Source organism: Glandiceps talaboti, chromosome 9 (genome assembly GCF_964340395.1).
Source record: "Glandiceps talaboti chromosome 9, keGlaTala1.1, whole genome shotgun sequence".
NCBI classification, from domain to species: Eukaryota; Metazoa; Hemichordata; class Enteropneusta; family Spengelidae; genus Glandiceps; species Glandiceps talaboti.
The window spans coordinates 25,832,614-25,975,113 of record NC_135557.1 but is presented as its reverse complement, the minus strand read 5'-3'; the positions used below and the strand labels follow the sequence as shown (position 1 = coordinate 25,975,113).

The following is a 142,500-nucleotide window of genomic DNA, read 5'->3' as shown; positions in this document are numbered from 1 at the left end:
TTGTGTTCCAGAGGTATAAAATGGAAAATTTTTGACTGTGTGGTTAGGAATGTAGAATTAGACAAACAGTGACTTTCTATATTATGTAAGCCTGTTATATGTATAAGTAGATACCAGTTACACCCAGGTACTTGTATAGGTACATGTAGATACCAGTTACACCCAGGTACTTGTATAGGTACATGTAGATACCAGTTACACCCAGGTACTTGTATAGGTACATGTAGATACCGTTCACATCCAGGTACTAGGTACAGATGAAGGAAATATTTTAATGATGCTTTTTGTACTTCTTTGTAAAACATTGCATGAGATATTTAAAACAAAAAATAGATTAGTAGATAAAAATTAACTTTAGAATATTTCCCAGATTTATGTAGAATTATTTGTATGAAATGTATAAATGGATTATGCATATTTCATAGGATAATAATAACACATGATGACACAACTAGTTCCAATAAGTATGCCCTTCAATAAAATAATCAATTTCCCTATATTTAGTGGAACCAGTTGTGTCATCTTACATCATTGCTAAACTTAGTCCATTACTTTCAAGACCTGGTTTCCAGTTCTTTTGGTTGTTATACAGTTGTTGGACCGATCCTGTAGGTGGTTATACAGTTGTTGGACCGATCCTGTAGGTGGTTACACAGTTGTTGGACTGATCCTGTAGGTGGTTATACAGTTGTTGGACCGATTCTGTAGCTTGTTATACAGTTTTTGGACTAATCTTGGGACACATGCTGAGTTTTATTATAAGTATTTGGGTGTAGTTTATGTTGCGTATTTCAAAGTTACTCACAGTATTCTACTTACTGAAGCACACACTTAGCCATTACTTGCAATTAAAGTTACTCACAGTATTCTACTTACTGAAGCACACATAGCCATTACTTGCAATCAAAGTTACTCACAGTATTAAATACTGAAGCACACTTAGTCATTACTTGCAATTAAAGTTACTCACAGTATTCTACTTACTGATGTATACTTAACCATAACTTGTAATTAAAAGGTACTCACAGTATTCTAATTACTGAAGCACACTTAGCCATTACCTGTGTCGTCAACTATTTAACAATAAGTGTAATGTATAGAAGACATACATTGACATTAAAATCATTTTAAATAGTTTAATCGAGGTTACGATGTAAGTATTTTCATTTGAGTAAAAAGCTTATAAACTCCGCTTGTGCCATTTTAATAAACTCATTTGTTATTGATAGTATATTTATAGATTTCTTCACATTTATAATTCTCGGTGTCAAATTTTAGCAAAGGTAACATTGTATCTTGTTCTTCGGCAAAAAACAAAAAAAAATGAAAATTAGAAAAAAAATTAATGATGTAGTAAATATAAAAATAATTCATTTTAAAGTCTTTTGAAAATGTCATCTTTATCTTCAAACTTATTGTATAATATACCTTTACTGACTGACAAATTGTTTTTATTGATAACCAGTTCTTTAACATTTTTTTCTAAAATTGACTTCCAGTTTTTTTGAGAGAAATGTTCTGTATGACATTAATTGTTAGTACAACCCAAAACACCAAAGTAAAGTGTTTTCTGTATGTATCACAATAGTTTATAGTATCCATGTCAAATGTTAACATATACCGTTTCATTTGCTAATTGACCACATTAGAAAGGCCACATGCTAAGCTTGCAAATAAACCAATTGAAACAGTGTACTTTTACACTTGATATGAATGCTGTAAACAAGAGTAGCACACAGAGAAAGTGCTTTACTTCAGTGTTACTTGTTGTAATATGAATGCTATAAATGAGTGTAGCACACAGAGAAAGTGATTTACTTCAGTGTTACTTGTTGTAATATGAATGCTATAAATGAGTGTAGCACACAGAGAAAGTGATTTACTTCAGTGTTACTTGTTGTAATATGAATGCTATAAATGAGTGTAGCACATAGAGAAAGTGATTTACTTCAGTGTTACTTGTTGTAATATGAATGCTATAAATGAGTGTAGCACATAGAGAAAGTGATTTACTTCAGTGTTACTGGTTGTAATATGAATGCTATAAATGAGTGTAGCACATAGAGAAAGTGATTTACTTCAGTGTTACTTGTAATATGAATGCTATAAATGAGTGTAGCACATAGAGAAAGTGATTTACTTCAGTGTTACTTGTTGTAATATGAATGCTATAAATGAGTGTAGCACATAGAGAAAGTGTTTTACTTCAGTGTTACTTGTTGTAATATGAATGCTATAAATGAGTGTAGCACACAGAGAAAGTGCTTTACTTCAGTGTTACTTGTAATATGAATGCTATAAATGAGTGTAGCACATAGAGAAAGTGCTTTACTTCAATGTTACTTGTTGTAATATGAATGCTATAAATGAGTGTAGCACATAGAGAGAGTGCTTTACTTCAGTGTTACTTGTTGTAATATGAATGCTATAAATGAGTGTAGCACATAGAGAAAGTGCTTTACTTCAATGTTACTGGTTGTAATATGAATACTATAAATGAGTGTAGCACAGAGAAAGTGTTTTACTTCAGTGTTACTTGTTGTAATATGAATGCTATAAATGAGTGTAGCACATAGAGAGAAAGTGCTTTACTTCAGTGTTACTTGTTGTAATATGAATGCTATAAATGAGTGTAGCACATAGAGAAAGTGTTTTACTTCAGTGTTACTTGTTGTAATATGAATGCTATAAACGAGTGTAGCACATAGAGAAAGTGCTTTACTTCAGTGTTACTTGTTGTAATATGAATGCTATAAACGAGTGTAGCACATAGAGAAAGTGCTTTACTTCAATGTTACTTGTTGTAATATGAATGCTATAAACGAGTGTAGCACATAGAGAAAGTGCTTTACTTCAATGTTACTTGTAATATGAATGCTATAAACGAGTGTAGCACATAGAGAAAGTGCTTTACTTCAGTGTTACTGGTTGTAATATGAATGCTATAAACGAGTGTAGCACATAGAGAAAGTGCTTTACTTCAATGTTACTTGTTGTAATATGAATGCTATAAACGAGTGTAGCACATAGAGAAAGTGCTTTACTTCAATGTTACTTGTAATATGAATGCTATAAACGAGTGTAGCACATAGAGAAAGTGCTTTACTTCAGTGTTACTGGTTGTAATAGTGCTATTTCAAATGTAATTAAGTTGTAGAAGTAGGTTAATTGATTATCTACACAGATTATAACAAACAAACAAACAAACAGTTCATTTGAAGCTATGAGTAATGTCTGAATCTTATTTTTTTTTGGTAATTTTCTGTCAGCATACACTGCCCTCATTGTTAAAACAAAAAAAAACATTTTGTACAAATATTGCACTTCCAGTATCCTAGGAGACAAGACGGACTAGCTTTTACTATTTTCCATTCTCCCTTTACCCATTTTATCTAATAAAGGATATAACATATATTTCTTCTTTTATTCTTTTTCAATACTTTATTTAACAAATGGGTAATAAAAATAAATAAAACAAGTTTGTTTTAATTTTGCATTGAGCTTTTGGTTTGTCTTAGTCGACTATCCTCATTGGAATGATAAATGAGAAATACTCTACTCTACTCTACTCTACTCTACTCTACACCACTTTACCTACTCTACTGTACTCTACTGTACATGTACACTACACCACTCTACTCTACACTACACCACTCTACCGACTGTACTCTACATGTACACTACACCACTCTACTCTACACTACTCTACACCACTCTACCGACTGTACTCTACATGTACACTACACCACTCTACTCTACACTACTCTACACCACTCTACCGACTGTACTCTACATGTACACTACTCTGCTCTACTCTACACCACTCTACTCTACATGTACTCTACACTATATACCTACTCTACACTACTCTACACCACTCTACCTCACACTACTCTACTCTACACCACTCTACCGACTGTACTCTACATGTACACTACTCTGCTCTACTCTACACCACTCTACTCTACATGTACTCTACACTACTCTACGTCACACTACTCTACTCTACACCATGTACTCTCTGATTCAAATTAAATTCTCAATATCGAGGTATCATGTAATTTCGGAATATCAAATGTAGTGAATACAATTTGGAATCATATATACTTCTTCTCTCCTATTAAAGAATAATCTTGTCGTTTTCGATTTTGTTGTGATTGAGCGCAGTACTCTTCGTACGATATAAATGGCGCTCACATTTCGGCTTCTCTGTGCAAACCATTGGTATCATAATAATCAATCAATCTTTATTTCATAACAGCATGCCATAGCAAGCATATAAGAATATTTACGGCCTAATATCATATTGTTGTGTTACTAGGCGACCGATCCATTTGCAAAAGGACACAAAATTACTATAGTATCACTGTCGTTTCTGAGACCTCGGTGCGCGGAGACGGTTTGTGGCAGCACTAGGTTAGTGTCTCAGTGCAAACACCGGTGATGGCACTTTTTTGACTAATTCGTAAATACCTAATAACGTCATTATTTTGTATTAATGACCACCATTGAGTAGAATATTACCTCGCGGCAAGTGACTGCCGATTATACGATTACGAGGAAACATGGACATTTGAATTTTCCCCAGTAACCTAGAGAGTATATAGGACTACCTAGGAAACGTGATGTAGACATCGGACATCGACAGAGGAGCTTGGAGGACGTAGGACGTACGTAGGACGGCAGCCGAAGACGGGCAACGTTTGCAGTTTTCATCATTTCCCCAGTCTAATATTTTAGCATAAATTTTGTAGAAGGCAGGATATACATCATTGATGGTAAGCAAGTAATTTTTTAAAACATGCATAGTCCTACTTGCAGAATGACAAAAAATTCATGGAAGTACTGACTGTATTCAGCTTGCCTTGTGAAATGTTGGGTGGTGTACTTTCTAGCCCTGCTTACAGGCGGTGCACGAGTCTATATTGCTGACTTGACTCTAGGAGGGACAGTTGTCAGAATCGAGTCCCGGATTACTCCGTATGCAAGCAGGACTATGTACTTCCATGCTTTTTTTCCATATAGTCCTACACGTACTTGCAGACGGTGTACGCGTTTCGCTCAACACCTGAGAAGCGACGACTTACTCCGTCTGTATGTGAAGTCTTCTTTTCTTTATCGCAGACGGGGAATTCTGGAAATACATTCTGACACGGTGTCACTCAGTTATTGTGTGTGTTTGTGTGTGTGTGTGTGTGTGTGTGGGGTGGGGTGGGGGGGGGGGTGAGGGACTTGTTATTGTCATTCAAATTAAGCAGTAAACCACCTCTCCGGACTGTATACATAAGACTGTAGAGTTTATCATTAACACCAACACCATATCTTAAAGATTATAGCTAAAAGTCTTAGAAATGTTGACAAATTTTGTCACTTGGATGTTTTAATAGATTCCTTAGAAATGTATAAATTTTGTGATATTTTACAAATTCTACAAAAGTTGTGATATTGTCAGCAAGTCATGATTTGTGTATGATTCATTCATTCATTCATTCATTCATTCATTCATTCATTCATTCATTCATTCATTCATTCATTCATTCATTCATTCATTCATCCATCATTCATTCATTCCTTTGTTTGTATTGATTAATTAATTAATTTGTTCATTCATTCATTCATTCATTCATTCATTCATTCATTCATTCATTCATTCATTCATTCATTCATTCATTCAAAATATTCACATGTAATTGGCATCAACTAGTGTCCTCATAGCCAGACAATACAGTTATGGAGTAACTATTTTCCTAAGGCTTGCGACATAGCAGTCCTTGCAGTAATTGGCATCAACTAGTGTCCTCATAGCCAGACAATACAGTTATGGAGTAACTATTTTCCTAAGGCTTGCGACATAGCAGTCCTTGCAGTAATTGACATCATCTAGTGTCCTCATAGCCAGACAATACAGTTATGGAGTAACTATTTTCCTAAGGCTTGCGACATAGCAGTCCTTGCAGTAATTGACATCATCTAGTGTCCTCATAGCCAGACAATACAGTTATGGAGTAACTATTTTCCTAAGGCTTGCGACATAGCAGTCCTTGCAGTAATTGACATCATCTAGTGTCCTCATAGCCAGACAATACAGTTATGGAGTAACTATTTTCCTAAGGCTTGCGACATAGCAGTCCTTGCAGTAAGTGGCATCTACTAGTGTCCTCATAGCCAGGCAATACAGTTATGGAGTAACTATTTTCCTAAGGCTTGCGACATAGCAGTCCTTGCTGTAATTGACATCATCTAGTGTCCTCATAGCCAGGCAATACAGTTATGGAGTAACTATTTTCCTAAGGCTTGCGACATAGCAGTCCTTGCAGTAATTGACATCATCTAGTGTCCTCATAGCCAGGCAATACAGTTATGGAGTAACTATTTTCCTAAGGCTTGCGACATAGCAGTCCTTGCAGTAAGTGGCATCTACTAGTGTCCTCATAGCCAGGCTATACAGTTATGGAGTAACTATTTTCCTAAGGCTTGCGACATAGCAGTCCTTGCAGTAAGTGGCATCTACTAGTGTCCTCATAGCCAGACAATACAGTTATGGAGTAACTATTTTCCTAAGGCTTGCGACATAGCAGTCCTTGCAGTAATTGGCATCTACTAGTGTCCTCATAGCCAGGCAATACAGTTATGGAGTAACTATTTTCCTAAGGCTTGCGACATAGCAGTCCTTGCAGTAAGTGGCATCTACTAGTGTCCTCATAGCCAGACAATACAGTTATGGAGTAACTATTTTCCTAAGGCTTGCGACATAGCAGTCCTTGCAGTAAGTGGCATCTACTAGTGTCCTCATAGCCAGGCAATACAATGTAAATGTATAATAGCACAGCAATCATTTCATATTGAATAATGAAATCAATAATTTAAAAAACTTTATTGTATAATTCAACGACTTAAGAAACTACTTTACAGTTTTCATTTTTATGTAGCCTGCAGCTCTGTTATGTAGCCTGCAGCTCTGTTATGTAGCCTGTAGCTCTGTATATTTATGCAGCCTGCAGCTCTGTATATTTATGCAGCCTGCAGCTCTGTATATTTATGTAGCCTGCAGCTCTGTATATTTATGTAGCCTGCAGCTCTGTATATTTATGCAGCCTGCAGCTCTGTATATTTATGTAGCCTGCAGCTCTGTATATTTATGTAGCCTGCAGCTCTGTATATTTATGCAGCCTGCAGCTCTATATTTATGCAGCCTGCAGCTCTGTATATTTATGTAGCCTGCAGCTCTGTATATTTATGCAGCCTGCAGCTCTGTATATTTATGTAGCCTGCAGCTCTGTATATTTATGTAGCCTGCAGCTCTGTATATTTATGCAGCCTGCAGCTCTGTATATTTACATGTATGCTTCACAGTGTACAGTGTATTCAAATTCACTGTGTACCATGCAAGTTGTAATGGTGTGATATGTATGAATAAAATACCCATTACAGTCTATTAGTAAAAGTGTATAGTGAAGATACATACTAGTAATGAGTGAAATGTGTGAACTATTACACTGTGTTTTACAATGATAGTGTATAGTGAAGATACAACTGTGTGAAGTAATTAACCACATTACCATGCTCTATGACAACCCTGTAAGTGTTACTGTTCAGTACAAATGAGTGAAATGTGTGAACCATTACACTGTGTTTTACAATGATAGTGTATAGTGAAGATACATACTAGTAATGATTAAAATGTGTGACCCATTACACTGTGTTTTACAATGATAGTGTATAGTGAAGATACAACTGTGTGAAGTAATTAACCACATTACCATGGTCTATGACAACCATGTAAGTGTTACTGTTCAGTACAAATGGGTGAAATTAAGTAAATGTGTAAATAAATTACTGTATTATGATGACAGTGAAAACAGATCCAAAGACCATACTGAGTTAATTATACCTTACATCATGTAATGCATTGTGATACCCAAATAAGTGATTTGTATTTCCAGACTTAGCATGTTTGTAGTAAAATTTGTTCTAGAAACAAAGAAATATGACATAATTATTTCATTCTGTTTTACTACATATCTGAAGTTATTACTAGATACACAGTACAGTCATTTCATTAATATTCAGATTATTAGAACTCATTTCTTCACAGTGTCAATTCAGTAGACAATCACTCACAATTATTGATGTCAGAAACATGACAAAATTAGATTTCAAATGATAAAAAATGACTCTTAGTGGTCAAATATATTCTTTTCTAATGTCGCAAACCTGGTAAAATGAAATTAGAAGCTTATGCTGTAAGTGGTAAAAAATGACTCAGTGGTCAAATATATTCTTTTCTAATGTCGCAAACCTGGTAAAATGAAATTAGAAGGTTATGCTATAAGTGATAAAAAATGACTCTCAGTGGTCAAATATATTCTTTTCTAACGTCACAAACCTGGTAAAATTAGATTTAGACGTTATGTTGTGAGTAATAAAAATAAGTGTCAGTCACTGTGGTAATATAACAGAAATCTATGTGTTAATTACAAGTATGGCTATACCAGAGGTATTTCCATAGATGCTTGCAGTGCTATTCGTGGCGATATTTTAACAAGCATCGTAAGAGAAAGTGCAGTAGAAAAAACCACATGCAAGTGTACATACCCCGATTGCCAATACGATATATGATGGAGATCTGTTCTTAAGTCTAGTGTTTTATAAAAAACATCAAATTTTGTCAATAAATGCAACAGTGGACACATGACAACTACATATTCATTATTCATGTAGACAGTTATGCTATGTTTTCAGTATTGCAGTGTTCAATTGTTAAATAATATGTGTAATAATGTAAACACTAATGCAAGTAATCACTATTCTAACCTGACGTCCTAGACTTCATAAAATCAGATTTCTAGTTTGTTAGAATTATTAAAAACAACATTAATATGAGAGATCTGGTAAAATTAGATTTCCAGTTTATGTTAGAATTATTAAAAACAACATTAATATCAGAGATCTGGTAAACTTAGATTTCCAGTTTATGTTAGAATTATTAAAAACAACATTAATATCAGAGATCTGGTAAAATTAGATTTCTAGTTTATGTTGAAGTAATAAAAACAACATTAATATCAGAGATCTGGTAAAATTAGATTTCTAGTTTATGTTGAAGTAATGAAAACAATTGGTAGAGTCAACATAAATGTCAGTGACCTGGTAAGATTAAATTTAGATATTATGTAAAATAACATAAAAATAAGCCTTATGATTAAATCTTAATTAAAACTGCGCTATACTTACAACTGAGACATTTTAAAAAAACCTGTTTTTGTCAGACAAAATGACTCACTCATAATATTGTACACTATGAACAGTATTGAATTACCTGTGGGTAAATATGTTTGTGTAGAGTATTAGTATGGTGCAATATTTCCAATCAAAATTGTTTTGTTGGTCTGCAAGAAAATCGTGAAAATTGTGAAATCTTGCAAGAAATAGTGGATGGGAAAACTGACATCACCTTAAAAAGACAATTTAAAACTGTTCTTCCAATCTGTAATGGCTGTACGTCTGATGAGAAGAAACCAATAACACAGAGACCATATGGAAAACAACGGAAAACATAACTATCTGAACTAGACACTCTCACACACACACACACACACACACACACACACACACACACACACACACACACACACACATACACACACATACACACACTCACTCACATACACACACACACACACATACATACACACACACACACACACACACACACACACACACACACACACACACAAACACACAAAATCTACCTAACCCCACCTACTCTAAAATTAAGCGTAATCGTAATCACACAAAATCTTTTAGTAGGCCTTAACAATGTAGGATAAAATATTTTCTAAATGTCAAAAGTAATTACTTTGAGTAAAATATGGTATATAGGAATTACATTGTGGCACACAGACAACACATCATCTTTGAAATTTACTTTAGGAAGGTATTATGAATACTAATGGTTTATTCAATGTGTGCCTTTATTGTACAATTTATACATCACCCACGGTTTATTCAATGTGTGCCATTATTGTACAATTTATACATCACCCACTTAACAGTATGCATACCAAGGAAGACCTGTGTATGTCATCTCAGCTCCAGGCTGTGAGTAAATTACTGATAATTTCATATTGTATATGACCACTTCACATTAACTGATAGTAAGACCTGCAATTACCTGCTTTAGGCTGTGAGAAAATTACCAGTAATATACATCATGTACATTCATTTCTTCCTCCCCTGTCAATCGTTACTATGGAAACATGTGATTAGTGGTGTTAATAGCCATAAGTCACTGTAACTAGTGTTATTTGAAGTCAATGCGTCAATCAACTGATGTACATGTAGTATTTGTTAGTCAGGATGGTAAGTAGGTACAAGTCTATCTGAATTACCTAGGTTAATTGGATGGAAAATGTTCATTTTATATTATTTTTTGTGTGTTTTTGACATATTTACTAAAATCTTCCCTTTCTACCAAATGTCAATTGTCATTTAGAATTCTGTTGACTAATTCCAGTTCAAGATGTGACGTTAGGTCTAAGTTGACATCCATGTTACAATGTGTGCTATGTCTCATAAACCTTGTATAAACACTACATACAGAGAAAATGTGTTCTTTATAATTTCACTAAAAAGGATCTTCCAAAATGTGTCATGTTGTAAAAAATAACATGTTTTTATTTTTCTAAAAATAAAGCATATTTCCATGAGATAAATGAATAATTCAGTATTCTCTAATCGTTAATCTGGAAACTACCTGGTTGCTAGGAAACAAAGCCTTTAGTACACTGCATTTCAGAAATTTTCTCATTGCTCATAAATTTTGCATAATTGCAGCGCTTTCTATAAAAATGTAATATTACTGATGATATTTATCCATTATTGATTTAAGTACACACCTGATACTTGTATGTTGAACACTAGGAGGCAATCTGACTTTATGTTGAATACTAGGAGGTAATCTGACTTTATGTTGAATACTAGGAGGTAATCTGACTTTATGTTGAACACTAGGAGGTAATCTGACTTTATGTTGAATACTAGGAGGTAATCTGACTTTATGTTGAATACTAGGAGGTAATCTGACTTTATGTTGAACACTAGGAGGTAATCTGACTTTATGTTGAATACTAGGAGGTAATCTGACTTTATGTTGAATACTAGGAGGTAATCTGACTTTATGTTGAACACTAGGAGGTAATCTGACTTTATGTTGAATACTAGGAGGTAATCTGACTTTATGTTGAACACTAGGAGGTAATCTGACTTTAGAATATGTATTACTGTCAGTCTACTCTATTTAGTTATATTGTATCCATCAATTTTATATTTGTGTTCATGTGTTTGCTGTAGTGAATTGAAGTCGGATCAGTGTACATCACACTATAACTAGTTACCAGTTCATTAAAGAATAAAATGTAAAAGTACTCCTAATCACATATGAGGTGTTCTGTACCTAGTTATATTATCTGTTCTAAACCTCTAAACTTCACTCTAGTGATACAGGACTTTTCATATCCCCGCAATGTAAACTGAAATCATACTGTGAATTAACATGTATACTATTAATTTTCACATGCTATCCTGCTAATATGGAACTGTCTACCTGTTTAGCTTTGTCATTGGAACTGTTTACCAGTTTAGCTTTGTCATTCTCCTATGCTTGATAAATTCAAGAAAGACATCAAAACTTTTTTGCAAGGTTATTTTAAACATCTCTTCTTGGTTATGCGATTTTGGTTATTTGTTCATTGCCTTTCAACATTGTGTTCTGAATACATCAGGCACTTTATAAATGTTTCTGGTTGTCAATGATTGATTGATTGGTTGATTGATTGATTGATTGATTGCTTGACTGATTGATTGATTGCCTGATTGATTGATTAATTGATAATGTATTTATATAAAAAAATTCATTAATTGTTAGGTTTAATTAATATATTGTTAAAAAGAATCTCAGACTACATCTCAAATCAAATTAATTGTTGGGGTCTGCATATGATAGTTTGATCATTTCATCTTTGAAAGGAAACTTTTCATCAGTGACAGTTGACTCATAAAACATATTTAAGTATATTGACAATAGATCTCTGTGAGTTCAAGCATATTGACTTAATTTCATTACTGTACCATGTACCAGTTCATTTATCATGTAGTCTAGTAGTTAAGGAACTAGACTTGCACACAAAGTATGGCTGTCATTAAATCCTCCCACCCACCCCACCCCACCCCACCCCTCTAACTATCCCCAATATTCATTTGTATATTAAACATTGCATGGAGTAGTTCTTAAATGGGAGTGCTGTACTGGTGTACATAATCTACTTGATGGTCAAAGAAGGCGTGAGTACTGTAAACTCCTGTTGTAAACCAGATTGACACTCAGAAGGTTGTCGTAAAATGCCAAGGATAACAGCACTATCTCAGGTGCTCAGCTGCCACGCAAGCCCTCAACAGTGCTGTTGGCGCTTAGAGCAATATCTCTTGTCATTTTTAAAGCTTGCAGAATTGCCTGAAAGTCTAGCCGCTAGACTAATCTATCACTGAACTGTAATTTCCTATTGAGTTTTATGAATCGATAATACAATAAAAATTATTATAATCAAACTAAGGAGTGTAGGTTAGGTGGCTCTAGAATTAGACTCCCTAACCTGACCAACTGTGAATAGTTTGCTGTTTTCACAAGTTACCGTTCTGTGTCATTATACACACCATGTGAAACCAACCATATGCTACTTGATACATATATACATCCAACTCAACTCAAGTATCGCATGTCATCTGTCATTAATATTTGATTCATATCCTGTTCAGTGTGCAGCAAAGTGAGCTTTGAAAACGTTGTGTTCACCAAATTCTCAGACTACTAAGATCAAAAACAATATTTGCTATAATACAGACACATCCTACATTCATGTATTCATCATTGTCATTATGGTCTGTTTTCATCACTGTCATTATGGTCTGTTTTCATCGCTATCATTATGGTCTGTATTCATCACTCATTATGGTCTGGTTTCATCACTGTCATTATGGTCTGTATTCATCACTCATTATGGTCTGTATTCATCACTCATTATGGTCTGTATTCATCACTATCATTATGGTCTGTATTCATCACTCATTATGGTCTGTATTCATCACTATCATTATGGTCTATATTCATCACTGTCATTATGGTCTGTATTCATCACTCATTATGGTCTGTATTCATCACTCATTATGGTCTGGTTTCATCACTGTCATTATGGTCTGTATTCATCACTCATTATGGTCTGTATTCATCACTCATTATGGTCTGTATTCATCACTATCATTATGGTCTGTATTCATCACTCATTATGGTCTGTATTCATCACTCATTATGGTCTATATTCATCACTGTCATTATGGTCTGTATTCATCACTCATTATGGTCTGTATTCATCACTATCATTATGGTCTGTATTCATCACTGTCATTATGGTCTGTTTTCATCACTATCATTATGGTCTGTATTCATCACTCATTATGGTCTGTATTCATCACTATCATTATGGTCTGTATTCATCACTGTCATTATGGTCTATATTCATCACTGTCATTATGGTCTGTATTCATTGCTATCATTATGGTCTGTATTCATTGCTATCATTATGGTCTGTATTCATCACTATCATTATGGTCTGTTTTCATCACTATCATTATGGTCTGTATTCATCACTCATTATGGTCTGTATTCATCACTATCATTATGGTCTGTATTCATCACTGTCATTATGGTCTGTTTTCATCACTATCATTATGGTCTGTATTCATCGCTATCATTATGGTCTGTATTCATCACTATCATTATGGTCTGTATTCATCACTATCATTATGGTCTGTATTCATCACTATCATTATGGTCTATATTCATCACTGTCATTATGGTCTGGTTTCATCACTATCATTATGGTCTGTATTCATCGCTATCATTATGGTCTGTTTTCATCACTATCATTATGGTCTGTTTTCATTGCTATCATTATGGTCTGTATTCATCACTATCATTATGGTCTGTATTCATCACTATCATTATGGTCTGTATTCATTGCTATCATTATGGTCTGTTTTCATCACTATCATTATGGTCTGTTTTCATCACTGTCATTATGGTCTGTTTTCATCGCTATCATTATGGTCTGTTTTCATCACTGTCATTATGGTCTGTTTTCATCGCTATCATTATGGTCTGTTTTCATCACTATCATTATGGTCTGTTTTCATCACTATCATTATGGTCTATATTCATCACTATCATTATGGTCTGTATTCATCACTATCATTATGGTCTGTTTTCATCACTGTCATTATGGTCTGTTTTCATCGCTATCATTATGGTCTGTATTCATCACTATCATTATGGTCTGTATTCATCACTATCATTATGGTCTGTATTCATCACTATCATTATGGTCTGTTTTCATTGCTATCATTATGGTCTATATTCATCACTATCATTATGGTCTGTATTCATCACTATCATTATGGTCTGTTTTCATCACTGTCATTATGGTCTGTATTCATCACTATCATTATGGTCTGTATTCATTGCTATCATTATGGTCTGTATTCATCACTATCATTATGGTCTGTATTCATCACTATCATTATGGTCTATATTCATCACTATCATTATGGTCTGTTTTCATTGCTATCATTATGGTCTGTATTCATCACTATCATTATGGTCTGTATTCATCACTATCATTATGGTCTGTATTCATTGCTATCATTATGGTCTGTTTTCATCACTATCATTATGGTCTGTTTTCATCACTGTCATTATGGTCTGTTTTCATCGCTATCATTATGGTCTGTTTTCATCACTGTCATTATGGTCTGTTTTCATCGCTATCATTATGGTCTGTTTTCATCACTATCATTATGGTCTGTTTTCATCACTATCATTATGGTCTATATTCATCACTATCATTATGGTCTGTTTTCATTGCTATCATTATGGTCTATATTCATCACTATCATTATGGTCTGTATTCATCACTATCATTATGGTCTGTTTTCATCACTATCATTATGGTCTGGTTTCATCGCTATCATTATGGTCTATATTCATCACTATCATTATGGTCTGGTTTCATCGCTATCATTATGGTCTATATTCATCGCTATCATTATGGTCTGTATTCATCACTGTCATTATGGTCTGTTTTCATCACTATCATTATGGTCTATATTCATCACTATCATTATGGTCTGTTTTCATTGCTATCATTATGGTCTGTATTCATCGCTGTCATTATGGTCTGTATTCATCACTATCATTATGGTCTATATTCATCACCATCATTATGGTCTGTTTTCATCACTATCATTATGGTCTGTATTCATCGCTGTCATTATGGTCTGTATTCATCACTATCATTATGGTCTGGTTTCATCGCTATCATTATGGTCTGTTTTCATCACTATCATTATGGTCTGTTTTCATCACTATCATTATGGTCTGTTTTCATTGCTATCATTATGGTCTGTATTCATCGCTATCATTATGGTCTGTTTTCATCACTATCATTATGGTCTGTATTCATCACTATCATTATGGTCTGTTTTCATCACTATCATTATGGTCTGTTTTCATCACTGTCATTATGGTCTGTTTTCATCACTATCATTATGGTCTGTATTCATCGCTATCATTATGGTCTGTATTCATTGCTATCATTATGGTCTGTATTTATCACTATCATTATGGTCTGTATTTATCGCTATCATTATGGTCTGTATTCATTGCTATCATTATGGTCTGTATTCATCACTATCATTATGGTCTGTATTTATCACTATCATTATGGTCTGTTTTCATCACTATCATTATGGTCTGTATTCATCACTATCATTATGGTCTGTTTTCATCACTATCATTATGGTCTGTTTTCATCACTGTCATTATGGTCTGTTTTCATCACTATCATTATGGTCTGTATTCATCACTATCATTATGGTCTGTATTCATCGCTGTCATTATGGTCATTATTATTCAAACCTATGTAATCAACTAACTGTATATATTGCATTATAACTCTACATTAAATATTGGTTATGCAGACATTATTGCGTGGGATATATTATAACTTAGGGACTCCTTTCTCCCAACCTACAGCTCATCAACAAACTATACACAGACATCTTTTATTGTACCATTCAAGGTGTGATACAGTATGATAATTTATAGCAATTCCTTTTTCTTTACCTCCATGTAACTCATCAATTAATAAACTGATGTGCAGATGTCTTTTTTAGATTGTGCCTATGTAATACAATAACTTATGGACTCCTTTTTCTCAACCCATACTCATCAATAAACTGTATTGGATATTCAGATGTCTTTGTTAAACTTTTCCTGTGATATATATATATATTAAAAGATGTTCAGGAAATGTCTACAATTCAATCAACAATGTCAGAAGACAAGCATAATGTTATAGATGACATGCATCAACATATGTTATACTAGAATTCAAGTATTTTCACTTGAGTAAAAACATGTAGCTTTATAATTGTACCACTTTAATGTATACCTCCCTGTCCACATGTTCTATCACAGCACTTACTGAATTCAAGCTTGCTTGCCATATATGGTATCATACGGGAACAGACCTGCCATATATAGTATCATACGGGAACAGACCTGCCATATATAGTATCATACAGGAACAGACCTGCCATATATAGTATCATACAGGAACAGACCTGCCATATATGGTATCATATGGGAACAGACCTGCCATATATAGTATCATACGGGAACAGACCTGCCATATATAGTATCATACGGGAATAGACAAAAGTTGTCTTGCATTATCCAATATTTATTATACAATTGATGCTATCATAAATTAATATGTCATCAGATCGTTGATGAGTTATATCTTAATACCCGGTTTGAGTTCAGTCATTTGTGAGCAGTGTGCTTCAGTAGGTCAATTAATGCGAGTAAAAATTATATGGCATGAAATGTATAAACTCAGGTTTTTATGATGCAAGTCAGGTTTTTGAAAATATAACTAAATCCTTCCCAACAGGTACATCACTGGTTTGAATACAAATATGAATATAAACCCCCTAACTTGATTAAGAAAGTGACTGAACACCCTAGCTTGATTAAAATGGGATTTACATTATTAGTGTGGTTACAAATGTGTGTCTACTTCCCACTGTCTGCAACTCTTTGCTCTGTTTCTTACATTTCAGGTGTATAAAGAACAGTTTTTTCCCCGTGACTGCTTCATATCAAAGATTGTTTTAGTCATATCAGAGGATGTCTACATACACAAAAGTGAGTAACACGGAAGAAGATATTTACACTGATGATGAAGAAGAAGAAGAAGAAGAAGATGAGGATGAGCTATTCTCTGCTCCTCAAGCTACCATCATCAGACCTCTCATGTCACCACGGAAACGAACTAAAGTACCTGAACATACATATGGAAGAAAGGGGTATCATTTACATAGAGAGGCTGTCATCAAAGCCATCATTTATCTTGTCCTTCTTATTCTGCTTCTGATCGGTATGGCTTTCCTTAGTCTCCAGCTGATAAATGTACTGATGAAAGATCATCTAAGCAGCAGTTACCATGACAACATAGATGATAAAATGGAAGATCAGATCATCGGATGTTCTCATTTTGAGGTGGAGGAAATTTGGACTCATACGCTTCATCAAATGTTAACAGAGTCTGCTTTCAGGTTGAACGATGTCAATAAAGATGGGACACCTGATGTCGTGATGGGGTTTGCAACAGGTAAGTGGTTGCTATGACAACATTACAATCAATTACCAACATTACGATTTTAATCTTTTTAGTTCCACCTGTCTGTTTTCCCACATGTAGGTCTGGATAATATTTTTGATTTATTTGACTAATTTCATATTCTAATTTCATATTCTGATTTCAAGCTATCCAAGACATTATCGATAATGGGGACCAGCACAAACATTGCCATGAAGGTTTGTTTGCTGTAGGCAGTTTATAATCAATTCTTGTTGTAATGTCCAGCTCTTAGTAGGAAACTAAAAGTTCATTTTGTACTTAGATTTACACACACATATAAAATTAACACCTGTCAATTCACAACCATGTTACGTGCTCCATAACACGTAATCTTACGCCTCATGCAAGCCAAGTTGAAGACATTCAAACTAAAAGTAAGGGATTTTATACCCTTGTTGTTTTACATCATGACAACATTGATTGCGCTTTGTTCAAAATTTTCAAAATTTCCATTAGTCATCCCAATGAAAAAATCATGCTTGTAGACAATTATTCCCAATATTTTTCATTATCCAGCCAAGGAAAATACGAGTGATGTAAGGTGATATTGTTAGGAGTCGTAATTTTTAATGTCTTGACTCATATTTCAAACACAGCAGAACCAGTGACATAGACATGCATTGTTGTGACATAGACACGCATTGTTGTGACATAGACATGTATTGTTGTGACATAGACATGCATTGTTGTGACATAGACATGCATTGTTGTGACATAGACATGTATTGTTGTGACATAGACATGTATTGTTGTGACATAGACATGCATTGTTGTGACATAGACATGTATTGTTGTGACATAGACATGTATTGTTGTGACATAGACATGCATTGTTGTGACATAGACATGTATTGTTGTGACATAGACATGTATTGTTGTGACATAGACATGTATTGTTGTGACATAGACATGTATTGTTGTGACATAGACATGCATTGTTGTGACATAGACATGCATTGTTGTGACATAGACATGCGTTGTTGGCTGTGACATAGAACAACCTGGGTATAACTTGGATAACCCATATTTTTTTATTCAACTTTGCTCAGTGCATGGTACAGTAATTCTTCATATAGAGCAAAAGATATGCTTATAAAATGTTCAGATCTAACCCATGTCCCTTGAATATACTTGAATCACTTCTCAGATGTAGGAGACCTTTGCTGTAGATTTATTCTCTCATACAAATTACTCTCTAAATAGTACGGCGCCATGGTAATATCGTGTATCACTCTTGGACACAACACAATACCTGTAGTTTGAATACCGATATATAGAGTCAGTATGTTATTGCATTCCCCAGTGATTGGCGTAATCAGTTTCTTATTTCTTAAGGCTTTACTTTCACTGTTGATGTGATTCCCACAAGTCATATTAAGTCATACACCTGTCCAAATGTACAGTTATCACAAATAAAGATTACAGTGACTCAACGTCTGCTGATTATTCCTACTAATGGGTTTTGTCTGTCTCATCATGGAATAACATTATCACAGAACCTAAAGTATATCATGAGGGTATTCAATCTAGTTGACAGAAAAGATCAACTTTCACTTGTCAGACACTTCTGCTGTTGACCTCAGTAAGTGGATCAACTCTGCTTAACGTAATATGTGTGAGTTTGTTGTGAAAACTGTAGTCAGTGGAGATATGGCCTTGAAAATATGTTAATTTGGGTTTAATTAAAAGTCAACAAGTCCTTCAGTATACCTTATAAATTTATTTCTATTAGTTTGATTTTACATGAAAAGTCTTTTTCAGGATCTAAAATCAATTTATTTTAAATAAAATATGTACCTGGTAGTATATACTTCAGAATTGAAAATCTTTAACATTTCCTGTCACTTAGTTTACTTATAGCGACCTTTATGATAGGTGTTGATTGTTAATTTACTGAGCCTATTCTGTGTGTTCTTTACGATAGGTACTGATTGTTACTTTACTGAGTCTATTCTCTGTAACCTTTACGATAGGTGTTGATTGTTACATTACTGAGTCTGTTCTCTGTGATCTTTACGATAGGTGCTGATCGTTACTTTGCTGAGCCAATTCTCTGCGACCTTTACTTTAATGGATCTCATCCCTGTCTTGGAGGACTTCTAGCACTGAATGGAAAAACTGGACAAGAATTATGGAGACATTATACAGAGCATGAAGTCTTTGCATTGAACTGTAATGTAGACATTGATAGTGATGGTGTCAGAGATTGTCTAGGTGGTGGCAGGGCTGGGGTAAGTGTTGCCATATAAGGCAATATGTTGATTGGGTGGTGGCAGGGCTAGGGTAAGTGTTGCCATATAAAGCAATATGTTGATTGGGTGGTGGCAGGGCTGGGGTAAGTGTTACCATATAAGGCAATATATAGATTGGATGGTGGCAGGGCTGGGGTAAGTATTGCCATATAAGGCAATATGTAGATTGGGTGGTGGCAGGGCTAGGGTAAGTGTTGCCATATAAGGCAATATGTTGATTGGGTGGTGGCAGGGCTGGGGTAAGTGTTGCCATATAAGGCAATATGTTGATTGGGTGGTGGCAGGGCTAGGGTAAGTGTTGCCATATAAGGCAATATGTTGATTGGGTGGTGGCAGGGCTAGGGTAAGTGTTGCCATATAAGGCAATATGTAGATTGGGTGGTGGCAGGGCTAGGGTAAGTGTTGCCATATAAGGCAATATGTAGATTGGGTGGTGGCAGGGCTGGGGTAAGTGTTGCCATATAAGGCAATATGTTGATTGGGTGGTGGCAGGGCTGGGGTAAGTGTTTCCATATAAGGCAATATGTTGATTAGGTTGTGGCAGGGCTGGGGTAAGTGTTGCCATATAAGGCAATATGTTGATTGGGTGGTGGCAGGGCTGGGGTAAGTGTTGCCATATAAGGCAATATGTTGATTGGGTGGTGGCAGGGCTAGGGTAAGTGTTGCCATATAAGGCAATATGTTGATTTGGTGGTGGCAGGACTGGGGTAAGTGTTGCCATATAAGGCAATACTAGTATGTTGATTGGGTGGTGGCAGGGCTGGGGTAAGTGTTGCCATATAAGGCAATATGTTGATTGGGTGGTGGCAGGACTGGGGTAAGTGTTGCCATATAAGGCTATATGTAGATTGGGTGGTGGCAGGGCTGGGGTGTGTTGCCATATAAGGCAATATGTTGATTGGGTGGTGGCAGGGCTGGGGTAAGTGTTGCCATATAAGGCAATATGTAAATTGGGTGGTGGCAGGACTGGGGTAAGTGTTGTCATATAAGGCAATATGTTGATTGGGTGGTGGCAGGGCTGGGGTAAGTGTTGCCATATAAGGCAATATGTAGATTGGGTGGTGGCAGGGCTGGGGTAAGTGTTGCCATATAAGGCAATATGTTGATTGGGTCGTGGCAGGGCTGGGGTAGGTGTTGTCATATAAGGCAATATGTAGATTGGGTGATAACAGGTATAGGATGAATCATGCCATATAAGGCAATATGTTACCTTACCTAGTGTTTACTGCACAATCATGTACAACACTTAAACTTTGATTGTAAACAGGTCTGTATGTAAGAAAGGTAATGCTCAGTTTGACCCTGCCAAACAACGTACCGTAATAATAATAAAGACTGTTGGTTTATATAATATATGGTTTCCTCCTTCAACTTTAGGGCACTAGGGTCACTTCTAAGTGGTGACATTCAACAAATTTCTGAATGTTGATATATTTGGATGAATAAAGATTATTTAAGCAATAAACCACCCCTGGGGATGGTATACCAAGAGGTTTTGACCAGTGAATGAAATATATGCATGAGCGATAGATTGTGCATATATTGAGTTCACTGGTCAAAACCGAGTGGTATTCCATTCCCAGGGGTGGTTTATCTCTATTATATTATACCAGTATATTGAAAATATCGTAAACAAGTTAAGACGTGACATTTTCTGGTTTCATTTGCGCCCCCACCCCTGCACGGACTACATTGTTCGTAGATGAACAGTGAACATCAAAATTTGGACGCGTGCAACTGTGCATTATCACTCATTTTAGACGTGCTAGTTCGATGTCTAGACCAATCAGATCTCTCGATTTATGCCATCAATATACTGGTATAATATAATACATGCCATATTATACCAGAAGGCAGATATTTCTATTAAAGCACTTACAGTATATAATAATTCTCTTGTGTAGGTATTCCATGCTGTAAGTGGTGCTAGTGGTGAATTATTGTGGAAGTTTGATGATCATGAATCTAAAGTCAAGATTAGTAATGTATACACTCCACAGTTTATCAGAGATATGAACTCTGATGGAGTTCAAGATGTCTTAGTTATGCATGGAGGCGATCCTCTCAGACAACCAGGTGAGTTCTATGTTGTTGACAAAATTTGATAGGATATTTCTAAGGCTGTGTAGATGAAGAATTGTTGAGGACATGATCCAATCAGTGATATGCAAATTAGGTGGGTAAAAAATCTTTCACTCGAAACTATTGGGCAGATTGGGCTGAAATTTGATAGGATGTTTTGGGGATGTGTAGATGAAAAATTGTTTGGAATATGATGATCTCATCAGTGATATGCAAATTAGATCTATAATTTTTTTGTCAAAAACTTAAAATTCAGAGACTATGTCACAAATGGTTTTGATAGTTGACAGTGAAGTTCCCAATAGTTAAATAGTCAGATGAGCTGATATTAATTAAGTCATGTGAATTGAATTGAATTGAAATTTATTTCACCAGAACTTATACAGATTATACAGATATTGAATAAATATATAGAAATGAAAACCTTTAGGGAAAAAATAAAATGTGCTAAAATTTAGACTGCAAACTCATTTGATTATTTTGTAATTTAGTGAATGTTGCTTTATGCTACAACGGCCATTAGTGATATATTTTGTAGGCAGACAAGGTGGATTTGTATTTCAGGCCTATTCCCAGTGGAAGAATAGTAAAAAAACTAAAATATAGATGAAAATAGGAGTAGGGGATCGGTAGGTATTTGATCAGCTGAGTGGGTGGAGATTTGTGATATAAGAAGATTATATTTCACTTTAGTCTTAAGTTACCATGGCAATGTTTCTTGATTTATCCAATAATAATGATACATGCATATTGAATGAGTTTTCAGTTGCCTTTTTATGTGATATTTTTGATTATATTGTTCAGCTTTGCTTTGATGTCATGTAGTTTTGTGTAAAGGTTTTCATTAATGTTATGCTACATATGTCTGTATATACAATGAAATTCAAATGACCTGTGTGAAAGGAATAGACACAACTGTGATTTTCAAGATCACGCTTGTCATGTGAATTTCATTGTAACTTAGATTGTTAAGGCATCTCACTGATGAGGACAGTGAAACATTAGTACATATTTAGAGCAAGGCAATAGTATTTACTAGTTGAAACTCAGAGTTTGTCACTATCTGGTGATCCTCAGACAACAATGATGATCCAGATATCATGAAATTCAAATCACAGTTTATGACTTTTTATAACTTGTCTGAATATAGATATTAAGAATTACAAATGAAAATTCTTTACTTACAGAGTCAAAAAAATTGTGAATACTGAATTTTCTAATGTCTAATTGACATTGCCAGGGATCTTAAGGTGGTTAACTGGTGTTAAGTGTTATGATTCACATATCCAAAGAATTTTTGACTTTGTGAGCCAGAATTTCCATTTATATGAGCCCCAGAGTTCATAAATATTAATTCTTAAAATATCAAAAGTTACAATATTTATAAATTGATTCAAACACTTTCAAACAATGATCTTATTATAATAAATTCATATTCACAACCTGATAGATAGATTACAGCTGTGACAGCATAACAAAGAAGTGTATTTTTTTTAATAAACAAAAGTAATGTATAATGGTATTTTCAACATAGAGGGCAGTCACATTTATGAAGCCTGCAAATCAGCCAAATGATTTTGATAGGGTCACAAATAACAAGTAACAACTTTCTCAAACTAAACTGTCTTTTGACCTTGTAATAATAGCTATTTGTCTAAAAATGCAGTCATTAACAAAGGACAAGAAGTGAAACCACTTTTTAAAATTAATTTTCACCTAAACTTGTAAAAAGAAATGGATTTTGGTTTCTTTAATTTCTGACCTTAGTTGGTAACAAGAATGAGTCCGGACAGTATAGAAATAAACAAAAGTAATCTAAAATTGTTATTATAACCATAGAGGGCAGTAACATTTATGAAGCCTGCAAATCATCCAAATGCATATAGATTTACATAGTCATCTATCTGGTGATGACTTAACCATAGACCCTAAACGAAATCTGATTTAATTTAGGCTTTAGAAATAGTGTAACTATAGTAGACATAATGGCAAGACATGAATTTAGTAGACATAATGGCATGACATGAAATATGTGAAACCCAACAATAGACAACAATATAGAGTCAAGTGATTTACAGTTAGTTTAGTTGTAGACATTTTAAACTTGTTGCTTACATGGTTATAAAATCAAAGTTTTTATTCTCACAAACTTGTCACTTTCTAAGATACTCACTTGTTTTTTATGATCTTTCTTAATATACATTTACTATAATAATATTTTCTATTCCCACAAACTTGTTATTGTGACACTGTCTAACATATTACTGTCATAGTTTCTATTCTGACTTGCTAACATATCAAGCACTATGATGACATTATCCTATGACGTATGAGTGCAAGTGTGGTGTAATTGGGGTATTTGCAGTGTTCTCTGTCTCTGTCTCTGTCTCTGTCTCTGTCTCTGTCTCTGTCTCTGTCTCTGTCTCTGTCTCTGTCTCTGTAGCAAGTGAAAGTTAGTGCTACAGAAAACACTGCAAGCACCAGTGTAAATACCCCTGAGTACCTACACTGAAAGTCACATGGCATGGGGTTCTGTTATTATTGCATATGTTAATCTGAAACACCAATTTCCATAAAATCATACATAGCAGCACATTCCTGCAATTCGTGTGTAGTGAATGATCACGTTGTCATTTGCATATCATTTGCATATCATTTACTTGCAGGTATGCAATAATAATTTTGGTTTTGTACTGCAGTGAAAATACCACTAGAATGCGTACACACCAATGCAAATAATCTCAGGTACATGTGTAATAATATGTATTCTCCCCTCACAAATGTAATAGTTTTACACTGTTCATATACTAATCTCATATCTGAAAGGTTCTCAAGTTGAGAAGACAGCAAGGTTGATAGTTTTTAGCGGATTTACTGGTGAAATACTACAATGGGTTTTAGTACCTGATAAACAGGAGTCCTACTATTCACCACAGGTATAGCTATATCCATGGAAATTATAGATGTACACACTGTAATAATTGTTAGTAATCCCAGTGACAAATCCATGGAAATTATAGATGTACACACTGTAATAATTGTTAGTAATCCCAGTGACAAATCCATGGAAATTATAGATGTACACACTGTAATAATTGTTAGTAATCCCAGTGACAAATCCATGGAAATTATAGATGTACACACTGTAATAATTGTTAGTAATCCCAGTGACAAATCCATGGAATTTATAGATGTACACACTGTAATAATTGTTAGTAATCCCAGTGACAAATCCATGGAAATTATAGATGTACACACTGTAATAATTGTTAGTAATCCCAGTGACAAATCCATGGAAATTATAGATGTACACACTGTAATAATTGTTAGTAATCCCAGTGACAAATCCATGGAAATTATAGATGTACACACTGTAATAGTTGTTAGTAATCCCAGTGACAAATCCCAGTATGTGATCTATCCAGGTGGTCTATCTCAGTGATCTATCCCAGTATGTGATCTATCCCAGTGATCTATCCCAGTATGTGATCTATCCCAGTATGTGATCTATCCCAGTATGTGATCTATCATAGTGATCTATCCCAGTACGTGATCTATCCCAGTGATCTATCCCAGTGATCTATCCCAGTATGTTATCTATGTATCTATCTATCCCAGTGATCTATCCCAGTATGTGATCTATCCCAGTGATCTATCCCAGTGATCTATCTATCTATCCCAGTGATCTATCCCAGTGATCAATGCCAGTGATCTATCCCAGTATGTGATCTATCCCAGTATGTGATCTATCCCAGTGATCTATCCCAGTATGTGATCTATCCCAGTGATCTATCCCAGTGTTTGTAATTCCAATTATAATACTTTTATAAATAGATGTACATTCTACAGCTGTGTGTGTGTGTGTGTGTGTGTGTGTGTGTGTGTGTGTGTGTGTATGTGTGTGTGTGTATGTGTGTGTGTGTGTGTGTATGTGTGTGTATGTGTGTGTGTGTGTATGTGTGTGTGTGTATGTGTGTGTGTATGTGTGTGTGTGTGTGTGTGTATGTGTGTGTGTGTGTGTGTGTGTGTGTGTGTGTGTGTGTGTGTGTGTGTGTGTGTACGATTGTAGAAATAAATTATATGCCTGTGTATGGCTGTGTGTGTATCCTTGTTGTATCAACTACCAATGCCGACTGTTGTTGTCAATTTTATTATTTTAAAATAAGTGAAAAAATATGAATACAATAAATTTGAACTGTTTTGTTTGGAGGTCGTGGTCTAATATTTAGCAAAAGTATAATATTGTAAGTTTTATAAAAGACTTAATTAGAACCAGATTTTAAATAGATTATGAAGAATCTTTTTATTTCATAAAATAATTATTGAAAAAGACAACAAATACAGAAAATAAATGACATTGTCAGCCCTTATTATATACCACTTGAACTTCATTCATTACCCACTGTCGCTAAATTCAAGAAGAATATCATGACATATCTGTTTACAACAACTTTCTAACTTTTTACAATGATCTACTTTTGTTCCAGTTCAGTGCCATAGAACATTATGTCGTATTTGGGTTTGGGATATACAAATTCTTTTGATTGATTGATTGATTGATTGATGGATGGATGGATGGATGGATGGATGGATGGATGGATGGATGGATGGATGGATGTATGGATGGTATGTACACATGTAAACTACACAAAAATATTAAGCTCTCTTGTTCAAATACAGTAAATGTAAATAAAAGCCAAGATTTCTCACAAACTGTAATAATATAATGAAAATATACTATATATATATTATTGATATAGTGGCTATAGTAAGATATGATCAAAGACCTGAGCACATTATTAAAATAAATTAACTAATTATTCAAACAAAAACTTAAAAATTATTACCAGACATTTTTGACTGCATACTTTAGTCTTAGCCAACAGATTGATCCATTGCAGGGACTGAGTTTCAAGTTTGTGTTTTGAAAACCAGTTAAATCTTTCTACTGGTGGGGGTTGGGGTTGGGGGGGGTTGGGGGGTTGGGGGTATTTGTTTGTACATAAAAAATTACATGTTGGGTAAAACAGGATTAGGGTTAAGATACTGTTTTATTAACACATATTAATTTTTAAATAAAGTGAAAAAGTTTAGAGTGTAAGTTGTAAAAGTAGTCAAAAAAATAATGTAACAATGATAAAAAGACAGACTCATTTGTGTATAAGTAATGATGACAGGAAGGACTATATACTACAACATTTATGGTTTGAGTTGTAGTATTTCAGATAGTTATAAAACAAAATTAGTAAATTCAAAATGACCTTTGGTTTGACGTTGTGTAATATTTCAGATCTGTTTGTAAAAGAAAACTTAGTCAAATAAACAAAATGACCTTTGGTTTGACGTTGTGTAATATTTCAGATCTCTTCGGTTTGAATGGTTCTTTAGTTTGACAGTACACACGTGTCATACTAATAAATACAATATTATTGGAGATCTGTTTGTAAAAGAAAACTTAGTCTAATAAAGTCAAAATTAAAGCCATAATATTAAAATTCACAATTTTGAAATAACAACAACCCTATGAAATCACTGCTAAACCATCCAAATTAACTGTAATATACGTTCTATGAAATCACTGCTAAACCATCCAAATTAACTGTAATATACGTTCTATGAAATCACTGCTAAACCATCCAAATTAACTGTAATATACGTTCTGTACCATTGTGAACTGAATATATTTTCTGTACCAAACAATTATTGCAGAAAATCCTATGAAGAAATGTAGTTTTCTTAACGGATGCAATAAAGATTCTATTCTATTCTATTCTATTCTATTCTATTCTATTCTATTCTATTCTATTCTATTCTATTCTATTCTATTCTATTCTATTCTATTCATTGTGAACTGAATATATTTCCTCTTTGATAAAGTACCCTATCAATAATAGATAGTAAATTGAGTTCACGTAAGATATGGAACTACATAGTCAATGCCACATGTATTTTCAGCCTCTCATCCCCCTCCCCCTATAGTCAATGTCTTGTGTACTTTCAGCCTCTCCCCCTCCCCCCACACTCAATATAAAAGTAAACAAGTTCTTCTTTTTAAGTCAATAAGACACGAAAGAGGTCTTCCTGAATATTATGTTAAAATCAAAGTCAAAATTGATAATCAGTGATAGATAAATAAACATAGACATGGCTAGAATATTTAACAAGTTTCAAACCTCAGTGGGGTTTTTCACCAAAGTTATATTTGAATTGATAATAATGATGATATACTCCTGATAAATATTTTAAAATCTTTTAAATAAATATATATATAAAGTAAAATGTAAAAAAAACTATATTGAAATGAAAAGTACATAATATAGAAATTCCAATATGGAATACTATGATGTGAACACACAGTGTTTACAATTGATGTAACCATAGCAACTACTGTAGTATAGTTACATTTACTGTGAAAATATCACATGATCACTGGACACCAAAAATTAAGTCATTCCTTGGAATGTTTGTTGCATAGTACTTTTTTTACAAAAAAAACTTTTGGAGTACTCTGTAGCCAAGATTTAAAAATACAAAACATTTGATTACTATTTTTTAAACGAATCAGTTGTAATAAAAAGTGAATACAAATTTTTTTCAAGGGTATCCCAAGTGAAATTAACATAGATATCTCAGTGATGTGATGTGTTCACAGTTTCATAACATGAAGGCGTTATACTTGCCGAGATGAAAAAAAAAAATCACAACTTATTGTTAGCAACCTCTCTGTTAACTACTTTAAAAACAGATGATAAGATGGTTATGCTAATTCAGCCCTAAAGATAGAGATAGTACATGTTATAGGTTGGACTCAAACTCAAGAATCAAACAACCCATCTACAAAGTAGTATCAACCAGTCATTTTGCAGATGTGGACTATTCCAATTTACATCAAGGTAGGGTAGGTATAGGTTTGATTCAAATCTGAAAACTTGCCCATCTATTGTAAAATGGTATCACCCAGTTGTTTTAACAAAGCTGGACTATTCCAATTAACATCAAGGTAGGGAAGGTATAGGATTGATTCCAAATCTGAAAACTCGCCTATCTATTGTAAAATGGTATCACCCAGTTGTTTTAACTAAGCTGGACTATTCCAATTAACATCAAGGTAGGGAAGGTATAGGATTGAGTCCAAATCTGAAAACTTCCCTGTCTGTTGTAAAATGGTATTACTCATTCTTTTAGCAAAGCTGGACTATTCCAATATACTTTGAGATATGATGGCTCGAGTCATTGCATCTATATACATATAATTAATATGGAAGACCCAAGCTACCCACCTGTCTATTGTTAAAAAGTGGAATGTCCCAACATCATTGCATAGCTTGACTTTTCTATTTTCCTCAAAAATAGGGGCTTATGGTAATCAGTAAAACGAAACAAAGTGTTTCGTTTCGTTTCGTTTCGTTTCGTTTCGTTTCGTTTCGCTGATTACCATTAGCCAAAAATAGGGTAGTGTGATCTTTAGTAATTAACAGGTATGTTATGAAACAAGAAGTCAGCATTGAAATTACCCCCTCTATGTTGTCTGACTGTCAAATTTGTACCTTCCATACATAGATAGTATCCTCTGTACTTGACAGACTCATACGTCACATAACTCGTTGTCTCTTGTCTCTTGTAGAATAGTCTGGGGTCATCAGCAGACTTGTCACTTTGAGATGAAGACATTCTATCAGTGACGTAGACTCTAAAAACTGACTTGTTTCTTTGTCTGTAGACAACGATATGGCCTTTATGGTCATTAAATTCTAAAAGTGTCGTTCTCTTACTGAATGTTGACCTGTAGTGGTGTTCTAAAATGTGACCTGTAATAAATGAATGGTTAGAACACAGTTAGAAATAATTAAAGTTACCTAACCATATTAAAATATCAAAAGTAGACTTAGGATGTAGTATAGTTTGACCTTCAGTAGTCTTTCTCCACTGATGGTTTTTATTAGTATGATGCACTATAATATAGATGGATGGATGGAGAGACAGACAGACAGACAGACAGGCAGACAGGCAGAGACAGACAGACAGATAGACAGATAGATAGATAGACAGACAGACAGACAGACAGATAGATAGATAGATAGATAGAGATGGCAGGATAGATACATATATCTACTCACATTTTTGTTTGTTGAGTGGAGTAGCTTTGACTATACCAGTACTACTTTTAGCTAGGTAAGTTGACTGTTGTTGTTGTTGTTGTTGTTGTTGTTGTTGTTGTTGTTGTTGTTGTTGTTGTGAACATCCTACACTCTTTATAATCACATCTCCAATGTCTTCGCTATGTTGTAGAATCTCAGGTCTACCTTGAGTCTCAAAGACTACTTCTCTCTCTATGATGTCATCGGAGATTACTGATATTTGATGTATAAAATGTTTTGTGGAGGATGTGAAACTGAAGCAGGTAAACATGTTGCTCTGTCAAAAAGTAAAAAAAAGGCAAATGATTATACTGAATTCATTAATGTGATGTTAATTAGTGTATTCATGGCTTTATAGGTCTCTATAAGTCCACTATAGAATATGAAATATTCATATTAAGGCAGCCACAGAGAAAAATCAACCATCAGTAGTGACATCAGCATGCACTTGGCAAATAAAATATTGATACACTGTCTAAAATCTTTAGAAATATATCGGTAGTTATTTGAAGAATTCTAATATCAAAATAAATATGATGAAGCCTGCCATTATGCTAGTTTCAAACTCACTCATCATAATGAAATAGTTCATGTTAGCCTGTGGAATTTATATCATTTTGAAACTTACTCAAAATACATGAAATAGTTCATGTTAACCTGTGGTTAACAATAATTGCTTGTGTCTAGCAAACTGTTTTGTTATCACTAGCATGACTGCATCAACTGTGGTACTCAAAAAACCCCAAAAACCAATAACTTAAAGGTGTTTGAGTCAATGCAGCTATGAATGACAGTTCTGTTATTTTCAAGAATACGTCTACAAAATGTATGCACTGAGTTAATTACTTTCAGGGGGAAAAATACTTACAAAATAACTAAAACTGAAGTTAAGTACAGTAATCAAAAATACTAACCTGTGGAAACATAATTCCTTGATAACAGCCGATACCTGTCTATTGGTGCACTGTCCTTCACCAGCTGTTTTCCTATCCACTAGTGTGTCTTTAATCACACTCACAGTCACTAGAGTGCTGTAATGGCCTGCTACTTGTACGTTGAACAGGTGTATAAAGACAGTCTCGACTGTCTTGATTCTATTAACATCACCTGGTAGTTAGTTTGTAACCTTTTATACTGTCAGTTAATCACTTGGTCAAAGAAATGATAAACTTCCCCTGGGGATATATTTAATCTGTGGACTGATAAACTAAATGGGGAATTCCCCTTTGAACACCTGAACCAACTTATAAGTGTGTGTGTGGGTGGAAGTATTTAACTGTAATTTAAAATTCAACCCTGAACCCACTTCCTAAAAGTTTATAGAAATCTGAAATCATACGCTATAATATATTATATGCTACTAGTTGTTTTCAAGGTCACCATTAGATCAATTATTGTTTTATGTTTTTGTACCATCTATCCTGTAGAGGTTGCTATGTCAACAATTTAACTTTTAATATAGTAGACCAGGTATGCAATGGCACCCCCCCCCCCCCCCCCCCCCCCCAAGTTGAAGAAATAGATGGGCTATTATGCTGTTATATGGCTGTGCTAGGCTAGGAGTACTGATTATATTGGCTGTGCTAAGGAGTACTGATTATATTGGCTGTGCTAAGGAGTACTGATTATAAAACACTTTGAGAACCAGACAGTATGTGAAATCACTATAATTGTAAACATTGACTTCATCTCCTCTTAGTTAAAACAGCACCATTCCTTATCTAGAGCCTGTGATCAGTGACAATTAAGACTATTTGATCATATGCAGGTTTTATTAGACTATTACAGTAGTATTTATCACAGTAGACTGACAGTAAGTTCCTCAATTTTAGACTTGATGTAGTCTTTCACAAGGTTACAACATATCATATCACACAGTCCAAGTACTTTAATCAAATAGTAATTCTTCACTCGTCTTACTTCCTTATTTGTGACCTTTGACCTCCATTGTCATTTCCAACAGGTACACACATTATACTCCAGGTTTGAATTGTTAATAAATCGTTGGCCTAGTTGTCACTAACTAATTGATTTAGTTGTCTTTCTTGTACTTATAATTATAAAGAGTGGGTTACTAAAAACAGGTAAACTCACTGTCACGTCATGAATACATAAAAATGAGTGCAATAGATTAAATATTTCAACTAGATATATCTATAGAATAGAATCTTTATTGCATCTGTTAAGAAAACTACAGAAATAGTAAACTAAAACACACTACTTAACTAAAATATAATTATTAATAAACTATTAGTCTATTAAACATGGAGGGGATTAAATTACCCCCTCCCACCTCCCCCCCCCCCCCAACTACAGTCCCTCAATCAATGGGTACCAGATTATGTGTCTTTATCGATTGTCGTGTCAACTCAAGACTTTTCATTCCACCCACACACATTGTCGTGTCAACTCAAGACTTTTCATTCCACCCACACACATTGTCTGTCATCTCAGGACTTTTCATCCCACCCACACACATTTTCTTCGTGAGAAAAAACGTCTGTAAAGACTTCTCATATTTTGCTTCCCTGTTTCACAACCTATTTCTTTTGTTCTCACTAACACACTCTCTACCTGTACATTACAATGAACTGATTTCATTCTCACAAACACACTCTCTACCTGTACATTACAAAGAACTGATTTCATTTCAAAAGATGCATAATTAGTTGTACAAATTTGACAACTTCATTCTTTATAAAAGCTGAGAGATTAATTCCAGTGTTTATCAATAATCATGTAGGTGGTTGTGTGTACACAGATGTTTGTATTAACAATTGATATCTGATATCTTATCACTGATAACATTTCAATGAATTTAAATAAACTTGCTATGGGTTGTCAGTGGCCGAGAAGTTAAACCACTAAGCTTTTACCACTGCGGTCGGGGTTTGAACCCCATTCATAGTATGTATGTGTTTGTACACACAACAAATACAAGTTTGGTGAAACAGAATTAACCTGCCATACAACATTGTCTAGTGCATTGTCCCAAACCAAAGGTGATATTTCTTATGTGACACAGCGAAATATCGAAGTGATACATCTTAGACAGTGCCATACTTAAAAGATGATGTAGTTTATGACAAATGTGTCTAGTGGTACAAAAATCTGACTATCGGTTACTATGACTACATCATCTGACTATACATAGTAGTCTAGTATCAGACATGGGTAGTTTGTGTGACGTGGCAGTTAAGCTAGAAAAGAAATAAAACTTGTGAGAAATTAGACTGTAAGATAGTTGCTGTGTCGTTCTGCTCTCACTGGCCTCCTCTCTTAATACTGATGTGTGGGGGCGCCCCATCATACGTCATACCTTACAGACTGAGAAATGAACTCAAAAAGATATAAACTCATCTCGACACTCTGACTGTCTGTCTGTCTGTCTGTCTGCCTGCCTGCCTGCCTGCCTGCCTGTCTGTCTGTCTGTCTGTCTCTGTCTGTCTGTCTGTCTGTCTGTCTGTCTGTCTCTGTCTGTCTGTCTGTCTGTCTGTCTGTCTGTCTGACATGGTTATATTCCCACATATAGAATTCAGTTTACCAATGCCATATATTGAATTCAGTTTACCAAACATGTATATAGAATTCAGTTTACCATATATAGAATTCAGTTTATCATATATAGAATTCAGTTTACCATATATAGAATTCAGTTTACCATATATAGAATTCAGTTTACCATATATAGAATTCAGTGTACCATATATAGAATTCAGTTTACCATATATAGAATTCAGTTTACCATGTATATAGAATTCAGTTTACCATATATAGAATTCAGTTTACCAATGCCATATATAGAATTCAGTTTACCATATATAGAATTCAGTTTACCATATATAGAATTCAGTTTACCATATATAGAATTCAGTTTACCATATATAGAATTCAGTTTACCATATATAGAATTCAGTTTACCAATGCCATATATAAAATTCAGTGTACCATATATAGAATTCAGTTTACCAATGCCATATATAGAATTCAGTGTACCATATATAGAATTCAGTTTACCATATATAGAATTCAGGTTACCATATATAGAATTCAGTTTACCATATATAGATTTCAGTTTACCAATGCCATATATAGAATTCAGGTTACCATATGTAGAATTCAGTTTACCAATGCCATATATAGAATTCAGTTTACCATATATAGAATTCAGTTTACCATATATAGAATTCAGTTTACCATATATAGAATTCAGTTTACCATATATAGATTTCAGTTTACCAATGCCATATATAGAATTCAGGTTACCATATGTAGAATTCAGTTTACCAATGCCATATATAGAATTCAGGTTACCATATGTAGAATTCAGTTTACCAATGCCATATATAGAATTCAGTTTACCATATATAGAATTCAGTTTACCAATGCCATATATAGAATTCAGGTTACCATATGTAGAATTCAGTTTACCAATGCCATATATAGAATTCAGTTTACCATATATAGAATTCAGTTTACCATATATAGAATTCAGTTTACCATATGTAGAATTCAGTTTACCATATATAGAATTCAGTTTACCATATATAGAATTCAGGTTACCATATATAGATTTCAGTTTACCAATGCCATATATAGAATTCAGGTTACCATATATAGAATTCAGTTTACCATATATAAAATTCAGTTTACCATATGTAGAATTCAGTTTACCATATATAAAATTCAGTTTACCATATATAGAATTCAGTTTACCAATGCCATATATAGAATTCAGGTTACCATATATAGAATTCAGTTTGCATCTCATTCTGTATATCATAAATTCATATTGAAAATTTTTGATGCACAATTGACAGTGTTTGCTTTCTGTTGTTATGGTTACAGGTATATTATGACAAGAATAATAAAGAAATTGTATTGTTTGGAACTGGTGGTGAAGCACATGGTGGATCGTTATGGGTGATATCGTTACAGGATTTATATCAAGGGCATATCAATAAGGTTTGTTACAACCAGTGACAGGCAAGCACTTACAAGCAGTGACAGGCAAACATTTACAACCAGTGACAGACAAGCATTTACAACCAGTGACAGATAAGCATTTACAAGCAGAACTTGTACAAACTTGGAAAGTAAATAAATAAATGAATTGAATTAATAACACTTGGCAAAGAATGTTGGAAATACTGAGACTTGTATTATTACAATGTTCAGACTAGAAATGTGAGTTTCACTCTGAGGTGACATAAAGTAGTAAAACTAATAAGCTGGATTTGGGACTCTATTCACACTGAATTTTTGTACCTGACACAGATCACATACCAAAATCATCCAATATTAGCATAGCTTTCATTTGTTCCAATCATTTAGCAGCAACCCTGAACTTTAACCCTGGAACCCTCTTTATCTGGGAAACTAAATACATTTATATAATCAAATGGAATTTTGTGTCAGACACAACAGATAAGTTGACTCTAAACACCCCATTGTACCTGACCTAAGTTTAACACAGAGTCGACATAAACTGTTCACATTCATTTTTTTATGTTCAGTAAGACTAGAGTCGACTCAACTGGCCAAGTGAGAACCCCTGTACATTTTCTGTTTTGATTTGAACAGTTTTATGGCCTCTTTACGTGTAAATGAAATGCCAGGAAAAGTGCAATTCGTTTGTGTATGTGAACTATTGTGTAAAGAGGCCATAAAACTGTTCTTTTCAAATGATGTAATATTGTACTTATCTCTGTACTTCCAACATGCTGAGCCAAGTGTTATTAATCCAAATCAGTGGTTTACTTTCACTGTTTGTTACAAGTTCCTTTGCCTGTCACTGGTTGTATATCAATTCGTCTTTACTAAAATACTACACAGTTTGTAGCGTTTGTATACTTTATTGAAGTCACTCAGTATTACATGACAATTTACATATATTACATGACAATTCATATATTACATGACCATTTATATATATTACATGACCATTTACATATATATTACATGCACATTTACATATATATATATTACATGACCATTTACATATATATTACATGACAATATATATATATATATATATATATATATATATATATATATATATATATATATATATATATATATATATATATATATATATATATATATATTACATAATTTATATATATTACATAATTTACATATATTACATGATAATTTATATACATTACATGATAATTTACATGTATATTACATGACAATTTACATGTACATTACATGACAATTTACATGTATATTACATGGCAATTTACACATATTACATGACAATTTAGATATATATTACATGACAAGTTACAAGTATATTACATGACAATTTACATGTATATTACATGGCAATTGACACATATTACATGACAATTTAGATATATATTACATGACAATTTACGTACATATTACATGACAATTTACATGTATATTACATGGCAATTTACACATATTACATGACAATTTAGATATATATTACATGACAATTTACGTACATATTACATGACAATTTGCATATATATTACATGACAATTTAAATATAACTTTATAGAATTGTATTACACAACTATTATAAAGACAATGGTAATAAATAAATGAATATTAGTAATTACAAATTTTAAACTGAAAAAGTTATGGAAAATAAATGAATACACCCCAGTATCATTATTATCAGATGGAAGTAGTATTAGAATTGAATTTGATAGAAAACATTGATTTTTTCAAGTGGCAAAATGTAAGACATGAATTATTGTTGATAATGATTATAACGTTTATGCTGTGTACACTTCTCTTTTTATTGTGGTGGTAGCCAGCAGAAGGACAAGGGAAATATGTAAATATGTATGTGGGCAGGAGAAACAACCATATTTGGTGTCGCATTGGTTTATAGAGGTCAAGATAAGGAGTCCAAATGTCATTACTGATTAACCAATCCATATTTAGTCATTATGTAAATCATGGCAATTTATGTAGATTATATGCATGAATTAATTACTTTGTTCAAACATTTTGATCTGACATTTGATATTGTACTTGTAGAGAACAAAATGTAAGGAAGTAAAAGCTGGGATCTAGTAAAACTGTCATAGATTTCGAAACCTTGAACAGTGACGTCAGTTGGGAATGATGATAAAGCACCTTAGGAACTCAGGTAGAATTTCCATACTTAAACACCATGATAATGTCATCAGGGAACCCTGTTAAAATACCTAGGGAACTCAGGTAGATTTTGCGTACTTAAAACAATAATGGTAGTTGATATGACTTTATACATGGATACTAACTAGTCTATTTTTGTGCTCTAGTTAATTATACCAATATCTGTAATGTACACATCTCATTTGCTGCCAAAAATGTATTCTGATCATTCTGTATATGATTCTAAGATAAGGAACTGGTAGACAGTTCGGAAGTGAAGGCTACAAGGTACTACTAGCCTGTTGACTAACTCTGTGGAGTGTGCTGTCATTTCCAAAGTATACTTGTGTAGCGCCCTCACAGGTGTAACTGTGTTTCTTTTGTTTTCACATATATATTTGTCTTGTCACATGGAGTAGGCCAAGGAACTATATAGAGACAATTTCAAAGGTGTGATGACACCACCAGTATTGGTTGACCTGACAGATGATGGTGTCAAAGATATCGTCATGGCGATGTATAATTCAACAGTGGTAGCTATTGATGGGGATACATACACCTATATATGGAATTTTACAATGCCTTCCTCTGAATCTTATAGGTATGTGTATATTGTAATAAGTAAAAATTAGTCAGTCTGAATATTTGTACAGATTGAAAGTTTCAGTATCTAAGTTTATATATTAATTCTTTATGTTGTGTATTTTCAGTACCCCAGCCCCTGGTTATTACAATGATGACATGGTACCAGATTTTATGGTTAAGTATGCCCATGGACCGGGATATCCTATCTACTATTACTCACAGGTAATTTGTTAGCACAACTGAACACTGGATAATTTGTTAGCACAACTGAACACTGGGTAATTTGTTAGCACAACTGAACACTGGGTAATTTGTTAGCACAACTGAACACTGGGTAATTTGTTAGCACAACTGAACACTGGGTAATTTGTTAGCACAACTGAACACTGGGTAATTTGTTAGCACAACTGAACACTGGGTAATTTGTTAGCACAACTGAACACTGGGTAATTTGTTAGCACAACTGAACACTGGGTAATTTGTTAGCACAACTGAACACTGGGTAATTTGTTAGCACAACTGAACACTGGGTAATTTGTTAGCACAACTGAACACTGGGTAATTTGTTAGCACAACTGAACACTGGGTAATTTGTTAGCACAACTGAACACTGGGTAATTTGTTAACACAACTGAACACTGGGTAATTTGTTAGCACAACTGAACACTGGATAATTTGTTAGCACAACTGAACACTGGGTAATTTGTTAGCACAACTGAACACTGGGTAATTTGTTAGCACAACTGAACACTGGGTAATTTGTTAGCACAACTGAACACTGGGTAATTTGTTAGCACAACTGAACACTGGGTAATTTGTTAGCACAACTGAACACTGGGTAATTTGTTAGCACAACTGAACACTGGGTAATTTGTTAGCACAACTGAACACTGGGTAATTTGTTAGCACAACTGAACACTGGATAATTTGTTAGCACAACTGAACACTGGGTAATTTGTTAGCACAACTGAACACTGGGTAATTTGTTAGCACAACTGAACACTGTATAATTTGTTAGCACAACTGAACACTGGGTAATTTGTTAACACAACTGAACACTGGATAATTTGTTAGCACAACTGAACACTGGATAATTTGTTAGCACAACTGAACACTGTATAATTTGTTAGCACAACTGAACACTGGGTAATTTGTTAGCACAACTGAACACTGTATAATTTGTTAGCACAACTGAACACTGTATAATTTGTTAGCACAACTGAACACTGGGTAATTTGTTAGCACAACTGAACACTGGGTAATTTGTTAGCACAACTGAACACTGTATAATTTGTTAACACAATTGAACACTGTATAATTTGTTAACACAACTGAACACTGGGTAATTCGTTAGCACAACTGAACACTGGGTAATTTGTTAGCACAACTGAATACTGGGTAATTTGTTAGCACAACTGAACACTGGATAATTTGTTAGCAGAACTGAACACTGGATAATTTGTTAGCAGAACTGAACACTGGATAATTTGTTAGCACAACTGAACACTGGGTAATTTGTTAGCACAACTGAACACTGGGTAATTTGTTAGCACAACTGAACACTGGGTAATTTGTTAGCACAACTGAACACTGGGTAATTTGTTAGCACAACTGAACACTGGGTAATTTGTTAGCACAACTGAACACTGGGTAATTTGTTAGCACAACTGAACACTGGATAATTTGTTAGCACAACTGAACACATGGTAATTTGTTAGCACAACTGAACACTGGGTAATTTGTTAGCACAACTGAACACTGGGTAATTTGTTAGCACAACTGAACACTGGGTAATTTGTTAGCACAACTGAACACTGGGTAATTTGTTAGCACAACTGAACACTGTATAATTTGTTAGCACAACTGAACACTGGGTAATTTGTTAGCACAACTGAACACTGGGTAATTTGTTAGCACAACTGAACACTGTATAATTTGTTAACACAATTGAACACTGGGTAATTTGTTAGCACAACTGAACACTGTATAATTTGTTAGCACAACTGAACACTGGGTAATTTGTTAGCACAACTGAACACTGGGTAATTTGTTAGCACAACTGAACACTGTATAATTTGTTAACACAATTGAACACTGGGTAATTTGTTAGCACAACTGAACACTGTATAATTTGTTAGCACAACTGAACACTGTATAATTTGTTAGCACAACTGAACACTGGGTAATTTGTTAACACAACTGAACACTGGATAATTTGTTAGCACAACTGAACACTGGATAATTTGTTAGCACAACTGAACACTGTATAATTTGTTAGCACAACTGAACACTGGGTAATTTGTTAGCACAACTGAACACTGTATAATTTGTTAGCACAACTGAACACTGTATAATTTGTTAGCACAACTGAACACTGGGTAATTTGTTAGCACAACTGAACACTGGGTAATTTGTTAGCACAACTGAACACTGTATAATTTGTTAACACAATTGAACACTGTATAATTTGTTAACACAACTGAACACTGGGTAATTTGTTAGCACAACTGAACACTGGATAATTTGTTAGCACAACTGAACACTGTATAATTTGTTAGCACAACTGAACACTGGGTAATTTGTTAGCACAACTGAACACTGGGTAATTTGTTAGCACAACTGAACACTGTATAATTTGTTAACACAATTGAACACTGTATAATTTGTTAGCACAACTGAACACTGGATAATTTGTTAGCACAACTGAACACTGTATAATTTGTTAGCACAACTGAACACTGGGTAATTTGTTAGCACAACTGAACACTGGGTAATTTGTTAGCACAACTGAACACTGTATAATTTGTTAACACAATTGAACACTGTATAATTTGTTAACACAACTGAACACTGGGTAATTTGTTAGCACAATTGAACACTGTATAATTTGTTAACACAACTGAACACTGTATAATTTGTTAGCACAACTGAACACTGGGTAATTTGTTAACACAATTGAACACAGGGTAATTTGTTAGCACAACTGAACACTGGGTAATTTGTTAGCACAACTGAACACTGGATAATTTGTTAACACAATTGAACACTGTATAATTTGTTAGCACAACTGAACACTGGATAATTTGTTAACACAATTGAACACTGGATAATTTGTTAACACAATTGAACACTGGGTAATTTGTTAGCACAACTGAACACTGGATTAGTGCAGTATGGCTATAGGATGGATGATGGTCTCAAATTTCAATAGATCCACATATTTCAGAACATAAAGTTTTCCTGGTTTTTTTTGTTTCTGTTTGTTTGTTTGTTTGTTTGTTTGTTTGTTCGTTTGTTTGTCTATTTGTTTATTTGTTTATTTTTTTTTTTGGGGGGGGGGGATGATATACACAACCACACATTCTCTCTGCAGGATAGCAGAAATATGTACTCAACTTCAACTCCTGTAATTTTTGCCATCCTACCTCGAATTTCACACTTAACTTTGTTAGTATGGTTGTGATATCATTCTAAGGCATAGCCATCATTGGTTGATATCGAAGGTAGTCATGTGATATGATATCTCACACATAACCACTCTTTCACTTCAATGTAACGCAATAAAAACTAACTACTTTCTATATTATCAGACTACAATCATGTATTTATGACAGTTTCAACAACATTGTAAGACCTCTTTCATATTTAATATCCACATATTTGTGTATATAATCAGGCAACTATCATAGACGGTAAAAGTGGTAAACCATTACTAGAACCGTACATTAAAGACACCATTGGATCACAGAATTCACCAATCACTGTTAGTCTAGAAGGTCATGGTAATGACATCTATTTGTACTGGATCAGTGACTGTCATCAAGGTCAAAGTCAAGACCAGTTCACTTTTGTGAAAGGTAAGTACATTAAAGTAAAACTGGACTTACAGTGAATGTGTTTATCAGTGTCACTTAAAGTTACACTGACATTTATCCCTTCAAATTAATTAACAGTTCTTTTAAATAGGGCCAATAGTCCTGTTATAACAGTCATGCAGAAGTCTGTAATATACATGTATACATCTATCTCTGTCTGTCTATCTGGCTATCTTGCTATCTGGCTACTGTGAACCGGAAAATTATCCGCGCAGTTTTAATTTCGCGCAATTTCGCAAACAAAAGAGGGCTTTAGTTGACGAAGCCGAGAAAGTTGCGTACAGTGCCTGTCAATCAGCTGCAGATTTCATTGTTCTCATTTACCAATACAAACTGACTCATTGCATTGCACCAAAATTAAACTGCGTGTTATCACCTTGATCTCTCATAGCGCGAAAAAAAGAATGTGCGTTAATAACCCAGTTCACAGTATCTATTTGTTTGTCTCTGTCTGTCTGTCTGTCTGTCTGTCTGTCTGTCTCTGTCTGCCTGCCTGCCTGCCTGTCTGTCTGTCTGTCTGTCTGTCTGTCTGTCTGTCTGTCTGTCTGCCTGCCTGCCTGTCTGTCTGTCTGTCTGTCTGTCTGTCTGTCTGTCTGTCTGTCTGTCTGTCTCTGTCTGCCTGCCTGTCTGTCTGTCTGTCTGTCTGTCTGTCTGTCTGTACTACCTGGTACATATCCATATAAATGACTATTTACTATAATTATCACAGATACCAATGTCCATGAACAGAGTAGATCAGATCTTTGTAAACTCCGATTTAATTCTAAAAGTTTTACCAAACTGTATATGATGAACCAACACTCAAAGGAACCCGGCACTGTGGTCTATAACTCTGGTAAGTCAATTAAGGAATATACATCATCATTTATTGCTACAATGGCAAGTCTTGCTTGGTGAGATCAGTTCAGAGAGAATGGATTATACATACATAATTCCTATATTCAGTAGCAGGAATCGGTGATGAAAGGGTTAAACCTATACTAGCTGTAACTAGAGTATTATTGTTTTTGATCTGATAATGAACAATATATTCACTGAAAATTGTTAAAATCCCAATAATTTATTTCTATCTGCAAGTAGTATAGTAATAAGTTGAAATGTGATATTTGGGTGTGGAATCAGTTTTATTGGATTTTTTGTACCATAGTTTGTGTACTGCTGTATGAATACATTTAGCCAAAGGTGGTTCACTACTGTTCAGGGTGTACAATATTATGAGTAAGTCAATTTATCTAACAAAACAGTTTAAAAAGACATTCCAGTTGCATTTTTATTATTTTCACATTTATTTGTTCAAACAGGTAAAGTTTATTATGATAATACAAGTACTAAATAATCATACTATTTTATCAACTAAAATCATACTTAGTTATTGACTAACATCAGAAATAAGTTTGAGTGGACTTTTCTTTTTGTATAATGTCACATGATTTATTTTCAATATTCACAGACAGTCGATGGGAAGTTGAACACAGAGATGTTGTGAATACCTCAGCCTTAGCATTGAAGTATGTCCATACACATCCTGAATTCAGAAAGACTTACAGCAAACATCTAGAAAAACAAGAAAAACAGTCAAAGAAAGGTGATATCAAACAGAAGAAGATGAAAACACTTCCTAAAATGAATACTATAGAAACACAGGAACATAGTCCAGATAAAATGAAAAGTGGGAGAGAACATGAAATCCAGGAAACTAGTCAAACAAATAACAAGAACTGGGAAGGAATCAATACTGATTCCATATTTAATAATATCCAAAATGGATATAGATTACAAAATATGGGAGACTCTCTGGATAATATGGAAGACACTCCGAATAATGTACCAACAAAATCCTATCAACAGACTTTCACATCGGGTGGATATATTCCCAGTACTAATTGGGCCTGGAAGAATCAGAGACCTGTTCCAGTAGGAAACAGAGATAGAGAAGGGTTACCATACCCAGGATACGAAGACCAGGAAGGGTTACCATATCCGGGATACAGAAGTCAGATGGGGATACCATATCAGGGAAACAGAGGTCAGCCAGGGATACCATATCCGGGATATCAGAGATTTAGTACTCAAGTGCCTTATGATTCATCACAATGGTATGAACATACGGATTATTCTCAGGATTTCTTGAATAATCTCCTGACTGATAAACCAGGAAGAGACTATAATTATGGATATGAACCCGTGCAGAATCAACGGAATGGATGGAATAATGTAGGGAAGAGAGGAAAACGGTCAGCTGAAGGAAAGGAAAGGAGTCTGGAAGAGGAGAAGCTTCCAGAATCCGATTTGATGGATTTATTAGACAGTGTGATGACACAAGATGATTATTTTGATAAAAATCAGTTTGGAAAAGACAGTGATGTAAAAGGCGATGATTTCTACGTTATACAGAAAAGGGAAAAGTATGATATACAGTTTCGCAATGCAGCCAACAAAGTTAGTAATGTGTTTGTTAAAGAATTGGAACCAGATAAACTTACAAGGCCTGATAGTACTCATCATCAAGCAAAGCTGAACCTTGTAGGTGCATTTTCTGACGTTCCTGTTCCACTCAAACAGGAGACAAAATTACCTAGAAAGAAACGGGATTCTGAAAACCAGATAACAGGAATAAATTCTGATAGTGTCGGTGTTCTCAGCTCTGGTCATCAAGTGAAAATGGACCTAAAAGGTGATGGTCATCAAGTGAAAATGGACCTAAAAGGTGATGGACCTTATGTTAATTTGAAAAGTATAAAGGAAAAAATAAGAAAAAGAAATACTATGAGAAAAAATGAAAACCGAGGTAAAAAAAGAAAAAAGAAGCTTCCTGAAGTGAAAGTCAGACTGAAAAAAAGTGACAAAAATGCCCAAAGACTTGAATCTAAATTTTCTAGGACTGAAGCTGACTTTGGTACTCATAAAGAAGATAGTGGTAAAAGACTAAAACGTCATGTAGGTCCTCATGATGGTGGTGGTGTACAACGATTGTTATCAACTGGAACATTAGCACCAGTATTGGATACTACTGGTACTAATACCGATCACAGTATAGATATTATCTTTGCTACCTATTGGTTTTATCCAGCCAAGACTCAAGTTATTCTCCCACAGGAACAGAAATGTATTGATGACTTGATGGCCAATGAAACACAGAGGTTTGAACCAGATAGTAAGTTGCTATATCATCGCGTCAGTGCAGTATAAAGGTCGTATCTGCCTATACAATTGCATAGTAGATACGACCTTACTGCACTGACGTGACGATGTATACAAATACACATATTACCTAGAATCACGGTACAAAGTGGAGGGTATGACGGAGTCTGATGACAAGTGTGACATAGTAAGTGTATTTGCAACATAAGTCAGTAATTATGATAATTCTAGGTATATTTTACATAGTGGAAAAACTGATAGCATTTCATTAAGAATAGTATATAATGTCACTTTATGAATTAAAAAATAATTTTTTTGTGTGTTTCAGATCGATTTTATGGTTTTGATCATGATGCATATAAAGATATGGTTATGGATAAATGTGTGCAAGACAGTAAGTACCGTATAAACTAAGTCTAAATAAAGACAGTAAGTATAAACTAAATTAAGTGTCTATGAATGTTCTCAATCATCCAGGTATGAAGTTATTCCAGTAAGTCCAGTAGGATAGATTATAATTACTTCGTTATAAACTAGGTCTAAATAAACATATGCAAAGTTCAGTAGTGTATTTAACCACCAGACAGATATGTGGGTTTCTACATTGGGAAAAGATTTCTGATTGTCTGTATTATTTATAATGTAATATACACTCATGAAAGTACGGCTGCAGAGAATATGGATAATGATAATGAAGATTTATACACGGTATATTTGGGTTTAATGAAATCTCAGTACAAATACCGAAACATTATTGTATACCTGCATGCCAAATGAAATGAAGACATGATTGTTTGCTGTACATGAAAGCACTCAATCACACAGTATGGTATTTACGAAAATATGCTGTTTTGGATAACAGTATGAAATAATAACAGAACCCAATGCCATGTGAGTTCCAGTGTGGGAACCCAATGCCATAAGAGTTCCAGTGTGGAAACCCAATGCCATGTGAGTTCCAGTGTGGGAACCCAATGCCATGTGAGTTCCAGTGTTGGTTACTCAGGGATATTTGCACCCATGCTTGCAGTGTTTTCTGCTGAACTCTGACTTGCTACACTTGTGAAACTACGGCCACTGAGAACATTGCAAGAGCTTGTGCAAATACCCAGACTACACCACACTTACACATCATGGTGTTCTGTCATATTATTGAACATGAATCTGATTTTCTTTTGTTTTGTCTTTTTAGGAGATGATGATGACAGAGAAATCTATGAATCACAGTCCAACTATAATCCATTTAATATCCACATGGGTCAAACTACAGTTTACAGGATGAGATTGAAATGTTCATGTCAAGATGATACTAGACTTGGTAATACAGATAAACACTGTAGTCATATACTTCCATTCAATCAACAACAATGGGCTGCATACATGGGAACATACGGCAACAGTCATTTTGACTTGAAAGACAAACATTGATACGGCAACAGTCATTTTGACTTGAAAGACAAACATTGATACGGCAACAGTCATTTTGACTTGAAAGACAAACATTGATACGGCAACAGTCATTTTGACTTGAAAGACAAACATTGATAAACAAAGTACAGACAGAATTTAGGCTACCTTCTTTAAATATAGGTAAATATTATAGTATTAGATAGTACGATTCTATCCAAACTGAGTTGTGTTCCCTTAAATATTAAAAAGAGCAACCATAATAAATTCACAGAATTATTTTATTTAGTCTTTGACAGTCTAGTTTTGAATAATGTCTTTCACTCAAATGAATCAAGTACAACTGCTGACATCAGACCATGGACAAATGGCACCTGTTCTCTCAAATGAGTCAAGTATGTACAACTGCTAACATCAGATCGTGGACAAATGGCACCTGTTACAAACAGGGAAAGTCAACAAATTAATTGGATTAATAACACTTGGCTCAACATGTTGGAACAGCAGAGACTTACATACCATGATTTGACTAGATAAGTTTTATGACCTCTTTTGTGTACATGAAATGACAGGGGAACTGGAAATTGTTTGTGAACGTGAACTATTTTGTAAAGTGGCCATAAAACTGTTCTTATCAAATGATGGAAAGTAATACAAGTCTCTGTATTTCTAATACATGCTGTGCCAAGTGTTATTAATCCAATTCAGTTGTTTACTTTCCCTGTTTGGAACAGGTTTCATTCGTCCATGGTCTGATTTCAACGGTTGTACCCATATCAAATTATTAAATGCAACTTTTAATGACTCACCATACATAATATTAATAAATACATATCATTGTGATCATAAATTATTAAACGTGTATATAAACTAAATATTTCGTAAAATATGAGATTTAATTAACATTTAGAATAAATTGAAAATATATATCTAATGAAGTGTAGAGAATAAATTTGTAAATAATGTAAAATTATATTAATAACTTAATTAATGCTTTGTTTGTTGGTAATATAGTCAGAAATATTATTTTCATATGGCGTGTAAGAAGAAGTCTGTCGACAACCTGTAAGCTATCTGATCTGTCTTTGCATGAAACTCGTTTAATTCCTGAGATCGTCACTAACTGACAAAGTAGTACCACTATTAATTCCATAGTTGTATTTGCCTCAAACAAAGTTACCGCTATTAATTCATAGTTGTATTTGTTAATATTGAACCAAGTACACCTTCTAGTTTGAAAGATCCAGTTTTTGGTCCACTTTGATGTAACCACTCCTTACCCTTTACAAATGGTAATATAACATCTTTCAGGCTAAACATACCATAAGTTGTATAACTTTGCTGCCATGTACAATTTATATAACAATACATGTAGTATCAATAGGAATGTATTTTTTGATGAATTAAACACGACATATATATAATGATTATTGAATTCTTGTTTTAATTGTTGTTACTGCTACATTGTCCAAAGTCGACATTATTCAATGTAAACCTAGATATTTCTACCACTTGAAATTTTTTTAGTTTAAACGTTTTCAGTTTAATAGTTCTCAAGGACTAATTTGTACTGATTACTAGATTGGTATATTATGTTTTTTATTTTTCTGAAAATATATCAGGTTTACATTATTTCTATAATCACCCAACGCTGGTAAATACATGTGTACACGGAGTACTCCTTAACCTAGTGTGATAAATCACACAACACTGGTAATTGTGTACATGGATTACTCCTTAGCCTAGCGTGATAAATCACCCAACACTGGTAAATGTGTACATGGAGTACTCCTTAACCTAGCATGATAAATCACACAAGATTGGTAAATGTGTACACGAAGTACTCCTTAGCCTAGCGTGATAAATCACACAACACTGGTAAATGTGTACTCCTTAACCTACTGTGATAAATCACACAACACTGGTAAATGTGGACACGGAGTACTCCTTAGCCTAGCATGATCGAAGATCTACTATACAAATGTGTTTTTGAAAGATTTGATTTTTTAATCCACAAAGCTACTACTGATCCATAGTGGTCCTGATAGTCATGACAACTGAGGACAATTTCAACTTTCATTTTTAAAATGGTGACCATCCCTCGTCGATCACTCAGATATCGTTTTTATCTCTTCTACGAAAACTTGTTGACTTTGTTTTCATTTTGTTTACCAAAAATACATTCATACATTCTTTATTTCAAAATAATACTATTAATGGTGTTGTAGCACAACTACAAAGTTTGTGGTAATTCATTAAACAATGTTTATCCACATGCCAATATATCCTTGTTGTCTCCCATACATCATACACCATCATTTTAGTGTTGCTATGTCTAGTTTCTTGGTTACTGGTATTATTACAATATTAAGATTAATCATTATTTGAATATTTTTCCATCTACACGCCCTAAATAATGTTCCCGCCAAATGTCATGGCAATCTGTCTGGCGTTGTTTGGCTTTTAGACATACACACACGCACGCACGCACGCACGCACACACACACACACACATACACATACATACATACACACACATACATACACACACACATACATACATACACATACATATATGTACACACACATACATACATACATACATACATACATACATACATACATACATACATACATACATACACACACACACACACATACCTACACAGAGTTCAGCATGCTAATAGCCCAACTGAACCTTAATTCAAGAGTGATGAATGGCACACAAATCATAGATTGTGAAAACAAACTTTTATTTACAAAGTTAGCAAATAACAATTTTTAAAACTACTAAAATGACTCATCATGGCAAGCAGAGAAATACATCATTATTTTGCTACAATTCATATTTAATAACGTGTGTCTATCAAATAGTGACCTTAACAATGTCTCATGTAAGAAATACAAGTCTTTCATTGCGTAAAGCATAGCTGTAACCTTCAAAAAGAAATTCACACATCAAGCAATACATTTCATATTTTGTCCCTTCCCCCCACCGACTCTACTTTTGTATTTCAAGAACTGCTTCTTGACTGAAATGAAGTAAAAAATGAAACATGAATAATTGTTTATTGTCAATGGAAATTTTCTCTAGGATACAATGTGATGATAGCAAACATATTAATTTCATTTACCAGTATAACCGACTTGTCGGAATGAATAAATTATCTTCAAATTTGAAATCAACAAGCAGTAAAGAATAATTGATTCCTTCTTTTATAGAGATCAATAAATGAGGCACAAAAATACAACTCTAGGTTTTGTCTTTTGTTTCTGATATATATACAGGCTAAGCTTACACATGCATGCATGCATACACACATGCACGTGCACACATGCAAAATGAGAATTTGTCACGCGTAAACCTGTTCATTGGTAAATTACAAAATATTGTGCCTTAAAACAAGTTTAACTAGTAAAACTAATCTGAACTCAGACAATATAAACACATTACTGGAAGGAATTAATAAACAGTACAGTTAGAATTCAAAAAATTGTATCTGCCTTTGCAGTTTTAGTTTTTGTCACTTCCTATCTTGTTTTCTCTATCCAAATAAAATGTAATGTATGCATAGTTGCAAAGAAGATGTAAATAAAGTTTACTGGCAAATAAATTGGTATTGAAAAGAGCTTTATCCTGGTCAGTAAATAAAGTGAACTTTACAATATATAAACACATTACTGGAAGGAATTAATAAACAGTACATTTAGAATTCCTAAAATTATGTCTCTTTGCAGTTTTAGTTTTTGTCACGTCCTATCTTGTTTTTTTTATTGCTGTCATATAATGCAAACAAAATGTAATGTATGCATAGTTGCAAAGAAGATGTCAATACAGTTTACTGGCAAATAAATTGGTAATGAAAAGAGCATTATCCTGGTCAGCAAATAATGTGAACGTTATAGCTCACACGTAGCGGCTCAATGACTAGTACACATGTGTGTCCTATATACTATGCGATGTTTTTTTGACGGTTTTACCCAAGGATGCACTGCAGTGCACGTTCTATATACTATGCGCATTCTCCATGCAGAGGGCGCTATCTACAATATCATTGTGAGGCAGCTAGTCACAAATGAATCTACCCTGCACAAGCTTATGGGCTTTGCCTAGTTGATATTAACATATATTACAGGAAGGACAGAACAGTTAGAATTCACAAAATTGTATCTGCCTTTGCAGTTTTAGTTTTTGTCACTTCCTATCTTGTTTTTGTTGTTGCTGTCAAATAATCCAAACAAAATGTAATGTATGCATAGTTGCAAAGAAGATTTACTGGCAAATAAATTGAAAAGAGCTTATCCTGGTCAGCAAATAAAGTGAACGTTATAATTGTTTGCTGTTTATATAAAATGCTTCATAAATTGTGTATTGGTTAAAGAATATATTTGTATCTGAATAGAACTGCAATAAAACATATGTAAATCTCTAGTCACATTCAGTTGCCATGGCAGCAGCTACACGTACCTGGAGTATAATATAGACTGAACACTTTCATCATTGTTGGTGTGTCTGTTAACAGTTTGTAACGGGTGAATAAAGAGAGTACACAACAACAAATCTTTCAATTCAATCTTACAAATATTTTGTCTTAAACGCGACACACTTCGTTTTAGAGCTACTCTAAATGTCTGTGTCATTGTCAGGAGATACTGTAACACTTCTGCATATACATGTAGGTAATATAGATATTTTTGGTATATTACATTTAGTCAGGGATGTAGATAATTTTAACAAGTATCTGGTAAAATGTGAAAAGTAGGCACTAATATCGAGGAATGAGACTCAAAAATCAGCCCAATTATGGATCTTTTTAAAACTAATATCTGGTAAACATTGCAGAACAGCTGGTTGTTTTTGCCAGCTTCCTGTCCTTATCTACATCACTGATTGCTACAATGTGAAGCCTTCTGCCTTTATCTACATCCCTGATTGCTACAATGTGAAACCTTCTACCTTTATCTACATCACTGATTGCTACAATGTGAAGCCTTCTGCCCTTATCTACCTCACTGATTGCTACAATGTGAAGCCTTCTGCCTTTATCTACATCACTGATTGCTACAATGCGAAGCCTTCTGCCTTTATCTACATCACTGATTGCTACAATGTGAAGCCTTCTGCCTTTATCTACATCACTGATTGCTACAATGTGAGGCCTTCTGCCCTTATCTACATCCCTGATTGCTACAATGTGAAGCCTTCTGCCTTTATCTACATCACTGATTGCTACAATGTGAAGCCTTCTGCCCTTGTGTACATCACTGATTGCTACAACGTGAAGCCTTTTGAATGTTTGCTCCCTCAGAAAAAAAGGCAGCTATTGTCAATGGCCTCGCATCATTCTTTCATTTTTAACTTTTGAAGAGATTTTAGATTTCATAGATATTTCACAGGGAAAATAGTTACAATGTAGAATATTACAACTTCATAAATACAATTAAGTAATTGAGAAAGTCTTGTATTATATGTACCCATAATAGCTTTTTACCTCATGCTAGAGACTCAGATGTCTTGTATTACATATAACAATTCTCGGTACCCATAATAGCATGCTAGAGGCTCAGAAGTCTTGTATTATATAAATATAACAATACAATTCTTGGTACCCATAATAGCTTTTTACCTCATGCTAGAGGCTCAGAAGGTCGACTTTTTCTCAAGTGCACCTATAGTATGTGAAGTGGAAGTTATGGTGTTAACCAAACAACAGAGTGTTCGCTATTTTTATGATGCATCTATGCAGTAATGTTCTATTTCAGGTACCGAGAATTAGAGTACTTTTGCTATTACAGGTCTTACAATCCTACATTGAGAAAAAGGAATGTCAGTTGAAATAGTCTAACTTTTCACTACTTTACTCTTTGCTACATTTTATAAAAGTTTAGATGCTGAACTTTGAGAAAGACATAAGCAAGTGACTAAACTACCATCATTTGGAAAAACAAAGAAAAAGTACTCATTTGCTAAATACACGGAATAAGCACTCCTTTGCTAAATACACAGAATAAGTAATCCTTTGCTAAATTCAAGATGATTTCAAATATTCCAGTACAATATAAGATGCACAAAGTTTTAAAGTCTGAATTTTACAACAATTGTATTATTTACAAGGTTATTTTTACATGACTGTGAAAGTGATACAAGCCGAGTTTATATGCTTTCTACGTCAGTGGTTTACTCGCCTAGTACTAGTATAATATCGATGTATGCTACGAATGGCATCAAAAATAGGAAACTTATAAACTCTGCTTATTCCATTTGATGACTAAATCATCGATTACCTATTATTTGAATTCAACATGTACAATCCAGTTTAAATAGTGAAATTATCACTAAATGTTTAAAATGTAAAAATCATAACAAATTACTCAATATTTCATTCATTCTTATCATCAATGTAGAAATCACCCATTTTATTCTGTTAAATACAGACATAGTGTTAGTTATCTTTTTTTGTAGATATAACTTTCAGGCTTCAAAAATGTTCCATCTAATTCGCTCAAAAGTTGTAACCTTGATTTAACAGCAAGTATACCAAGTCCTTTATCTTGTTGGTTATTATACATCATACAAACTGAATTAACAATATTTGAACAATAGACAACAGGCTCTGCTGCTAAACAGGTATCTCAGATGTTTATATCTGAAATGATGTCAGAATTACACCACTGCATATAGAGACATGCAAAAATGGCAGTGATATCACAGTAAACATTGAGATTGCAGGCATCAGTAAATATGAAAGGGGGGGGGGGACTTCCACCCGGGGGGGTGGGGTGGGGGGGGGGTTACCACTTGTCAGATCTGGTAGGGGTGTGTGGTCAATGCTGTCAACCCCAGACCCCATTTTAGACCAATTTTAAAACCAATACCCCATTTTAGACCATTCCCAACAAATGTGAAAATGGGGACCCCATTTTAGACTCATTAGCTCTAAAATGACAGTACCCATTTTAGACCAAAGGGCAAAAAAACCTACCCCAAAGGGCGGCACGTATACGTATACCCAATTAATGGGAGTACACCCCCCCTCCCCGGGACTTCCACATAGGACAGTGTGGGCAGGATAGTGCGGACAGTAAACCCATCCATACTCAAGTACTTAAGAACCAGTTATGAGGACAGGGGCTATAATAAATTCAGTTTATTGATCATAATAACTTGTAAATGACTGGTACTGAATAATATTGGACACATTTAGTATTTCTATTCTACACAAATATCGAAAGTACTTGGAGCATCTTTTCATCAGGATTCAGTTCTGATGGTATTTCAGAGTCACAAAGAAAATGTTGTGTCCATGCTTATTTTACATATTACACATGGCAACATTTTGTACCTCAACCAAAACAAGGTACAGTGGTAATAATAGACATTATATTCAACTCCTTTTTTAATTACAACTTTCTGTGTATAGATACAATGTCACACACCAAGGATAAACCATAATACAAGGTGTACAGGTTTATTCAATGCCAAACACCAAGGATAAACACAAGGTCTACAAGTTTATTCATCTCTATGAAAGAAAAAATCTCAACACACAATTTTTTATCACCAATGATAACATGTCTTGTCACACAGTTGAAAACACAAGAAGTAATATGTGATCGTCAAATGATCAACTTATAAGAAAATTGTCAATTTGATAGTACAAGGCAATATTGAAAATGTCACAATAGCTCCCATTTCTGCTTATACATTAACTTGCTCTCTTTAAAATGTGATAAAATAGTCTAGGGCCCTAAACATGTGTTATATATCAGTAATATTTAGATTCTCCTGAATAATCAAAAGCTACCATAGACATGTAGTATTTACTGAACAACATTCAGATTCTCTTGACTAATTATAATATAATTTGCATATTTGTCTACACACCAAAAACTCAATATCAGCCAATCAGACACTAGAATACACACTTTATCAATGAACTACAACACATTAATTCAAACTCAAGAACACATATTGGCAAATCAGATCATTAGATAGAGTTCTGGTAAAGATTCTCTAAAATTAGTACATCTTGGTATTCATGCAAGCCAATTACATTCAAGAATAGTTCTACATCTGGTATACATGTAGCTCTCTAGCCTATCAGATTCAAGAATAGTTCTTCATCTTTTGGAGTCCTGTACCAATCAGATTCAAGAACAGTGTTCCATCTGGTGTATTACTGTAGCCAATCAGGTAAAAGAAAAGTTCCTTATTTTGTTTTAGCCTGAAGGCCATCACATTCCAGGATACTCTCTTGGCACAGACATTCAACCAATCAGATTTGACAAATGGAAATATACAGCCAATCAGAATACTGGTATCATACATTCAACCAATCAGATTTGACCAATGGAAATATACAGCCAATCAGAATACTGGTATTTTACATCTCTTGGTGCGGTCAAGGTCATCATCTAAGGTCATCAAACTCTGCAAAATGATTAAAACATAATTTGAATTTAAAACGTGACACATCTGTGAAAACTTTCTATTGTCAATTCACTATGTGCAGTACCAGAACATTACTTGATACTGCAAACTTTTTACACGAGGCCTTTAACCGTAGGGAAACCTTTATTTACAACTAAGGTGTAAGTGATATTTATTTATTATGGAACAGTACAAAAATTTTCACTGATCTAAATCTCACAATGGGAAGGAAGTGTTGACTGACTTACCATAAAAGAGAAGAACATGGCACATGCAGACAAGAAATGCCAGACATCATGATGGTCATAGAAATCTAACAATATACAGTCACGGTTACCCTCACGAGATACTGCTGGTGTTTTCTGTCGGAAAAAAACAAGTTATATTTTCACCATCAACACTTTTCTACCACCATCAATATACCTACATTGTGACTTACACTTTCTTAGAAACTAGACTATTGATAGATCCCTAGAATAGATTACACTGGTATTATCACTGGAACTTAGAAAGACAATGTGCTACTATAAAATGCTTAGAATAAGCTATGTTTTACTCTTAGCTTGGCATTTGTATTGAAGAAGAATTTATATAATTAGATTGTAAAAGCCACTATTTCACACTTGGTAGCTTATTAATTATCACATTGATGGTGACACGCACGCACGCACACACACACACACACACACACACACACACACACACACACACACACACACACACACACACACACACACACACACACACACACACCAAAATACATATGATATTCCATACAATACATAATGTGCACACACAAACCAACATATATGTATATATGTATATATTGCCCAATGGACAGCTAGTTCACTAAAATTCAAAACATAACCAAAGGTAATATTCCACTTGTGAGTTATTATTCTTGTATAGTGTATACAACTTTTTGGGTCATACCAATAGAATTGGACTATGCTTTATCCTATGGACATGGTCAGCATATTCAAGGACATTGATTCAATTGAAATAGGCATTTGATAAATCTTCATGATCTAAGACACACTGTAGAGTAAAACTAGATGACACAGATTCATTAACTTACATCCCATTGTGATAATCCCTGCATAAAGAAATACAATGCAGCACCCCAGAAACCAACTGTCAGACAAATAAACACGAAGGCTCTCAGAACTATCCTCTCTTTGCTTCGGAGCTGTAAATAGTAAATAAATAAATAAATAAATAAATAAATAAATAAATAAATACAAATGTATTGTTGAGGGTATGTTGTATCTATACCTGTTATGTACTTAGTTACATGCTTGTGCTGTAGGAACAAATATGTTATCAATGTTATAAATTATTTCAAAACTACCAGGATAAAGATTCCATATGATAATATATTGGTTGACTTAAACTTGCTTAATTTTCAAACAAAATGGTTGCAAAGACACATCCTTCAATAAACCAAGTAGCTTTCCAACTACACCTAACTTGCAGTCTAAGATATCTTCACTTTTTTTTATGACAATCCATGCAATCTGAAAGACATCCACAATTATACATTCCAAAAAGTGGCAGGCAAATATGTGAGAAATTGGTTTCATCAGATTCTTTGTCTTCAAATAAAGTGAAAATTCTAATGTGGCACAAGAACAATTATAGCATAACAATCAATTTAATATTTACCTTCATGATAATGTAGAATGCTAGGTATAACATAGAATTGATGATAAGAATAGCTAGCATAAATGATGCAAAGTCTTTAGGTTGTGATATCACTCCAAATATTGCCCTATCAAATAAAATAAAGAAAAAATACATTTAGAAGAAGATATAACTTCATATATTGCCCTGTCAAATAAAACACATAGGAGATACATGGAAGTGTATATATACAGTTACTATACAAGATACATTTGAAAGTTGTATAATGAGCAGTGTGTAGGAACGAAAAACTGAAGTGAAAGACAACATAAGGGAAGCCATTTATGTCAGACAGAGTATATCAATCATAAACCAAGGATATTAAATAATTATCATATCAATTTATGGATATACTATTCTGATAGTTTTAGATTCAAATTTAGAATTGGTTCAGAATTACTTTATTAATATGACACTTGGAAGTATAAGCAATATATTTTCTAAGTTAAGATGACATTTCACCTCAACAGATGGGTGTTCTATAGATATGAAGTATTTTATATATAAAGTATATTAAGCAATATATTTTCTAAGCTAAGATGACATTTCATCTCATCAGATGGGTGTTCTATAGATATGAAGTATTTTATATATAAAGTATAAGCAATATATTATCTAAGCTATGATGACATTTCACCTCAACAGATGGGTGTTGTATAGATATGAAGTATTTGATAATATACTTACAAAGACCAGTTTATAACATTACCAGTAATAAGTAGTATCATACGATCCTGTAGAGATAAAAACAATCATTTTGGTTATTACTTTCTTATTATTCCAGGCGAATTAAAAGATTTACATTTATTGCAAAAATTGCTAAATAACGGTATTATTACAAATTGTCTAGCAATTCAATTTTATAATGTATCTGGTCCATAATATTAACCTAATCTGAAAGTGTGATTTCACATATTGCTGTACTTTCACTACACCAAAATTCTTTCCATCTGATGTGTCACACAGATTTACAATGGCTGTATTGATAGCTAGCCCATAATGTTACTAAGGTGTACTATAAAGAGTATATACTGAAGTTTACAATAGCCAAATTACAACTCCAGAGGGCAGGATTCATGATCACTGTTTCCATGGATACCACTGAGACTCACCATATATATCGGCCTTGTACACTTCAAACAATCAGTCTTCATCACCAAATAGATTCTTTTAAAGATACCAAGATCTGAAAAATACAGACAACCAAAGTTATCTCAGATACCAAGATCTGAAAAATACAGACAACCAAAGTTATCTCAGATACCAAGATCTGAAAAATACAGACAACCAAAGTTATCTCAGATATTGATTTGAAAAATACAGACAACCAAAGTTATCTCAGATACCAAGATCTGAAAAATACAGACAACCAAAGTTATCTCAGATACCAAGATCTGAAAAATACAGACAACCAAAGTTATCTCAGATACCAAGATCTGAAAAATACAGAGAACCAAAGTTATCTCAGATATCAAGATCTGAAAAATACAGAGAACCAAAGTTATCTCAGATATTGATCTGAAAAATACAGACAACCAAAGTTATCTCAGATACCAAGATCTGAAAAATACAGACAACCAAAGTTATCTCAGATACTGATCTGAAAAATACAGAAAACCAAAGTTATCTCAGATATTGATTTGAAAAATACAGACAACCAAAGTTATCTCAGATACCAAGATCTGAAAAATACAGACAACCAAAGTTATCTCAGATATTGATTTGAAAATAGCTATTATGTATATGTGGTGCAGAAGAAGCATACATGCATGTTTAAAGTCATTTTGATGACTGCAGAGTGTGTCACTTACCTAGTTTTCACCTCCCCATATAGTAGATCTTAGCACTACTTACCTAGTTTCCACCTCCCCATATAGTAGATCTTAGCACTACTTAATACCTAGTTTTCACCTCCCCATATAGTAGATCTTAGCACTACTTACCTAGTTTCCACCTCCCCATATAGTAGATCTTAGCACTACTTACCTAGTTTTCACCTCCCCATATAGTAGATCTTAGCACTACTTACCTAGTTTCCACCTCCCCATATAGTAGATCTTAGCACTACTTACCTAGTTTTCACCTCCCCATATAGTAGATCTAAGCACTACTTACCTAGTTTTCACCTCCCCATATAGTAGATCTTAGCACTACTTACCTAGTTTCCACCTCCCCATATAGTAGATCTTAGCACTACTTACCTAGTTTTCACCTCCCCATATAGTAGATCTTAGCACTACTTACCTAGTTTCCACCTCCCCATATAGTAGATCTTAGCACTACTTACCTAGTTTCCACCTCCCCATATAGTAGATCTGAGCACTAAGTACACAACACGTTAGAATATGCAAGACTGCAAACACAATCCAGAAATAGATAGTGCCAAACACCTGAAATGAAAAATTTCAAAAATTTTATTCACTCAAAAACTCTAATGCATTAATGATCTAATTAATGATTACACAGTTACTTTAGCAAACTATGTGCCAATGTTACTATGCTCAGAGAAAAGATAGTCTATTTTATCACAGGCAAGCCAAACAGAAAACACAGTCTATTTTATCACAGGCAAGCCAAACAGAAAACACAGTCTATTTTATCACAGGCAAGCCAAACAGAAAACACAGAATTTATACCCTGGTTATTTTACATTGTGACAATGCACGTCATATGATTTGTTTCTGCAGTACTCAAAATATGAATCAAAACATGTCAGAATTGCCATGTTTTCCCCCCAGTTTTTCACTTGCTTAAATAATTATATTATTCCTCAACATTTTTTCACTCATACCAACAATACCCCCTATGTCACTTGTATTTTGTACTCATACCAACAATACCCCCTATGTTACTTGTATTTTGTACTCATACCAACAATACCCCCTATGTCACTTGTATTTTGTACTCATACCAACAATACCCCTTATGTTACTTGTATTTTGTACTCATACCAACAATACCCCCTATGTCACTTATATTTTGTACTCATACCAACAATACCCCTTATGTCACTTGTATGTTGTACTCATACCAACAATACCCCTTATGTTACTTGTATTTTGCTCAGCAAACGAAAATATTAGTGAATAATATGTAAATATTGCCAGACATATTTTTATTAATTCTTAATAGACTATTTTGATAAATCAGTACCTTGAAGTTTAGTGGTAAAAACTTATCTAAAACATCTTATAACATTGTTTTCATAAAGCCTTCAGTGATTGGCTTAGACCATATCACATGGACTAGTGGCCCATAGTGACCTCAATTTGCATACAGCATGCACTAATCATCTTCTATTTTTCCTAGGGCACTATATTAGAGCAGCATGGTAGTTCTATCAGAGATCTGCATTGACTCGGAATAGAATGTTCACCTGAGAGTATTATGTGATATAAAACACTTATTGTCTGGCCTTATTTGGGCACTAGTAGACTGTAAGATACATCGTGACGTTTCGCCCTCACCGGCCTCCTAGGGGTTGCCTGATGTTTGAGGGCAATCTGTCACGGCGTACCTTACAGACTAGGGCACTAGTAGATGTCATATTACCCTTCATGCTGTTATGTGGCAAATATCTCCGGAGGCTGAATAGTTACTGCATTTGGGGTAAAAACCATCTATTAGTGACTAGTGCCCTCACAGTCACGATAACAAAATAAATTCCCCATCAATACTTATGTGTTCCTCACACACAAATCATATACTAGGTGTATTGTCCATTCCTTCTCTATTTGTTGTGTGTTGTTATCACTGTAACCCAGATCACATGACCTCTGTACAGAGACAATACACACCACTACATCTTACATAGGAGACTATTTCCTAACAAGCACACTATTTCTGTATATCTGTAATTTAATAATTATCAACATAGCACTAACAGGAAGTGAAAACTGGGTCAGTATTGACTACATCGCTGATATCAACTAACAACACAGTTTCCTGTCATTCAAAGGTCGATTGGATAGTTTTGTATCGTATCTAATCATCTTAAATAAAACCATTTTTTTCATTTTTTTCTTCTGTCTTTCTTTCCTCCCCTTTTGCTGTCTGTTGTGGAATGTATTTCTTAGTATTTTTCAAAATGAATAATAAAATGAGTTTAAAAAATAAACATACATTTATTGCGATATTTTTCGCCAAAATTAATTTTTTTTCATGCATGCTTTGGCTTTGCTAAAAACATTTACAAGTCAGTCAAACAATACAGAACACTTTCCCATTTACACAAAATTACAGGCATGTATTCCAAATTTTCACATATTTTAGATTTTTTTTTAGATTTATGATGGGAATAACACTAACATCTAAATCAAAAACAGTGGAATAATTTCCAGAATGATGAACATTTTTTATTATTCTAGGTTTTCATTGACATCTTGTCACATTTTTTGAGTACTTGTATTTTCCAAAATAACAAAAATGGAAAGTGGAAATATTAAGTGTCAACAAAACATACCTGAAAAGAATACTTTGATTAACTAAGTACAAATATTGGTATATGACACAAAATGTTCATTAGCTTAGTATATCAAATGATTTACTAAGGTTATAATACACAAACAGTTCAAAGATTTTAGCACTGGTATGTGTATTTCATTTTCATTAATCGTAATCAGACACGCCAGACAAACATCACAATTTCAGTGTCTGAGTCTTAATTTATGAACTTGACCTTTACACTTGAACTTGAAGAAGAAAGAGTTTTAGAATTTAATCATCACATCTACAACTTTCCACACGTAAGCATCATTTGCATATTTGGTAACAATCTCATTCTACTATGCTCTCTGATTCCTAAATATATATCTGGCACTATTTCTACAAAGTCCCCCCCCCCTCCCCTAATATATATCTGAGACTATTTCTACAAAGCCCCCCCCCCCCCCCCCCCTTAATATATATATGGGACTATTTCTACAAAGCCTCCCCTAAATATATATCTGGGACTATTTCTACAAAGCCCTCCATACATGTACATACACCGTTCCAGTAATCTCTCCTGGGTGGATACATCCTGACATCAAGGAACTTCCTATGTTATAATTAGGACTACAACAATAGAATATGAAGTATTTCATTTCCTTCTTGCTGAGTACAGCTAGTCACAGCTCAGTCTTCCTACATCCTACAGTTGGATAATACATGCCAAGTGGATTTGTGTTTACATCACATAGTTATTGATGCTGGAGTTTATTACAACTGCACTCAGTACTTAGTTTTGAGTCTTGGATGGTATTTGCTGCAGCTGAACTACTACTCTAGGCAATAGCTTAGACAATTTGTCACTGCTCTGTAAGTCATTATCTAGTAGTCTTCAACATTATTGAATTCCAGCTGCATAAGTCATCATAAGAGTCTTGGATGGTCATTTTTGTTAACTTAACAAGATCACTCTGACATCAAGTTGTCATCACAGAAAAGCTGATTACTACATCTCTGAGTATCTTTCTGTTTCCAGATTTTCACTAACTTTACTTTACTGACTTTGATCCTGTTACTACTGATACTACGCACTGTTTGGATATTATCAAAGAACCACACTCCTAACTATAACAACAAACTAAAGGATGTACTTCACCAGGATGAATTCTATACAATCGTTGGTCATCGTCTGTTCCTTTATCACTTTGTCACATGGATTCTCCTTACACAAAATATTGAATGGTTTGGATGATGACAAGAAACAACCACCACAGGAAGTGAAAAGTGATGTCATTTATTTTACAAATGATACCAATACTATCACTCGGGAGAAGTCCTCTACAACTCTACTACATACAGAAAGGGTAAGACCTCTTCAAACATTGTTAAATAACAAGTTATCTACCTCAAAAGTAGTTTATGCTGCTACAAACAAACCAACACTACCGACTGTACAACAGGATATTGTGATTGGATCTAACCTTACAAATACTGTTACTGTTCCTGTCTCCAAGGCAGTCAGTGATTTCAACCACCATACAACCAAGGCAGTCAGTCATTTCAACCTCCATACAACCAAGGCAGTCAGTCATTTCAACCACCATACAACCAAGGCAGTCAGTGATTTCAACCATAAAACCAACATAGGGATAAACAGTAAATCAACACATTCCGTTGACAAGACAGCCTCCAAATTAACACACAGTAAAGTTTCTATTGGTCAGCAGACTGGTATGTATTCTACTATTTCTGCTTCGAAAGTCAAAGAATCTGGTATTGGAAAAATGACTCAAATATCAACTGACGTTTCCTTGCAGAAGAAGAAAAGCACAGGTATGTTGGATATAGAAACAGACAGTAATCTAGTGATGACAACAGTAACAACTCATCAGGATAAATCAAACCTTACATCAACATTCAAAGAAACTCTAAGAAATGATTCATTACCATCAAATGGACGTATTCCCATTAATCAGCCTAATGTGATGTCTACATTGCCATATCAAAGTAAACTTTTAACAGTAGTAAATACATCTTCCAAAGAAAAACCACCTACATCTGAATCATATATAAATAAAGACAATGGAATTACAACAAGAAAACTGAAAAGTGAAAGACCTGAAGATGTAACAGAACTGAATGACAGAGAGAGTTTATCAGCTAAGAGTTCAAAGGTTATGATGGAGCACAGTTCAAAGGTCATAACATCAAAATTGTTCAACACCATCTCAACACATGAACAGGATAGTATTGATCATTATAGTAAGTTTACAACCAGACCAAATTTAATGGTAAATCCTACAACTGGACAAACTCAATTAGGTCATCATGAAAACACAAATAGAACTGTGCCCACATCAAAACTACGGAATAAAAGATCAACCCATGTTGAAAGTGAAACAACAATGAGAAGTTCAAAGACTGCGTCATTACAAACACGTCAGCCACTGAATACTGACTCATACAGCACAATGATGGCTGCACCTTCCACAGGAAGTGTAAGCAATGATATAAGTTTAAAGTTTGGCACAGTAACTACAGAACATTTGCCTGTGTCTGATAGAGAATATACGGCATCAACAGGAAGTGTGAGCAATCATATAAGTTCAAAGTTTACTACACTAACCACAGAATATTTACCTGTGTCTAATCCAATTCATGTCAAGTCTACAACAACTGACTTCATCCAAGACCTCACAAGAAATACTCTAACTATAGAACATTTGCCATCGTCAACTCCTGGGGATACAAAGTCTACAACAACTGACTTTATCTCAGACATTATTACTGAAGATGTAGCAACTTCAACAGTTAACAAACTTACAAAGAGAACAACTACCTCAAAACAAACTGCCACCATACAAAAAACAACACAAAAAGATATTGAACCAAGTACACAGTCTACACAAACTACACCAGTCAGCAGCCAAGTACGGCACACTTCAGATGAACCATCTACAAATATGTTGACAACTCAAATGAAAATACCAACTTCTACTCCATTGAAGTCCTGTTCTTCCAACCCATGTCTTCATGGTGGTACTTGCATTGAAAAAAGTAATGTTGAAGTGATATGTTCTTGCACAGCAATTTACACAGGAATGACGTGTCAAAACCTGACACCGTTTCCTAGGAATGTGACTGTCCACTATAAAACTACAACAACTATAACAGTAACTTGGCAACCACCACAACAGACTGGTACGACGATCAATGGCTATCTAGTCCAGTACAATCAATTCGGTGATGATAATCTGAAACATAGTTTGTTACTGCATCCAACTGTCACCATATTCACAGTACGGGAACTGCTACCAAGTAAAAGATATACTGTTTGTGTGTGTGCAACAACAGAAAGTAGAATCAAAACACCATGTGCAGTTTTACGTAGTCAGTGTCTAGAAGCCAACACACTTGAAAATCACACTATAATGATAAATATTAAGACTGCTAGTATTGCACTTGCCACTACCATTGGCTTCTTTCTGATCATTATTTTCTGTATACAGTTCTCACAGTGGAAGAAAGATAGAAAATACAGAATACCTTTCAAGTCATTCGCAAGAAGTTCAGTTCGTAACCCTACTACATCATCACGTGCAGAACAACGTGTAGAACTACGCTCTTTCTCACGACCACGTACATTAAGTCAAATACCTATACCAGAAAACATGGAGATGACTGAGCCTATAGCCACAGATCAAAATCACCATGGCAACAATCACCATGACAACAAAAGTTTTCGTGGTAGCATACTCAAGTTAAATCAGGAGGACAACTTTGATATGGGAACTTATCGTAGCGGTACTTTGAACAGTTTCCGTGGTGACACTCCAACTTATCGTAGCGGTACTTTGAGAAGTTTCCGTGGCGACACTCCAATAACACGTGAAGATATTAACACACAAGATAGTGAAAGTAATAACTTGAACACTTTACGGAAAGAGAAGCGCCCTCTCAGTCAAGTTCCTAAAGGTAGTACTTCCCCATCACACTCAGACGCAGCCAATGAATTTGACTTTGATAATGCCTACTTCTTGCCAAGAAACATTACACTTGGCTCACCATAACTACGTCATATTATATAGTCTCTATATTAGGCTGTCACAATTAATTGTTTATCTGTTGAAGGTTTCAGGACCATATACCGGTAACTGTGCATGCTTTAAATTCATACAACTGGAGACTGGAAATTTGCAATTGATCAAACATAAATTTCATTTTAGATGATAACTGTAAGTAACATAAGGGGTCTAGTCACCCAATTATCATTTTAGATGATAACTGTAAGTAACATAAGGGGTCTTATCACCCAATTATCATTTTAGATGATAACTGTTGGTAACATAAGGGGTCTTGTCACTCAGTTCTCATTTTAAATGACAACTGTAAGTAACATCAGGGGTCTTGTCACTCACAGACCTAAAATGACTGAGGATTGCAGGTAGATTTGGGCTTTGACACATATTTCAACCATTTAGAACAAAAAATATGGAATATATACTCTGGTTGTTCTACGTCATGACAATGCATATCTACATTACTGGTTCTGCTGTGTTCAAAATACGATTGAAAATGTTCAAAATTTCCATTACTTCAACCAATTTTTCTTTGATATTATTATTGCTGGTATAATTATATTATTTTCCAACATTTTTCTTCATTCAACCTGAAAATACTCGTGACCTAAGAGTTGTCACTATGACTATGAGTGTATCAGCTTGGAGTCACAAAGGCCCCTTAGGTCACTCATATTTTCCTTGGTTGAATGAAGAAAAATATTGGGGAATAACATCTAAACGTACACTGCAAACTTACCACTCCAAGTACAGCCATAAATATGATAAGGGCAAAACAGGCGTAGGCAATGTAAGCATTAGCATTGATATCTGGATGTCTTGTCTGGTACAGTTTTAACATTCCAAGTCCAGCTATGATATACATAAATGATGTATCTGTAATATCACAAAATACAATAGAAAGTGATGACAATATTCCAGTTATCAGAAAAACAAAAGATTTCATGGTTTGGCCACTAGGTGTGCTGTTTGCAAGCCATTACAGGGCTGGAAGTGAGGACAGTAGACACAAAGTTATTACTCATTTCCATGCTGTTCTTCTCACTGTACTATTTTATTAGTGGATATTAGTAATCAAATTATACCTTACTACAGTAATGCCCTTTCAAGATCACACAAAGTTCTTTTACATAAAGTTTGTTCATGCCTTTATGCATTGCCATACAATTCACAGCTGTGATCAAAATTTCAGCTGTCAGTTTGCCAATAAATCTGAGGTGCTCCAACTCTTGTGATCCTTATGTGGCCAAAAATTCACCAGGAATTGAAAACCCAATATGATGTATTGACTAGAAAACATACTTGTGGCTAACTAAATATTGATATCTATGGTCTGCTTTCAAATATCATATATTCAGATGATAAATTTCCCTTTGCACAATTCCTTTCTGATACATGTAATTCAAGACAGATCTTTTCAGTGGCTACATTATATCGCTATGTGTGTTGTATATAAATGTTACATTTAGTTGTTGTATATACCACACTTTACACAGCATGTATATACCACATTTTACACAGCATGTGTGTACCACACTTTACACAGCATATATGTACCACACTTTACATAGTATGTAAGGTAATAAAGCATTACTATTATAAGTGAATTTGTCATTTTATTATCTCAACTATGAAATTGTATTGAGTAGACTTACAACAGAACCTAGTGACTTACCAAACTGGAAGTTAGAATATGTAGGACACACATGGTAACATCCACTTAGAAATCCCTCCATTACCAAGGCAATACCAATAGCATAGAATAAACCAAAGTGTTTGGGTATACCATACTCCTATTAGATAAAATGACATAGTACGGTACAAAGTGGGCATTTGTGACTTGTGAAAATTAAAGAATTTCCAACATTATCAAAATGAAACATTACAATTGGTTTGAAATCCCAGTACTTTGAAGGACTTTCCAGTACAAGACGTCTGATTCTTTCAAGTGCATACTTAGTGTACTATTGGAGCTGTTATATTTAGTGACAAGATTGTGTAACAACAGACTAATATCAGAGTCGTTATTTACCTTTTCATAGATGTCATTTTTTTCCACTTTTTTCTTGTGTAGTAAGTCTTCTCTCCAGACGACAAATAGGAATAATATACCAAGTAATATATATCCAATATTACTAAAGATGTTATTAAAAGCACTGAAAATAATCAAAATATTCCATTATTACGCTAAAGTTTTAAACCCTCAATATTTTATTTCTAACATTAACCTTCTTCTCAATCAGTACATAGATTATAATCAATAAATCAATCAATCAACCATAGATTATAATCAATATTGATCGATCGATCAATCCATATATACACTCCTATCGATATACAGTTGTCAAATATGTGTAATAAACAAAAGATCACATGGTATACACTGAAAGCTTGTTTTGATTGGCTGATGAAATGTGGGTAGTGTAATATGATTGGCTGATGAAATGTGAGTAGTGTAATATGATTGGTTGACAACAATAACTTACCTGATTACACCAAGGGGATTGGCACATAAAAAGTTGTAATAGCAGATGTCTTCATCACCAGTTTTGTTGAATATCTGAAAGGATCCAAGTATAAAGAACTGTCTTTGAATTGTATAATAGATTTACATCACCAGGGGTTTGTGAAAACAATGGCTAGATATACATAGAGCCTTTCTGTGATTTCATATCATAATATTGTGTTACCAAAATTGTCAAGAGGTATACTTACTACAAGATTGACACATCTGTCAAAAGCTCCACTTTTTAACTACTGGTTAGACAGCACCTTTACTTGGCTAAACATAAGTTGGATACTTTTAAAACAACAATGTAGCTAAACTGGGTTTGATACTTGACTGATAACAATGTAGCTAAATTAATTGCTACTGGCTAGACAACATTGTAGCTATGTTTGGCAACTTGTTAGAAAACTGTGTAGCTAAATCGACTACAGGCTAGACATTTGTGTAGCTATACGGTTAGGCAACTTGCTAGCCAAAAGTGTAGCTAAATTGATTGGCAACTTGCTAGACAATAATGCAGCTAAAAATGACTACTGGCTAAACTTACCGTCTGGTAGGTGATGACTAGTTGAATAACAGGTAATGCATAAAAGATTGAAATAGGTAATAAATTCCAGTGATACAGTTTATACTTCTTTCTCAAAGTCTTCCTATCTTTCCTGGCAAGGTCACTAACATACAGGAATGTCTGCAGATACAAAGCAAAGCACAGTAGAATAGAAGTTAATGGTTAATTCACAGAGAATATAGAAATACTGAAGAATACACACAATAACGATATAGTTCTTTTTAAGAAAAGAACAAAAGAAACAAATTATTTAGGTATATGTTGATAGATAGCTAATATTTAATAATAATAATAATATTTATTTCTTTAAAAAACAATTGCTTTCCATGTAAAAACATCTCAAAGCGCCTTACAGCACTAAGATACCATTAAAACACAATACATCAGAGAAAGTGAATAAAACAATCATACAGTAAAAAGGTATGTTTTAAGATTCGATTTAAAAATATTAAAATTTTCACTCGAACGGAGTGCAACAGGCAGCCGATTCCACAAACGTGGAGCACATGACGAAAAGGCCCTGTCACCATAAAACACCGTGTTAACTACGGGCTGCTCTAATGTTTTTGCTCCTGCTGTAGTAGATCGAAGAGTGTGGCCAGGAGAACAAACATTCAAGAGGTCACTAAGGTACACAGGTGTCCTATTATTTAACACTTTATAAGTTAAACACATGATTTTAAATTCAACCCATTGAAGCTAGTATTGGTTTCCAAGTTTATCTCCTATTATATTATACCAGTATATTGATGAAGCAAATCGAGAGATCTGATTGGTCTAGACATCGAACTAGCGAGTCTAAAATGAGCGATAATGCACAGTTGGCACGCGTCCAAATTTTGATGTTCACTGTTCGTCTACGAACGTTGTAGTCCGTGCAGGGATGGGGGCACAAATGAAACCAGAAAATGTTGTGTCTTAACTTGTTTACGATATTTTCAATATACTGGTATAATATAATATTGATAAACCACCCCTGGGAATGGTATACCACTCGGTTTTGACCAGTGAACTCAATTTCATTCACTGGTCAAAACCTCTTGGTATACCATCCCCAGGGGTGGTTTATTGCTTAAATTTACAATATTGTCACCATCTGGGTCAGTGAAATACTGATAACTGTAACCGTTCATCCATCCATTTGATTGATTGATATATATACGAGTGTTCTGCTTCTCAGAGATGCATGTACATCTATTTTGCATTTAGTAGAGTTTTTGCTAAGGTTGGGGAGCCCCAGTAGCAGAAAGGGAGAAAGAGGTAAAACTGGCAGTGTTTCTCCATAGAATTGATCACAATTTTTGTGGAGAACCACGGTAAAATGATATGGGAACCCCAGTAGATTTTACCTATACTTACTGCCCTTAAAAACCATGTAGTATCACTCAATGTCAACTGAGGCAACGGTGTATTGCCAGTAGGATGATTTTTTATTTCAAGTGTATGTACCTTGGTTTGTACTACTTTACCTTAGTTCTATAGATATCTGTCTCTTCCTCTATATTTATTTCAAGTGTATGTACTAATGGATTCAGGCGCTATATAAATTGTTTGATTGATTGATACTTTACCTTAGTCCTATAGATATCTTTCTCTTCCTCTATATCATGTAACATATCGATATCATCGTCATCCAATGAACTGTCACTACTGTATCGACGCTGATGTGTGGGAGATGTATGTCCATCAACATTAGGTGGGGGATGGTTACCACGATCTACAGAAAGCAAGAAATAACATGGCCATCAACATTAGATGGGGGATGGTTATCACGATCTACAGAAAGCAAGAAATAACATGGAAAAAGTTTAAAGAGAGAGAGACTCTAATTCATGTCAATATTGATGGGTTGGTGACATGTGACCATCAACATTAGGTGGGGGATGGATAGCAAGATCTGTAGAAAATAAAACATCACATGGTCAAAGTTTAGAAGGAAAAGTACATATGATGAAATTTTTATGATGGTCATGAAATTTATCGATGGCTTGGAGATGTATGACCATTAGCATTAGGTTTGGGATTGTTACCTTTATTTATAGAAAGTAAGAAATAATATGGAATGAATCCAGACATTTATCAGCTTGGTTTCATGATATATATATAAAGGTTATTTTATCACAAGCTGGTAATGTTAGATGATGGATGGTTACCTCGATCTACACAACATACTTTGGTGAAAATTTGGAAAGAAAATAACACACCAGAATTTGAAACTTCACACAAAATATCAAAACATTTGGAAACAAAATTACAAGTTTAAGAAACTTGTAGCACTAGACATGTCTATGGGAAAGTCTACAAGAATTGTACCCTGATAGTAGACAGGATTTTATAGAAACCTTGGTTTCACTGTGTATATCAAGAGATGTAACCATAGTAACCCAGAGAAGTAAAACTTACAACTAGGAAGCTCACCAGGGTGTCTCATCTCAGCTGATCCATAGCTTGGCTGAATGGCATTGCTTATAGGGGCTTCTACATCCTCAGATGGACCTATATTGAACATCATTCAATCAAACATCAAAGTTTAGAAATCAAGAAATATCAATCACAAACGCCAAATCACGACATCAATCACAATGGATTAGAGAACTTGTAAGTCCAACATCTGGAAAGCTAAGTTTACTATTAACCTGACATTAGGTAACTGTCCCATAAATCAGTGTTGAAAGGCTGACATCATGGTAACAGTTTGCCACCTCTTACAGCATAACTATATTTGATTGGCTGCAACCAAATCTGGTTGCACTGTGCAGGATATTGGACAGTTTAGTACAGTCGTGGTTAAGAGGTCTGATAGGGCTGAACAACATGACGTATCTTACAGTGGTTTAGAAGTCTGATAGGGCTGAACAACACAACATATCTTACAGTCTATCCAAAAACTGACACCCTCACACCCCTTTTGTATTTATCAATTAAACTAGTGTGAGAGATTATCCCTACAAACAAACCAATCCCTTCCCTAAACCTTTCCACATTTATATAAAATTTTATTTAACTACAGATATTTATAGTAAATTCAACTCATGAAGTCTTCTTTGCTATACAAATAACCAGTGACAGTTTACAAATATCCAAATCTGTACATTTATTGAATATTACACACATGCACACACACAAATCTGAGAAAAAACTTGCAAGTTATCTAAAACTGATAACATTTGTCAATAGATAAATTATAGGAACTACAATGAAATTTACAAAATTAAACAAACTGATATATATCAGCAAATACATAATTATGCAAATCATATCAACCTTCAATAAAATGCAGGGATTATGAACACAGTAGATTTGATGGTAGGGCGGGGGCAGAATTCAATTTTACCAATTTCAAAGTTATCTTACTAGTTGTTAATGTTTTAATTTCTTTTCCTTTTGATTTGTACATTTAAAACGAAATAATTAATTATTTATATGATATGTACTGGGAAACAAATGTCTTTTAAAATCCTTCAATTTCATTGGCTATTTCCCCAAATCCTTCAATTTCATTGGCTATTTCCCAAGATCCTTCAATTCCATTGGCTATTTCCCAAAATCCTTCAATTTCATTGGCTATTTCCCAAAATCCTTCAATTTCATTGGCTATTCTCCATTTTTCTTAAAGTGATAAGTTTTTTTATCAAATAAAATACATGTATGTGTAATTACCATAAGTTTCATTAACAAATTGTACTGGGTTGAACTTTTTTATACTAACCAGGATAGAATTAACAATGTTCACAGGATAAGAGTCAGTTGGTAATAGGTTTAGAGGTATCCATCTATAGGGTTTTACTAGCTCTACAGGTTTTGGGTTGACTATCAAATATGTCATGCGAATTGGTTAAGATATGAATGATTTACCAACTGTCAGAGAGAACAGCATTAGATTCATAAATCCAACACTGTTCACTCTCTCTCCAACAGTTGGCAAATCTAAACATGAATATCTTACTTTAGTCTTGAAGTGTTCAATTGAAATTGGAACATTAAGAGGGGGTTTCAAACAAATTAAAATCAAACTGATTTCTGTTAAATTGGAAAGTGGTGGATTGTGAGGAGGAAGATGATTTATAAAAATGATCTATTGGGAGAAAATGCTGAAATGGTCTATTTGATGGAAGTGGTACGTCTATTGGATAAAAATGGTGAATCAGGTGAAAATGGTCTTTTGGGAGGAAATGCTGATGTGGTCTATTGGATGGACTATAGGGTGAAAATAGTCTATTGGATGGAAGTGGTCTATTGGAGGGAAGTGGTCTATTGGATGGAAGTGGTCTATTGGATGGAAGTGGTCTATTGGAGGGAAGTGGTCTATTGGATGGTAGTGGTATATTGGATGGACTATAGGGTGAAAATAGTCTATTGGATGGAAGTGGTCTATTGGAGGGAAGTGGTCTATTGGATGGAAGTGGTCTATTGGATGGAAGTGGTCTATTGGAGGGAAGTGGTCTATTGGATGGTAGTGGTATATTGGATGGACTATAGGGTGAAAATAGTCTATTGGATGGAAGTGGTCTATTGGAGGGAAGTGGTCTATTGGATGGTAGTGGTATATTGGATGGACTATAGGGTGAAAATAGTCTATTGGATGGTAGTGGTATATTGGAGGGAAGTGGTCTATTGGATAGAAATGGTGTATCAGGTGAAAATGGTATTTTGGGAGGAAATGGTTGAAGTTGTCTATTGGCTGCAAAAAGTCTATAGGGTGAAAATGGAAACAAGTGAACGTTATTTATTGCAATTACGGTGAATGTGCAATTTACTTCTCTACATTCATTTACCAATATCAAGTGTTGTACAATTTGTTGATGAAAGCCGTTCCTGATACAAGTGTGCATTTACATCATAACACTTGCAGACAATATTTACACGATGTTGACAGCCTTGTAGCATATTTGAAAACACTGTGTGTTGTGTATTATCATACCTAGAATAGGTTCTGTTGTAGATGGCCAGTATTTATACATCACGGAGGAGATATTAGTGCACAGCAAACCAATCAGAACAACACAACAAAATAATAAAAAAGATACAAAAATAATTAGTAGCAAAATATCATAATATCGAGCATAACATGCGAAAGACAACGACATTCATGGGTGATTTGGAAAGATTCTGATATACAAGGTGAAATTTGGTTGTAAAGAAACTGACATTCAAACATTAATTGTGACGTAACAGATAATTTGATAATAACAGATTATATGCAATCACAGCCAAGATCATTGTATAGTAAGCTAGTGTTACACATGACATGACATCACTCAAGCAGTGATCACAATTATGTTAATACAATGTTCTTATATATAGACATGAAAATATCAATTGTCAGATTCTTAACTTCTCTGTCTGTCTGCCTTTCTCTGCATTCCTGTGGTTATATTGATTTCCTTTCTGTCTGTTTCAATCTGTCTGTCACCCTGTCCCCTTTCATCTGTTGTTATTTCTGTCTCACTGTCTGTCTGTCTAACTGCATCACATTCACACACTGTATGCTTCTGTCTTTCAGTCTCTTTCTCTCATATTAAGTACTAAATATACAATTTCCTAGTATTTACAAACATATCAAATCCACAAACTTCACAATATATTGCTACAAATACAACAAGATTTATAACATAAGGAATAATAAACAACAGATAACAACAAATGCAAAATCCCATATTACCCCTTTCTTCTTGGTCTGGATCATCCTCAGCAACATTCCTTTTCCTGGTTATATGGATAAGCAAGGAATAAAATGACACCATGGAATGGTTACATCAAACTTACTCAGGAATACACATACTTACAAAAATTGAAAGATCTATGGAATACTTGGACCATGTGAATATTTACACATTGTGCCAACTATGAAATTTGTTTAATTAATGACTTTGACAGATTGTTACGCCAGTTGTCTGCTGCCCTCTGTTGTCTGCTGCCCTCTGTTGTCTGCTGGTTCAATGTTACCCAGCATTCATTTGTAACTTTGCCACCAAGCTGTTAGGAGTTTTTGTCTTTCACATTACACACAAAAAACACATGGAAACTGATATATATATATATATATATATATATATATATTATATATATATATATATATATTATATATATATATATATATATATATATATATATATATATATATATATATATATATATATATATATATATATATATATATATATATATATATATATATATATATATATATATATATATATATATATATATATATATATATATATATATATATATATATATATATCATTTTTATAACAATGTCTTTTATTAGAATACATATTACATATATATATATATATATATATATATATATATATATATAGCACATACCTGTACATCTCAACAAGGACCAAAATCAAACCAACAAAGTAAAAACACATAAAGAATGATGTGACAAATAGGACAGCCTTCCAGTATTGGTCCTCTGTAAGAGTTGAAAACAAAGTCTAACGTCATTCAAATTGACAAAAATAAATGCTGGTCCGAGTGCAAAGAACTGGGTTCAGTCTTCTACATTGACTTTTAGCAAATACACAAAAGTATCCTTATTCTAAGCACAAAAGGATGCCCCCCCCCCCTACTAAAATAGCAAAGTACCCCTCCCCCAACACACAGACACACACTAGTAATAGTACGTAGTAATAAAATATTTATACTTCAATTTCTGAGGATAAGAAGACAATACCCAGACTAGTCTTGATTACCCAGACCTCGCCACTGAGGGCTCTGCCTACGAGACCTCTCCCAAGCAAGAGTCTGGGGAAATGAGATTCCAACTTGCCCTCACAGGAAGTAGGTATTAGAGCAGTGCAGGCTGGGGAATAATTCACATCCAACATTGTAGGCCAAATGATTCAGGTACTTTTGCGACAATTTATCACTTTTCAAGTGAGTGATAATCTAAATTACAACAAATAGGCCAAGTAAGCCTGTTTTTTATGACTTGAAAGACATTCACTGTGAAGCTCCTGGAAATGTGGTTGAAATGTGGTTGAAATGTGGTTGAAATGTGGTTGAAATGTGGATTCGCCAGACTCTCATCTGGGTGGTCTTGTAGAAGAACACCCCGCAGTGAGAGTCTGGGTCACCGACACTTTACCCAGACTCATTCCTTTTGCTTATTTAAATATGAATATTACCCTCTATTACTCAAGTAGCACTATTCTTTTGTTTTTTCTCTCTTTGACTTACTTGATATGGTGATCTCTATCGTAATGTCCATAGTCTTAATTCTCTCTGTATACGTTGGACGTGGTGGTACTACTATGAGTAAACAATAAATAAATGACATCAGTTCTCATGATTCACTGTTAAAGAATCTGATATCAGTTCTCATGATTCACTGTTAAAGAATCTGATATCAGTTCTCATGATTTACTGTTAAAGAATCTGATATCAGTTCTCATGATTTACTGTTAAAGAATCTGATATCAGTTCTCATGATTTACTGTTAAAGAATCTGACATCAGTTCTCATGATTTACTGTTAAAGAATCTGACATCAGTTATCATGATTTACTGTTAAAGAATCTGATATCAGTTCTCATGATTTACTGTTAAAGAATCTGATATCAGTTCTCATGATTTACTGTTAAAGAATCTGATATCAGTTCTCATGATTTACTGTTAAAGAATCTGATATCAGTTCTCATGATTTACTGTTAAAGAATCTGATATCAGTTCTCATGATTTACTGTTAAAGAATCTGACATCAGTTATCATGATTTAATGTTAAAGAATCTGATATCAGTTCTCATGATTTACTGTTAAAGAATCTGACATCAGTTATCATGATTTAATGTTAAAGAATCTGATATCAGTTCTCATGATTTACTGTTAAAGAATCTGATATCAGTTCTCATGATTTACTGTTAAAGAATCTGATATCAGTTCTCATGATTTACTGTTAAAGAATCTGATATCATTTCTCATGATTTACTGTTAAAGAATCTGACATCAGTTCTCATGATTTACTGTTAAAGAATCTGATATCAGTTCTCATGATTTACTGTTAAAGAATCTGACATCAGTTCTCATGATTTACTGTTAAAGAATCTGATATCAGTTCTCATGATTTACTGTTAAAGAATCTGATATCAGTTGTTAAAGAATCTGATATCAGTTCTCATGATTTACTGTTAAAGAATCTGATATCAGTTCTCATGATTTACTGTTAAAGAATCTGATATCAGTTCTCATGATTTACTGTTAAAGAAGAAACACAAAAATATCTTGTTTGCCTTTTCAGATTAATAGAAATAATATTATAATTTTTTTTCAAAAAGTATTGACACAATATAAGTTTACAAACTAATTAAAGGATGATTGCATAATGTCACATAGGCTCAATAAACAAACTTTGTTCGTTTAGGGGAGGGGGTCTGCTGTCAGTGCGATTGCTGAACTTTATTTTCGCACTTCTAACCAACTTTTTATGGAAAATTTTTATGATAACAGCTTTTGTATTTACTACTGAGATGTTGATAAGTTGATAAAAATTTACTTCTAATGTGAGATATGGTGCTGGGTTTCTGGTAGTATTTTAATGTGTTTACAATCATGTCTTTCCATTACACGTAGTGGTGTAACCGCTAGTTTTCATCATAGTTTACATCATATACAATGTTTGATGTCGCACTTGTGAGGGTTCGATTAGGGGGAGGGGGTTTTGACCTAAACAAATGATGTTCGTTTGTTGAGCATGTGTGACATTGTGTGATCTTCACTAAGTAAAATATTGATTAACTCAGAGATGCAGCATGCATTTGCATTAATGAATATTCATGAATACATGATTTATGTTGGCATGACAATGGTGACCATATTTGGCAGGTAGATAATTTTGATTGGATAACGGCAAACCTAATTACCATAGACATCATTAATATTCATGAGTGTCTTACTAGATGAAGGTGGTTGTAGTTCTGTTAGACCATTACACTCGGCATCGTCTGGGTGAACAACTGCTACTACATAAAACTCTTTACTGCTAAAATCATTATCCTGAAAGATAGGATGAAAAGAATAATAAAATATTGCAGCCTTTAAATGTCCTAACTTTAAAAAGAAATGGGGGTTGCTTTAAAACTTCAAGTGAAAGTTGAATATGTTCACAGACTCTCCCATATAGTCATGGATGTACAAAATAGTCGGAAACTGAAAATATAACTGTATTTCTGCAACACCTGAGAAATTTCTAAAACATCGATATTTCCATAGAAATTTGGCAAAAATGGTGACAGCAGAGCCATCTGCATTACATCTAATTTGAGGCTAATAAATAAACAATTATGTAAATTACATGCAGGAATGTCGTCATTTGAAATACACCCATGAACACAAGGGGGCGCTATAGCTTACCTGTACAGTAATGGCCGTCTGTGTTGTCATCGTTTGATATACACCCATAAACACTAGGGGGCGCTATAGCTTACCTGTACAGTAATGGCCGTCTGTGTTGTCATCGTTTGATATACACCCATGAACACTAGGGGGCGCTATAACTTACCTGTACAGTAATGGCCGTCTGTGTTGTCATCGTTTGATATACACCCATAAACACTAGGGGGCGCTATAACTTACCTGTACAGTAATGGCCGTCTGTGTTGTCATTGTTTGATATACACCCATAAACACTAGGGGGCGCTATAACTTACCTGTACAGTAATGGCTGTCTGTGTTGTCATCGTTTGATATACACCCATGAACACTAGGAGGCGCTATAACTTACCTGTACAGTAATGGCTGTCTGTGTTGTCATTGTTTGATATATGCCAGTGAACTCTACATTACGATTCAAATCAAATACAGGACACTGGAAGTAAACAGACACAAGTCAAAAATGGGAATCAAAATGACACTTACCAAAATAAGTCACAAATCATGAATAATTTAAATGAAGAGAAAGGAGTAAAATAATGGATTCATGGTACATTAGTTACATGTGTTACAATAGTATGAATTACAAACATTAGCTGACAAGGTAGTAGAGAGTTATGTTAAGTTAGCTGACAAGGTAGTAGTTAGTTATATTAGGTTAGCTGACAAGGTAGTAGTTAGTTATATTAGGTTAGCTGACAAGGTAGTTGAGTTATGTTAGGTTAGCTGACAAGGTAGTAGTTAGTTATGTTAGGTTAGCTGACAAGGTAGTAGTTAGTTATATTAGGTTAGCTGACAAGGTAGTCGAGTTATGTTAGGTTAGCTGACAAGGTAGTAGTTAGTTATATTAGGTTAGCTGACAAGGTAGTAATGAGTTATGTTAGGTTAGCTGACAAGGTAGTAGTTAGTTATGTTAGGTTAGCTGACAAGGTAGTAGTGAGTTATATTAGGTTAGCTGACAAGGTAGTAGTTAGTTATGTTAGGTTAGCTGACAAGGTAGTAATGAGTTATGCTAGGTTAGCTGACAAGGTAGTCGAGTTATGTTAGGTTAGCTGACAAGGTAGTAGTTAGTTATGTTAGGTTAGCTGACAAGGTAGTAGTGAGTTATATTAGGTTAGCTGACAAGGTAGTAGTTAGTTATGTTAGGTTAGCTGACAAGGTAGTAGTGAGTTATATTAGGTTAGCTGACAAGGTAGTAATGAGTTATGTTAGGTTAGCTGACAAGGTAGTAGTGAGTTATGTTAGGTTAGCTAACAAGGTAGTCGAGTTATGTTAGGTTAGCTGACAAGGTAGTAGTGAGTTAGATATAAGATTAGGGCTAAAGCTTCATAATATAAATCTGATATGAAATGTTGACAACTAAGGGCAAACATTCAACACTGGTCAATCAATTCACATAACAGAGTGTATTTTTATGGAGGTATATATACTTCAATTTCTGACAACTAAGGGCAAACATTGGACACTGGCCAATCAATTCACATCACAGAGTGTATTTTTTATAGAAGTATATATACTTCAATTTCTGACAACTAAGGGCAAACATTGGACACTGGTCTATAAAATATTCAGGTTTCCAGTATTTCAATGTGTTTCATATTTGTACAGTGAAATTCAATATAGGTATATTCTCATGTGAATCTACATCACTATGGCAACAGATCTTAAAGTTATATGGTATACATACATAACTATGGCAACAGATTTTAAAGTTATATGGTATACTTACATCACTATAGCAACAGATCTTAAAGTTATATGGTATACTTACATCACTATGGCAACAGATTTTAAAGTTATATGGTATACTTACATCACTATAGCAACAGATCTTAAAGTTATACAGTATACTTACATCACTATGGCAACAGATCTTAAAGTTATATGGTATACTTACATCACTATGGCAACAGATCTTAAAGTTATACAGTATACTTACATCACTATGGCAACTGATCTTAAAGTTATATGGTATACTTACATCACTATGGCAACAGATCTTAAAGTTATACGGTATACTTACATCACTATGGCAACAGATCTTAAAGTTATACAGTATACTTACATCACTATGGCAACAGATCTTAAAGTTATATGGTATACTTACATCACTATGGCAACAGATCTTAAAGTTATATGGTATACTTACATCACTATGGCAACAGATCTTAAAGTTATACGGTATACTTACATCACTATGGCAACAGATCTTAAAGTTATATGGTATACTTACATCACTATGGCAACAGATCTTAAAGTTATATGGTATACTTACATCACTATGGCAACAGATCTTAAAGTTATATGGTATACTTACATCACTATGGCAACAGATCTTAAAGTTATATGGTATACTTACATCACTATGGCAACAGATCTTAAAGTTATACAGCATACTTACCGTTGTGTCTTGTACAGACAAAGTGGCACAGATTCTATCTTCTGAACTGGCTCTGACTTGTACAGCATCCACATCCCCAGGGAAATTAAAATAGAAGTACTGCAAAGAGATACAAACTCAGTTATCATTGCTAGTATTTCCTGGTACATTAACATACAAACTCAAAATATCATTGCTAGTATTTCCTGGTACATTAACATACAAACTCATTTATCATTGCTAGTATTTCCTGGTACATTAACATACAAACTCAAAATATCATTGCTAGTATTTCCTGGTACATTAACATACAAACTCAGTTATCATTGCTAGTATTTCCTGGTACATTAACATACAAACTCATTTATCATTGCTAGTATTTCATGGTACATTAACATACAAACTCAGTTATCATTGCTAGTATTTCCTGGTATATTAACATACAAACTCATTTATCATTGCTAGTATTTCATGGTACATTAACATACAAACTCAGTTATCATTGCTAGTATTTCCTGGTACATTAACATACAAACTCAGTTATCATTGCTAGTATTTCCTGGTACATTGACATACAAACTCATTTATCATTGCTAGTATTTCCTGGTACATTAACATACAAACTCAGTTATCATTTCTAGTATTTCCTGGTACATTAACATACAAACTCAAATATCATTGCTAGTATTTCCTGGTACATTAACATACAAACTCAGTTATCATTGCTAGTATTTCCTGGTACATTAACATACAAACTCAAATATCATTGCTAGTATTTCCTGGTACATTAACATACAAACTCAGTTATCATTGCTAGTATTTCCTGGTACATTAACATACAAACTCAGTTATCATTGCTAGTATTTCATGGTACATTAACATATAAACTCAGTTATCATTGCTAGTATTTCCTGGTACATTAACATACAAACTCAGTTATCATTGCTAGTATTTCATGGTACATTAACATACAAACTCAGTTATCATTGCTAGTATTTCATGGTACATTAACATATAAACTCAGTTATCATTGCTAGTATTTCATGGTACATTAACATACAAACTCAGTTATCATTGCTAGTATTTCATGGTACATTAACATATAAACTCAGTTATCATTGCTAGTATTTCATGGTACATTAACATATAAACTCAGTTATCATTGCTAGTATTTCCTGGTACATTAACATACAAACTCAGTTATCATTGCTAGTATTTCATGGTACATTAACATACAAACTCAGTTATCATTGCTAGTATTTCCTGGTACATTAACATACATGTTAAGAATTTAGTTTGCTTAATCTCAGTTGTCTTTTCTAATGTATCATCTTGCCTTGTAACTTTTGTGCTAGTCTGAGTTTTTAGTTTTGTTTTGCATATTGTTGTTTTTTGTTCGATATTTGTATTATATCTTACAAGAGTTTCATTGAGAGAACAGTTCTCTGCACTGAGTACACATATGAAAGATGAATAAATAAATAAATACAAGTTAAAAAGTCAACTCAAACGCTCCACTATAGACAGTATAAGTTGTACATGAAGGGTACTTACCTTAGGTTTGGGTGGTGCCACAGTTACCGTCTGTTTATCAGAAAGACTGTAAAGGAAATATAAACAGAATATCACTTAATCAATCAATCAATCAATTGATTGATCAATCAATCAATTTATAAAGTATTGGTAAAGTAAATATACAGAGTATAAGTTGGAATCTTCAGCTGTGTAGGCTTTTATGATTTGATAAGTGGACATCATACATTGTAACTGTAAATAGCAACCGAGGATTAGTTATAAAAACTTAGTTTAAGTTAAAGGTTTTGAATAAAAAGTTTACATTTTTATCAAGGGAAGTATTAAATTTTTCTTTGTATTTTGCTGTTCTCCCTAAATGAGGTAATAAACACATTCCTACCCTCTTGCAAATTCCTGATAAAATGTATGGTTATATATATATATATATATATATATATATATATATATATATATATATATATATATATATATATATATATATATATATATATATATATATATATATATATATATATATATATATATATATATATATATATATATATATATATATATATATATATATATATATATATATATATATATACTTGAGGTGATATTAAATATAATTTTTAAGAAAATTAAATGGGAATCCCTTGATACTTCAAATCACGTGACTATGATGCTACACGTACAGAACACATGTAAATACATGCATCTAAACTTCTCTACTGTAGACTACCTACAACTTACAAGCTGTTTAGCTATAGCAAGTTATTACATTACTGGCAACGTCATCTGTATGCATGTTTTAAGTGTATTCTCGATACACACAGACAGTATGTCTACTTGTCACTTAGTCAAGCAATAACAAAGTAAATATGTCAGGACAACATTGACAAGAATATACAATATACTGGCAAAGTTCATTAAAAGTCTACTCAGCTAGTCTTTGCAAATGAGATAACTTGACAAGTCTAAGATTAGAAAGACAAGGAAAGTGACAGCATTCTGTATTAATTGAGTGTTTGGGATAGAACACAGGAAAGTGACAGCGTTCTGTATTAATTGAGTGTTTGGGATAGAACACAGGAAAGTGACAGTGTGTTTGGGATAGAACACAGGAAAGTGACAGCGTTCTGTATTAACTGTAGTTATAACAAAATTTAAAATTGTAGTGACAAGGGGAGTTCTCGTTTATGCACAATGTTCCATATCAAAGAGTACCTTTTAAACTAATATAAATTACAGTGACAAAGGAATGGATAGGATAATATCACCTATCAAAGATTAGACTGTCAACAGTCATCTTCACTATTGTTGCTGAAATTAATAGAATTAAACATGGTGTGTGTTGGATGTTCCATGAGGTCAAGATGACTGTTCTGACCCACTGTACTTTCATTTCTATGAATATTCATGAGCGCCCTCATTTATTGAATGTCTAACTCAGATGTCTAGTTAACCACTAGGGGGTGTTCGAGGAGATAGTACAGATACTAGATTATATTTTATGTGTTCGAAGCCTTAGTGAGTAGCGTGTGTGTTCTGTATGTGCATTGTACATGCTGACTATTAGATTGTATGTTATAAGTTATGTATGTGCACACAACTAGTATTTAAATAAAACATATTTCAGAAGATTTTTTTTAGGAATATGACAAAATATAATCTGCGTCTGAATACAGACTAATCAAAGATGTCTTTGGAAATAACACACAATATACCACGCACAAGCCAAGCTATTATAGACAGGCAATAAGTATATACATAATATCAAATATTTGACTTACTGCATTTCAAAGTCATTAATAAGACTGGCTACCAGCGTATAGTTCGTTTGGTGTGGTGAGGAGCAAGACACATCTATATACACTTCATTAATTATAGTATCACCAAAGTCCATTGGACACAGCGTCCTAGCTACTGCATCATATTTGTACCTGAAACAAACAAAATACTTTTATTTTAAATATAATATTACCAATGTCTATTGCGACACAGTCTTCTAGCTGATGCATTCAATTTTCATACCATCTAATACCACAGTCTTGAAATACATAGTTTTAACTTCTAATTCTTGTTGATTGCTCAGTTACAGACTTAGTGTTAGTTAACTTGGGTGGATGATACAAACAGTACATGGTTACTGGCCATATACATTATTTACAGTGATAAGTTATACATGGTTACTGGCCATGTACATTATTTATAGTGATAAGATATACATGGTTACTGGCCATATACATTATTTATAGTGATAAGTTATATATGGTTACTGGCCATATACATTATTTACAGTGATAAGTTATACATGGTTACTGGCCATATACATTATTTATAGTGATAAGTTATATATGGTTACTGGCCATATACATTATTTATAGTGATAAGCTATACATGGTTACTGGCCATATACATTATTTACAGTGATAAGATATACATGGTTACTGGCCATATACATTATTTATAGTGATAAGTTATACATGGTTACTGGCCATATACATTATTTATAGTGATAAGATATACATGGTTACTGGCCATATACATTATTTATAGTGATAAGTTATACATGGTTACTGGCCATGTACATTATTTATAGTGATAAGCTATACATGGTTACTGGCCATATACATTATTTACAGTGATAAGCTATACATGGTTACTGGCCATATACCATATACAAAATGTACATTATTTATACAAATTACAGTACTGTGTATGGGCTATATTCATTTGTACATACAATTATAAGGTATACATGGGTGTGGGCCATATATTTAAAGTGATAATTAAGATACACATGGGTATGGGCCATACTTACAGTGATAAGATATACATGTGTATGGGCCATATATTTACAGTGATATTAAAATATACATGGTATGGGTCATATATTTACAGTGATAATTAAGATACACAGGGTATGCCATGAGCCATATATTTACAGTGATAAGATATACATGGGTATGGGCCATACTTACAGTGATAAGATATACATGGGTATGGGCCATGACATGATTCCTTTCTGTTGCCTGACAACAAATAAGACAGGATAATCACCCTCAGCATTGGAACTGTTGACATGGATACGAACAGCTGATGACTGAAACAAAAGAAGAAAAAAGACACTATTTTGAAGATTGGGTTTGGTCAAAGGATTGGATAAATTGTATACATTATACAGTCTATAAATCATCATGGTTTTGTTATAGGATTGTGAACCTTTCAGAGAGGAGGTACAATTTGCAAATTTCCATACCTTGACGGTATATTTGGGAATGAATGTGACATAATATATGATGGTCCCTGCGTACAGTATGTTTACATATACATTGTAGTCAAAACTTCTTTTAATTATCTTGTCAACAAAATATGGAGCCATAATGTGAACTGAACTGTCTTTTTTGGATAAATTTTGTTGCAGCAAAATACATTTACATGTAACAATTACATTTCGAGAATTAATTTTCGAAAGCATATTCAACTATTCACACTTCATGGTTCAGGCTCAAAATACCAAAATTTTAATTGCTTGATTTGGAAGCTTGACATCTTAGTAATCATTTCAATATTTCTGTATACAGACATAAATATATAGCTTTATATATGGAGACTGTAACATATAACACTGGATTTCATTTCGATTTTAATTTTGTTCTCAGTAAAATGGAGATCACTAAACAAACAAACTAGCTCAAAAAGAGAGAAGGCCCAGGTTTGGCCCCAAAATATCAGCTGCTCTAATTTCTTGATTTGGGACCTAGACATCCCTGTAATCAGTGACATCTCTGTACAGACATCAATGCAATCTCATTTGGCGACTATAACATATAAATGTTACATTTCATTGCAATATTACCATCTTTGATTGACTTCATATGTAAAACTTACAAGTAAAAGCACTTTATATAAGTTGTACATATTAGTTCTGCTTTACAAATTCTCAAATATCTAATATTTGCTTCATTAACTTACAAGTTATTTTTAGAAACTAATAATATGTCCCTGTCAGTACTGAGAGTACAAAATTGTGATATTCATAAATTGATCAGCAATTCCTACTGGATTGATACATACAATGTATACGTCTGTCATGAGATGAGACAGTCGTAGCAGCTGCAGTATTCAGTTTCTATAATTATTGCATATCCCGTGTGACTTTTTCCACATGACAAAAGGACTATTCTTGATCCTGCCATATCCTATTTCAGTTCTTGCAATGTCTGTTTTGTGTTTCTGATGGCTTCTGTCCACACACATCTGTACATGACATGCAGTCACACTATCTCTAAATCAATCTACATGTATGAATACCTTGTACATTGTAATATTTAAGTGTTGTAATGTATGTCTTAAAGGAGCAGTAACTAATGGACTTCTGTCTTGCAATGTCTGTTTTGTGTTTCTGATGGCTTCTGTCCACACACATCTGTACATGACATGCTGTTACACTATCTCTAAATCAATCTACATGTACAAATACCTGGTACATTGTAATATTTAAGTGTTGTAATGTATGTCTTAAAGGAGCAGTAACTAATGGACTTCTGTCTTGCAATGTCTGTTTTGTGTTTCTGATGACAAATTCTGTCCACACACATCTGTACATGACATGCTGTGACACTATCTCTAAATCAATCTATGATACATGCACATATACCTGGCTGGTACATTGTAATTTTGAACTGTTTTGATGTACGTCTTAATGGGGTAGTCTGTAATTATCTATATTTCTATATTTCTAACTAAATTTAAGTACTCATTGCATATCATAAATACAGTTTCATATTTCCTTCAGTACAATCTTTAACAAATTCTTATAACATAGTTTCATGTGTCTTTATTTATCTTTTTATTTTTGCATAACATAAATCTATTTTAATATGTCTTTGAATATCTCTAGTTTTAACAAATCACTCTTTGCATAACATAAATTTATTTTGATGTGTCTATATATCTTTTATCTGTCGAGCAAATGATCAATCACCATTTTCTGCTTCCTTGCCACATTTTTCAGAGTATAGAATACATGTTTAATGGCTTCTTGTGGTCATAGTGTATTCCAGTCTTGTTATGCTCTCACAAACACTACACGCACATTTACCAGGGTACATGTAAACTGATGTATGTCTACAGCAGTTTTCAATTTAAGATATTCATCTTGTAGTTATCATTTTTATCAATGTTTCAATAACGTCTCAATAGACAACACATGTGTACATGTACATGTATGTCTGCAGCAGTTTTCAATTTAAAATATTGCAATATTTTGAAAATTCTGGGCTTATAGTTATCACTTTTGTCACTGTTTGTTCCGAGTACATTTGTATTAAAGACAGGGTTTTCAGTCATTGATTGAAGGGCATGTTAAATTCTAGTAAATATCTACATGCAAGTACATGGATAAAGGAAGACTACTGGAGGCCATGAACATCAAAGTCAACAATCTGTCACTTCATGCCAATGTAGGAAAATATGACATACCACCAATCTACAGTGACATCATCACAGAAGGTGGACAGTTACATGTACATAATAACTAACAAGTACTTTCACACCTGAATTTACAAAACCTGCACCAATCTACAGTGACATCATCACAGAAGGTGGACATTTCAATGTACATAACTGACAAGTACTTTCACACCTGAATTTACAGCTAACCTTTTCACACGTCTGGTTAATTACTCAACACCTCCACCAAATTTGGATCATTCTGTCAAATCCAGTTAGACAAGAAGGACAAGTGATTTGTTCGAATCATGTCTCAATCAAAAGTGGAAGAAGAGAACTTGTGTATGAATTACATGTACCGGTATGTGTGCACTGGATTATCAATTTAAAAGATTGTAATGTGTTACCATGGCATTTACATTTACAAAATGCTTGTTTTCTACATGTAAGTTGTAACTGTCACAAGGTATGCTAGATGTAGATGGAAATCAATCATTGTTTGTAATTGAGGCCAGTCATGTTAATTCCCAATACTTATGTCTATGTCTGCAGAGGATTTTAGAAATATTGTATTAACGTCACAAAAACGCTTGTCTTGCATCACTTTCATTGATATATGTTGCAAGTACAGAACTTACAAGAAAAGGTGTCCTAGATGGCAATCGATCATTTTTTGACAGCAAGCTATGCTAAAGTCTAATACTTACTGCCTGCAAGTACAATGTATTATCAATTTAAAAATATTGCAAGGACGTCACGAAAATGCTTGCCTCGTACTCATCACTTTTATTGATATATGTTGCAAGTATAAAACTTAATTAGAAGATGGGGTGTGCTACATGTAGATGGCAATCGATCATTTTTTGACAGGAAGACATGCTAAAGTCTAATAATTTAATACTGCCTGCAACTGGATTATGAATTCAAAAATATTTTAATAAGATCACGAAAATGCTTGCCTTGTATTTATCACTTTTATGTGATATGTGTTGTACATGGAAAGATGATAAGTGAGATATGCTAGATAGCAATCAATCATTGTTTGACGGCCAGTCATATAAATACTCTAAGAGTACCCATCCAGTCTACAGTGGATTATAAATACTCTAAGAGTACCCATCCAGTCTATAGTGGATTATAAATACTCTAAGAGTACCCATCCAGTCTACAGTAGATTATAAATACTCTAAGAGTACCCATCCAGTCTACAGTGGATTATAAATACTGTAAGAGTACCCATCCAGTCTACAGTGGATTATAAATACTCTAAGAGTACCCATCCAGTCTACAGTGGATTATAAATACTCTAAGAGTACCCATCCAGTCTACAGTGGATTATAAATACTCTAAGAGTACCCATCCAGTCTACAGTAGATTATAAATACTCTAAGAGTACCCATCCAGTCTACAGTGGATTATAAATACTGTAAGAGTACCCATCCAGTCTACAGTAGATTATAAATACTCTAAGAGTACCCATCCAGTCTACAGTGGATTATAAATTTAAACTGTTGGTCATTATAAAAAATGTAGTTCTCACTTTTGTCTTTATTTACTTGTTTATTGCAAGTAATTCATGGTACAGTTTTTCAATCAGTCACTTTCTGAAGAGAATGTTAAATTCTAAAGTCTCGGATAGACTGCAAATTTAAAAACATTGGACAGCAATAATCATGTCATGAAAATACTTGTCTTGTAGTTACCAATATTTGTTCATCTTAGTCTTAAGCTTAAAGTGGGTTTTTAATTTATGAAACAATTTTGTCATGGCTTACTACTTGAAAAATCAATATGCCAAGTCCTTGTTTGTAACTCAGTTGACTGCAAAAGATTAATAAATGCATAAAATCTTTGTTATTGTACAATTACATACTATCTACGCATTTCTTAGCTTTTTTTCAATGTATTGAGTTACAAACATGGACTTACATGTAGCATGTGTTGTTTCATGTTAATTTTTCAAGTAGGAAGCCATGATAAAATTGTTTTAAAAATTCAAAATTCAAAAAAAATTACCCAATCCTCATCCATGTGGCCATTTTAATCTTATTTCTTATAAAGCACATTGAATTAAAAACAGTTACAATGTGCTTTACAACTGACAGGAATAAAAATGTGGGGTTTTTTTGTTTTTTAAGTTGTATTTGTTCAAGATGGAGTTTACAATTGATCACGGTTCAAAAAACAGTCACGTTGAATTGTAACAGTAATGTATTGTCTACATCTCCAGTGGATTTTCAATTTAAAAGCACTTAACGTCACAAACATGCTTGTCTGTGTAGTTATCATTTTCATCAATGTTAGGTACATATATTCAAGAGAAAGCATCTCATTTTCTGAAGAGCAGCCATGTTATATTCTGAGTCGTAATGTGTAGTGGATTATCAAAAAAACATTGTAATAATTACGTCATAAAAATGCTTGTCTTGTACACATAGTTATCAGTTTTATCAATATATGTTACAAGTATTCAAGACAGGCTGTGCTGTATTGTAGATGGTAAGTAATCATTTTCTGTAGGGTACATGTATGTTAGAATCTGAAAATATTGTAAATTTCTGAAATGGATATCAACTAAAAACACTAATAATTATGTCGTGAAAATGATTGTCTTGTAGTTACCATTTTTGTTCATATACTACAGTCCATACATCGCAAGTATTGAAAACAAGGTGCCCTACAATGAAGATAGTAAATCAATCATTTTCTAAAGGCAGCCATATTATATTATAATACTGTACATTGAAAGTATTGAAAACAAGGTGCCCTACAATGAAGATGGTAAATCAATCATTTTCTAAAGGCAGCCATATTATATTCTAATACTGTACATTGCAAGTATTGAAAACAAGGTGCCCTACAAAGAAGACAGTAAATCAATCATTTTCTAAAGGCAGCCATATTATATTCTAATACTGTACATTGAAAGTATTGAAAACAAGGTGCCCTACAATATAGGCAGCAAATTAAGCATTTGCTAAAGGCAGCCATATTATATTCAAATACTGTACATTGAAAGTATTGAAAACAAAGTGCCCTACAATGAAGATAGTAAATCAAGCATTTTCTAAAGGCAGCCATATTATATTCTAATAGTATTAACTGCCTGAAGGGCATCAATTTCAAATAATTGCAATTATATTTTATAATAATGTCAAACAAAATACTCGTCTTGTAATTATCACATTTATTAAAGTTTGTTATAACTATTCAAGACAGATCTTATGGCAATTTATAAAATTTGTTTGTGGGTCATGTTAAATTCTAACGGTAAGAGAGTGGGTTATCAATTTAAACTAATTGTAATTATAATAATATCAAACTAAATACTTGCCTTGTAATTATCACTTAAGTTTTATCCATAATTGTTACAAATAGTCAGGACAAAGTGTCTTACATTATAGATGGCAATCAATCAGTCTTTAAGAGGAGCCGTGTAAAATTTTAATGATCACTGCATGTACAATGGATTCATTAATTTATAAACATATTAATAGTAATTATTTAGTCAAGAAAACTCTTGTATTTATTATTTTTTATTGATGTTGTTACAACTATTCAAGACAAAGTGTTCAACCTGTCAATAGCGATCAATCATTGCATGAAGGTTAGCTGTGTAAAATTCTAACGGGATACAATGGATTATTAATTTTAAAACACATACATAGTACCAGGTATTAATAATCATCATCATTCAAATACATGTCTTGTATTTATCACTTCTATCTACCTATGCAGTAAGTATTCAAGACAATGTACATATATGCTAGATGGCGATAAATCATTTGTTTGATATTGAAGGCCAGTTCCCAACACTTGTGTCTATGTCAGCAGTGGATTACGAAGTTAAAAATATTGTATTAATGTCACAAAAATGCCTATCTTATAATTATCACTTTTATCAATGTATGTTGCAAGTATAGAAGACAAGGTATGCTGTTGATGGCAATCAATCATTACTGGAATGGCAAGCTATGTTAAAGTGCAGTTACTGCCTGCAGTGGATTATCAATTTTGTTAGTAATATTATCAATATCACAAAATGTCTATCTTGAAATTTACATAGTTTATCACTGTTATCAATGTTTCTTACTGTACTAGGTACAATGTAGGTATATAATAATAATAATAATAATATTCTTTATTGCCAGTCGATAGAATCGAGAGGAATGTGCCTTGGCGTTGCTAAAAAAAACCCTCAAATACAGAAAAAGACACCACAAAAGCACCATAAATCACACACAACTGATAAAAATGCAGTATTACGACACAAAAATAAAATCTTAAAACGCTACATTCAAATGCGACAGTTTTGAACTGCTTTTGGAAAGAAACTGTGTAAAAACTGGTTTGTTTTACATTTAAAGGATCTAAAACGTTTCCCTGAGGGAAGGAATTCGTAAAAATGATGCGCCGGGTATGTTGTATCCTTTATAATCTTGTATATGTAGTCATCGCTCTTTATTTAATGGTAGCCTTAGTAAATACTGTGTATTAGTCTTAAATATTGTACATGTACATGTCTATCTGTCTATAAATATTGTACATGTACATGTCTATCTGTCTATAAATATTGTACATGTACATGTCTATCTGTCTATAAATATTGTACATGTACATGTCTATCTGTCTATAAATACTGTACATGTACATGTCTATCTGTCTATAAATATTGTACATGTACATGTCTATCTGTCTATAAATATTGTACATGTACATGTCTGTCTATAAATATTGTACATGTCTATCTGTCTATAAATATTGTACATGTACATGTCTATCTGTCTATAAATATTGTACATGTACATGTCTATCTGTCTATAAATATTGTACATGTACATGTCTATCTGTCTATAAATATTGTACATGTACATGTCTATCTGTCTATAAATATTGTACATGTACATGTCTATCTGTCTATAAATATTGTACATGTACATGTCTATCTGTCTATAAATATTGTACATGTCTATCTGTCTATAAATATTGTACATGTCTATCTGTCTATAAATATTGTACATGTACATGTCTATCTGTCTATAAATATTGTACATGTCTATCTGTCTATCTGTCTATAAATATTGTACATGTACATGTCTATCTGTCTATAAATATTGTACATGTCTATCTGTCTATAAATATTGTACATGTACATGTCTATCTGTCTATAAATATTGTACATGTACATGTCTATCTGTCTATAAATATTGTACATGTACATGTCTATCTGTCTATAAATATTGTACATGTACATGTCTATCTGTCTATAAATATTGTACATGTACATGTCTATCTGTCTATAAATATTGTACATGTCTATCTGTCTATAAATATTGTACATGTACATGTCTATCTGTCTATAAATATTGTACATGTACATGTCTATCTGTCTATAAACGTCTGCATTTTGTCTACAAAGTGGCAATCTGTTCCAATAGAAAATAGAAAATAGAAAATGTCTAATTTCCAATAATCACACTTCTATGATTGTAAAAATTTAAATAATTTTAATAGGTTTTTACAAGATTGACAAATAAATAAATTACATTAAACCATGCACATGACAAGTTGAACAAAAAATATAGAATTTATATCCTAGTCATTCTACATCATGACAATGCGTGCGTGTGTCACAAGGTGGTGATTTTGAATAATAGATTCTTTAGTTTACTGTACCAGTGACCTTTTGATGAATGGTGATGACAGGTATAGGTCAGGGACCTTTTTGTGATGACAGTGTGCTAATTTACATGTCTACAGCTAAACATCTGTTGAACTTTGTGTGTACCCAATCAACGTTAAGGAGACCCCTATAAATACTCTCGAAGCCAGTGATCACATGCTTCTCCTAACTTTGAACATCAAGGCCTGAAGGTGGATACTGCTAGCTTGGAGCTGCCGACTTGCTGGCTGCTGGGTGCTGCCACATGGGCGTGTATTACTCCACAACAAGAACTCAACCTACACCAACGGGACACTACGTTAATTTGCTAACGGACTACGGACATTGACTGTACTTAGTACTGTGTAAAACGGGTGAGTTCATGACTTGCGGATAATTGTATACAAGACAATATGGACTCTGTCGCTGGCTGACAGCGTGTACAGCGGTTTGCTGCCTCGTGGACAAGAATTTGCTAAATAATTAGTTAGTACCTGTCATCACCATAACTATGCATTTATAAGCCTTGTTTTTTATTTTGTACAACCTGACAAGTGTATCTGGGGATATGTATAGCACGTTCCTATTCAGTTTATGTAATATTATTTCATGGTCAAATACAGTATTTTCATTTGATATGTTGTTCTCTGTCGCTTCATTTATACAATACTCCATTCTATTCTTTAGTTGTATGTGTCACTCCACCATCTTGTGACAGCGCGTCTATGTCACAACAGAGTGTCTCTACGTCACTGGTTCTGCTGTGTTTGAAATATGAGTTAAAATGTTCAAAACTGCAATTACTTTTCCTGAGTTTTCTTTGATATTACTGGCACTGGTATAATTATGATGTTTTACCAATATTTTCCTTCATTCAGCTAGAGAATATTTGTGACCTTGTATGGGGTTGTCGGTGGCCGAGTGGTTAAACCACTTGCCTCTTACCACTGCAGTCGGGGTTCGAACCCCATTCAAGGTTCGATTAAATTTACCCTGCTGTAAGTAAGAAGAGTGTCGTTCAGTTTGACTCTACCGAATAATGCAAGTTTTCCCCGGGTACTTCGGTTTCCTCCTGCATTAACACTGAACCCATGAGGGATGGCGCTCACTGGACTTCTTGGGAGACAAGTGTTTATATACTTAAAGAACTATCCAGTATAAATAAAGACTATTATGATCTAAGGGATTTGTCAATACGAGTTACTAATACTAGACAAGGAGTCACAAAACCCTTAGGTTGCCCATATTTTCCTTGGCTGAATGAAGTTAAATATTTGAGAATAATATCTAATTAAGCCTATTCAAATTAATAAAATTATTCTTACAAACACTGACCACAAGGGATTTATAGACACATTTAATTACCTTCAAAGCATTTACTAATTACTAAAATTAAACAAATTAATTAGTGTACACAGCTTTCATACCATTACATAAATTGGTAATCACTCATCCCTAATTCCATGGCTTACACTAATAGCTGCCAATATAGCATCTACTAATTAACAACAACAATCTTTGGAAATCACAAATTTCATCTTTTATAGTTTTATTTTATCAAATGTAGGGGATCAGCATTCCCAGGTTCTTGTATTAGTGTTATTTTTATCAGTGGCGTCGTAAGGATTACACAGGAACATTCTGTTGTTATGACTACCTGTTTTAAATTCATACCTAATTTTTAATCGTCACTGGGTCTTTAATATAAAGCCCCCAGTCGGTGGATTGAGGAACTTGCAATCCAGACTGAGCATGCCCTCAGATGCAAAGGACTATGGGATTATCTGTAGTTATCATAATACCTCATCTGCAGCTATCGATAAAATTCATCTCCTACAATGTTTAGGGTAACCATGACTACATTATTTGTGTTTACAGACAATGTAACACAACTGTTTACAATACTGATTGATTCACATTTCCCAAACTCTTGTCATTGGTTTTTTTCTTTCGTTGTCCATTTTTTCTGTGTTTAAATTGTTTATAAAAAGCCAACAACATACAAATATAAAAAAGAACAGTTTCAAAAAGACGAGGTTTCATATGGCAAATTTTTACATCTCATTAATCCTGTTTTGAAGTAGTTTTTTGTTTACAAACGAATACTTTCTTGGTAGAAAGCGGATTACAGCTAATTTGATCTTCAGCTATTTTCCCTAATTCATCCTTACTTTGGTATACTCGTAACTGTTGTCATGGAAACTGATACTATACTAAGATATATATCACAACAATATGGCTATGGAAGTCCTTTTATAAAACTTGCATAAAAAAAATAATAATGTCCTTGAAAAAACACACACTTGCATATTAAATGACGATATAAATTATGTATGAATTTAAAAGACAGCACTTATACTATTGAGTAGCATTTCATGAATAAAAACACCACAGAAGAAATATTGAAAATGGAATAACCTTGTAGTGTGACCTTTGACCTCAAGTGGATATATAAAGGCATTTCAGCATAATCATTTGCAATATTGCATAGCAGATTACTGGGTGTCACAGTTTATCAAATTAACAGGATGTCATCTCTGTCAATTTCCTGTCATTATTCTACTGACATAAAATACATCTACTTTCAGAAATTAGAATTTCAAATCGTTGTAATGAAACAGGTGGTGCATTAGTTCTATAATGATAGAATCTATTACAAAGCATCAAATTCATACGACTACTCCACTAGGAAAGCATGAGATCAAACTGATAACAGTTGAGATTTTTACGTTATGTACATGTAAGCTCAGACTGATCAAAGTTGAGATTTTTACGTCATGTACACGTAAGCTAGTAACTCATACCCTGTGCCGTGCTGGTCTGATTTTGACAATATTCTTGTTCTTGATCCGTGCCAACATGCACTTCCTGTAGTGGAACACCAAGAAGATTCTAGGGTACAATTTACATTATGTACAATAATCAATTTCAATTTTAAATTCCAGGGAACTTTAATTTCATGTTTATGTCACCTTTATAGCTGTTATCTCATCCAATTCCCATTTTAACTTGCTGTTGATCAGCACTGCACTGTCTCCGTAATTTTAGCCTGTCTTGTTGTTATTTATGTTCTTTAATTATTGTATGTCAATTTTTGACTGGAATGACTGAAAGCAATTTTCCATATATACACTGTGGACAATAAAGTTATTTCTATATAATTCTATTCTATACTGAAAGGGTTTGTGCACACGTTGATATATTAATTGTATGATATTGTATATATTAAATACATAAATATATCAACATGTGCACAAAATTGTACTTCTACTTCCAAGAAAAAAATTGTGTGGTTCTGATTATGCTCGATTTTAGAATAGGTGGGGTAGGTAGATTTTTTATTTTATTATACTTTTTTTTTCATATGTGAGTTTCTAGTTCAGGTAATTATGTTTTCCGTTGTTTTCCATATGGTCTCTGTGTTATTGGTTTCTTCTCATCAGATGTACAGCCATTACAGATTGGAAGAACAGTTTTATATTGTCTTTTTGATGTCAGTTCCTTCCACATCCACTATTTCTGGCGAGACTTCACAATTTTCACATTTTGATTATTTTTTTCTAAAAAAAAGTTTAGGTTCTTCAGTGAAAAACTAGGTTTTATTAATGCCTTTATGTCCTTGATTGGTGTTTCCTTTAATTAACAACTCCACAGTTCTTTAAACTATGTTCTATTTATACGTGTAGTATTCCTTAGGGTAGTACATGAAACCAGAACAACGGAACTAAAACCATCAAATTATATTTTATGAATATTTAATACAAGATGTATATCTACCACACCTGTGGTTCATTTTTATCTAGATATGACATTCCTTTCAAATACACTAATATCACTTTCCTACTGGGATTATCTACTTTACATTCACTGACTATACATGTATGTAGTTATCTATTCAAATGTACACAGCTAGTTAATGTCACCATTGTATTGGAATTTATGACTTCATTTCCTACAATGTCAACATGACCTACCGGTACAATGTCTTCCTGACCTTTTATATTCTGATGTTCATCATTTTCACACAAGGGTGACCCTTTTTTTCTGTTTCTCATTACCTGACCCACCCAAATTTTCAGCTCCAACATCAAAATAACAAAATATTTTTATTGTCACCCACCCACGATGTCATCTACAGTCATGGTGGCGGCGACAACACTTGTTCACAAACAGAACATTTCTTTCATGACGGAAGATATTCAAGTAGGGGGGGGCTCAGAACATGCCAATTTGTAGAAGCTGGGAAAGGGCTAGGAATCCAAAAGAACCTGTAACACCAAAGTAAGGTGTTTTCTGTACATTGTATGTACCACAATAGAAAGGCCACATGCTAGGCGCTTAGTATACTTCTACATATGAATGCTATAAATGAGTGTAGCACATAGAGAAAGTGCTTTACTTCAGTGTTACTTGTTGTAATATGAATGCTATAAACGAGTGTAGCACATAAAGTTCTTTACTTCAGTGTTACTTGTTGTAATATGAATGCTATAAATGAGTGTAGCACATAGAGAAAGTGCTTTACTTCAGTGTTACTTGTTGTAATATGAATGCTATAAACGAGTGTAGCACATAAAGTTCTTTACTTCAGTGTTACTCATTGTAATATGAATGCTATAAACGAGTGTAGCACATAGAGAAAGTGCTTTACTTCAGTGTTACTGGTTGTAATATGAATGCTATAAACGAGTGTAGCACATAGAGAAAGTTCTTTACTTCAGTGTTACTTGTTGTAATATGAATGCTATAAATGAGTGTAGCACATAGAGAAAGTTCTTTACTTCAGTGTTACTGGTTGTAATATGAATGCTATAAACGAGTGTAGCACATAGAGAAAGTTCTTTACTTCAGTGTTACTGGTTGTAATATGAATGCTATAAACGAGTGTAGCACATAGAGAAAGTTCTTTACTTCAGTGTTACTGGTTGTAATATGAATGCTATAAACGAGTGTAGCACATAGAGAAAGTTCTTTACTTCAGTGTTACTGGTTGTAATATGAATGCTATAAACAAGTATAGCACATAGAGAAAGTTCTTTACTTCAGTGTTACTTGTAATATGAATGCTATAAATGAGTGTAGCACGTAGAGAAAGTGCTTTACTTCAGTGTTACTCATTGTAATATGAATGCTATAAATGAATGTAGCACATAGAGACAGTGCTTTACTTCAGTGTTACTGGTTGTAATATGAATGCTATAAACGAGTGTAGCACATAGAGAAAGTTCTTTACTTCAGTGTTACTGGTTGTAATATGAATGCTATAAACAAGTATAGCACATAGAGAAAGTTCTTTACTTCAGTGTTACTTGTTGTAATATGAATGCTATAAACAAGTATAGCACAGAGAAAGTTCTTTACTTCAGTGTTACTTGTTGTATAAAGAAGATAAAGAGGAGGAAAAGGAGAAACATGAAGGAGATGATTTTTTTTCCATTTTCAAATATCGACCAACTGACTCATAGTTGCCATGAAAAAGTATTGAGAAACAAGGTCACCCTAATAATTGCTGAATTTTAATTTATTTTAAAATTTACTTAATTGTTAGTTCTCCTGTGGTGAGTGTTAATATTTGAAATAACTGTACAATTTACTAAATTGTACAATTCTCCTGTGGTGAGTGTTGATATTTGAAATAATTGTAAAATTTACTAAATTGTTAGTTCTCCTGTGGTGAGTGTTGATATTTACAATAATTGTAAAATTTACTAAATTGTTAGTTCTCCTGTGGCGAGCGTTGATATTTGAAATAATTGTAAAATTTACTAAATTGTACAGTTCTCCTGTGGTGAGTGTTGATATTTGAAATAATTGTAAAATTTACTAAATTGTTAGTTCTCCTGTGGTGAGTTTTGATATTTGAAATAATTGTAAAATTCACAAAACTCTGGCCCGCAGTTCCTCTGTGGGGAGTATTGGGTATTTGAATTAATTGTGAAATTTTCTAAATTTACCAGTTTCTCTGTGGTAAGTATGGGTATTTGAAATTATAATAGTTTGTAAATTTACCACTTTCGCTGTGAGGATTGTCGAGTTTGAAGTAATTGTAAATTTACGACTATCGGTAAGTCCTTGGATTTCATGTTCTTAATCTTAATTTGATGATAAAATATTGAACCTTGTTTTTTTAAAGTAATAGGTTGCCATTATTAAATATTAATTCAGTGTAGCTACTAAAATTTATCTACATTTACCTTTCTTTGTGAAAACGTTGAATTTGATCTCTTTCTACCAGGCTTTATTTCTTCATACACAAAAAAAACACAAGTTCGGAAATTACAACAATGCAGGATTACTACAATGCTTTCAGTATTTTAATGGGTTACTCGCATGATTGCAGCGTTAGTCTGTATAGCACGCAATCCCCACATTTGGGGCTCTCAGATGCAAACTGGAATACAGTTTTTAAGAACGTGTTAGAAACAGTCATAATAGTTTAATTACAGCAGTGCTTAATTCTGTTACAATCCTCTATTCGGGGATTCATAAACTGTATAGAGATTTGTTGTATATTTAAATGCTTTTATTTGTTAATGTGTGTATTTGTCAATTTGTCTTTTATTTGATAAGTTCTACTTGTTTTATAATGCTGTTTTTGTGTGTATTTTTATCTACATGTATGCAATGTTTACAAGCGTTTTTGCGTTCTTTTCTTTCCCAAAATAAAGTTTGATAATAAATCATTACAAACCGGATTAACCTCAACAGGAATGTCAACTAAAAATGACCCATGTTTCATACTACACATGTTGGGCTGGAATTCAAAATAAAATTTCCGAACACTTTTCTTGGGAAAATGTTGAATTATAATTTTTTAATATATGCACTAAAATATCTTTTATGTTAATGTGCTGAGTCCGAGTGCTGTGCTGGAATTCAAAATTAAAATATACTAAAAGTGTTCTGAGGAGAACAGCTCAATTCTAATTTTATATGAAATTCATTACAATATCTGTAGTTTTACTGAAGGACACCTGAGGACTCAGGTGGAAAACTAGGAATTATCCAAGTTAGTATTTTGGGGCAGTCCAAAGTTCAAATATATTAATTTTGTAACCCTTTCCTAGTGGGTCGACGGTCAAACTGAAATTCTAAATAAGACATGTAAATAAGTTGTCTATCTAGTGTAAATATATGTATATCTATTGATGCATGGTTTAGAACAGATGTATTATATTAGGCCTAAAAAATAATGTTTGGTTCCGGTTACCCAACCCCACCTAGTTTTTCACTTGTGACCCTAAACCTTTTTTTAAGTATTCAAGAAAAAATTATAAAATCGCAAAAATTGTGAAGTTTCGGGAGAAAGTGGATGCCGAAACTGACATCAACTTAAAAAGATAAAACTGTTCTTCCAATCTGTAATGGCTGTACATCTGATAAGAAGAAACATAGAGACAATTTAGAAAACAATAGAAAACCTGAACTAGACACTCCCACATGAAAAAAAATACAAAAAAAAAAAATAAAAAAAAAAATCTACCTACCCCACCTATTCTAAAATTAAGCATAATTGGAACCACACCATTTTTTATGAGGCCTTATTGTGCAGTATGTATGATTGATAGGATTTCTGTACATGTCATCTCTGATCATTCCATTCTAACAGTAGACCCACATACATACTTTAATTAAAACCAGGTAATTACTATATTACCACAGTGTTAGTGTTCCCACACTGTTCATCTCCTCTCTGGCATTTATGAATTATGCATGTTCACTGTATTTGACAAGTGGGTGGCCTAGTTAAGACCTGAAACTGTAGTGTTCTCTCCACTACAGAGAAAACATGATGCAAACACCATCCTTCTAATCTAGTCTGCCATGCTTGGCAGGTTTTTACCATGTTGTGTTCTCTCCACTATAGAGAAAGCATGGTACAAACACCATCCTTCTAATCTAGTCTGCCATGCTTGGCAGGTTTTTACCATGCTGTGTTCTCTCCACTATAGAGAAAGCATGTTAGAAACACCATCCTTGCCATCTAGGCCACCATTCTTGGCAGGTTTTTACCGTGCTGTGTTCTCTCCACTATAGAGAAAGCATGGTACAAACACCATCCTTCTAATCTAGTCCACCATGCTTGGCAGGTTTTTACCGTGCTTCAAAAGCATTCTTCCATTCTTGAGCTTTGAATAACAAAATGTATACTTTGACATGAAGAGAAATGGTTGATCCTCAATGTCTATGTGTGTATGTAAAATAAACATGTCAGAGTTTGTTCCAGTGTTGAAGACATGCATATTATATGTTGATCACTATGCAAACCAATATCAAAATTACCATGTAAATTAATATGCAAATTAGCTACCAACTGTGCAATCTATCCTGGGAAACACATGAATATATAATTATAAGCCTTCATTTGTGGTTTTAGGAAATATGAAATTATGAACAGATCATTCCTTACATTTACAAAATATTAATTTATGGTATTGTTAGGATTAAAGAAACAATTCACTATAGGTACATGTAATTACATAAATATATTTACACATCAGATAATGAATTCTGTGTTTTGTTAGGGCCTTGGACCCATCAGATAGTAAATTCTGTGTTTTGGTAGGGCCTTGGACCCATCAGATAATAAATTCTGTGTTTTGGTAGGGTCTTGGACCCATCAGATAATACATTCTGTGTTCTGTTAGGGTCTTGGACCCATCAGATAATAAATTCTGTGTTTTGGTAGGGCCTTGGACCCATCAGATAGTAAATTCTGTGTTTTGTTAGGGTCGTGGACCCCATTTACAATGTAGGAAATTCAATTTTGATAATTCACAGTTTGTATAATTACATACAATGTAACTATATTAAAAAAATTAATATTACTGCCACTGTTCAAAACAGGTGATTGCAGTACTCATTATCATTACATACATGTATTTACCAGACATTACTTACACCAGTGCGCACACACTAGTGGTATTTGTACTGCAGTGCAATACTGAAAACATTATTGCATACCTGTATGCAAATGATATGCAAATGAGGACATGATCATTTGTTCTACACAAAATGTGTGATCACATACATATAGCATAGTGTCATTTTTATGGAAATTTGCTGTTTTGGATAAACATATGTAATAATGACAGAACCCTTGCCATGTGAGTACCAGTGTGGGTACTCAGGGGTATTTACTTGCACTTGCAGTGTTTTCTGCTGCACTTTCACTTTGTTCATAAAAGTGCTATCGCAGGAAACACTGCAATTACTCGTGTAAATACCCCAAGTACGCTACACTTGCACTCACATGTCATTGGGTTCTGTCATAGTAGCATTTCACTACTTCCATTTTCTACATGTGTTCTAAATACCTAAATATAATGCTAAAGATCTCTTCTTCACTATTGTACAACATGTACACACAATGTATATGCTACATTGCTAGCCAGTGTGCCTCTATTAATGATAGCCAAATTTTGTTGCGAGTCAAAATGAGAAAAACTGGGATTTCTTGTGTGTCAGCACGTAGTAAGAGATAGGGGAACACTAAATTTTGGTGTGTCATTGGAAATTGTGTTGTCAGTGGTATGTCAAATTGGCTTAGAGGGCTCACTAGTCATCACATAGTAAGTCTAAGAGATAGGGGAACACCAAATTTTGGTGTGTCATTGGATATTGTGTGCGTCAGTGGCATGTCAAATTGGCTTAGAGGGCTCACTAGTCATTACATAGTAAGACTAAGAGATAGGGGAACACCAAATTTTGGTGTGTCATTGGATATTGTGTGCATCAGTGGCATGTCAAATTGGCTTAGAGGGCTCACTAGTCATCACATAGTAAGACTAAGAGATAGGGGAACACCAAATTTTGGTGTGTCATTGTGTGCGTCAGTGGCATATCAAATTGGCTTAGAGGCACACTGATGCTACATGATGTAGCAAATAAATTTTGCAACAGCTAAATAATGAAGGAGGGACACCAATCTATATTGTATTCTCCTAAATTGTGCTATAGTAATCCTTGTAATTAAATTTACTGCAAATTACAACGATTAGATAGAATACAAATAAGGTAGATATGAGAGTCATACAGTAGAAAAAAAAACAGAAATTCACTTGCCATGTTACAAAGAGATAAAGAATGATTAAATGCAGTGTAGTGGAACAAATGTACAGAATCCATTACGCCTACATATACACTATAGCCTCTACAGTATCTATGTATGACATCAATAAAATAGGTCTTGTACAGATAACAAGTTATATAAAAGATATCATTTAAATTCTAGTTAGGGAATTCAGTCTAATCCAAGATTTAAGACACGCCTTGGCATAGATTTATTGTTACACTATCATTTCCTATTGTCATTGCTTAAAATGAAAGACACTTCAGGGTAGACTTTCTAGAAACCAAGGACTTGCAGACAAATGTATCAATTGCCAACATTTACAATACATTAAAACTACAATATTTTAAAATTAAATTATAATGTATGTGTGCTCAATTGAATTCTAATCATTTGCATAAAGTACAGACATACATACATGTACATCTGAGCAAAACAAATGTTATAACTTATACAATTAAATCACCTCTTAACATTTATATGAAATATAAGTGATTGATTTTAACTTGTCGGTTTCTATACAACACAAATTATTTTAGTGAGTCAGTTTTATAGTTAGTCCCTCTGTGTGTGCTGTTATTTTCTTTACTTTTGCAATTTTTAAACTGAGGCTGTACAATGCGCTGAGACGCACATGTAGCGTGTTTTCTTACAACAAATAAATAGTAATAATAACAATGAAATGAAGACACATCTGGGAATGTAAGTGTAAGTAAATCATTTGCATAAAGTGAAGATACACCTGGACATGTAAGTGTAACTCATTTGCATGAAGTGAAGACACACCTGGACATATAAGTGTAACTCATATGCATCAAGTGAAGACATACATTTGGACAAACATTCTTATACATACTTCATTTACATAATTTGCATGCTGTGAATGCACACTTTGACAAACTTTTTCCATATTCCTAACATTTACACACACCTGGGTAAACATTGTCCATCAATTCCTGATATTCTCATGAAGTGACGGTTTATTTGGGTAGCACTCAATTATAACTAATTCTGGAATATTTGTGTAAAGTATGTATTAAGACACACATCTGGGTGACAAATGTCTACAGAAAGAGTTAATTGTTAACATTTGCATGAAATGATGGCACACCTGGGCACACACTCTAGTACCTAACATTTGCATGAAATGATGGCGCACCTGGGCACATGCTCTCATACCTAATATTTGCATGAAATGATGGTGCACCTGGGCATACACTCAAGTACCTAAGATTTGCATGAAATGATGGTGCACCTGGGCATACACTCTAGTACCTAATTCCAAAATTTGCATAGAGTAACATAAAATTATAATGGTTGCTATAATCTACATATGTTACAGACAAATAATATATACGTATACACCCAAGCCACACAAAATATATAACTCATAGACTCACATTGAATTTATGTTTTGGGTTTTTTTCTTTTTTCTTTTCGATTTAGTAAAAGATACTCACAGTATTCTACTTACTGATATGTAAGTTTTATAGCAATCACTTGTAACCTAACTGAGCTCAACTTGATACTATTAATACTAGGTTGTAAATTAATATACAAGGACATATCAAAAAAAGTACAAATTATGGAATTCTGTTCGTATAAATTTCAAAATGCCAGACGTGTTGTTTACTTTTCTAATCACGTGTGTATCATGTGATTTCCATAACTAAATGTCTTTTGAGAAATATTGTGAAATACCTGTCACTGTCTTGACCAATAGGGACATGGGAATGTGACCGATGACGTAGTCATGTTACGTGTACGGGGGTCACCATGAGGTCACACAGGAGTCAACGAAAACTAAACAATAACAATTGAAAACGCTGAAAAGTTAGCAATGGGTTATTGGTTTCTGTTTCAGAAAATGATTATTTCGGTTTTAGTTGTGTGAATGCTGCGTACCGAAACCAACAACGACAGAATTCGAGTACTCGTGCGTGTAATGATCGATGTTGAAAACTAAGTTCCACCATGTTTGCTTCGATCAAGTCGATCATGTGACCATAACGTTGTCAATTTTGTTTTGAAGACAGACAGTTGCCCTTACCTTGTTCATACCGTCATGGACCTTGAAGAGATAAACGACTTGTTCACCTTGTTTAACATAGCCATGATACGGTGTGCTAAAATTACCATGTATCACGTCCCCATCGCCAACTCTCATGTCGTCTGTAACGTGAATTTCACGTAATACCGTCTCATCGGTAGCTTTGACAACATACGCGGCAGAAATGCACAAAAATATTACCATTCGGGTGGAAAACCACCCATTTTTCAGCCTTGGCGACATTTTAAGGTTCTCTTTTCGTCATGAAGTCATGGTACGCTTTGAAAACTATCATAAGTTCTACGGTTGGTGACAAATTATCGATTCTTCTGACGACAATTTCCACAGCGCACCTTTTCTGAGATAAACACTTCCGCAATGAGATAACGACCCCCTAGGCTATTGTAAAAATACTCGCCCAGCTGTTCAAACGATATTGTCGACGATTAATTCGGACAAATCCCCTTCACATGCTTCATGTGTTTTGAAGAAACGATAAACAACGTTTGTAACGTGACAATTGCAGTATTCGTAACAGTTACTCATAATTGCAGTACTCGTAACAGTTACTCACAATTGCAGTACTCCTAACAGTCACTCACATTTGCAGTACTCGTAACAGTTACTCATAATTGGAGTACTCGTAACAGTTACTCACAGTACAATTGCAGTACTCAGTATCACCTGTGGGTAAACATATTTTTTTTTGTACTTGTACAAATGATAAATCAGACCAAATTGATTGTTAGGTCCGTCCCCGAAATCAGCGCCCCCAACGGCGATCACTATTTCAACCTTTTTCTGTAGTGCTTACGAATAATATCGACCACTCGATTGATAATTATTATGGTTGGTTGATTTTCAGTGAATATAAACGTAGTGTGGTCGCGTTGACACTTACAAATTGAAATATTTTACACACTTTTAATGTTTTGCCATTTATTGAGTTAAACACAGATGACACGTCCAGATTTATAAGTCTATCTTGTTTCACATTGTTTATTTAAAAAAAAAACAGACTACAGTTGTTTTATTTATTAGTTAAAATCCAAATAGATACACCAATTCCATCCAACCTCCTTTTTACATTTGTATGTGGAAAGTGCACGGCATAGTTTATCTTATTGCCATGACGACTAGATTTCTTTTGAGATTACTCAAGATGGGCAAACTTTTGTTTTTATATTTTCTATTTGTAGTAGCAGGATTCTAAGCAATACCCCGGGAAGCAATAATACGTGCCCCTGTGGACACAACTGGTTCCAGACTTAGGCCAAAAAAAATATCTTGTTCTGGTCGGGTAAACTTTCTAAAGTGGTGCGACGACGCGAATTTTTTTTTTCTAATTATTTTTTTTTTTTTGCAAATTAGTAAATACACATTTTTTTGACACTTTACATACTCTGTTCTATCATATTTATCTCTTGAAAAACTTCCCTTTTCTTCGAAGCAGTTTAGGCTTTGTATTTTAAGCAGTCTTGGCATGTAGGGTAGATTTCAGCTGCTTGTTTTCCTGATATCAGGAATAAATAAGAAACGGGAAAGCAAAAATTATCGGGAAAAAAAGGATCGACGCGAGGGTATTCAGGGCACGCGCGCGCTGACCAGAACCAGATATATATAAAATTTTTTTGGCCTTAGTTAGAGCTCGAGTCTACTGCTCTACGTATATTTAAATTTGTATTACAGCCAAGTAATGAGTAATAAGTGAATGACACGTACACAAAAATAGTCCATGGTTAAATTTATTATATTTATAGAAGACAAAGAATAATATAACAATCACACTTGTGAAAATATGTGCGAGAGCGAGAGAGTAAACGCAAATACAAAAATACTTGTAGTCGATCGATGGTCCCATGCAAATGGTCCTGACGAGGGCGCCCTCGGTGGTAAGAAGCGGAATTATTTAGACATTTCGTTTTTAATTTATTGACTCGTTCATTCAAAAATAATTTGATAATTTGATAGGGAAACCTAAGGAGGCTAATCGGGGTGCGCTTCGAACGGTTGTCATAGTAATCGGGGTGCGCTTCGAACGGTTGTCACAGTTTTTGTTGTTGTATTTAATAACATTTTTATTGGGATATTACAAAAATACAGATACATATATTTTTCGTAAATGGAAATTTCACAGAAACTTTCTTATTAAAGTTATCAATTTCTTAATATATGTGGTTGTGACAGTTTAATTATTGCGCACCTAATAATTTGGTTGCGATACAAACATATAACATAAGAACTATAGATTGAACCACGGGGACACACAATATTCGCTTAGATTGTTGTTTTCCCAAGGAAAATACGAATCCAGCAAATACTACAAGTATCAATATCAATCTAAGATAAAAAAAAAAAAAAATAAATACTACGTGCCCCTATGGATTGAACTGAAATAAACGTGTTACACTTTTTTTTTACAGTAACTACCTCCTGATATGTATTTATTTCATTAAAGGAATAATTCCATACCATAGGGACGCGTATTTCTTATATTGTTGCTTTCCTAATTATCTACAGGCTAAATATATAATAACTTTTTGATTTAATTGAATATAGTTCCCTTAAATTTTATAAATTTATATTCTCTCCTCAGACATTGCTCTAGACATGCCATTTTAGAAATTATTGATAGAATTCAAATCAGTAGAGAAACACAAAATGAAATCCATTCTTTATACCAAAGTGTCTGTGATTGTATTGTGGATGAAATGAAAGCCACTCTTTCTTGTTATTCGCGCAAATCAAATGGTGTTCGGAAGCCGACAAAACCCCGTAAGCCATTTTGGAACGAGGAGCTGTCGGTCTTATGGAATGACATGAAACAAAAAGAGAAGTTGTTTACAAGTTTCCGTGGTAGGAACACAGTAAAAGTACATCGCACATGGACTACAAACTGGCTAGGAGTCACTTTGATAAAAAGCTGCGTTCCTGTGAGCGGAAATATAGGAGAGACGCAATTGATGAAATTGAAACTTACTGTAGCTATAATCTACGATTATATTTGAATAAGCTTGGCCCGTGCTGTAAGAAGCCAGTGCCATTTGAAGTTTACGATGATAATGGGGATACAACTAGTAACAGTAATGATATTTTACAGACTTGGAAAAGAGATTTCTCTTCTTTATACAGTGATGTGAAGTGCGACCATTTTGATGACGAGTATTATCAAAAAGAATGTTATAAAGTTTTAGAACAGAGAATGGAAGACCCGCTTTATCATAGTAAATTATATTAGTTTGAATAGAAACTTTACAGTTCGGAAGAAGTGAGGAGGGTTATAATACTAATAATTCCAAGTAAAGGTAGTTCGATTTGTGTTGACAATATTCCATATGGCGTGTTGCGAAACGAGGATGCAATAAGGGTCCTACTTAATTTATTTCAAATTTGTTTTGACTCGGGGAAAATTCCGACAATTTGGTGTAAAGCAATTGTAGTTCCGATTCAAAAAAACACTGCCGACGATCCTCGCGTACCTCTAAATTACAGAGGTATTAGTCTATTGTCTGTAGTCGCAAAGTTGTATTGTTCTTTGTTAAACAATAGAATTGTTATCTTCTTTGATCAAAAGAATCTTCTGGTAGATGAACAGAATGGTTTTAGACGTAGCAGATCTTGTGAAGATCATATTTTTACTCTTTCTGCTGTAATTAGAAATAGGTTGGCATATGGTCTGTCTACTTTCGCAACTTTCATAGATATTAAGAAGGCATTTGACTACGTTGACAGGAGAGCTCTTATGTACAAGTTGTTAATTTCTGGGGTAGATGGCAAAATGTATAACAGTATCAAATCCATGTACATGACCACCTCTGCATGTGTGAAAGTGAATGGTATGTACACAGACTGGTTCACAACTAATACGGGTGTAAGGCAGGGCGATAATCTGTCTCCCTCTTTGTTCGCATTATTTATCAATGATCTAGCGGTTGAATTGAAGTCTTTACAAAAAGGTGTAATCATTGACGATTATATATAATGTTTCAGTATTGTTATACGCTGATGACATAGTGTTAATCGCCGACAATGAATTGGATATGCAGGCTTTGTTTGACCATATTAACCATTGGCGCCTTTTAGTTAAAGGTAAGAAATAAAAAATTATTCACTTTAGAAAGCGCGATTATAACAGGAGCAATTTTGAGTTTCATATTGGGGAGCAGGGATTAGAATATACCAATAACTACAAATATCTTTGAATTGTGTTCAATGAGTTCTTGGATTTTTCTGTTATTTCGGAAACATTGGCAAACTCCGCTAGTAGAGCACTGGGGGCGATTAACTCAAAATTCAAGGTTTCAAGTCGTACACTAAGTTATTCAATGCATGTGTTACTCCATAGACCCTACACCAACTTGTAGGGTCTATGGTTACTCCTATTCTAGATTACTGCAGTGTGGGGCTTTGGTAAACATGACAAATGCCAAACTGTTCAAAATTTCGCGCTGTGCTTTTTTCCAGGAGTTCACAGGTTCACACCCACTCTGGCAGTTTCTGGTGACACAGGCTGAAATTCTTGTAGAAATCGTAGACTTATTAATATGGTCAGATTCTGGAATAAAGTAGTATTACTTGACGAAAATAGGTTGACAAAGAAAATTTTCCTCTGGGACTATGCTTTGAACAGCCACAACTGGTCTTCTGAGATGTGTACAATTTTTGATAACATGAATATCAGTATTGATAATCCGTCGTACATTAACACAGCCGCTGTAAATAGCCAGCTGTTGTCTACCCTTGAAGTAGAATGGTAAGAAAATATCAGACAAAAAGCTAAATTGCGCACTTATGTTCTTTTCAAAGAAGAGTATAAAACTGAAAAATCTGTACTATAGGACCTGACTCGTGGTCAACGTTCTTTGCTTGCACAGTTTCGTGCATGAGTTTTGCCAATTAGGATTGAAACAGGCAGATATCGGCATGAGGCCATTGAACAGAGAGTATGTAAGTTCTGTCAAAGTGGGTCTGTAGAAAACGAAGCTCATTTCCTACTTCATCAGTGTGATTTCTATGACGATCTTAGAATTCTGTATTTGTCACCGTTTTCAGAACCTGAATTTAGTGCTCTGTCGGAAAAAGAGAAGTTGAATTTATTATTTAAGGACACTATTGTGAAAAGTACTGCGGTTTTTATAGAAAAGGCCTTCCTTAGAAGGAAAGACAGTATGTGCCGGCCAAGCTAGTTATGTTTGATCCATTTATTTAATCTTTGACTTCTTTATTGTATTTATTTATTTCGCACTCTGTAATTTTCTTCAAGTTCTTGTTTAAAGTGACATATAAGTCCATTGGGCTGGGAGGTTTAATTTTCACATTCTTGAATTAAGATTGTTTAGAAATGTAACTTTACATTATGTAAGATCTCGTGTCACTAACTAATAAACTAATTTACTTACAATAATATTGTAGTATTAGTACCAGCTATATGATTCATGTGACATTTTCCTTATGCAAACAACAATCTAAACAATACTACAGGTCCCTGTGACCCATAACTATAAAAACGAGCGTCATGTCAAATCAAACAACACAGTATAAACTCTGAGAGTAAAAATAGATCAACTGTAGACACCCAGTTGGTTTAAATTATCGCATTTCACATGTAATCACCGACCTTCAAAAATGTAAATTGTCCCTTGTAAGCTTTTACGTCAGTTAGGTTATTGATCTCACACAAAGGTCTAGAATTTTATAGGCACACAAGAGATACAGGTAAATAACGGGTAAAAAGTGAAATGAAGCTTCCGGCATGGAACATTACCTTCAATACTCGATACATTATGAATTTGAAACCATATAAACATTTATCTGTTTACGTTGATATAAGAATAATACCACACGCAACCATTTTTATTATTTAAGGATCAATACAGTGACGTCACGTTACTGAGTGGTCATGTGTAACGTAGACGTCAACAGTGTAACCATGGAAACATTCGCTCTAGAAAATTTCTTATTTGCGTGTATTTTTTGTTAGTCATTTGTTTGCCTTCCCTTTCTTCGCAAGGAAACTTTCGATAACACACCACTATATGCACATAGAGAAATTGTATATGATTTGGGTTTTAATTTAATAAAACAACAAAAATAGTAAAATGTGCGAGAAGGGTATAAATAATACATACCCCCTAGGTTAGTGGTTTATTACTCTGTACATATAAGGCATGTTTGACCTATATCATACATACAAACATGGCGTCGGTGCAACTGGTTGACGAGGACAGTTTGTCCTCGACATCTCCCGGTGTTATTAATGATCGTCCGTTGAAATCGAAAAGCGACAAATCACCAACACATGCCGTTACGACAACAAGCGACTTTCTATGTTTGGTGTGTTCAGATAGAGCTACAGGCTATCATTATTCGGTTTATTCATGCGAAGGGTGTAAGGGCTTCTTCAAGCGAACCATACAAAAACAACTGGAGCCAAAATACACGTGTAAATCAAACAAGGGCTGCGAAGTGACGAAATTTAGTCGAAACAATTGCCAATATTGTCGATTTCAGAAGTGCTTGAATACCGGTATGAAGATAGAAGGTAAGAGTATGGTTAGTAGACTGCGAGTATTGCGACAACAAACGCAATAAAAAAGTAAACAACCAGTGACCGCAACGTACACACAAACACAGTGAATGTGTACTAACATGTACCCATTTCAAAATATCACGGCAAAATATATAAGTTATGCGTATCAAAATGCCAGTTCCCTCTTTGTTTGTTGTGTGTTCCTTTCCCCCAAATATTGCAATCTAACGCACAAGTCCGTTACTTCCACTCTGTGTTAGCTGTTTTATTTGTATGTGCGTAAATTACAATGCAAGTGCGTACAATATGTGTGGCATTTCGGTTCAAAAATTGACCTGAAATGACCCCTTTACAACCAGGCTCGGGTACCGTGGCACGTGACCCATAAATGAACTTGAACAGCGATTTGTATTTATGTGATAATCATTCTTGGAGACGAATTTTAAGACATTTTTGAGAGCTGAAACTTTACATTGCCTTCACCAGTGACTTATTAACCTGGCTTATATAACTTTTATCGAGGACATTATCTGATCTGCTCCCCGAACAATATTGAACACACACTGAGTACCAAGTCTACCTGTACTAGACTTTAGAAGGACTAATGCTCCTTCACTATTTCTGCTATTGTAACAAGTGTGCTTCACAATGTGGACAACGAGGCAATATTTGGCTGTTCAGTAGTAACTTGTGATAGATTTTGTTCATTGACAATGATTTCCCCAAACAATGCTACAGAATAATCAACTTTAGTTTGTCAATGTCATACGCTTAGATTGTGTTCAGAAATGCAACACATGAGGCATATGGGTAAGATTTTAAGATTGAGATAATATCTCTTATCTAAGAATTATTAATCTTCGTTAACAATGTTGGCAATTCTCACTCAGCTAACCAGTATCATTATAGATTATTATCAGTATATTATTATTAGTATAGATTTTTATTGGGTGTTTCTAAGAGAGCTCCAATTAATGGAATTATAGGGGAATTGGGGCATTTTCCTGTGAATTTTGTTATTATTAAGCATATGTTGAAGTATTGGCATAGATTATTTATTAGTGATGATTGTTTATTAAAGTCAGCATACTTATCTTCCATGCGTTATTCAAATTGGGGAAACTATATAACAGATATGCTTGATAAATATAGTGAGAGCAATATTTGGTCTTGTATTTGTAATTTTAATTCTACCCTTAATACAATTCAGGACAATCTATGCAAAGATTTTTGTAAATCTTGGTTTAATGATTTATTTAATGATGTTAGAAGAAATGGTAGTGATAAAAACAAACTTAGAACTTATAGAACTTTTAAATCTGTATTCAAACTAGAAAACTACCTAATCAAGATTAAGAATCCCACTTGTCGTAGATTAATTACAAAATTTAGAGTCTCTGATTTTCATTTACAAATAGAGTTGGGTAGAAGGTGCATGCCGAAAATTCCTGCCAATGAAAGATTTTGCAAGTATTGCCCCTCAATGGTTGAAGATGAATATCATTTTATTATTGACTGCCCACAACACGAAAATGAGAGAGAGGTTTTATTTTCTTCGATATCTTTGAAATGTGCTTATTTTAATACTTTAAACAGTAAAGAGAAATTTTAGTATATTCTAAGTTCAGATGATAACCTTCCTTTTGCCAAATTCCTTTTAGATACATCTCGAAAGATATCCTCAGCAGACAAGTAATGTGTATTGTATTTTTGTCTTGTATTGTATTGTATTGTGTTTACTATACCATGCTTTCCACAGCATGTTAAGTAATAAAGAATTATTATTAAGTAATAAAGAATTATTATACAAAAAATGGAAAAAAAAACCCAAACAAACCCATAAAAGAATGGTTGCTAGTGGATCCTATTAAGATAAAATGGCATTTCCAAATCAATTTCACTCCAGATAGACCTAACCATGGTCCAGAGATTGTGGAAATCAAGTCATATCTACAAATTTATTAGTAATGTCATGTATCCATAATTTAGAACCACCCTGATTAAATTCAAAACATTATCTGTACATAAGTGTTATTATACATTACGTACATGTTTACGAATACCAAACATATGTTCTACACCTGGTACGCCGATGATGAGAGAAATGAACATGCAATATCACGTGGCTGAGTTAACATTGTCACGACTAAAAGCTACATAGTACATGATTGATTGATTGATTGATTGATTGATTGATTGATTGATTGATTGATTGACAGTCTTTGTGAGACATGTTACATTATCTTGTCAAGTCAGATCAAGAGGCTGCCTACAATGGGTAAATAGAATACGTAAATGTTGAGATGAGAGATTATAGTAACAAATGACTGTATCGTCCAATCACAGACTGAATCACAACAAAATCTCGTCCATGTCATCTATGTGGCATGCATCAACAATTTGTACCAATCCAAACTGTCAAATTGAAACGTGTCATCATGGCATGAGTTTTCTGTAAAAACGTTTCGAGCAACGAGAGGAATTATGTCATCGTTTGTACAAATTAAATGTTTTCAATGTTTTACCAGATCCATGTGGCATTAACATGTCTCTCATAAAATTGCAATTTGGCCAAGTCGATGAATTTAAAAGATGTATAGCGTGTACAATGTCGTGTGATTTCTTTACGGTTTAAATTGCAACATTGTATATTGGGGCGGACTCTCAAAAGAAATGAGTGTCTCAGGGGGCTGCACATTTATAAAATATGATGCGTGACTTGATCGTTAATGTTTTTTTAAATATAAAACAGTGAAATATTATTTTTTTTGCAAGAAAACATAAATATACTAGAGAAATTAACAAAGCTAAATCACTGAGCAAACTGATATTGATGAGCGAGGCCGCTTGCCATATTTGGGCAGGTTAGGGTGAGGTTGGGTATGCTGTGGCATGATATGGACACTAGTATTGTCTGGGTTTGATGTGTGTGCTCTCCATTGAATTGCAGTGGAAGTGATCCTGGGTGTATGATATGACAGAATCCCATGATACCGTGAGTGCTAGTGTGGTGTACTTGGGATATTTGTATGTTCTCTGTGCCCATACTTATGCCTGTGAAAGTGTAGCAGAAAACACTGACAGATGTCTTTGCTATGGGCTATTGCATCATGGGAGTCAGCAGAAATACATGTAATGTTGTCAAAATTACACCCTGAATATTCATGTGAGCTATTTTATACTGTAATGGTATAGGCCTCAGGACTCATGAACATTCAGTGTGTAACTTGACTACACAGATTTTATCAATGTTGTTTCACATTGATTTTCCAAGTAGGAAGCCATGATAAATCCCCAAATAAATACCAAATCCTCATCCATATGGCCACTTTAATGGTACAAAGTCATAATATCCGAATGGATGAATCTTTCTCATGTTTTCCTAATTTAAAAGACACCATGTGAAACAGCATCAATAAACTCTGTGTTTGTATCTCAATCAAGTGCAAAAATCTAAAAATAGTGTCATTAGTTTGTTATATTACATATTGTGATAAGTATTTTACACATTGTTTAATATTTGGCAGTTTATTGACCCACAAACAAGGACTTGATATATGTTGTTTCACATTTTAAGTAAGAAAAAATACTAGAGTTGTTATATCAATTGACGATCTAAAATAAATATCAATTTATCATTGGGTCCATATGGCCACTTTAAGAGCATTAGTAACATTTATATCCATTTATAGCAAAATCAACACTATTCAAACCACAGACACTCTTACTTGTATGTGTGGAAGGTTACAACTACTGACATTGAAGTATTGACAATAGAACCTAATATCCATTTACAGTAAAAATACACAAAGTCAAACCACAGACAGACTTACTTGTATGTGTGGAAGGTTACAACTGCTGACATTGAAGCATTGACAATAGAACCTAATATCCATTTACAGTAAAAATACACAAAGTCAAACTACTGACAGACTTACTTGTATGTGTGGAAGGTTACAACTACTGACATTGAAGCATTGACAAATAAACCTAATATCCATTTACAGTAAAAATACACAAAGTCAAACCACAGACAGACTTACTTGTATGTGTGGAAGGTTACAACTGCTGACATAGAAGTATTGACAATAGAACCTAATATCCATTTACAGTAAAAATACACAAAGTCATACCACAGACAGACTTACTTGTATGTGTGGAAGGTTACAACTGCTGACATTGAAGCATTGACAATAGAATCTATCCATTACAGTAAAATCAACACAAAATCAACCACAGACAGACTTACTTGTATGTGTGGAAGGCTACAAATGCTGACATTGAAGCATTGACAATAGAACCTAATATCCATTTACAGTAAAAATACACAAAGTCAAACCACAGACACTCTTACTTGTATGTGTGGAAGGTTACAACTGCTGACATTGAAGCATTGACAATAGAACCTAATATCCATTTACAGTAAAAATACACAAAGTCAAACCACAGACACTCTTACTTGTATGTGTGGAAGGTTACAACTGCTGACATTGAAGTATTGACAATAGAACCTAATATCCATTTACAGTAAAAATACACAAAGTCAAACCACAGACAGACTTACTTGTATGTGTGGAAGGTTACAACTGCTGACATTGAAGCATTGACAATAGAACCTAATATCCATTTACAGTAAAAATACACAAAGTCAAACCACAGACAGACTTACTTGTATGTGTGGAAGGTTACAACTGCTGACATAGAAGCATTGACAATAGAACGTAATATCCATTTACAGTAAAAACACACAAAGTCAAACCACAGACAGACTTACTTGTATGTGTGGAAGGTTACAACTGCTGACATAGAAGCATTGACAATAGAACGTAATATCCATTTACAGTAAAAACACACAAAGTCAAACCACAGACAGACTTACTTGTATGTGTGGAAGGTTACAACTGCTGACATTGAAGCATTGACAATAGAACCTAATATCCATTTACAGTAAAAATACACAAAGTCAAACCACAGACAGACTTACCTGTATGTGTGGAAGGCTACAACTGCTGACAATGAAGCATTGACAAATAAAACCTATCCATTTACAGTAAAAATACACGGTCAAACCACAGACAGACTTACTTGTATGTGTGGAAGGCTACAACTGCTGACAATGAAGCATTGACAAATAAAACCTATCCATTTACAGTAAAAATACACAAAGTCAAACCACAGACAGACTTACTTGTATGTGTGGAAGGTTACAACTGCTGACATTGAAGAATTGACAAAGAGAACCTGCTACAAATAGGGAAACTAAACAAATTAATTGGATTAATAACACATGGCACAGAATGTTGGAACAGCAGAGATTTACAGTTACATTCCATGGTTTGATAAGAACAGTTTTATGGCCTTTTTATGTGTACATGAAATGCCAGGGGAACATCAAATTTGTTTATGAATGTGAACTATTATGTAAAGAAGCCATACAATTTTCTTATCGAGGGATGAAATGTAATATGAATCTCTTATACTTCCAACATGTTTTGCTTTACTTATATACTTCTAACATTAGCCTATTTCATTGTAGTGCTCTTTGATATCTTTATTACACTTATGTACCCAAATAGAATTGTCAAATTTCTATATGGTTGTAATAAAGCTTTATCTTATCGTATCCCTATTTATCTGCTGTGCCAAGCGTTATTAATAGCCATGTCAGAGGCACTGAAAAATTATCTGTCAGTGTGTGTTTACAGCACAAATACAGACATTGAGAACACAATACAGGAATAGTTGATGTCAGTTTCTACATCCACTATTTCTCACGAGACTTCACAATTTTTGCAATTTTATTTTTCTTGAATACTTAAAAAAAAGTTAAGGGTCACCTGTGAAAACTAGGTGGGGTCGAGTAAACAGAACCAAACTTTGTTTAGGCCTAATGCCTTGAACATGTTCTGTTTGATAGAAGTTACTGTACAGATTTTAAGCCTAATGTCTTGAACATGTTCTGTTTGATAGAAGTTACTGTACAGATTTTAAGCCTAATGTCTTGAACATGTTCTGTTTGATAGAAGTTACTGTACAGATTTTAAACCTAATGCCTTGAACACGTTCTGTTTGATAGAAGTTACTGTACAGATTTTAAACCTAATGTCTTGAACACGGTCTGTTTGATAGAAGTTACTGTACAGATTTTAAACCTAATGTCTTGAACACGGTCTGTTTGATAGAAGTTACTGTACAGATTTTAAACCTAATGTCTTGAACATGTTCTGTTTGATAGAAGTTACTGTACAGATTTTAAACCTAATGTCTTGAACACGTTCTGTTTGATAGAAGTTACTGTACAGATTTTAAACCTAATGTCTTGAACACGGTCTGTTTGATAGAAGTTACTGTACAGATTTTAAACCTAATGTCTTGAACACGTTCTGTTTGATAGAAGTTACTGTACAGATTTTAAACCTAATGTCTTGAACACGGTCTGTTTGATAGAAGTTACTGTACAGATTTTAAACCTAATGTCTTGAACACGGTCTGTTTGATAGAAGTTACTGTACAGATTTTAAACCTAATGCCTTGAACACGTTCTGTTTGATAGAAGTTACTGTTTGATAGAAGTTACTGTACAGATTTTAAGCCTTATGCCTTGAACACGTTCTGTTTGATAGAAGTTACTGTACAGATTTAGGCCTAATGCCTTGAACATGTTCTGTTTGATAGAAGTTACTGTTTGATAGAAGTTACTGTTTGATAGAAGTTACTGTACAGATTTTAAGCCTTATGCCTTGAACATGTTCTGTTTGATAGAAGTTACTGTTTGATAGAAGTTACTGTTTGATAGAAGTTACTGTTTGATAGAAGTTACTGTACAGATTTAAGCCTTATGCCTTGAACATGTTCTGTTTGATAGAAGTTACTGTTTGATAGAAGTTACTGTTTGATAGAAGTTACTGTACAGATTTTAAGCCTTATGCCTTGAACATGTTCTGTTTGATAGAAGTTACTGTAAGATAGAAGTTACTGTACAGATTTAAGCCGAATGCCTTGAACATGTTCTGTTTGATAGAAGTTACTGTACAGATTTAAGCCGAATGCCTTGAACATGTTCTGTTTGATAGAAGTTACTGTAAGATAGAAGTTATTGTACAGATTTAAGCCGAATGCCTTGAACATGTTCTGTTTGATAGAAGTTACTGTACAGATATTTTCACTAAAGCCAAATTGTTATGATTTTTTGCTGGTATTGAAATACACAAAAATATCAAAATTAAATAAAAAATATTGACATAAACATATTCTGTGCTTTAAAGCAGTGTACTAGGTTGTCAAGTATGCAAAAAATAGTCTTTGGAATCATAAAATGTTTTCTAGCAAAAATATCACTAGGTTTTGTGAGGCTAAGATTACAAAATATTAAAAAATACGGCTCATTATTACTTTTATTTTGGATTGGTCTGAAGTGACAGATTTACTTACGTTATCTGCCCTGTACATCATTTCTGTTCTTATTGAAGTCAAAATGACATGATTCTGAGCCACTCAAAGGTAATGGTTGTATCTGATTATTGGATAATTCCAAGGGTTCAGAAATCTCATTCACTAATATTGTTGCCATGGTAATAAATGTAAGAATTGTCAATGGAAAGGGCAGACTGAAGAATTAAAAGATCAAGAACTGTTATGTGATTCAGTCTCGATTTTTTTTAATAGATGTGTTTAAATTTTTTAAATTGTAATTTAATTTGTTGAGAAAATATGGGAGTCATATTAATGAAAATAGAAGTAACTAGGGATTCATAAATGAAAATATTAAAAAATCTAGAGCTCATGAAAATATTGAAAAACATGGGACTCAAATGAAAATATTAAAAGAAATATGGGACTCAAATAAAAATATTGTAAATATGGGACACTTAAATGAAAATGTAGGAAGATATGGAATTTATAAATGAAAATGTAGGTAAATATGGGAGTCTATGAAAATATTGTAAATATATGGGACTGATATCATAAATGAAAATATTGTAAAAATATCGGACTCATAAATGAAAATATTGTAAAAATGTGGGACTTATAAATGAAAATATTGTAAAAATATGGGATTCATAAATAAAAATATTGTAAAAATAAAGTAATAAATGAAAATATTGAAACTATATTCATGTAAATGAAAAAATAGAAAAATATGAGATTGGCTTCACTCAGATATTAAACATGTTTTAATATTAATATTAATACTTGCTGTTTTAAAAATAGGTCTACCAGTAGTACCGTCATTGATCCCTTTAATGACCTTTGACCTTTGACATAGTATTGGGAAGGGACAGTTATTTGTAAGTACATGAAAAATTTTCAGAAAAAAAGTATAAATAAATGAAAAGGAATTAGCAGAATATACTAGCTGGTATACATCATGGTGTACCTGTGTATACCTTAGTATGAGAGATTGTTTATCAAACAGATTGGAAGTAACAGCATATTTCATTTGATGAAGCAGACTGAATATTTCATTTGATAATGTAGACTGAATATTTCATTTGATAAAGCAGACTGAATATTTCATTTAATAATGTAGACTGAATATCTCATTTAATGAAGCAGACTGAATATTTCATTTGATAAAGTAGACTGAATATTTCATTTAATAAAGTAGACTGAATATTTCATTTAATAAAGTAGACTGAATATTTCATTTAATGAAGCAGTCTGAATATTTCATTTAATAAAGTAGACTGAATATTTCATTTAATAAAGTAGACTGAATATTTCATTTAATGAAGCAGTCTGAATATTTCATTTAATAAAGTAGACTGAATATTTCATTTAATGAAGCAGTCTGAATATTTCATTTGATAAAGTAGACTGAATATTTCATTTAATGAAGCAGACTGAATATTTCATTTAATAAAGCAGACTGAATATCTCATTTAATGAAGCAGACTGAATATTTCATTTGATAAAGTAGACTGAATATTTCATTTGATAAAGTAGACTGAATATTTCATTTGATGAAGCAGACTGAATATTTCATTTAATAATGTAGACTGAATATTTCATTTGATAAAGCAGACTGAATATTTCATTTGATAAAGCAGACTGAATATTTCATTTGATAAAGCAGTCTGAATATTTCATTTGATAAAGCAGTCTGAATATTTCATTTGATAATGTAGACTGAATATTTCATTTGATAAAGTAGACTGAATATTTCATTTAATGAAGCAGACTGAATATTTCATTTAATAAAGCAGACTGAATATTTCATTTGATAAAGCAGTCTGAATATTTCATTTGATAATGTAGACTGAATATTTCATTTGATAAAGCAGACTGAATATTTCATTTGATAAAGCAGTCTGAATATTTCATTTAATAATGTAGACTGAATATTTCATTTGATAAAGCAGACTGAATATTTCATTTAATAAAGCAGACTGAATATTTCATTTAATAAAGTAGACTGAATATCTCATTTAATAAAGTAGACTGAATATTTCATTTGATAAAGCAGTCTGAATATTTCATTTGATAAAGCAGTCTGAATATTTCATTTGATAATGTAGACTGAATATTTCATTTGATAAAGTAGACTGAATATTTCATTTAATGAAGCAGACTGAATATTTCATTTAATAAAGCAGACTGAATATTTCATTTGATAAAGCAGTCTGAATATTTCATTTGATAATGTAGACTGAATATTTCATTTAATAAAGCAGACTGAATATTTCATTTGATAAAGCAGTCTGAATATTTCATTTAATAATGTAGACTGAATATTTCATTTGATAAAGCAGACTGAATATTTCATTTAATAAAGCAGACTGAATATTTCATTTGATAAAGCAGTCTGAATATTTCATTTGATAATGTAGACTGAATATTTCATTTGATAAAGCAGTCTGAATATTTCATTTGATAATGTAGACTGAATATTTCATTTGATAAAGCAGACTGAATATTTCATTTAATAATGTAGACTGAATATTTCATTTGATAAAGCAGACTGAATATTTCATTTAATAAAGCAGACTGAATATTTCATTTGATAAAGCAGACTGAATATTTCATTTAATGAAGCAGACTGAATATTTCATTTAATGAAGCAGTCTGAATATTTCATTTGATAAAGCAGACTGAATATTTCATTTGATGAAGCGGACTGAATATTTCATTTAATAAATTAGACTGAATATTTCATTTAATAAAGTAGACTGAATATTTCATTTGATGAAGCAGTCTGAATATTTCATTTCTCTTTACAGCTGTGAGAGAAGACAGAGCACCAGGTGGGAAACAGAAAGTAAAAAAACCACGACTAGACACAGATACAGATGTAGCAGATCCACCTGTATATATCAACAAAACAAGCAGTATTCCTGACAAAGCATCGCCCACATCAGAATCACCAGGGGCAACAACAAATATATCATCATCATCATCATCATCGTCGTCATCATCTAATGATGGTGCAGAAGAAACAACATTTCGTGTTCAAAGCAAAACAAATGAAGTCAATTCACCGTATGCTAAACCACAGTTCAACCCTGAGTATGAAAAGATGGCAGAACATTTGATTGCAGCACGTCCTGACATTATACCAAGTGCCGGATGTAAGTTACAACTGAGACATTTAATATTTAATTACGTTGGAAAGTTTCCTGTAGACTTAGCTTAAATAGAGACATAACTGTAGACTTAATAGCATCTTGTTATGACATTACATCTCCCCTAATCTCTGTGCATGCAGAGTGTAAAGATATATAGAGCACTACAGAACCAATGAGTTGACATAGAATAACCAGGGTATAAATCCATAGTTTTGTTCTAACACATTCAACCAGGCTTGTTTGTTGGATAATGTTTGATAACTTAGTGGGTATTGGATGGTGTTGTCATTAATTCATTTATTCCCATCATTGTAAAGATCAAAACCAAAAATAGAAATAAAGAAAACCTTATAATTATTACTGATATAAATAGGTATTTCCAAATTTGCCATGATGGTGCTCTGCTTCCTGTCTGTGTATACCATGGTGGCACTCTACTTCCTGTCTGTGTATACCATGGTGGCGCTCTACTTCCTGTCTGTGTATACCATGGTGGCACTCTACTTCCTGTCTGTGTATACCATGGTGGCACTCTACTTCCTGTCGGTGTATACCATGGTGGCACTCTACTTCCTGTCGGTGTATACCATGGTGGCACTCTACTTCCTGTCGGTGTATACCATGGTGGCACTCTACTTCCTGTCGGTGTGTACCATGGTGGCACTCTACTTCCTGTCTGTGTATACCATGGTGGCACTCTACATCCTGTCGGTGTATACCATGGTGGCACTCTACTTCCTGTCTGTGTATACCATGGTGGCACTCTACATCCTGTCGGTGTATACCATGGTGGCACTCTACTTCCTGTCTGTGTATACCATGGTGGCACTCTACATCCTGTCGGTGTATACCATGGTGGCACTCTACTTCCTGTCGGTGTATACCATAGTGGCACTCTACTTTCCTCAATGTCTTAACAATACGAAAGACATCCCTGATGTACACCTCTGCAGGAACAAAGCTCTTCAGAAATGGTACTCTGAGGTGATTATGCGATACTCCCAATTTGAGTGAGGGCGCTGTATTTTCAATTTCCTGTTTGCAGTCTGCAATGGCCAATTGCTATGCCACCTAAGAATATTTGTAGATCCAAAACTTGTAGTTATTCAATGATGAATGGCTATTAAGTTGTTATTCCCATACATAATGCCTACTTTAAGTGTCCTCTTAATAGCCAGCCAATAGATATATATTACTACATCATTGAACAGTGATACGATCAAATACTTTGCTATTTATGACTTGTGCCTTCCCATAGGAAATAGGAAATAACAGTGATAAGGTCAAATACATTGCTATTTATGACTTGTGCCTTCCCATAGGAAATAGGAAATAACAGTGATACGGTCAAATACTTTGCTATTTATGACTTGTGCCTTCCCATAGGAAATAGGAAATAACAGTGATAAGGTCAAATACTTTGCTATTTATGACTTGTGCCTTCCCTAAGGAAATAGGAAATAACAGTGATAAGGTCAAATAAATATGGAATATATACTCTGATCATTCTACATCACGACAAAACGCATGTATGTCATGACAATGAATGTTACGTCATTGGTTCTGTTGTGTTCAAAATATGAGGAAAAAGTTTAAAATTGCCATTACTTTCCCAGATTTTTTGATATTACTAGTTATTGATATTTTCTTTGATGTTACTGGTGCTAGTATAATCATGTTATATTCCAATATTTTACTTCTTTCAGCCAGAAAATACTCTTGACCTAAGAGGTCCTTGTCACTACTTGCCTAGTGACTTGTAGTGACAAGGGCTCCTTAGGTCACTTGTATTTCCCTTGGCTGAATGAAGAAAGATTATTGGGAATAATATCTAATTACTTTGTAATGTCAACATCGTAATTGATTATTTATTATCATACCTGCAGCCTTCAAGGATATGAGTAATTTTGGTATCGATGATTTAATGCAATATGGATACAAGGAATTACAGCTAATTATCAAATGGGCACGTCAGGTACCTGGATTCCGTAGTTTACTACTAGAAGATCAGATGGCTTTATTGAAAGCATCCTTTATGGAATTAAATGTATTACGATTGGCATACAGGTAAGGTTTTCAAGTTTTAATATTATATTGATGCTACATCATGTGTGTCAATTAACCCAATCAGACCGACTTCACCAGTATACCGGTATATAAGCATACCATATTGGTACAGGTGGGCTGTTTTTTTAACCCAATCAGACCGACTTCACCAGTATATATAAGCGTACCATGTGGGTGGACTGTTCTATTTTTGTCAGTTACAAAAATCATCTTTCATTCTAAGGTTGCATCTTATCAGCGGTATCATTTATCGCTGTTATCTGCTAAGAGTGCACTTTAGGTGTTCATTGTTAATTGCCTCGCTACACTTATGAAAGTACAGCCACAGAGAATACTGCAAAAACTAGAGTTACAATGTAATACCCCTGAGTATGCCACACTTACACTCATCTCATGCATCATTGGGTTCTGTTATAGTATTATTTTGTTTGTTTTATCAGTTTACCAAATATTCTAGTTGTTACACCTCAGGCTTTTCTGCTTCTTCTCTTATCAGGTTAAACTCGTCAACATCACAAAGTGTGGTATTAAGTGTTGCTGCAAGATTATTTCCTAATAATTGGTGCCTTTAAGCCAATTTGATGCACCACTGAGTTCCACATAATTTCTAGTAACGCACCAAAATTATCCCCTATCTCTTACTATGTGGTCAGTGTGTTTTCCAAGCCAATTTGATACGCCACTGACACACACAATTTCTAATGACACACCAAAATCTAGTGTTCCCCTATCTCTTACTGTGTGGTGACCAGTGTGTTTTCCAAGCCAATTTGATGTGCCACTGATGCACACAATTTCTAGTGATGCACCAAAATCTAGTGTTCCCCTATCTCTTACTGTGTGGTGACCAGTGTGTTTTCCAAGCCAATTTGATGTGCCACTGATGCACACAATTTCTAGTGATGCACCAAAATCTAGTGTTCCCCTATCTCTTACTGTGTGGTGACCAGTGTGTTTTCCAAGCCAATTTGATGTGCCACTGATGCACACAATTTCTAGTGATGCACCAAAATCTAGTGTTCCCCTATCACTTACTATGTGTTGATCCCTTTAAGGCAAACTTTGATGCGCCACTGATGCACACAGTTTCTAGTGACACACCAAAATCTAGTGTTTCCCTATCTCTTACTATGTGGTGACTCACAAGAAATCCCAGTGTTCATCATTTTGACTCACAATAACAAAATTTGGCTACCCCTAGAGGGTGCACACACTGTTTCCCATGATGCAGTATTACCACTATTTTTGTAGGTGAAAGCAGTCAGTGAAATGGAATACTTCTTTTATTTATAGGTCTAGAAATGAAGATAATTTTGTGAGATTTGGTATGGATGTGAAGTTGACTACACAACAATCTATAGAGATAGGATGGGGTAGTGAACTGATACAATCTACACTCCACTATGTCAACAGAATCAAAGAAGTCAACATTGATCATTCTGAATTCTGTTTCCTAAATGCAATAGTACTTACTTACCCAGGTAAGTCTGTTTTCTAAATGCAATAGTACTTACTTACCCAGGTAAGTCTGTTTTCTAAATGCAATAGTACTTACTTACCCAGGTAAATCTGTTTTCTAAATTATAGTACTTATTTACCAAGGTAAGTCTGTTTTCTAAATTATAGTACTTACTTACTCAGGTAAGTCTCTTTTCTAAATTATAGTTCTTACTTACCAAGGTAAGTCTGTTTTCTAAATTATAGTACTTACTTACCCAGGTAAGTCTGTTTTCTAAATTATAGTACTTACTTACCCAGGTAGGTCTGTTTTCTAAATTATAGTACTTACTTACCAAGGTAAGTCTGTTTTCTAAATTATAGTACTTACTTACCCAGGTAAGTCTGTTTTCTAAATTATAGTACTTACTTACCCAGGTAGGTCTGTTTTCTAAATTATAGTACTTACTTACCAAGGTAAGTCTGTTTTCTAAATTATAGTACTTACTTACCCAGGTAAGTCTGTTTTCTAAATTATAGTACTTACTTACCCAGGTAGGTCTGTTTTCTAAATTATAGTACTTACTTACCAAGGTAAGTCTGTTTTCTAAATTATAGTACTTACTTACCAAGGTAAGTCTGTTTTCTAAATTATAGTACTTACTTACCCAGGGAAGACTGTTTTCTAAATTATAGTACTTATTTACCAAGGTAAGTCTGTTTTCTAAATTATAGTACTTATTTACCAAGGTAAGTCTGTTTTCTAAATTATAGTACTTACTTACCCAGGTAAGACTGTTTTCTAAATTATAGTACTTACTTACCCAGGTAAGACTGTTTTCTAAATTATAGTACTTACTTACCAAGGTAAGTCTGTTTTCTAAATTATAGTACTTACTTACCGAGGTAAGTCTGTTTTCTAAATTATAGTACTTACTTACCGAGGTAAGTCTGTTTTCTAAATTATAGTACTTACTTACCAAGGTAAGTCTGTTTTCTAAATGATAGTACTTACTTACCAAGGTAAGTCTGTTTTCTAAATTATAGTACTTACTTACCAAGGTAAGTCTGTTTTCTAAATTATAGTACTTACTTACCAAGGTAAGTCTGTTTTCTAAATTATAGTACTTACTTACCAAGGTAAGTCTGTTTTCTAAATTATAGTACTTACTTACCAAGGTAAGTCTGTTTTCTAAATTATAGTACTTACTTACCAAGGTAGAATAGCAAGTCTGAGATCAGCAAGTTGCAGGTTTGAGTCTTACCATGACTGTTATTTCTGAATAGTTAAAGTCCTAGGTCCGACACAGATGTGTAAATGAGAACCTTGTAGGATAGAAACTGTCATGTGAAGGATTAATCACATATGCTTATAAAGGTTGCAAAGCATTGTATGTTCCCCAGGGATTTCACTTGGTTCAACTCAGGTGTAATAATTCTGGAGCATGATATGAGCGTGTCTCAGACATAGGATTTAGCTCGCCAACAGCTAACGCCTTCAAAAAGGACCTAAAGACATATCTGTTCTCCAGAGCATTCTAACTGTACGGCGCCTCTGAACTCTACATCGTAGTGGATACTGTCGCTTTACAAATGCACTGATTGATTGATTGATTGATTGATTGATATTAGCGTGATATTAGTGCGATATGAGTATGATATGAGCATGACCTACTACGTGTATATTACTATTTACAAAACTGTATATAAAAAAATTATTACTTTTGTATAGCTGAACTCTATTTTCACAACATTCCAGTACAATCGTACGCTACAGTTACAAACAAAACAATAAATGTCTTGAATCTTAGTCTCATAATCTTATTCTACAAAACATTTACATTTCAGATGCCGCTGGTCTACAGAGTAAAAGTAGTGTTACAGAACTTCAAGCCAAACTTGTTGATGCGCTGAGATATTACATCAAGTCACGATACCCACATGATCAAAAACGATATGCAAAGGTGTTGCTACGACTACCAGCACTGCGTACCGTTGCCTCCAAGGCAACAGAGAGATTTCTATCGATGACGTTAGATGGAACTATTCAGTTAAATGAGTTGGTGTCAGAAATGATGGAATAATTATTCCATTTTTTCGATGTTTATAAAAGTTAATATTATACTTTAAATAAGTGTTTGTTTGTTTGTTTTGTGCAACCAGAACTGATCATTTCCAGTACGCCGTATTCCAGTTATAGTAAAGATAAAAGATTTCCTGGTTTGGCCACTAGGAGTGCTGTTCACAAGTCATTTGTTGACAGGAAGTGAGGGTCAGATTAGTAGAGTATTGTAGCATAAAGACGGCAGATACTAAATTACCACTCATTCTTTATATTGTTTTCATAATACTATTTTATTAGTGACTACCAGTAATAAAAACATGTCTAACTACTACTGTATTATGCTGTTATCGATGTTCAGAGTTCTTTCATACACATTTTATTCACTGCTTCATGCAACCAGTGGCCATGGCAATCATGACACAAATATTAGCCCTCACTTTGCCAAATCTGGTGCGCCCTCTTGTGGTGATTACCTGAGAAATGGCTGGAACGTGTTTACACTATCTTAATTGCATCTGATTATATCCACATAACCAAGTCACAGCTATCACCCACACTATCTTAATTACAGGGTGATTATATCCACATAACCAAGTCACAGCTATCACCCACTTGTATAATCTACGGCATGCAACAATCCTAATCATTCTCTTGAATGGAAGACTATTGGAATGGGCTCCGTTGTCTGTCCATAATATGTCATTGTAATCAAACTCAGCATAAATGTGGCATCATATGGGTTATGTGTACATCACTTTGTTCCATGAGATATGGAAATTTGACCTAATGGTGGCCATATTTGTGGTCAAAAAAATCAATATTTAGTTCATAACTAAAAAACTGTATTACAAACAGACTCCAATCAAGTGTCGTCCCCCACATTATCAGTTGCAATATTTCTTTAACCTTTGACCTTCAGGGTCAATTATCAAATTCCAACCATTACTTGCATGTCATAGTCACAAACACTTTTTACCATTTATTTGTTGCTACAATTTCTTATAAATTATGTCACCATTCAGTCACATGGAATTTGAGTATTTGAGGGGGGGGGGGGGCCTGTGTCTTCTATGAAGACTTGTTTTAGTGTTAATATTTGTTTTCCGATAGTGTATTAATATTGACTGATAACTTTAACGAGCTTTGCTGAATTTGTCTGAATGTTGTCAAAAGTAAATCATTTCTAGAAAGGAACATCATTGGTTGAATTCAGAAGTATAATATTACAATTGTAGTCTGTCATTTTGCTTCACTGTCTCACAGACTACTTGTAATTCTAGTAAAGTCAAACAAGTAATTTAGCCACACCCAATGACAGTTATCAACATGCCTGTTTGTAGATATTCACTGTAAGTAAATTATGTCACTGTTGTTTTCATCTCAACAGGCCATATTTACAAATTGACTTCATTTGAATAAAGTCACTTAGGCTGACGTACGTTATCACTTCCCATTGTGACCAATCAGTTTGAGTGCATTTTTTGAAACCAATCAGTTAATTTTCAAACAACATAAATCATTTGCTGTTGCAAGCAATACAGACACTTTGAGAGACAGTGAAGTAAAGTCACAGATTAGACATATAAGCTCATCTTTACTTGGATTTACATGAATTATTTGGTGAGTATCATTTTACACCATGCTAGGGGGTTAAATCAGTGAATATCGCATTGCATTGTGGGTATTGTATATACAATTCCTGACTTATTACTAGATGAAAAACACAATACATTTATGCTAATTTATGTTAATTTATGTTAATACAGTATGAGGATATACAGACGTAGGTTAACATGTTAACAGATATTTTCTAAATGTTACAGCTGCACTAGCTATGACTGGAGTATTAGTTTTTGATCAGACAACGAACATTTGGAAATTGTTAATTTTTTAACATTAATATTTTGATAAGTCTTGGCTGACAAATTCCATAGTTACAGCTGACCACTAGGCTGCATAATTACAGCTGACCACTAGGCTATATAGTTACAGCTGACCACTAGGCCGTATGATTTTCATACGAAACAAAAATTAAACAGAAAAATGTTCAAGTCTGCCGATTTTATGTCTGTATTTTTGGTGATTTTGTCATTTGATTGTGTTTTTATTGACCTTCGACCTTTGACCTTTGATAGTCCAGTACTTTTATTCAGTGATATTTTGTCATTTTGTAAAAATTAGTACATTTGTATATTAAGATTGTAAACACAGACTTTTTGTAGTCATGGTGATAATATGACAGGACAACATGACACATGCGTGCTAGTGTATGCTTTAATATGATGTTCTTTGGGGGCCGTACTTTCACAAGCATAGCAATTAAATTAAAATACAACATTATAGAGGCACAAGATGAATGATATGATTGAAATTAATTATTTACCAGATAATAAGCTACACTTTCAAAGAACTTACATATGATACAAATATACAAAATGAATACAAACAAAATTATATAATTGTTATCTGTTATACTGGTGCATGTAATCACTGGTACATAATGTATAATAATGTATAATCATTGGTACATATATAATAATGTGTAACATTGTATGTAATATTATTTAATATATTTAGTATTATGTATTGTATGGCCTGTAGTTATTATCCATACATTGGCATTTTTACCTACTGTAAAGGGAAGGTAATGTAATGCTTTTGTCTGTCTGTCTGTCTGTCTGTCTGTCTGTCTGTCTGTCTGTCTGTGTGTCTGTGTGTCTGTCTGTGTGTGTGTGTCTGTATACATGATATCTCAAAATCTACTCCAATTCATATGAAAATTACCATATGTACATGTTATGATAATTACAAGAGCTGATTAGATTTTGGTACAAAACATGCTTATTATTGAGTCATTTGCATAAATAGTTTTGATCGTTGAGCGATATCTTGAGAATTAAGGCTTGAAATTACATGTAACTGATCACATAGATTAATGATAAGTAATTATGAATGCTTTACTGCTTCAGTAAACATGCTGTGCAGTGTTAATGAGCAAATTAAAATTGATAGTTTTCACATTACCCTTTGTTGCCTCCAGGGGCGCTGCAACTTGCCTGAATGGCTAGCTATCAACATATCCCTATTCACCTGCTACAGAGTTAACTTTTATGTTTATTAATACAGTTCTATATATATTATATTTTGTTGTTGTTGACTTGTTTTTGTGTGTTCTTGCCTGCCTGTTTGTAATTTGTAACAGTAACCATAAAGTATGAACTCACTAGACGTACTCAGGTAATTTAACACAATTAACTAACACACTATCATTAGTTATTTGAAACTACAGAACAGTTTATATTTCTGTTCATGTATTTGACACTTATGTCCGATATTTAGAAATAATCTTTGCGTGTTCACTCTATTTTATTCTCTTTGGATGATTGGTTGTCAGTGGCTGAGTGGTTAAACCACTTCGCTCATGGTCAAGGTTCGAACCCATTCAGGGTTGTCAGTGGCCGAGTGGTTAGACCACTTGCCTCTTACCACTGCAGTTGGGGGTTCGAGCCCATTCAGGGTTGTTGGTTGCGAGTGGTTAAACCACTTGGCTCACGGTCATGGTTCAAACCTATTCAGGGTTGTCAGTGGCCGAGTGGTTAAACCACTTGTCTCTTACCACTGCTGTCAGGGTTTAAACCCATTCAGGGTTGTCAGTGGCTGAGTGGTTAAACCACTTGCCTCTTACCACTGCTGTCAGGGTTTAAACCCATTCAGGGTTGTCAGTGGCCGAGTGGTTAAACCACTTGCCTCTTACCACTGTGGTTGTGGTTTGAACCCATTCAGGATTGTCAGTGGCTGAGTGGTTAAACCACTTGCCTCTTACCACTGCAGTCTGGGTTTGAACCCATTCAGGGTTGTCAGTGGCCGAGTGGTTAAACCACTTGCCTCTTACCACTGCAGTCTGGGTTTGAACCCATTCAGGATTGTCAGTGGCTGAGTGGTTAAACCACTTGCCTCTTACCACTGCAGTCTGGGTTTGAACCCATTCAGGATTGTCAGTGGCCGAGTGGTTAAACCACTTGCCTCTTACCACTGCAGTCTGGGTTTGAACCCATTCAGGATTGTCAGTGGCTGAGTGGTTAAACCACTTGCCTCTTACCACTGCAGTCTGGGTTTGAACCCATTCAGGATTGTCAGTGGCTGAGTGGTTAAACCACTTTCCTCTTACCACTGCAGTCTGGGTTTGAACCCATTCAGGGTTAGATTAAATTTACCACGCTGTAAGTCAGAAGAGTGTCTTTCAATTTGACTCTACCGAACAACACAGGTTTTCCCCGGGTACTCTGGTTTCCTCCTGCACTAACACTAACACTGAACCTTCCTCCTGTTATTGGGCAATGCCTGTTGGATGGTTTATAAATCAAGAAATTAATTAAATAAATTCACTTATATAATACCAGTCCTCCTAATCTTCATTTGCTAATCTTGTGCAAGGAATTGAAAACTGTCCCTAGTGGGAGGTATTCAGTTTACATCAGGTTGTTTAAGATGATATTTTAAATTGTGTCGATTTGACTTATTGTAGTATGCACCTCAAAAATAACAATCTCAAACTTTTGATGTTACTATCTTCAAGACAACTAAAACCCATCGACTGTTGGTGAAACCTGCAATAGCTGAAAATGGGACATTTTTTTCATCAAATAACCAAAGAATATTTTATAAAAATTGTTCTGTTACCTTAAAAAGACATTACATCTGTTAATTAGTGGTCAGTATTTTCTGTAGGTTACGGGTAGTGTAGCAGCAAGTTTTAATCTCGAGTGAAAACTCTATTTTGAATCTGTCACCATGTTAAAACTGTACTAGTTCTAACTTGATTATTATTTTTTGATCAGACAACCACGATATATTCACTGAAAATTGTCAAAATACCAATAGTTACACATTCTACATGTTAACCAATGGTCAATGTTATCCATAGGCAGTACAGAAATGGTTTGAAATTGTGATCACCACTGAGGGCGCTAATTTTTGAGTGTGGACTTGATTTGATTTATCATATACATGTATATACAGCGAGTTATAAAATTAGTGCTGCTCCTAACAATCTTAGTAAGCCTCTGATACAAAAAAGATGCTGTAAATAAATAAATAAATAAATAAATAAATAAATAAAATACAGCTACAAAAAACAGGCTACCCACAGATGATGCGATACTGTTCACTGTGTACGATATTATGAGTAAGTTATTGTACCTATAAACAAACCATTTTCAATAAAACAATTCTAGTTGCGGCTAGTGCAAGAAAAAAGCATCAGGGACACCATCCCAATTTTGAGAGTTAAAAATGGTACCGAAATTTTAGAATCCAATATGGCTGTTGAATAAAATAATAAATTTATTACACAACTGTATCATCAGTGAACAAGGTAAACAACAACAACAACAACAACAACAACAACAACAACAATAATGACAGAACAATTTTTACATAAATATAAGTATGTAAGTTTTTCAAAAATTTGGGAAGAGGAAGATGATTTTGCATAATACTTAAAAAAGATACATTTCTATTGATACTACTAATTGTTAAATTATATTAACTGTGTGAGAAAATAACAGAAAACAAGATGGTGAACCCAAAATTTCTTTATTAATTCAAAAGGACTTCTCGTATAGCAAAGTTTGGAGAGATTTCAAGAATTTTGATTTTCAGGGAATTTTGTCCCTCAGGCTTATTTTATTGTAACAATTCTGATTGTAAACTATTCATGAATTTAAGGAAAATAAAGACGTTCCATATATGGGTTGTTTAAAATTAATTTTAATGTCTATATTTAAAAAGAGATGTCTAGAAGAGATTCTTAGTTGGCAGTTAGATGTGGTCATTTATATCCTTATTTGGCAGTTAGAAGTAGTTGTTCATGTCCTTATTTGGTAGTTAGAAGTTGTCATTCATATCCTTATTTGGTAGTTAGAAGTGGTTATTTATATCCTTTCAAGAATACATAACTACATGTATAACTATGGAGATCAGTTCTTTTGAGATCATTTAATAGGGGTTGCTATCCTGAAGATCAGTTCTTTTGAGATCGTCTAATAGGATAACTGAGGATACTTACATCCCAGTGGTTCTAGGTTATAGTTATGTATTCTTGAAAGAGTCTACTGATTTAGAGTTGACAACAAAGGTTATTCATTGACATTAATTTCTTTTGACAGTTGATAATCCTTCTGCAAAGATATGGAGAAACCTCTATTTGACTAATTTTGTAAATGTAACGAGCTGAAATCCATAAAATTTAAAGTCGGCAAGTACATGTATGTACATTTAGACATTATTTTGGATTGTATATGTTGCATCATAATCACTAGAACTGAACACAGGGGTTATACTCCAAACACCCTTGGGAAATAACAAAGATATTTTAGTCATGATATTCATATTACGTTTTGGTTATGGAATACTCTTGGAGTCACTCCCCCCGGGGAAATAGAAAAGATGTCTAGACATGATGTTCATATGGAATATTCCTGGAATCAATTTGAAATAATTGTATATGGTTCTAAAAATAAAACGATTATTGACGCTGACAGATTAAAACCATCATTTACTTCCCACTGAACACTTTTTACTTATTGGAAACAAGAACGTGTCGGATGTAGGAGGCCCTTTAGAGGCTTCAAATTTCAAACCATACATGTACATATTATTGAAAGCCTTAGAGTACTCGAATATTGTCTTCAATATATATCCCATTTTTACTCTCAATTCATTGTTATATGCCTACATGTACATGTAAACATGTTATCAAAGTTGTTCTAGCTATTACATACTCTTATCTACTTTAATAATTTCAAACTGTGCCACTCTGTATGCAAGCTTTCTCTCCTCTCTTGCTTTAATGAACTCTCTGTTTGAGTCTGTATATAGTCTCTCTCCCTCCCTCCCTCTCCCGCTTGCTCGCTCTCTCTTTCTCTCCCCCCTCTCTCTCTGTTTGATACAACCATACAGAAACCAATAAGAAACTGCATACTGTACACTAACATAGCAAGGTTGTAATTTCTTTTATTACTCATGCAAAATGAGAGAATTACAGTGTCTTACAAACTTGACATTTTTTGTGTGCCCTGAGCACTCTCATCCTTCATCTGTTGTTTGGCAACATTTGGACCACAGACCCAATGTCGGTAAACTTTTTGACCATCAATGAAAGTGTCTGCAAACTTTCTAAATTTTGACCTTGACCTTAAAGGTCAAATGACAGATTGTTCAATAACCGATTTTTGTGCTGTCATTGTTCAAGTGTCTACACCCACATTGTTTGAGGGAAGCTTTCTATTCAGACACTGACATTTGACCTTGACCTTAAAGGTTCCTGAGTTATACCTACTGTTTGTATACATGACAGGCAGAATGTAAACTTAAAGTAAGAAGGCAAATACAACAATTTTCAAATTCTGTTTATTCATACAAGACTGTAAATTGCCCTATTAAACTTTCAAAAAAGTACAGATTTTGATTATTTTTAAATCTTCAGTTGTTCATTTTACTCTTTTGACTTAGTGTCAACATTTACAGCTTGTTTCTTAGCTACCGTTCCTGTTGTAACATCTCCATCACTATCAACTTTTCTCTTCTTTTGTTGTTCAATTTGTTCTGCAATGGTTGCCTTGGCAACCTTTAGGATTTCAGTTGCACCATCTTGTTGTAATGCCTTGGCAAGTTCTGTTCCAAGTTTCTCTGCAGTCAACATTGCATTCTGGGAGTGTTCTGGTGCAACAATGCCAACATAGTGTTTGGAATTTGTTTCCTCCTGTGAAGAGAGATGATGAATGCTTCAATACTACGTGTATCATGACACCAGACTTGATCTGTATACTTCATGTAAGGTATGCATGCATACTAATGTAAAGAGTGCCACCAATGGCGAGTGTTCATATACGGATTATTCCTTTTTTATACAGGACATCTGACAAGCTTTGTAAGAATTTTCACAAATTTATCACAAAGCTGCAGTGATTGTATCCTTTCTAACAGTGTGATGATGTGGACTTCAACTCTGTTTCCATAGGAACAAGCTATCTATTTATCAACTTCGTGACATCATCATACTAATTACTACATTTATATATGTATTTCAATGATGTCTTATCTGGACATTACCAAGGGTTAAGTTAGTCACTTCCAGTCTAGCATCCACACAAGTAAACACAATTATGTTTTAAAGATCTACACTGAATTCGAAGAATACTTTTATTGGAAGACTGTAACTGTGTTTGTGTTACTGTAATTATTTTAGTGTGTATATGTATTCTCATGTGCCTTTTATATTTTGGTGAAGCGAAAGGAAAATTTCCGTAAATGGACAATAAAGTTATATTCTATTCTATTCTAGTGTAACAAAAGGTTATAATGCACTATAGTTCAGCTTAGCAAAGAGCACAGTCTAGTTGCTAGACTGTAAGATATGTCGTGTTGTTCAGCCCTATCAGGCTTCTTGAGTGTTGGCTGATAGCATGGCACGAATGTCTGTATCTTACAGACTACATGTATCTAACTGCTAGACCAGATTGGGCTGTTCTGCTTGCTTGAAAAGTAACTGAAGGTTGCCACTGAGGGTGCTGTGCCCAGACAGACATACTCATAAACTTTTCAGCTTTATTTAGCAACCCCTAAAGTACAGATCCAAGGTCTTATTACAAGACTACAAAGAGCATTCCGATTTTGATTTGCTCTGGTCACCTAGCCTCATCACTCATGACAACTTCCATAGTTACAGCTCACCTCTAGGTGGCAGTATGATCAGCTTTTGAGTTGCTCTGGTCACTTTGCCTCATCAGAATGACAACTTCCATAGTTACAGCTCACCTCTAGGTGGCAGTAGAATCAGCTGATTGTAAAAGCTATTTACTAATTTACACTGTCTGTGTGTTATATATAACCTTTGTACATCATTTGATTTATCAAGCTGATATGTATATGTTTGGTCAAATCCTGTAAAGTCTTGGTCCATAAATCTATCCAACCTGGGTTGGTTTATTTGTATGGAAGTCAAGAGTTCACATTAGGGGGAAATGGCTATAGTAAATTATGTATTGATGATGAAGCAACTTTTGTACAGTAAAAACTGACTTTGTGTACATATACCATATTTGGTTAAAACCTGGCATTGATGTCTGTATTGTTACTACACATACCTGGTTGTCATCCTCTGGTTCAGTAAGACTTTTTGTCATAGAGTGTTGAACACACTGAGACCCATCAAGACTAAGAGCTGCACCAGATACCACTAACTGAAATATAAAAGTACACGCTATTAGTTAGTAAAAGAGAAATTACAAGTCTAGAGTAATTTACATGTACATGAACATACCTGCTGGATTTACCCGTAGTTCTAATTTGGACAGTGTACTGTGATCAACTGAAGAAGAGGACCTTAGTCTCTTTAACATATTTGGGTTAGTAATGTATGGTTGACGGTTTTTATGTATTGATGATGAAGTATGGTTGTATGTATGGTTGACAGTTTTTAAGATCATTTCACACTGCACTATTCAGGGGATGTCACTCTATGCAGGGGATGTCACACTATTCAGGAGATGTCACTCTATTCAGGGAATGTCACACTATTCAGGTGATGTCACTTATCAGGGGATATCACTCTATTCAGGGAATGTCACTCTATTCAGGGGATGTCACTCTCTTCAGGGGATGTCACTTATTCAGGGGATACAATAAGAGAGCCTGTGCTCACTTTGTTGTCCGCAATTTCACTATGAACTGCTACAGGAGCACTGCATCCACCCTCTAGTTGCCGTAGAAACGCCCTTTCACTAATACACCTCAATAAGGTATCTTTGTCATGTAGCTTGGATAATAGTTTGATGGTTTGTTTGTCTTCTTGTCTTGCCTCCACTGCTAATGCTCCTTGGCCTACAGCATACATACAGACTGAAGGATCTAACACCTAAAATAAAAGTCAGAGTTAGTTGGTAAGCATCAAATGTATGTACATAGAAATCAGTGTTAGTTGGCAGGCATCAAATGTATGTACATAGAAATCAGAGTTAGTTGGTAAGCATCAAATGTATGTACATAGAAATCAGAGTTAGTTGGTAAGCATCAAATGTATGTACATAGAAATCAGTGTTAGTTGGTAAGCATCAAATGTATGTACATAGAAATCAGTGTTAGTTGGCAGGCATCAAATGTATGTACATAGAAATCAGAGTTAGTTGGCAGGCATCAAATGTATGTACATAGAAATCAGAGTTAGTTGGTAAGCATCAAATGTATGTACATAGAAATCAGAGTTAGTTGGTAAGCATCAAATGTATGTACATAGAAATCAGAGTTAGTTGGTAAGCATCAAATGTATGTACATAGAAATCAGTGTTAGTTGGTAAGCATCAAATGTATGTACATAGAAATCAGTGTTAGTTGGCAGGCATCAAATGTACGTACATAGAAATCAGAGTTAGTTGGTAAGCATCAAATGTATGTACATAGAAATCAGTGTTAGTTGGCAAGCATCAAATGTATGTACATTGTAAATTATGGTTTTTATTAATACTCCAGAATTCAGCTTTTTTCAGAAGCATGCTGTTGTGTAATTTTAGTCTTTGCATTGTGTGTAATTGGTTTTCTAAAAATGTGACATGGGAACAGCACCCTCTGGAGCATGTTAAAGTATGTGGAGTCTTAGAATATTATAAAGAATTTTGGCACATAAGCTAGTCCATCAACAATTGCTGTGTCACTAATGAACCGTTATCTTGTCAGATTGTAGAATTTCATCATAAATTTTATTATGTAGCTTTGATATTTGATGGTTTGTTTGAATTCTTGTCTTGCCTCCACTGTTACAACTATGTCTTTATAACATGAAAATGATGTTTCTCGTTTTTTATATTTGAGAAAAAAAATGTGTTACAAGTGACATGCTACTCTTTATCAAGAAAATTTGAAATATTGTGATTACAAACTAACCTGACTGACTCTATTCTGCCATCCCATTCTTTCCAAACCTGCCTTGGCTAAAATCAATGCACTATAGACATCATGTTCATCCAGCTTACGAAGTCTGGTATTCAAATTACCTCTCTGTTTGTTCAAATAAGGAACACAATGCCCATATTTGGTATATATGCAAATTAGTGTCACTATTGTCATCGAGTTAACAAAGTCTGGTATTCAAATATACCTGTTTCTCCAAATAAGGAATACATTGCCCATATTTGGTATATATATGCAAATTAGTGTCACTATTGTCATCTAGTTAACAAGTCTGGTATTCAGATTACCATTGTTAGTCACAATAAGGCATACAGTGCCCATATATGGTAAAAATGCAAATTAGTATTAATTTATTCAAATTATGAATACAAGTTTATCATCTAGTCTACCAAAGTCTGGTATTCAAATTACCTCGCTATTAGTCCAAATAAGGAATTACATTGTCCATATATGGTAGCAATGTGCAAATACATTGTAAGTATTAAATTTAGCTACACTTATTGACACAATGATGTTTGGTCAATAGTCAAGGATACAACATCTTGGAACTGAAGGTGTGGATATTTTCTTTGAAGCTGTGCTATTCTTCTCAATGAACTTGTACCAATAACACTACATTAAAGAGAAATTGAAGATTTTTGTGTATACTGGTTATATCATTGTTTTTAACGGTAAAATACATCATTATTCTCTAATTAACTAACCACTGAGTGATATGAAACACACCATGCTGTACATGTACACGCTGTTACAGATATGAAACACACCATGCTGTACATGTACACGCTGTTACATGCATTATTCTCAGACTGGTATTAGTAATGAAGTTTTTAATATGTAATACTGTACCATTTTAGAACTTTAGACTAAGTGAAACACTAAAACAGGATAAAATTCTCATTGTGGAAACAGAGGAATCTCTCTCATCATAATTTATGTATACATGTATGTGATCATCCAATACATTGAACGTTCAAGCTGCATGTCATTATGTCAGTACAAATCAAGTGGTGTCAAAGGTCACATCGGGTTAAAGGTCATACAAGTTCAAAGGTCATACAAGTTCATGTACCTGTTTTCTGGAAGACTTTCTAGTGATTTCCCAGCATGCTTTGGGTGTAAAACGACAGCATCATGAGGGTCGTCTCTCCTAGATTAATATAGAAATAGAAATCACAATATTCTGACATATAAAATTGATGGCAGCAGTGTATTTTAAACCAACAATATTGATGATAGACAGTTGGTTTTATCTGTGAACAGTTCTATTGTTTTTGAGTTGGAAGGGGCTGGGCAGAGTGAAGAGATAAGATAGTTACTTGTACACATCACTTATGAATAATGACAGCATAGGTTCATTGTATCTATAACCATACCATGGGGAGAGGGGGGGGGGGAGGGTTATAAATATTTTGTCAGAGTCCCTGATTGGTAACTATCACCAGATTCTCAATCTTATTATTTTCTATCTAGGTTAGTTGGCTGATAGTTTCCCTAGTCATACACAGGAGTTATTTTCTATCTAGGTTAGTTGGCTGATAGTTTCTCTAGTCATACACAGGAGTTATGTTTCCACTGTTTTCTAACCAATCAGAGTGAACCTTTCAAAACACTTCACGGTATAAAAAGATGAGAAGTCTTACTCGCATATTGCAGCTATAACCATACCAGGTGGCAAAACGTCTTACTTGCATACTGCAGCTATAAACATACCAGGTGGTAAAAAGTCTTACTTGCATACTATACCAGGTGGTAAAAAGTCTTACTTGCATACTATACCAGGTGGTAAAAAGTCTTACTTGCATATTGCTGCTATAACCATACCAGGTGGTAAAAAGTCTTACTTGCATATTGCAGCTATAACCATACCAGGTGGTAGTGTGGAGGGCAAATCTTTCAGTGAGTGTACAACAAGATCAACTCTGCCATCTTCTAAGGCCACTTCCAATTCTTTAGTAAATAAATTCTTCTCACCAATTTTAGACAAAGCTTTGTCTAGAATTTTATCACCAGTGGTTGATATGGAAACTGCAAGATGAAAAAAACCAAATCAATTATGATGGTAAAATGTAATGAAAGTGAAGCCGACTTTGCCCCTGCAGTATTTTCTCATACTTGTGAATCCAAGTCAAGTCATTTTCACCATCTCTGCAGCACATGACCTCTCTCTATGCAGTAAAGAGACAGACTGATATTACTGTAGACTGTCGACAGTCGCTCGCGCCTTTTTTTCCTACGTTTTATCTAAACTTAAGTCGCTGCCACACTCCAATTCGGCGCAACACTACTATAATCGCATACTGATATCGAGGGCTGAAGGCCCGAGCTTTGGCCCTTGATATCAGTATGCGATTATAGTAGTATTGCGCCGGATCTGAGTGTGGCAACGACTTAAGTTTAGATAAAACGTAGGAAAAAAAGGCGTGAGGGACTGTCGACAGTCTAATATTGCTGGTGCAACTAAATGGGTATTATGTCATGAAGTGTGAAGCTCCAAACATTGTTTATTACCCATGATGCCTCACTCCAATGTAAAAGAGATCTGGTCTGAGTAAATTTTGAGAAAATTTGTAGCTGTGTTACACAAACATTACATGTATCAGGATTGGAGTTACACAAACATTACATTTATCAGGATTGGAGTTACACAAACATTACATGTATCAGGATTGGAGTTACACAAACATTACATTTATCAGGATTGGAGTTACACAAACATTACATGTATCAGGATTGGAGTTACACAAACATTACATTTATCAGGATTGGAGTTACACAAACATTACATGTATCAGGATTGGAGTTACACAAACATTACATGTATTATCAGGATTGCAGAAAATGGATTTTTGTGGCTAAATTTCTCATTATAACAAATGCAGCTATTAACATGAAATCAGCCTCATGTTAAATTTGTCAGATATGTTTCACCATAGATGGATGGATGGACATCATTATTATTGGTACATTGGTTGATTTTTAATTGACAGATATTAAATGTCTTACAAAGTGTTTGGGTTTCATTACCATGAGAACAATTCCAGGGAAAACATCACGGTGACTGTGTATTAAAATAGCAGTAATAATATTGGAGCTAGTATAAAAATACACTTTAAAATTCACTTACTTATTTCAAAGTTTGTATCTGGATAATGCTTCTTTAGTGAATCAATCACATGATTGGTTTGTATTAACGCCAACTGTGGTGGATAAAAGATTAGATTAGAATAGATTAGATTAGAATAAGATATAACTTTATCAGAACCATATAGAAAATTGACGATTCTATTTGTGTACATAAGTGTAATAAAGATATCAAAGAACACTGCAATGAAATAGGCTAATGTTAGAAGTATATGTCAAACAATTTCCTTGATTATATATTTTTACATGAGTTTAGATACATACAAAAAAATAAATAAAAAATATAAACGTAAAAATCCATGACGAAAAAAACCACAAGTGGGTAGAAAAGATGAAGTGAGTACTTCAGACTGCAATAAATTTTGTTGCTGTTGGAAATTTGAGAATTAATAGCTCGCGCAGCGGCTCAATAAATAGTTCGCATACACGTCCTATATACTCTGCGATTTTTTGGGTGGTTTTACCCAAGGATGCATTTCGGCGCAACGACTATGCATGCGCATTCTATATGTTATTTGCATTCTCCACACGGAGGGTGCTATCTACAATATCATCATGACGCAGCCCAGGCAGCCGATCACAAATGAAGCTACCCTGTACAGCTGCGTGAGCTTGCCTAGTAATGATATTAGCATGGATTTATGTTTTTGTCTACAATTTGTGAAAGGACATGAACTATCCTCTACAACAGCATAGTGTATGAAATTCACAATGCTCTAAATTTGATTCAAATGGCAAGTGTTTGGCCTCGGATTGGTAAAACTCTTCATCTAAATTTATAGTGATTTCTGTAACGTCGGGGAGTGAAATAAATACACTGGAACCGACTGGGTGTACTTTACTTATACTTTATTGATGTGTAGATGGAACTTTTTTTTATGAGCGGGAACAACCCATAATATTACATGATCATTATAGCAACATATGAGTGATGTCACAGTGGGGCGGAGCTTATGATTGACAGTTGTAAACCTAGTTTGAACATTACAATTTCTTTCTCTCAATCATGGATATCAGGCTGGCAGAAACACATTAATGGTTACCTTGGCATGGAAAGAATCACTTTAAATTGATTACACAAAAAATAACATTTTAAATTAAA

General features: G+C 34.0%; 3 protein-coding genes across 3 annotated transcripts in view; 1 reads left to right on the top strand and 2 right to left on the bottom strand.

Annotated features, from left to right (window-relative positions):
• Nucleotides 1-53,157: 53,157 nt before the first annotated feature.
• LOC144440496 (SID1 transmembrane family member 1-like) lies at nt 53,158-104,990 on the bottom strand. Its single transcript, XM_078129879.1, has 25 exons — nt 104,627-104,990; nt 84,370-84,491; nt 83,179-83,328; nt 81,425-81,470; nt 79,892-79,990; nt 77,843-77,926; nt 76,983-77,115; nt 75,305-75,376; nt 74,444-74,537; nt 73,776-73,819; nt 73,035-73,046; nt 70,517-70,609; nt 69,685-69,830; nt 68,093-68,233; nt 67,523-67,596; nt 67,069-67,192; nt 66,712-66,829; nt 65,776-65,912; nt 58,817-58,919; nt 57,642-57,715; nt 57,217-57,263; nt 56,512-56,617; nt 55,925-56,035; nt 55,095-55,208; nt 53,158-54,846 (listed from the first exon to the last, which is right to left on the bottom strand). The coding sequence occupies exons 1-25, from the start codon at nt 104,867-104,869 to the stop codon at nt 54,784-54,786; spliced, it is 2,550 nt and encodes an 849-aa protein (XP_077986005.1). The 5' UTR covers nt 104,870-104,990; the 3' UTR covers nt 53,158-54,783.
• A 5,831-nt stretch (nt 104,991-110,821) lies between these two features.
• LOC144440043 (retinoic acid receptor RXR-alpha-B-like) lies at nt 110,822-130,915 on the top strand. Its single transcript, XM_078129273.1, has 5 exons — nt 110,822-111,167; nt 121,376-121,723; nt 123,607-123,787; nt 125,081-125,268; nt 127,073-130,915. The coding sequence occupies exons 1-5, from the start codon at nt 110,822-110,824 to the stop codon at nt 127,306-127,308; spliced, it is 1,299 nt and encodes a 432-aa protein (XP_077985399.1). The 3' UTR covers nt 127,309-130,915.
• Nucleotides 130,916-134,367: 3,452 nt separating this feature from the next.
• The window catches only part of LOC144439701 (porphobilinogen deaminase-like), an 8,783-nt gene continuing 650 nt past the window's right edge, over nt 134,368-142,500 (bottom strand). Inside the window, exons 2-9 of the mRNA XM_078128937.1 lie at nt 141,382-141,454; nt 140,099-140,282; nt 139,327-139,404; nt 138,791-138,866; nt 138,228-138,341; nt 136,993-137,205; nt 136,436-136,531; nt 134,368-135,051 (exon numbers count right to left, since the gene is read on the bottom strand). Coding sequence (XP_077985063.1) covers nt 134,785-135,051; nt 136,436-136,531; nt 136,993-137,205; nt 138,228-138,341; nt 138,791-138,866; nt 139,327-139,404; nt 140,099-140,282; nt 141,382-141,454 — 1,101 coding nt within the window. The 3' untranslated portion in view covers nt 134,368-134,784. The remainder of the gene's footprint in view (nt 135,052-136,435; nt 136,532-136,992; nt 137,206-138,227; nt 138,342-138,790; nt 138,867-139,326; nt 139,405-140,098; nt 140,283-141,381; nt 141,455-142,500) is intronic.

Excerpts from the sequence above, each read along its gene's own strand:
- LOC144440496 (XM_078129879.1), bottom strand. The coding sequence starts at position 104,869 with ATGTCGCCAAGGCTGAAAAATGGGTGGTTTTCCACCCGAATGGTAATA. Across the intron at positions 81,471-83,178 it reads ATTAATGACTTTGAAATGCA|TCTTTCTGATAAACAGACGG; the intron begins GTAAGTCAAATA and ends TTTCCTTTACAG. Across the intron at positions 75,377-76,982 it reads GAATATTAATGATGTCTATG|TAGTACCACCACGTCCAACG; the intron begins GTAATTAGGTTT and ends GTTTACTCATAG.
- LOC144440043 (XM_078129273.1), top strand. The coding sequence starts at position 110,822 with ATGGCGTCGGTGCAACTGGTTGACGAGGACAGTTTGTCCTCGACATCT. Across the intron at positions 111,168-121,375 it reads TACCGGTATGAAGATAGAAG|CTGTGAGAGAAGACAGAGCA; the intron begins GTAAGAGTATGG and ends TTCTCTTTACAG. Across the intron at positions 121,724-123,606 it reads CATTATACCAAGTGCCGGAT|CCTTCAAGGATATGAGTAAT; the intron begins GTAAGTTACAAC and ends TCATACCTGCAG.